The 144,179-nt window shown below is 42.2% G+C and overlaps 1 protein-coding gene across 3 annotated transcripts; it reads right to left on the bottom strand.

Annotated features, from left to right (window-relative positions):
* Positions 1-36,354: 36,354 nt before the first annotated feature.
* PAMR1 (peptidase domain containing associated with muscle regeneration 1) lies at positions 36,355-134,212 on the bottom strand. Of its 3 annotated transcripts, none has more exons than XM_033207908.1 (12): positions 133,701-134,007; positions 99,873-100,049; positions 95,529-95,657; positions 78,087-78,201; positions 74,051-74,268; positions 71,430-71,537; positions 56,389-56,439; positions 46,104-46,316; positions 44,239-44,305; positions 40,516-40,748; positions 38,952-39,244; positions 36,355-37,420 (listed from the first exon to the last, which is right to left on the bottom strand). In XM_033207908.1, the coding sequence occupies exons 1-12, from the start codon at positions 133,771-133,773 to the stop codon at positions 36,884-36,886; spliced, it is 2,214 nt and encodes a 737-aa protein (XP_033063799.1). In that variant the 5' UTR covers positions 133,774-134,007; the 3' UTR covers positions 36,355-36,883. The 3 variants fall into 3 exon arrangements, with proteins under 3 accessions (XP_033063799.1, XP_033063801.1, XP_033063800.1); XM_033207910.1 differs by lacking the exon at positions 133,701-134,007 and adding an exon at positions 126,333-126,389; XM_033207909.1 differs by lacking the exon at positions 56,389-56,439 and having other exon boundaries at positions 133,701-134,212.
* Between the last annotated feature and the right edge of the window lie 9,967 nt (positions 134,213-144,179).

Below are 144,179 nucleotides of genomic sequence, written 5' to 3'. Positions count from 1 at the left end.
CCCGAGGAGAGCATCCTTCCCACTGGTGCTCCTGGCAGTGCTATCCATAGTGATTAACTCAGACTTCAGGAACACCCCCCAGTGAACAACAATGGGCTGTCCCTGAGTAGGGAGGGCAGTGGGGATCCACTGTGGACAGGAGTGGGAGTTTGCCCCGTGGAGGACTGAAAGAGGAGCACTTACTCCGAGGAGGACGGACCTCAAGCCAGGCACCAACACAGAGCTAATCTCTCAGGTGACTTCCTGTCAAAAGCTTAGGAGTTTTTTTTTTTTTTTCTCTTAACTTCTGAGAATAGCTATTTTTAAGGTTCTCTCTTGCTCTCTTTTTAATCGTTGATAAAGTCCTTGTATGTGTGAAGCTCTGGGGAATTAAGGGACAAGAGAGCAAAGGGAAGTGTAGCTCTTCCCACCTCACCCCTCCACTAAAAACTGTCCAAGGGAGCAGCACAAAGTCAGGAGAAGGTGAGAGACCCCAAGACCCCAGCAGAGCTAGCACCCGGAAGGAGAGGCCCAAGAGGAGGAGACAAACACAGGTAAAGCAGGCAGCAGGCAAGTCTCCTAAAGCTTCCATACTGGGTGGAAAGAAGCAAAGCTCCAAATACACCCGAGCCACATCTTAGATGCTAGGTGGGCTGCTACAGACTGAATGTTTGTGTCCCTCCAAACTTCTTATGTTGAAATCCTCACTCCCATGGTGATGATATTTGGAGGTGAGTTTTGGGAGGTGATTAGGTTAGGCAGGTGGAGCCCTCATGAATGGGATTAGAGCTTATAAAAGAGCCCCAAGAGAGATCCCTCACCACTTCTACCAGGTCAGGACACAGTGAGAAGGCACCATCTATGAGGAAGTGGGCCCTCACTAGACGCCGAATCTGCCAGCACCTCGATCGTAGACTTCCCAGGCTCCAAAACTATGAGAAATAAACTTCTGTTATTTTTAAGCCACCCAATTTATGAAATTGTATGATACTAACCCAAACAAAGACATGAGGGAACTCCATTTTCTTCTTTCTCACAGTCTTTAAAACTCACAAAGCATATTGTGAGACATGACAGAAGGATTGCTGGTCCAGCAGCCAGCAGCACAGGCAGGGCTAAAACCTGGGTCTCTCAACATACTTTGACTGTGGTCCTCAGGATAACAAGGGGGCTGGAAGATCCTGAGTCTATCCACAGTGATGACAGGTAGAGAGCCATATTATCCCTCACGAGACATATAAGCCTACTTGGCTTTCATTTCCAAACTTCACATGCACTGGCCCCTTTCACTTTTGAAGGGGATAGAAAAATAGTATGATCTGACATGGAATTGACCTAGATGCCCATCAATGGTGACGTGGATAAAGAAAATGTGGTACATATATACCATAGAATATTATGCAGCCATAAAGAGGAATGAAATCATGTCCTTTGCAGCAACATGGATGCATCTGGAGGCCATTATCCTAAGCAACTTTAGGCAGGAACTGAAAACCAAACACCACATGTTCTCCCTTATAAGAGGGAGCTAAACATTGAGGACATACGGACATGAAGAAGAGAACAGACACTGGGGTCTACTCGCGGGTGGAAGGTGGGAGGAGGGTGAATATCACAAAACTACATATCAGGTACTATGCTTATTAACTGCATGATGAAATAACCTGTATACCAAACCCCTGTGACATGCAATTTATCCATGTAACAAACCTGGACATGTACCCCCGAACCTAAAATAAAAGTTGGAAAGAAAAAAATACATATGGCCTGAGTTTGATCAAGGAAACACAGCCCAAACTTGAAGCACTACTAGGAAATGATCCATTCATAGGATACTAAGCCTACAGCAACACCACACCATGTTAAGTAAAGACTGCTCAAATACATATTTGGGGTCCACAGTTTATCCAGGAATAGAAAGTCATACTGCTGCCCAACTGTGTCAGAGAGGCAATGTGAGGAGGTTTAGCCTCCACTCCATTTGCTCAGCTCTGGTGCTGTGAAACACATGAGAATAACCAGAGGGTGTTTCAGCAGCTTCCTGAATGGGAAGGAAGGATAATACACTAGACCCTGAATAGGCTGCCTATGGCTGGGTCATTAGGGATTCTAGGAGACACTTCATTTGAGGGAGTTTATTTGCATTGGCCTGCAAGTTACTCACAAAATAAAAATGTTTGGCTTGCAATCTATTCCTATCAGCCTGGAAAAAGCAAGCCTGCCCACAGATGCCTTTAACATGGCCTTCCTACTCTTCTTTCCTCTTCCTCTTGCCCCTACCTTGCTGTCCTCCCAATTTAGTCCCGCTTTATCCCTAAGGAAGTCAAGAGTTGATCTTCACCAACACTTAGCCTCCTGCAAATGCCTCCTAAGGCTCATGGGAAACTAAAGCAAGCATAGTTTTCTAATTATAAACATCTTGAGCTTGACTTACCCAGATAATGAAGCCATTTTGTATGATTTTCCCTGATTGATTTATCTAAAAGATTTCCTGCTCTCCATCGCACTTTATTACGTAAATGAAGACCCACCATAGAATGTAAATACAAAATCTAGATAGCCACAGCAGGAGGTAGAGCTAGGAGAAGGAGGAGGTAAGGGTGGGTCTTGAGACAAGATAGCTACGAACACGAGAATCAAACCTGGTAATGGTGATGCCTGCGGATAGAGGATGCCTTTTCCATTTGTATGTGGAGCATTCGATCATGTATTCCTACTCAAAATAGAGGGGGTATTCAGCTCTTTCCATCTGCAGGGCCAAAAAGAAGGAACCAGCCCCGAATAAAGTCGGGAGTCACCATTTTAGAGAAAGTACTCAGTAGAAGAAAGCAAAGTTCTTAGAAATACAATGTGAACTCTGCACAATTACAGATAACGAAATCAGAGAATGTGCTTCAATTACTTTTTTTTTTTTTTTTTTGAGACGGAGTCTTGCTCTCTCGCCCAGGCTGGAGTGCAGTGGCCGGATCTCAGCTCACTGCAAGCTCCGCCCCCCCGGGTTAACGCCATTCTCCTGCCTCAGCCTCCCGAGTAGCTTGGACTACAGGCGCTCGCCACCTCGCCCGGCTAGTTTTTTTGTATTTTTTTTTAGTAGAGACGGGGTTTCACCGTGTTAGCCAGGAAGGTCCCGATCTGACCTCGTGATCCGCCCGTCTCGGCCTCCCAAAGTGCTGGGATTACAGGCTTGAGCCACCGCGCCCGGCCAATTTACATTTTTAAAATGACAATTTCAACATAGGGTGATGTGGGATGTCAGAGAAGGTTAGGGAGATACAAAGAGCCAACCTAGGAACAAAAAGTTCACCAAATACAGAAGAAAGATTTTGTTTAGCCTAAACCTGGCTCAAGATTTTGCCATGTGATGAGGAATTCCAAGTCAACCCCAGAGCCATTGGATATCACAGCTGCAAGTAAGAGACACAGCGGTGAAAGGGACTCAAAAAGACCACTGCATTGGAGAATCTCCCGCCCCTTCAGACACTGACTAATTGGTAGCATGTGTCAAAATAATGAGTATGTGTGCCATTTGACCTGGCGATTTCCCTTCCAGCAACCTACCCTAAGAAATAGTGAGACAGGTGTACATGCAAGATGTTTATAATAGTGAAAAATTAGAAACAAGCTAAATATCCAACAATAGGAGATAGTTTGTAAAAGTCATGGTACCTCCAAACAATGAAAACTATATACAGCCATTAAAAAAGTTTATAGATTCACTTATTAACATATGTTCACAACACATTGCTAAGTAAAAATTGTAGGCTGCAAAAATCTGTAGGCTATGCTCCCACTATAAAAAATGTATTGACATGTGTATATGCATCTGAAATAAAATATACCAATGTTAAAGACATTTATTCCTGGTTAGTGAGATAAGTATTGTGGGGTTTTTGAAGATCATGCTTGTGTCTAATTAGTACGGATTTCATCTGTGATGAATACATTTGTTATGGATAAACTCTCCACCCTTAAAGAATGATGCCTTAATATGGTTTACTTCAGCCACATATAGGTATATCTGTGAAAAATCAATCCCATGAAAATTTATAGAAAGATAATTTTTTTTAAGTCTAACTACTTGATTCTCCTGAAAAATAATCAAATAGAAGTCTTTTAGTGCTTGCTGGTGAAAAGTATCAAACTGTGTAAAATATTTGAGAAGATCTGTTCTGAACCAAATATGAGTGACTATGGTCCGTGACACAACCCCAGAAGATCCTGAGAATATGTGCCCAAGGGGGTCCGGCTATGGCTTGGTGTGTTTACACATTTTACACATTTTGGGGAGACATAAAACATCAATCAATACATGTAAGATGCACATTGTTTCGGTTCCAAAAGGCAGAACAACTGGAAGCAAGGAGGTGGGTAGGTGGGGCTTCAGTGTGAAAGGTAGGTTCAAGGATTTTCTGATTGGTAATTGGTTGAAAAAGTTTATTTAAAGACCTAGAATCAATGGAAGGGAGTGTCTGGGTTAAGATAAGGGGTTGTGGGGACCAAGGTCCTTATTATGCAGATTAAGTCTACAGGTAGCAGGTGTCAGAGAGAATGGACTATAAGTGTTTCTTATCAGACTTAAAAATGTGCCAGACTCTTAGTTAATTCTCTCCTGGATCAGAAAAAAAGACTTGAAAAAGGAACAGGATTTTCTACAGAAGGTAGATTTTCCCCACAAGAGACAGTTTTTGCAGGGCATTTCAAAATATGTTAAATATATATTTGGGGGTGAAATTTCTTTCAGGGCCTGTTACTGGTCATGTTGATATCTTATTGCTACAAAGAGTCTGTTTTGTCTGTCTTAAGGTTCCTGTTTAAATGTTAATGCTGGTCAACTGTACCTGAATTCCAAATGAAGGAGGGTATAACGAGGCATGTTCAACCACTCATCCTCATGATGGCCTAAACTAGTGTTTCAGGTTTGCTTTAGAATGCCCCTGGCTGAGAGAAGGGGTCCATTCAGTTGCTTGGGGAGCTTAGAATTTTATTTTTGGTTACATGTCCTAGCTGCATACTATTTTTTCAATGTTTTATTTGGGAGATGAGCATTTTTTTTCTACACCACATGGATTCCCTTTACCCACGTACCTACTCACCTGTTAATTGTACCATTCTGTCACATGTTTCTCAGTCAAACTCATCTTGGCCTTTGAGATGCTTTAAGGTGTTGGAAACCTTAAAGCACCATATTGGTGGGGGTACACCCTCAGTGTTAAAGGAAACAACAGTCATCCAGTCCATCCCCTCCTTCCAAGGCTTGGGGCCCTCTATGATGCCCCTGCCTAGTGGCTGCCTGTCCTAGGCTTGAAACATCTTTTACTTCCTTTCCCTCCACCCAACATCACCTGAAACAATCAGTTATATTTTTAGAAAGTTTGTGAATGAATGAATGAATGAGTGAAAAGTCAGGCACTCCTTGCTTGGGGAGACTTTGATATTATAGGGCTGTGATACAGTAAAAAATAAATATTTGGTCTTTGTCCCAAGATCCTGGCACATAGCTAAAATCTTTGAGTGACTTTTGTGTACGAATGAGATGACCAGTGGCTGGGGGCCCCTAGATAGCTTCAGGATGGGGACTGCTCGCCAGAAAGACTAAGGATTAGAACTTTCACTGCCACCCACCAACCTCCAGGGAGGGAAGAGGGGCTGGAGGATGTGTTAATCACCAATGGTCAATGATTTAATCAATCATACCTACATAATGAATGCTCCATAAAAATCCCTGAACAGTGGGGTCTGAGAAACTTCAGGTTGGTGAACACATCCAGGTGCTGGGAGGGTGGCCCACCCAGAGAGGCATGGAAGCTCCAAGCCCTTCCCCGATACCTTGCCCTATGCATCTCTTTCACTTGGCTGTTTTGAGTTGTATCCTTTATAATAAACTGGTAAATATCAGTAAAATGTTTCCCTGTGTTCTGTAAGCTGTTTTAGGGAATTATTGAACTTGAGGAGGGTGTTGTGCAAATCCCCTGAAATTACAGCCTGTCAGTCAGAAGTACCAGGGACAACCTGGGACTTGTGACTGACACCTGAAGCGAAGGCAGCCTCATAGGACTGAGCCCTCCATCTATAGGATAGCCATAGTCCAGGTGGATAGCATTAGAATTGAATTGATTTGTAGGACATTTGCCTGGTGTCCGGAAAGACACCATGCATCTGCAGTCAGAAGTGTTGTGAGTGAAAACAGTTATGGATTAAAAGCACATAAAAGAAAAAGCTTCAAACAACCCTTCGCTAGTGCAAACACAGCACTCAAATGATCAAAGAAGCCCAGGGTCTACTTTCTAATCTTATCACCTGGGGCTCTATGGAAAAGAATTAGCAAACATACCTGTGGTATGCACCAAATGTTAGCAGCCTAATTTGCAAAGTCAAGAGACTGAGGGATAACCCCATCTAAGTTCAACAGACTAAAAGTAACACAGTAATGTTATTCCAAGAAGAACAACGATAATCACCATTATGGGTATCTTCCAGGTCCCAGGCATTAATGCCAAGTGCTTCACACACATCCTGCCTTCATCCATTGCAAAACTCTATCAGGTGGGTGATAATATCCTTATTTATCAGACAAAGAAACTGAGTCTCAAAGAGGCTAATTAACTTCTCCAAAGTCACACAACTAGTGAGTGGTGGAACGGGAATTGTTGCCTAGGTCTTTCTGAGTATAAAACACATCTTTTTAACTGCTGTGCAACACTGGCTCAGAAGCTGTTTTATGAAAGTATCTCCTTATGAGAATATTTCAGTGCACTGCCAGAAGGCAGATTGTCTCAAGGTCATCTGTCATCTTTACCATGTTCACTGTCACTGGTAAGAGGATTTCATATGAGCCTTCACACATGTGGCTTCCCTGTAGGACTGGCTACATAATGTGTGGGTCTGCACGTAATTTGTGCAAAATGAAGTCTTGAGACCCCTTGTTCAAATTAAACATTTCAACGTAAGAGCAGAGCATTAAACCACGGACTGCCCAAGTCGCATATCCATAAAGCAGGTCCTGCCTCCCAGGGTTCCTATGTTTATGCCCAAATAATCTAAGATTGTCTTGAAGGAGAAACCAGAAATTCCTGAGGTAAAGAACTCATCCAGTAAGCTCTTCAGCTGCATGCATTTATTTATTCAACAAATATCCTGTGATCTTATGACATGAGAAACTCAAGGGTTATTTTAAAATCTCCCCTAACTAGACACTAGAGCCACAGCTGGACAGAACCCTGATTTTCCTTCTCCCTAAAAACAAGGGAACATCTTCATCTTGCTGGCTTGGCTCAGCAGCTTAGCTTAAAGGCAAAGGGGGAAAGTCCTCTTTTTTTGTTTTTTTTTTTTGAGACAGAGTCTCAATCTGTGGCCCAGGCTGGAGTGCAGTGGCGCAACTTCAGCTCACTGCAACCTCTGCCTCCCAGGTTTAAGCGATTCTCCTGCCTCGGCCTCCCTAGTAGCTAGGACTACAGGTGCTCGCCACCATGCCCAGCTAAATTTTGTATTTTTAGTAGAAATGGGGTTTCAACTGTTGGCCAGGCTGGTCTGGAGCTCCTGACCTCATGATCCGCCCACCTCGACGTCCCAAAGTGCTGGGATTACAGGCGTGAGTCACCACACCGGGGAAAGTCCCCTTTAAGCAAACATACGGACGCATGGATCAGTCCATGCTCCATCACGGCCGCCTCAGCTACACAGAATCTTGATATTCCTGCTCTCAGGGAAACAGGGAATGAACATCTTCCTCTTGCTGGCTTGCCTCAGCAGCTTAGCTCAAAGGCAAAGAGGGAAAGTCCTCTCTAAGCAAACATATGGACACGTGGATCAGTCTCCGCTCCTCCACCGGTGCCTCCTAAGGCAGTATGCCCTTTACCAGAATACAACGTTTTCATGCCTATTTTAATTGTGTTGCTTGCTTCCCGTTGGGTTGAAAGCTAGACCGTGGGGGTGGCTGGTAAGTCATTTTGAAAAGACAAATACCTGTTTTCACACCTCCATTCTTGTGTTGTTGATTTTGGGGCCTTTCCAACCCTTTCCAAATGTTTTCTCAATCCCTTGAGTGTCTAGGCTTCCTGCTTTAAAGGCCTCCCTTCTAACCCAGGGTTGCCCCATTCCCCTTAAAACATTTTTCAATAACCCAGAAAAAACCAGGCTGAACATACCCAAGCTCCGGAACCAGCAAATCTTGCTCGAACCCCGCTGATGACTCCCAGGGGAAGCCAAGAGGACAAAGACAAGGATGAGGACGAGGACCCAGGACCCACTGGTGAATGTCAACTGCTGTCAACTCACTTTCAACCTCGGCCAGTTGTCCCAGGTGTAGCCTTGGACTCCAGAGAGCCGGTCCCCGGTTGTTACTCCAGGTCACTTGGAATGTAAACAAAGTGGTTGGGCTTTCCTTCTTGGAAACCAAGACAACAGCTGGTGCGGGGCACCGGAAAGAGGTAATTTGCCCTCTCGCTCTTGCTTCAAAGCAGCAGGAAAAATCACCATGACTCAGAGGTGTGGCTCCACAGTGCTCCCTGCTGGGCAAATTGTTCCGGTCTGTCTGACCACTGGACAATCACGTGTGAATTTTGTGTTGAGATCTGGAGTTTACTTGCCTTGAACCCCGTTGAGTGTCTTCAGAGGGAGAAAGAAAGCAAATAAGTAAAAATGAAATCTGTATATGCTTGGTTCTCCCAACTAACAATGGCTTCCCCATCAGAGCAGACGAGAGAAAACCCAGCATCGCGGTTTTGACTCTACTTTCACTTCAAAAACAGCAGTTTGAGTGCCCTAGCTCTGAATCTAGGAGGATTCTAGGATTTTCCATAAGGATGATGAGGATAGCTTCAGCTGAAGACTTTCCCATAGGGCTCAGGAAGGGGATTTTATAAACTGATCTTTCATCCAATCACAGGATTGGCACTGTGAGGACTCACAGAGTCAAGAAAGAAGATGCCAGCCATAGTTTTTCTTCTCTTATCCCACCAGGATGCAATAAATATCCCCCAACATGTCCAGTCACCAGAAAACTCCAGAAAAGAACTCCATTTCAGGAAATATAAGAATAGCTAACATTTTTATTTAGGTTACTGGAAAACACATATACCAACTACAAGGTATTATTTCTAGACCCACAGAAAACCAGAGTAAGGGAACTCTATTGAGACTGACTAAATATACTAGTGTCTCTTTAATAGTTAAAAGATCAATTTAACAACAATGTTGTCTGCTTCTGGTAACTTTTCTTTTTCTAAATCATTTTTCGAGTGCTGTTTGTTTTTTTTGTTTGTTTTGTTTTGTTTTTTTTTCTAATGCAATTGAAAAATCCACTTTGACTTAAGAAATCCCTTCTTTGTATCTGAATATCAAATTCATTCTAGCTTCTCCTTGTTTTCTTTTACAAAGAACAAGGGAAGGGAATAGACAGACATGATTCTGAGAGGAGGCAGGCATCTTGGGAAAGATAGAGGATGGGCTCAAAGACTCTTTTCTGATGAAATTTCATTGCATTTTAAAAGAACTGCAGATACAGGAGTTTGTAATTTTCCCAGACAGTAGCATTGGGACATGATTGACTGACAAATACATTTTTGGCTTCACAATATAAGCTGCTGCCCAGCTGATTATTCTTGTAACCTCCTTGAACCCTATTAACCCTTAGCAAAGGGCACTTATTGACTGGTAGGCGGGAATAGGGATATTCAATTGACCACCAGAACCTTACCAAGATGACCATGCCCCAACAAGCAAAAGAAAATGTTTTCTCAACCTTGGATCTGTTTCCTCCCACACCTGTTCCCTTCTGTCGTCTCTATGCCCTTGCATATCTCTTTTGCAAGGCAGACAATTCAATTACACTAACATTCATAGTGATAATGGTAATAAGATGAGGCACAAAGAAATTAATGTAACCCTGATCCTCAGAGAGATACCAGGATAGTGAACAGGCAGACAAGAAAACACTTAGCACATTCTGTTATGATGAATTGCTATGAGAGAGCTCTGAACAAAGTGTAATAAGGACAGACTCCCTGAAAGAGGCACAACTCAAACATCACCTCTTCTGAGAAGCCTTCCCTCCTTCTCCAGGCTGACAAGGATAAGAATTCAGCCAACAAATACTCACTGAGTTCACTGCATTAGGATCTAGGAGGATGTGATGATGAAGTAGTACTCAAAGTGCTTACTTTGTAGATACAAACAGACAGATGAATAAAATACGTAAAAGTTGTAACTGATGCAGTGAAGGAAGCAAACAAGGGGAATGAGGTAGGACTAAGAAAGAGAGACCTATTTTAGGTGGAATGGGAAGAGGAGGCCTCTCTGGGAAATATCATTCAAACTGAGGACCAAAGCATGCTCCAGGATCAGAGGGTGCCAGTCATCTGTGAAATGGCGGTAGGTGGAGGGTAGAAAGTGGTTCTGGAAAACAGAATGCAAATGTGGGCAAGACCATGGGATATCTGAGGAACTGAGGTAGAAATGAGTAAGCTTGTAGGTTGAGGCTGAAGGAAGAAAAAAAAAAGGCAGCAATAATACCAACATTTCTGGCTTTGAATCTCTAAACAGATAGAATTTACTGAGATGGGGAAACTTGGGAGTGGGTACAGATGAGTTTGTACGTGAAAAAAAAATCAAGAGTTCCATTGTACTATAATAATTTCCAGACATCTATGCATTGCACAAATGGACACATCATTTAGGTTGTAGGATATATGAATCCAGAACCTGAGAAAAGGCCTGAAATAGAAACATACATTTGGGAGTTATCAGGATACATGTGCTATATAAATACCCAGGAAGTGATTCAAAGGGAATGCAGAGCCCAAGAGAAGACTGAGATTAAAACTGGGTCCAAGAAAATTTTCACAAACTATGCAAGAGCATAGATGATGAAGGGTTAAGGGAGGAAAGAGAAGAATTCCAACTAGGGAGACTTAGAAAGGATTAAAAAGGTAAATTAAAAAAAAAAAAAACAGCAAGCACTACTAAAATATATCCAACTCTAGCTGGCTGACTAATGAGGCTATAGAAGTAAGGACAAGCTGGCTGCCCCATCTGTCACTCTATGGATGACCGGGGTTGACCATGTGGACTTGACCATCTAGGCAGGCAGCCATTTCCTCACTGTCCCTTCTGGGTTATGCTCCCCTATACTGTGGGATCAGTCTCACAGAGGCACCCTGCTCTTCCTGCAGGAACCCCCAAAGCGAGCAATGAATTAGCCTCAGGTTCTAACTCTTTCCTTCATCAGTATCTTCCACAGATAATTCAAGACCTCATCTTCATTAATCAAGCCTTTCCCTTAGTAGATGAACAGGCTTATAGCACACCCAGCCTAAAACTAAAACAACCTAACAAATAATCCTGCTCTCACCTTATCTGCTTTCCTAGTACCATCTACCTCTGACTACCATTTATGGAAAAAAAAATTTGCATTCATTTTCTCTCCACCCGTTTTCAACCTATGCCAACATAGCAGCTGCCATCACTTTGCTGACCCAGCTCTGGCAAAGGCCAATGATAGCCTTGAAACTGACTAATCCAATGACCACTTTTCAGTCCCAGGATTTGACCTCTCCATAGCATGCGGCACTGTCAGCCACTTCAAGTCACCTGCTCACTCCTGACTCCCCTCCTTACTTCTCAGCACCCTGCACCCTGTGAATCACCTCCCTCTGCCCATCCTCGGATACTAGAGCTTCCCAGGATTCTTCTGTCACCCCAATTCCTTTCTCTAACTTCATGCTCTGTGCAGGTGAGCTCCCTTACATCTGTAATACAAATAGCACTCCATAAAGTTCCTGGCTTCTCGTAACTCTAACTGCCCAATGAGCATCTCTACTGATATCCCATTCGCCACAAATACTAAGCCAGTATGCTGAACCAAATTCACTGTCTTCTTCAAATTTAATTTCTCTCCTGAATCCCTTTTCTGCACTTACCTCACCCCCATTTGCTTAATCTAGAAAGCTGAGAGATGGCTTTAAGCCCTTCCACCTGCTCACACGTACTTGCACTTGGTCACCAAGTCCTTCTAAATATCCTTGGAATCTGGTAACCTATGTTCATTTCTATGCCTTAATTTAGGTCATAATCTCCCACCTAAATTACTGCTGCCATCTTCTAACTGGTCTCAGTGCCTCATTCCCCTTGATATGGTTTGGCTCTGTCTCGACCCAAATCTCAACTTGAATTGTATCTCCCAGAACTCCCATGTGTTGTGGGAGGGATCCAGAGGGAGGCAATTGAATCATGGGGGCTCGTCTTTACTGTGCTGTTCTCGTGATAGTGAATAAGTCTAATGAGATCTGATGGATTTATCAGGGGTTCCCACTTTTGCTTCTTCCTCATTTTTTTCTTGGTGCCGCCATGTAAGAAATGCCTTTCACCTCTCACCATGAATCGGAGGCCTCCTCAGCCATGTGGAACTGTAAGTTTAATTAAACCTCTTTTTTTTCCCAGTTTCATGTATGTCGGGTATATTTAAGGGTTTTGTTTTTATTGTTAATAAAGTCATGTTTTTGTGTTATGGGAAAGGAGCCACTGGTCCAGAGGACAAAAGGTTAAAAGTTTTTGTTAAAAATAATTTCTTTGACAGTGAATAGTGAATCATTCATACCCTTTTATTTGGCTGTTACATTCTATGTGCAAAAATGTATTTCCTAAATGTAGATTGAATGTAATCGGTGACATCTTTACCCATAAACTGGAAATATGCACAATATTGATCTGCCATGGTAAATAACAGACTTGTAACTATTAAAAACAGGTAAGGAAAGAAAAGAAAGGCAATTGCCAGTGAGATTTGGTTGGCTTGCTCTACCTTCTATTGCTCTACAATTGAGTCACTGGAATTAATTTGTTGTGCTGGTAAAAACACAAACACAATGATAATCAATGTCTTGGTCTCAGAAAGCAGAGTCAGCTGAAGCAAGAAAATAAGGGAAAACACTCACGAAGATACAATTTGCAAGGCCTTGGGTTGTGTGAACAAAAGTGTTCTTTCACCTCTGAACATGTCTTAATATTTGCCAGTGGAATAGAACAGAGAAATGTCAACATATACGTACCTTTGGCTTGAAGTTGACAGAATACCTGACTTCTTGAATCAACAGAACAACGCAGTGGATATTCCAGAAAGGATTTATCTAATTCATTATTCACTTTTCTCCAGGTAAGGACTCCTTGGGAAATAACTCTTGCAGGAGTGTGAAAATGGCTGATGTCAACACTGAAAATATCAATAATAGCTACACTCTTGTTCCCAATATATTTATTTATTATTCCTTCTGACCCCTTCCATTATACTTACCACTCTAGATAGAAATTAGATTAATATAACTAATTTCTCTCTCTAAAGCAGGACTTTCAGATAACCATCTTTCCATTGGACATGGCACCCTTGGAAGGACTGGAATGAAGAGAAGGGCTTCTGTCATACGTACTTGGTGACTATGTGAGACACAGCTAAAACTGAGGAAGATGGCTAGGCATGGTGGTTCATGCCTATAATCTCAGCACTTTGGGAGGCCTAGGCAGGAGGATCACCTGAGGTCAGGAGTTCAAGACCAGCCTGGCCAACGTGGTGAAATACTATCTCTACTAAAAATACAAAAATTAGCCAGGCATCATGGCATGTACCTGTAAACCCAGCTACTCAAGAGGCTGAGGCAGGAGAATCACTGGAACCCAGGAAGTGGAAGCTGCAGTGAGGAGAGATCATGCCACTGCACTCCAGCCTGGGTGACAGAGCAAGACTCTGTCTCAAAAAAAAAAAAAAAAAGAAACCTGAGGAAAATGATGACCTTGAATTCTCCCCAGCCTGCCCATCAGAATCCACTTTCCCTGTCTTAAAGGGCAGACAAAAAAATGACTATTTCTGGAGAACAGGATTGGGACAGCAGATAGTCTTTTACTTTTTTACTTTATGCCATTTATAATATTTAAGGTTTTTATTTTTTAAGATACAGCTTTATTTACTTATTTATTTCTAACGAATAAAAATTGTATGTATTTATGGTATACAACATGATGCTTTGATATACACGCACACTGTGGAATAAATTAAATCAAGCTAATTAATGTATCCATTACTTTACATACTTATCATTTTTTGGTGGTGAGAACACTGAAAATCTACCGCTTTCCCAATTTTCAAGTACACAATCCATTGCTGTCAACTCTAGTCACCATGCTGAACAATAGACCACTTGATGTTATTCCTCCTGACTACCTGAAATTTTGTATAATTTGACCTGCAAGGTACAGCATTTTATTACAGATGGTAGCTTTGTGGATGCCTGAATATTCTGATCACAAGCAACCAGATTCATTATTTTATTATCTTTCAAACATTTGAATTTAGAAAGTGGTGGATGCTGTGACATGCTACCCAGATCTCTATCCCCCCACGTTCAGGACTGAATGATTCAGTCGCCCAGCTGCTGGGCATGTTGATAAGTGACAGCTCTTAACTATATTCCCCCCAACCCCAACCCTGTCCCCTGTTCCAGCACAGCCCCATTCAATAGCTCGTTAATGCAGGGGTAGAGAGGCCCGACTGTTTTCCTCAATTCAAGATCATTCTGAAGGGTCATCCCTGTTCCAGAGCTCCTAGTGGGTGGGCAGGCTTTGGTGCAACTGTTTCAACCTCTCCCTCTGCCCACCCTTGTTTCCCTCATTCCTTCATGAGGATTTATGCTGAAAGCTCCTCCGAATAAACTCCATGCACACAAATCTCCATCTCACAATCTGCTTCCTGGGACCAACCAATGTCACCTCAACCCCAGTGTATCAATATCTGTGGAAAGAATCTAAAGTTCAGTGCTCTCAGACTAATAGATAATGAGTTCTCCATTTGAAATGTTAGCAATTAATTATGATCTAAAAATCAATGATCCTTCAAATGCTAAGATTCTATGAAGATTTTATAAATATCTGCTGATTGATGGGATTGAGTTCCATAAAAATACTGGGAAAATAGATTCAGTCTATAATTCCATTACTCTCTATTCTTAGAAATTAGTCCAATATTTATTCTTTACACTTTTTCTAGACCATATGTTGCATATAAATAGAAAAAATGATAGCTGAACCAATCCCCCAGGTACCATCAGCCACTTCAGAATATCTGAGATGTGTGTTGTTGGTTAATAACCATCCATTTCACTCTTGAACAAGTTTGTCTAATTGGGTTTTGTTCATGTTGACATCCATCCACTTTCCTAAGAAATCTATCCAATTCCAACTGTTCTTTCTTAATTAATTTTTTTAGAGACAGGGTCTTGCTATGTTGCCCAGGTTGGAGTGCAGTGGTTATTCACAGGCACTGTGATAGTTAGCTCACTGCAGCCCCCAACTCCCAGGCTCAAGAGATCCTCTCGCCTCAGCCTCCTAAATAGCTAGGACTACAGGTGCACACCACTATGCCCAGCTCAACTGTCCTTTTAAGTAAAGATTGAGATTAAACACAATCTTCAGCAGTTAGCTTTCCATGATATCTAAGAGAGAAGGATGATTTTCTTCCTTTCTCTGTTTTCTTCTACCTATCTCCCTTCGTGTACTACTCCTTCTTCCATTTAAAATTCTCTTGTTTGACATCTACAAATAGGTCTGACAATCATTTTCAACTACCTAAACTTATTCTCACTTTTTTATGGTGACCTTTTCTTTTGAATGCTACATCTCCACTCAAAGAATGACTTCTTTCTGTAATAATTGTTGTCCTTCTTAAGGCAGTGCCTCTTAAATTCTTTAAGATTCTTTAAGAATTTAAGATTCTTACATTATTTTTTCTTCAGAGGCACCTGGCTATCTTGCTTTTTTTGAATGAAATTATTGAAGACACCCACTGGAACAAAAAATAAAAATAAATAAAAAAAAAAGCAAAAGAAGGATCCATGAAATTTTAAGGAAATGTGGATTTATTGAAAAATATGGATAATACAAAACACTGTACAATTAGATGACAAAAAAAAAGAAAACTCAGTAACAGCATAAAATCAAAACTTCTCTAAGTTTCAGTTTTTTCATCTCTAAAATGAGATAATATTCCCTAGGGGATTTTCAAGGATGAAATGAAGTCATGTATATATAGCCACATAAGCTTGGCTGATCCTATTTATATTTGTTTATGGTGATATTGAACACTGTAGATATATGTCATTGCCTCACTCTTACCAAATTTCATACTTGGTGGAGAAAGCTTTTATAATCAAAAGAGAATGAAATGCCATGGATATTGGGATTCCCTAAGGATTGAAGGGCTTCCAAAGGGAGTCAGACCACCACCAGTGTGGACCAAGTGCTGACATTTACTGCCATCTGTTGGGTGATGAGCAAACTGTTCCACTCTTTAAAACACACAGAAATTCGCTTCTGGAAGATTTCTTCCTCAATTCAAAAGGCATCCCTAGCTCATCACTGTTTGCATATGCTGTGAAATAAACATCAGCCCCACTCATATAGAGACAAGACCAGTAGCTGTTTCAGGAAAAAGCGTAAGTTAAGTCACAACCCTAAACAGCCACACCTGAAGGCTGCAAAAGAAAAAAATTAATTCCAGGGGCTGCTATATGCTCGGCTACATTTGCCACTACAAAGCACATACCCAAGGCTCAATTCAATATCTCAAAGGTTGGGACCCATGTGGTCATGCCCTGGGCTCTTTCAAAGCACTGCCTCTAGACCAGACAATGCTATTGGCTTCCTGACAACCAAACCAATAATCACAAAATAATTACCTCTCCATTAAATACAACCTGGAGCAAAGTTAAAGAAAATAACAAGCAGTGCTTGGGTGGGGGTTGGGGGAGGGGAAGGTAGCTTGAATGATCTTTCCTTACATAGAAATGAGATTTTGAATAATTCTTCAAATCCAAAACCACTAGGCAATGGTATATACCAAGAGGATGGAACGCATGCTTTCAGTCTCTCGATAGCTTCCTTGGAGAGGTAAGGGGTCAAGCAGGTAACATGAGAAAAGTAGTCCCAGAACAGACTGTGCGCAACCTGAAAGGTATATGCCCTATCTCAAGAGACAGCCATTCCTCAACTCCAGTTAACCCCTGCCCTGCTGGACTAAGAGGTGTGGCCTAGTAACTACGGGCATGGATCCCAGAGCCAGGATGCTTGGGTTGAAGGCCTAGCTTTGTCACTCACTGGCTGTAAAATCTTGGGCAACTCACCTACTCTTTCTGTGCCTCAGTTTCTATATCTGTAAAATGAGGCTAAGAGTCACTCCTGCTGCATCATATTGTTGTGGGGATTAAATAAATTGATACACATTAAAGTGTTTAAAGCCATACTGGGATATAATCACTCAATAAATGGTACCAAGATAAAAGGAAATGTTGTTTGTCATCAGATCTCCCAATTTTTAAGAGAAGCCAGAATCAGGATTTTTTTTTTAAGGTAAAACATTTTTAAGTATAGGTGAACAATTAAAACATGTCCAAAATCCTCTGTGAGCCTAAAAGAATATACCCATGGGCCACATACAGTCCACAGGCACCCAGTACCTCATGTCCAGTGCTGGGAAAAAGGCAAAGCGGGAGGCAGTCAGGTCTCAGACTCACTTCCAACTTCATCACCAGCTCTGTGATCCTGACAACACAGTGGCTGGGAACTTGGGATGGCAGAACCACATGACAGAAAGTCCTGTGCCAGATTACAAACAGCAAGTGACAGATGGCTCTCCTGACCAAACGTAAGAGAAAAAAGTACTCTCAGTGATATAAGTGACGCCTCTAATATAAACAGGGCATGGGGACAGCATCTCCCTCCTTGACCCCAAACACTTCATTCAAGGTCTTTAACATTGCCGTCATCTATCCTAGAGACCAGGATTGACACAGATCAAGTCCAGCCACCAAATCGAGTTCATTCTTTTCATTCCATTTTCAAAGGACAATTCTTGCTCAGTGAGTCCATACTCTAAAGCAACTGTCGAGATTGCCAAAAACACCAAACGGCAGTTCCACAAACAGTGGTCATATCTGCTTATTCAAGTGAGACATTAAATACATGAATGAAAAATAAATAAATATCAACATCATTGAGAAACAACACTTTTTAAAAGAAAAACCAAAGCATTAAGAAAATGAGGTCTTCTTTTTAAAATTTTAAAGATCTTCCTTTCATTCTCCTTTAATACTGCGGGCCCATTGTCTTTTCTGACATCATTTAAAGCCAACCAGACAGATTTATAACGAGATACTAGTCCTTTTCTATTCTACCGACAAATATGTGGCCCATCTGCCTCCAGTCAATGATGGAGCACGTGGAGATGGAGCAATGAGATATTTTTAAACATTCCTTTAATTAATTCATTCCAAGGAGTTGGCACTTGGAGAGTTGCGGGTGAGGGGCGGGCAGAGGGAGGAGAGAGCGAGCTCACGATCACGGTAAAGAGATTTGCCATAATCTGGATTCTAAAACCCTTTCTATGAAGCATCCTGCCTGGCCCCCAACAAGCTGTTAAGGGCATGAAATCAAAAGCTGCAAGCAAGGCAGTGTCTGGTGTTTGTTAGATGTTTCTTCAGACTGCGAAGACAAGTTCTTTAAATGCAAGCAAAACTAAAATTTTATCTTCAGAATAATGCTTCTGCTTACTATTGCTAGAAGATTTAATACTATTGGTGTGTTAGTAGATTAAAATAATTCTGGTAGATGACTGAAATGAAGAATAGTTTCAGCTCATGCCAAGAGGCAAGCCAGTCCAATGGGGGAAAAATTCAATATGAGAAACAATTCAGTTTGCCTTTAAAAGGGGGGAACCCAGACATCAGGGCATTGTGTGACACAGCCATGGAGGAGGGCAGGGAGGGGAGGATTTACATTGAAATCACTCTGTGTTGAGCTTCAAATTATGAAAAAGCTTTGCAATTCTGGAACTGTAGGATTTATGGCACACTGACCCAGAAATCTCACACTTAGCTGTTAAATATATTGCTCGTTTTTTGCAGCTGAAACATCATTGCTTAAGGACTTTTCCTCGTCTGACACATCCTTTAAAGCCAAAGCCAAAGGAGACACAAAACACCTAATTGTGTTGCATGGAAGAAGAAAAGAAGTGGCCATTGGTACTGATGAACAGATTTGTCTTTTGGTTGTTAATAACATGGAGTTTCCGCCTCACAAGTTTCATCTGGATTTAGAAATTATTTCCTGAGAATTAAGCTTTCAATTACTCACAAGCGACTGTCTTAGTAAACATGAAATGGTTTTCTCATAGCTCTACTAATATCTATTTTCCCCAAGGAGACTGATTTCTATATTATTGAAAATGAGAAAAGAAAATTGCAGCCAAGCCTGAGGCATGCAACCTGCAAACCCCTCTAGACCATAGAAGCCCCATATCTTTCACTCATTTTCCAATAAGTCCACTCTATGGGCTCTTCCTCCTGCTGACCTCAGATTCATTCCCAAGGGGAAAAGCGAGAGGACAATGGTTATGGTTTGCTTTTACTTGCTTGAAATAATAAATTCAAGGGGTCTCCCTTGCCAGGGTTTTTCCACTGTCAGCAGATTTCTGTTTCCCTTGCTCTTTAAGTCAAACTGAAGCACAAGCCCTCATGGCTGGCTTTCGCCCTGACCCCTTGGCTCACGGGAGCTGATCAGAAGACAGATTGCCTCGGGTCTCTGACATACAGAGTGACCTAGCCACCCCCCACCTCCAAGAAGATATTTCTAAAATGCCTGCCTCTTCAGCATCTGGGCACTCCACTGTGACCTAGTCCGTAATGGACACTAGCCTGGCTGCCACCAACTACTTATAATCTCTTTCCAATTTGGGTCAGGGACCTAAAAGCCATCTCCGTAATTCTAGCCATGACAGGGGACTCGGAAAGAAAGAATGCTCAACTATTAAATTCGACCTTGCTTTGCAGGAAAATATCTCTCAGAACCTGGGAACTACCAAAGTGTCCACTATTGATTTTTATAGAAACCGGATGCTAATAATCTCAATTCCAAATAATCAAAGCCCTCAGAAAACCAGACTGTGGTGGCATACGCTCTGCACAGGCAAAGACCAATGCACAGGTTACAAAGAGAATATCCTAAAAGGCAATTTGCAGGATAGGTATGCCAAAAGTTTGAGAGAAAGCCAGTAATCTCACCAGCCATGCCCAGCACACATCATTTTCAGATGATAACCCCAAAGCTTTTCCAAGTATTGGAATCTTTCTGGAAAGATGGTATTATACTCTCTATATATAATTTTATCCTTAAAGTCTATTTTTGTTGGACTGCCTACTTCAGAACCAAATGTGATGAGGTACACAAATGAGCTTTGAAAGTGAAGTGTTAAACAAACATAAGATGTCATTATTGCTTCTAATAATTCTTTAGAAATTGGTAATTAACATGTTCTGCTGCTATTAATGACATCACCAAATAAATGTGAACCAGAATGGTCAGTTTCCCATATTACCCTATTCCCCAAACATTCTGGATCAAACAGAGTTGAACTGAAAACATATAAATTGAAAGCATATAACAATATTGCTATTTTTGCTTCCTTCTCAGTAATGTATGTTTCAAGGAAACAATTTCAATATTGTTAAATGGCAAAAGCTAACAAAGGAGATAGCCTGAGGAGTCTTAGTAAATTTTTCTTTACAAGGCACATTAATCAAAGATGTTAGAAGGGGCAAGAGATCTCATGAATCCACGTGAACAATTTACTAATAAAAATCCTTGACTGGATGGAGCTAGACTTCTAAAAGGCAGATCCCAGACTGTTTCTGTATCCCCCCAACTCGGAGTTCCTCACATGTGAGTTCCACCCAACAAGTGCTCAGTAAATGCTCCTGGAATAAAAGAAGAGAAGAAGAAAGGAAAGACCAGGGCTTCTGCGAATGTCACCTGCTCATCAGTTACTGCTGTTAAATAATAACGGATCATAGATCCTATATTTGTTTCCCAGCCATTCAACTTTTTTTCAATCTTTCATCTCTTAAATATAAATTCCTCTGATGAATCTTTTCTTAACCATACACAGTGCAGAAAGATGGGATTAATTGGATGGGAATCTTTCTAAAATGCTGAAAATCACTTTGGCTCTATATTGAATGTCACATCACTTGACAGCTTTCATTTAGGACAAAAGTGAAATAAACATACTCAGTTTGGGGTTGGTGTCATAACTTCTCCTCTATCTGGCCATCAAAATAGGGAGTAAGCTGGATGCAGGATTTGGAAGACTAATATCATCCATCTTTTTCACAGATGTTTTCCACTCTAGCCATTACAAGCAAGGATAAGTCTAGAAGGTCCCTGAAGGCAACCAGAAATGCTTTCATATCTTTTCTCATATAAAAACCTTTTTAATTAAACATGGGAAGGCACTGATCTTGATCAATATGGGCTCCTACTATCTATTTCTAGAGATCTTTTTTAGCACAAGGTACCACCCTCCTTGAACACAGGTGTCTTCTTGAAACATCTTTTTGGAGAAATAATAATCAAAAAAGTCCAAACTGCAGAATGTTAGGGCAAAGGGAGTGACAAAATTTCATGCAATGACAAGATGCCAGATGCGTTTGGAAGGACTCTGGGGGACAGAAAAGGAAGGAATTCCTTCTCCTGGACACAGAGAGACAGTTTTAGAAATATTTTCCTTCTATTGGAGATTGCAGTCTAGAGATCTGGCTTTGGATACCAGCTCTTCATGCCTGCTTAGAGATCCATTCCCCTAAAACAAGCCTGCGGAGTTGGTAAAATATCTTAGAAGAAACTGGAAAATGCCAACACCACCACTTGAGCCCAGAGAAGTCCCTGATATTTGCTTTTCACATAACATGGATCCTGTGATCGCTTGCAAGTAAGTGCAATTTTGGGAATTAACCAAAGGGCTGAGCTGCCCAGTCTTTTCATTGCCACTCAGGTTCTATCAAGCCCAAAAAGTTTTCTGAGAGATACTGGTCCAAGGATTCTGTTTGTGGACCTTTCCTTTGATGTGTCCGTATTCAAAGAATCCTTTTGCCCCCTGCAGCCCCTTCTGTCTCTTGCTAAAGACAGATGTCTTTAATCATCACTGTGAGGGAGCTTTCCCCATGCCAACTGCAGTCTCGGGAGGCAGGACACGACTCCAGACCCTTGGGATGAATAGGGAAGCCAATGCTATCCCCGTCCGCTGGAGTCTAGCGACTCCTGCCCTTGCCCCAGACCACACGTTTTCCCGCCTCCTTCCGGGAAGCACCCAAATCTCTTCCACCCTTCCTTAGAGCTAGCCAGGGAGATTCCGCCTTCCAGGGACAAGGAGCGATCGGAGTGGGCCCAGTATCTCTACGGCGACTCTGCAAACCTGGCGTTCAAGGCCGGGCGCGCTGGTCCTTGCCCCGCCCCAAGGCCCGGTCTTGGCTCATTCATTCCGGGCCGGTCCCACCTGCAAGCCCGCGTCCGGCCTGCGGCGCCACTCTCCAGGCGCTGCTACCTCGGTGTCTGCTCACACTGTGCCCAATCCCCTATTGTTTTGAAATCTCAAAAGTAACCTCAAGAGGATTTCTTCCTCACACTCTCACGGCCCCAGCGCACCTTACCCTTTTAATCAAAATAAAACCCTCCGCCTCTCGCATTTTCAAAGGATTAAGCAGCAATCTCCAAGAAAGAAAATCAATCCCCTCCCCACCATCGCATCCCCAGCCAAGCCACTGCTCCGCCACCATCTCCCAGGCCCGCCGCCGACGCCTCTCTGTCCCCATCCCGGATAGGGGCACCACCATCCCGCGCGCGACCCCGCTTTCCCGCGGGTACAGCTAAAAATCCCCTCACCCTTCCGTGGATGCCATGGTCTGGGGAACGCCCCCTCCTCTTCAGCACTATCCGGCAGCTGTGGGCGAGGGAGAGAGCGTGCGCCGGGGTGAGCGCGAAGTGCGGCCGGAAGCGGTATTTAAGAGGAGCCTCTGCCTGCCCTTCCACCCGCCTCCGGGGTAAGCCCTTTAGCGCCTCAACGCGCGCAGGAGGCTCCTGCCGGCGCTAATCCGCGTCCCGGCTCTCCAAGGCGCGCGACCCGCGCTCCCCTCCGCCCGCGGGGATGGCGCTTGGCGTGAGCTCCGGGGGCTCCGAGGGTGGCTTCCCTGAGAGAGCGATGCGCCCAGGGCTGCAGGAGGGCGTACGCCGGTGATGCGCCCCTGCAGCCGCTGCCACCTGTGCTTTGCTTCGGGGCTTGCGGGTGCGGCGAGTGGCGGGAGCAGAGAGTGGTGGCAGAGGACGGTGAGCGTGCGTGCGCGTGTGCGGGTGTGTGCGCGCCGGGGGAGGCGGTGGAGGCTGCTGCGCCCTGGCTCGGCGCCGGCCGGGGAGGGATTGCAAGGTTTAGCCCCGCCGGAGCTGGGGATTTGCAGGCGATCCCTCTCTATTTTCGTCGAGAGCTGACATCACCCGCGCCGCCGCCTGGGGCAACTCCTTTAACCGCCGCCCCCCGCCCCCAACTCCAGACGCGGTCCCTCCTCTACCATCCCTCCCCCCAGCCTCTCGCCATAAATTAGCCAAATAAGAAAAGAGGCCCCGCCGCTCGTCCGGGAAGGCTTGGGCAGCCGGTGGCAGAAGCCCAGGATCTAACGAGTTGCTATTGTTTCCCCTGAAGCCCGCGTGGCCCCGGGTCACCCCGTGAGGGGTGAAGCGCAGGCGACGGCGCGGAGACCCGGGATGCCCCTCCGTCTCCGCCTCCCTGGAGCAGCCCCTGGCGCTCCCTCCTCACTCCCCGGGGCACCCGCTTCAGCTCACACTCACCGCCAAATTCACAGGCGGGCACACCCACCCCATCCTCCCACGTCTGGGGGTCCCAGGCCCCGCGGAGTCGGGCGGCTGAAACACGCGGGTGGTGCAGCCTAAACGCGGCCCAGCTGCGCGCCCTCCCCCGCCGAAGCTCGAATAAATCTCCGGCCTTCAATTATTCAGCGAGATTAATATTAATGCAGCTCCCTGGGGGCGGCGGGCGGGGTGCAGGGGAGGCCGGGTTTTTTTTTTTTTTTTTTTTTTTTTAGGCTGAGAGAGGTCGGCCTGGGGGGTGCGGGCTGAGAAGGCGCAGAGAGTTGGCCGAAGTGAGTGGCGGCGGACGCTTCTCCACCCACTCGGCGCTGCTCGCCGCCTGCTTCCGAGCCCCGGGGGCGGCGCACAGAGACAGATGGGCTTGTGTAAGGGAGAGTTCGAGCCTTCCGGATGGCTTTGCATAAAAATGACGAGACCTGTGCAGCTTTGATTATCTCTGGAACACAGCAGGAACCTAGGGTCCCGCTACCTGCCCAGCCTGTGACCGCAGAGCAGGCAAAGCCTCAGTTTCCTCGTCTAGACAATGGAACCCAAAAGAACTCACTTGGAGGGCCACAGGAGAATTAAACAGACTCTCTTTTCCCCCAAGGTAGACGCTCTTCGGATTTGCGCTGTGATGTAACGCGACCGGCCACGTGCAAACTCTCAGAGCAGGTCCTGGGGATGGTGCCAGAGGAGCCAGGGTGCCAGCAGGACGATTGGTAGTTAAATGCCGGGCGCTGATATCCGAAGTCTTGAGTTCTTCACCACATTCTAGCTGAGTAACCTAGGGCAAATTCCTCCATCTCTTTTTTCATCCCACCTGTAAAATGGGACTATCTTCTCCCACTTCTCTGTGCTAAGCGAACTAAATGAAATGGAGAAGATATGTAAAGTTCCTAAACTGGCGTCTGGCACCCAGTAAACCCTCCAAAAATGTTCAGTGCATTCTCAGAGTCCTTAGAAGATAGTTTATTGGACAAAATATCCAAGTATGAATAGACAGATGAGAAAAATAACAAGAAAAAGAGGGAAAACACATTAATAGAATTTAAAAATAAATCTCAGCTCACCTCCTTCCTTCACTGTCCTTTACAAAATCTGAATCCAAACGTCTTCCTCCATCCATGCCTTTCTCCATCTCTCCCCTCCCCTCTTCTCTCTCAATCCTGTCGGCACCATTAGAATAATCATCTGTATCTTACTCATCCTAGGGTCCTTCAGAACCACTCTAACTTTGCATTTTCTTTATTTAAAAAAAAAATACCATAAGCATCCTTCATCTTAGGGCATTTGACTTTGGGTACTCTCCTCTTCCAAAAAATTATTGTTTACCCTGGTAAATGTGTTTAAAAATAATTTGTAGATGAAAAGCTACCTTCTTTCACTTTGGTATTATGTTTGACACTCTCTCCTCTTAAGCCCCATCAAGGGTAAGTGTGTGGCTTTGTATCTGAAGTTGTCACATATACAAACTTTACAGTCTAATTGTCTAACTTTACAATTTAGGCATTTTATTTCCCTTTCTGCTGAGGTGGCAAGTGGAAAAGAAGCCATCTCCATCTCTCCCAGGCCTAGATATTAATAATCCCAGGGGCACTACTCTGCTATTAGCACCCCCCTTAACATGAACATGAATGAACTACTCCATCACAATCCCTCAGTCTCTACACACAGGCTTTGGGGGCTGAGCTGTGCCGTTCATTCATACTGCCAAGAGCAAGGCACCTGGTGGTACATAAATACAAGGTAAAAAGGAAACAGAAAAAGGGATGGAGTTGTTTTCACCTTTTTAAACATTCAATTTAAAAACTCTTCATTATGTTTTCAATGCTCAGGACATGAGAGAATCCAGGTGAATCATCCAGCATGGCCGAATTAGATGGAGTCATCATTCCAGTTTGCCACTTTCTCTGTAAGCCCTGACGTCTCGTTCTACACTTGAGAAACATTTGCATTCAGCTGCCCTGGAAGACCAGGTCTATTAAGTCACGTGGACTATGCCACAGATAATTCTGGCTAACAAACATTAGCTAGAAGAAACTGGTTCTCTTTCTTCGTGCCAGAGGGCTTTTGCCAATATTCACACCAATTATTTTTTAACAAACTGGAGCAGTTATTTTCAACACTGGCTGCCCATTAAAACGTTCTGAGAGAGCCTTTTAGAAAATAATAATACTCAGGTCACCTTTCAGAGATTTCTGGTTCATCCATCTTGGGGGTTAGGCGGGGGCTGACTTGGGTATTTTTAAAGGATTTCCCCAGGTGATTGAGCCCACTGTGCAGCCAAAGTCGGGAAGTGCTGGACTAGAAGTGGTTCAACAACATAGGGGAGGGTCTAGAAATAGGGCTCCAGGAAGTAGTTGGAGCATGGTACATTTAGCCTTTGGAAAGAAATTGATAGGGAAGATATGATATAGGGCTGATCCTCTTGCCTTTAAAGACAGGGAATAAAAAACTTTCCAGGCAAACAAACACTTGTATGTTATTGTAGAAAACCAATGTGAGTAGCTACAAAAACATAGAGCTTTCTTCTAATGTTGTGCACACACAAAGCACACATTAGCTACTGTACAGCATGCGACCATGCTGAATAAAAACTCAGCTCTGGGTCAGACAGTTCTGCCTTAAATACTATCCCTGCTAAGTATTAGACTCTGTTTTACCTTATTCTGGGCACAGGATCTTAGCTTCCTCATCCCCAAACTGGAGAAGATAATAATGGCCACCATCGGGGTTGTTGTGAGGATTAAATGGGATGTGTGGGAAATGCTTACATCTTTTTCATGCTCAATAGAGAACCATCCTAGACACGTGGGAACAGCAGCATTCACCCGGTGTAATTTACAGCGAGTTGTCTTGAGAACCTAGCCTCCCCACCTACCGTGTGACCTCAGGGTCTCCTTTTAATTGTCACAGCAAACTACAAGTCTCTTAACCAGCAATAAGTTGATAGAACGTTGGAAGGAGAACAGAACAAGGCCAACCCCACAAGCTGCAGGAATACTTATGAATTTGCTGGCATCTCTCAGTCTCCTCTAGGGATCCCATAGTCATGGCGAAAGCAGAAGACTGACATTTATGTATAGATTTACCTTTCTTAAGTCTAGCTAATGGGTTTTCGAACTTCAGTGTCAACAAGAACTACTTTGCAGGACTGCATACAAGAAAATCAACTGTACCATACTCTGAGAGGTGATGTAAGGGATTCTTAAAAATGAATTTTGATCATAAGGGTTTTTTTCTTTGTTGCCTTATTGATTCTTGACTGAAACTTAACCGAAGTTCCCAGAAGTGAGTTACTATAGTTGAGTTAAGGTAGTGTGTGAGCTAGAACTTCGTGGTAGTCGTATGAGCTTAGCATTCCCTTAGTAATTCCTATATGCATAATGTACTGTACCTTATATATTGTATCTTGTTTGGTTCCTAAGATGACATTCTGCAGAAAATATTATTAAACCACCTTTTTACAGAGGAGAAAACTGAGGCCATGGCCGGGCGCGGTGGCTCAAGCCTGTAATCCCAGCACTTTGGGAGGCGGAGACGGGCGGATCACGACGTCAGGAGATCGAGACCATCCTGGCTAACACGGTGAAACCCCGTCTCTACTAAAAAAAATACAAAAAACTAGCCGGGCGAGGTGGCAGGCGCCTGTAGTCCCAGCTACTTGGGAGGCTGAGGCAGGAGAATGGCGTAAGCCCGGGAGGCAGAGCTTGCAGTGAGCTGAGATCCAGCCACTGTACTCCAGCCTGGGCGACAGAGCGAGACTCCGTCTCAAAAAAAAAAAAAAAAGAAAAGAAAACTGAGGCCAAGAGGAATTAAGGAATTTGCCCAAGGTTGTATTTGTCGGAGTCCCAGCTTAAAAAAAAAAAAAAAAAAGATGGCATATTTAAATTAAGTAAATTGTGATAAGTTTAATAAAGGAGTCATTTAGAAGGGTGTGGGAGGGGGTAGGGAAACTCTAAGAGATAGGGCAGACTCCCTGGGCTACTAACTGTAGGGAACAATTGCCCATCCTAAGCCAAAGGGAGGGTGCCAGGACCCACAGGAGAGTTCTGCATGTAGAAGGCCACTTGACAGGAGCTGAGACTGTGGCCATAGCAGCCTGCTGGAAGGGGATCTGGGAATAAATACCCCAATGCCCACGTTCCTCCAGTCCTTCTTTTCCTTCCAGGACTCTGTACTGGCCAAAGCCAGATGGAAGCTTCAGGGCAGGAGAGTCCACTGAAACAATTCACATGCAGTCCTTGCAGTTCACCCTCCCTGAGAAACAGAGGATGGAGAAGGGTGAAGAATGGCTCTACAGGGCTAATGGATGAAGCCAGGGTTTGAGTTTAGGCAGTCTTCCTGCAGAATCTTGCTTTTTAACCTCTCTGCTATGCAACCTGGAGTGACGATGTTATCATTATCAGAACAGGTAGCCCCCATAACATGTGGGACCTCTCTACTATGGGGTTTTCCAGCGGATAAATAGACTTAGTCAGACTATTTACAAGAAATCAGAAGAAGGTATATTTATACTGTGGAAGAAGTCACAACATGGCCTCAAATTTTTCAGTCCTAAATGCTACAATTCTCAACATTCTTCAGCAATTATTGTAGGAGCTTAGTTGGACCAAAGAAGGGACAAAGACTCCCTTATATTGGGCCCTTCTAAGGGATTCATCCCCTGTCTTGGCTCTCCTGCAGAATGCTTCAGATTGGTCGTTGCAGCTCCACATAAGGGAGGTGAGGTGGGAGTGAACTCCTAATAAAGAAAAAAAAAAAAAAAAGTCCTACATTGCTTTCCCATGAAAGGCTGCTGAATAAAACCATTCCCCCTCATGATGACAACAAAGGAGAAATGTTTCAACGTTCAAAGTTTATCAGAAGAAAGTGACCTAGAGAGAGAAATAACAGCCAAGTGACCCAAGGGTTATCCACTCGAAAGTCACTGTCATTTAGTAATGTCTGAGAAATACGAATTTGACTTTTCCCCCATGTGCAATTACTGTATCATCTGCTTTGCTTTTTAAGATTATTGATGCCCTCCAAAACTTAGTAATGAGAAAACTATCCACCATCAGCTCGTTAGGTGGGGTATTCATATTTGTGGTTCTTTGCAAAGTCAGAACCACTCTGGGAACAGATTTGTCCTTACAGACTTTCCACACAGCTGTTCTTGGTAAAGTAAATCTAGGCAGGCCTGTATTCAAATCCCACTTTCTCCACAAGTGACATTGAGTGGGTCACCTAATCTCTTTGAGCCTAAACTCCCTCCTCTGTAAACTGGAAATAATCCTTGTAGCTTCAAAAATTATATATGTAAAGCAAATATCACAGGTCCTGGCATGTAGTATGAATACACTGTTGGTATACAATGTCCTCTGCCTGCCTAAATAACCAGGGAATTATAAGCTGTGTGTCTGGATCTATCTGTAACACCTTGACCCATTCATTAACTATAAGATTACTAGTTTTCAAAAATATGAGCTATTTTAGGATGAATGAAAAACATGAATGAAAATTATTATATAGTGTTCCAATTTCAGAGGAAAGATAGTATTCTCTGACAGTGTTGGTTCTGAAGCCAAGAGCATGCAAGAGAGAAACTGGAGAATCCTGAAACCAAATTGAAAAGATTTCAGAAAGATAAGTGGATTTAGAGCAATAAGTAGCAGGAGGAGAATGTTCACAGTGGCACCACCAGGACATTGAATTAGGAATGCTAATGTGGCCACAGAAGTTATAACAGTCTTCTGAATTAGACCAACCTGGGAACCATCCATCTTGACCATGTTTGGAGCAGTGAGATTCAAACTGAGTTCACCATTCTTTCTTTCCATTTTCAGTGAACTTGAGTAAGTTATTTAACCCTCTGAGCATCAGTGGGTATAGTAGTGACCCCATCCACTGGGCTTATATGAGAACTGAATGAGGCTATGTCACATAAAGCACTTAGCACAGTTCCTGGCACACTGAGCTGTTATCATCTTTATGATGTCAGCTTCCTAGCTGCTGGCACTCTCATCACCCAAAAGATCGGTGGTAATGCTTTGGTTTCAACAACACAGTACAGCTACAGATGAGCCAGCCTGTAGCCCTGTCAGTCTGGTGGTGGTCACTGAGTAGATTCAAGGGAATCATCCGTCTTAAGGGTGTTTGGAGCTGTAAGATACAAGCTGAGTTCATTCACTCTTCTTGTTAATACACATTAGCAAAAGAGAAGTCTGGGAGTTCTATTTTTACCTCACTCTCTTAGCTGATGAGAGAAAAGATATTACTTCATAGAAATCTCAATTCAGACTGAGAACTTGGTCTAAATATAATCCATTCTGCAGGCAGAAATTGTCTCATTAAGTAGAGGGCTCGGGAAGGTTCAAACAGTGGATAGCTATGCTTACTGCCTGATGAATTCTAATGGAAAGAGTGTGAATTCATCCCATTTGTTTAGTATAGATGAAGAAAGGAGACAATGGAAAAAGATGAATTTTGAGTTCTCAGTATATCATTCCCTCTGTCAGCGTTTCTGCTACAAGATGACTTGAGGGTAAATGTCAGGGGTAGTGCAAATTCTTTATGCCCACCATAAAAACCATTACATTTTGAATTAGAGCAACTGTCTATTTTTTTAGCTGCTTGATCCTGTATGAAGTAGAAATACTCTTTGAGAGTGATTACTGGTATTTTAATTTCTACCCCCAGTTTCTCCTAACCTTGGCAATGATTGCCAGTAATGCCTCCATCTTCCCTCTTCCCTTTGTTCTGCTGGGACATTACAATATTCAGTAGTGACAGCCTCATGAGGAACAAAAGAATGGAGAGACTTTTTTTTTTTTTTATCTTTGGGGGGATTTCTTTGCTGAACAGCAGCTCACTGTGATTAAATGCTAAGTGATTTGGATAAAGGACTGAATCAAGGACCCAAGCCAGAATCTGATGACCTCAGAAAATCCAGCGATGTTATTCTTGTTCTATTTTCTCTGTTCACTTCTTTATGAAATTCCTTGGTCATTCTGAAAGAGGCTGTGTATCACATCCCAAAAGTATTTTTCTTATAAAGCGATTTTCCTTAATAAGAGAAAGAGAGAGAGAGCAACCAGGTAATTTAGTTTTAAACTGAGATTACAGATTCAGAGTTGTTGTTGTTTTTTATAATCAAAGACTAAAGGACTAAATTATGCCTTTTCATAAGTGCAGTGAATTGGAAGTTATCCCAGTTCACTCTGAGGTTTCATTTCATTAGCACCTGGACACAGCTTTATTTGTAACACCCTGTTCCCCTTTCAATGGAAAATAAACAACTTTTCCTGAATTGCACATATTTAAGCACAAAGGAAGATCATTCTTTCCTTCTGTCTTGTGCGAAATTACTTTTTCCTAGAAACCATAAGTTCACGAACATAACAGTGGTTCGTTTTTCTCCAAGAATTCATTCTTGAATGTATTCCTCACCTGAGAAAGCTATTCCCTAATTTTATCTACTGACTTTTTTTTTTCTTTATTGACAAAGCTCTCCATCAAACCTAGTCCAAGCTTCTGGATAAACAGTCAGTGAATTGGAATACAAACGTGAAGTGAGCCCTAAAAAACTCAGCCATTGAGACAGTCTTCTTAAAATGCTGGGCCTCAACAGCACATCCGGGCAGAGCTCTGCCAGGGAAAGCAAGCTCTGCTGCCAAGAAAAGCAAGGAGAGACCACAAATTGCTACCAAGCCACTCCAAAATGTTCTTTCCAACAGCCGTATCTTTCCAACAGCCCTGACAAGATAAACTTCCCCAAGCCCTAGGGATCCAAAGTATTTCACTTGAAATTTTCACAGGATACTAAAGAAGGAGAAAAAATAAGGCAGGAGTAAAGATATGTGTCTTACTTCTTTGGCTCATCCATTGGCTGTCAGCTTTCTTCTTTTAATTCATCTGATACCATTTAAGATAATTCTCTGTTAGAACAACATGCACTTGTGTCAATGCAATGAGACTCAAGGTCTTTATTCATGTCCAGGTTAGGACAATACAAAAGCCCAAATTCAGGTCAGGCACGGTGGCTCATGCCTGTAATCCTAGCACTTTGGGAGGCCAAGGCAGGCAGATTGCCTGAGCTCAGGAGTTCGAGACCAGCCTAGCCAACACAGTGAAACCCCGTCTCCACTAAAATGCATAAGTAAATAAATAAATAAATAAATAAATAAATAGCTGGGGCCGGGAGCAGTGGCTCACGCCTATAATCCCAGCACTTTAGGAGGCTAAGGTGGGTAGATCACCTAAGGTCGGTAGTTCACGACCAACCTGACCAACATGGAGAAATCCCATCTCTAACCCCGTGTTTCATCTTATGTATTTTCCAAACTCGCTCCTTACTTACAGTATCTTCCTTTTTTCCTGTCCATCTTGCCAATGACTTGATTGAAGTTCTAACTACCTGTGAATGAAAAGTTAACAGTCCTACTTGAATTGCCCCTTCCTCTCAATTTCTTTTGGAGTTTACATAAGAAAATACAGAGTGAGTTGACTACCCAGTCACTCATGAAAAGTCCATTTAGTGTATAAACCTGATTACTCCCAAGGAAAGTAAGTCTTGTTTAAATCATAGATTTTACTTAAAGTTTGTGTACCGTATGATTAAATTTATGTGATACATAAAATTTAAGTAAAATCTGTATGATTAGGGAAGATGCTTAAATACATACAGAGATGCTCCTCAGCTTACTATGGGGTTCCATCCCAGTAAACTCATCATAATTTGAAAACATCATAAGTCAATAATGCATTTAACATACTTAACCTACTAAACATCATAGCTTAGTCTCGCCTTCCTTAAATGTGCTCAGAACACTTACATTAGCCTACAGTTGGACAAAATCATCTAACAGCCTATTTCATAACAAACTATTAAATAGGTATCTCATGTACTTTATTGAACACAGTACTGAAAGTGAAAAACAATGGTTGTATTGGCACTTGAAGTACGATTGTGCTAAATGCATATTGTTTTCATACTATCATAAAGTCAAAAAGTCTTAAGCCAATTGTAAGCCAGGGAGCATCTGTATATGTATATGTGTGTTGCATCTGTATATGTGTCTATGTATGTGTATATATATGCATGTATATATAAATATATGTATATATACATATATATATACATATATTTATATATACATGCATATATATATGTATGTATATTTTATATATATATAGTCAATGCCTTCCAACCAAAGACCACTGGAAACATACCTGTAACTGAACAAGTGGGATTTTTTGCTCCTTGCAATGAGGTAGGATGCACATCATGGTCAACCATGGGGTGTTTCATCAAGAGTGTGTTAGAAAGGAGTTACAGGATTTGAGTTTCTATTAAGTGATCTTAGGTTTCAAAGTGGGGCTTTGTTCTGGACTGGATGGGAGTAATTCTATAATTGGCCATGTAATAAATCTTATCTAAAAGGAAAAAAGACTATAAAGATGCTACCACTGTAATTGATGAAGCAGCAGCAGTCACTCATACTCATTAGCAGAGGGGGATATTTAGCACCTTTGTAGTTTGCATAGTCACCTGGCTTTTGTCTGTTATTACAGAAGTTATGAAGTGGTCTTGTTTGGGTCTTGATCCATCAAAGTCGCAGAATAATTCTGACGATATTGGCATTCTGTGAAAGTATTTATCTTCAACAAGAGAGCATCACAGTCTCATTGTGAGTGCCAGATCAACTCCTGGGCACCAAAGCCCAGCTGGTATAATGTCAGATGTCAGGGGCTACATGGATACATAAAAAAACAAAGCAATCATCACAAAAGAAATCAGAACCAAAGTACTCTGGATGAAGCAAGAGCCTTCTCTGGTGCTCCCTGAAGGTGTCCTCAGTCGACAGCCACTTTTTCAGCATTAGTATTCCATAACTTGTGACTGCTTTGTTCCCTGTCAACTTAGGGAAACTGAAACTAGGTTGCAGAATTCCCTTCCCTGTATGGTTCCAGGTTAGTGAGCACAAGAGAAATTGACATGAGATTTGGAAAGGAGAGTAAAGCAATGCCTACTTTCATGCTTTGGGAGTTGTTTAAGCACATCAGACACTGTGGCAGCTCACACACAATGTCACTATCTGTCGGCTCACCTTGTTGGGGTGAGAAAGCACCCAGGCCCACAGCTCCTCCAATGCCTGCTGAAAATCCTCCTCTGGCTTCCCTGAGTCCTGGACTGGGTGAGTGTGCAGCTATGAGCAAAGAGCACCCGCTTCTACTACAAGTCACTCACATCATGGAGGCTGGAGGCAGCAAGAGACAAACACAGGTTTCCATTTGTCCTTGCTTTGCTGACTTCACATCCAGCTTTCCTTCCTGACCACTGGCATGGTTGATTTTAGGTCCAACACCAAAAACAAAGGCAACAGTCTTGCACAGACTTCTCTATCAGTGGTCACAATTTTGTGTGGTTATAATAATCTCTTATTCTATAGGACTGTTAAAAGTTCTGATTCTCTGAAAAGCCCCTGACTTATATATGCTCAAGATTTCTAGCTTTGGAGTTCTATGCTAGGAGGCAAGGGCTATGTTACAAAAAGAGATGGACAACATTCTGATAGCAGCCAGATATGGCCAAGGGACAAGCTTGGATCTGATCCTCTTTGCCTGCCTCAAAGTCTTAGGTGAGTGTAATCAAGTGTTCATAGCCCACAAGAGCAGTGCTAGGGTAGGAAGATCTAGGGGTGGTGGCAAATGGCCATGGAGCTATTAACCAAGCAGCCTGGGATGTCATTACCAAAATTTCAGGCCAGATTCAGCTTCTGAGGGGGCCAGAGTCATAGCTAAGATGATGTACATGTGAACCAAATGTGAGTAGTAAGACAAGAAGAGAAAATAACACAAGTAGTAAAGAGAGCATTAAAAAGAAGTAGAGAACATGATATTCCAGGTGGAGGGTCAGGAGACGGAGGGTGTAGGCACGTATGTGTGGAGCACCTACCGAGGCAGTTGTGGAGCTGTGCCTAGCTGAAGAGCGCTGACCCTGCCGGGTATATCATGTATTATGTTCATTGTTTTACACAACATCTCACTTAATTGTCACAGCTACCACAATAAAATCTCAAGATTTTATTATGCCAACTTACCAGATAATGAAACTGAGGTAGAGAGGCTAAGTACTTGCCCAAGATCACTTTAGAAAAGAAGTTAAAAGACAGGAATTTGTATTCAGATCTATCTCTTTGATCCAAGTTCCATTACACCTTTTAAGATCCAAGCTTTCTAGGCTTAACAAAGAAAAACCTTTGAGTGACCTGATAAATATTTATAGAATCAAATCCTCCAGCCTCCGTCAAGGCTTCGGTTGATGACAACCTCGGGTTAAGCTGCTCACCAATTCCTGACCCACTGACACTGGCAGAATAAACACTTACCATTTAAGCCACTAAGTGTTGGGTAATTTGTACTCAACCATTGATAACTAACACATCCTTCTTTGATTAAGCCAGGAGGATGGGCATGGAGGGTTGAATGAAAGGAGGAGGATGTGACTTATGGAAAGCCCCAAGAAAGGCTGACAAAAAGAGAAGTAGAAGAAATTCTCTTGTGGCTCAAGACCCAGACATGGGGGGAGACAGGTTGGGAAACAAATAAAATCCTCACCTCCTGTCTTGGGCTAAAGTCCTTGAGCTTTTTGAGATAGATTAAGGGAACAGGGGAGTTCCTGTTTGGGTCTACAGAAGGCAAATGTCTCCCGGAAAGCTCTGTAACAAGCCTGGGCTCTCAGCTGTCATGTGGTATGGAAAAGACCAAGAAGTTCCCCCAATCCCCCAAAGGAGGAATAGGAGGTTGCAGAGAGTCTGGCTGGGCAGTTGCCAGAGGTTGTCACTGTGGCCATGAGGCTGAGTGACCCAGACAAGGGTCAAACAGGAGTCAGTCTGCAGGAAGGAGGGCTGGGCCCCATGAAATAGAGAACATAGCATAAGTTACACTAATTACAGACTCTAGCATTAAATGTCAGCAACAAAAAGACCCACCACACACACCCAAGAACCAGCAGGAACTTGGGGGTCCCCCACTCTTATCCCAATGCTTGAAGGAAGGTAAGCCTCCAAAGCACCAGCCTAGTGAAGAGAAAACTGGCGAGGAGAGCAGGGGAGAAAGGATAAAAGAGTAAGTCAACCCAAAAAGAGGGTCACTGCCAAAATTACTTAAGGTGTCTGACTAGACTGAATTCATGTTCTTTCCTTCACTATCCGGTGGGAAGTGAGAGTAAGGCTTGAGAGAAAAATCACATAAGTTATAGACAACAGTGAAGCTACAGTTTCTTGGCATATCTAAACTTAGTGTGAGTTAATATGTGACTCCAATTCATATGCTATAAAAACATTCCATGAAGATTTATGGAGGTTCAAAGCAGGACTTTGTGCTGGATCTAGAAGACAAGAAGCAGAGGCAATCCTAAAAATCATCGAATCTCTGGTGTTTCTGTTTGTGCCTTATCGTAGGGTACCCATGTCCCTCCTCCCCTGGCCCATGACCCATTGAGCTCTAAGAGTTGGTATTAAAAAGATGATATTGACTTTGTCAAACACACTATTTGGGAATGATAGCCCTTGGCACTATTTTAAAGGGCTATCACCAAGCCATCAGCCCTGATACATGTAGCTCTGAGAAACAGCATGCAGAAATAAGAGCATAGCACATTTGTTTTGTAGTTCAGAAGCCAACCCTTGTTTTATTAAAATGTGTACAAGAGATGGGGAAAGAAAAGGACCAGAGTGTACTGCGGCCATGTACACAAAGGCATGCTTCACATCCCAGTTCTGCTGCCCTGGGCTGTCCCATGGGCAGCTCTCTAGAACTTGAGAGCCTCAAGAGGGGTCTCATGAAGCCCAGATCTTCCCTGGTCAAGCTGATGGCATTCGTGACACTGAAAGGTGGGGAAGACCACCAGGTCAGTGGAGTGGAGAGGTTTCGTATATGGTCTTCTTTGAAGAAACTTACTTCTTGCAAGCCCTGGCATCTTCCAGTTGACTGTCCTATTAGTGGAGGCAGCATCAGCCTACCAGCAATGGAGGTCTACTCACCCTTCACTGAGTTTTGTCCCTGAAGTCAGAAACCCTGGCACAGCCAAGTTCACAGACAAAATCACACTTCAGGCCCACACTGCTTCACGCAATGACACATGTATAGATGGATATACAGAAACACTTCTCAAGGAGTGCATGAGCCTGGTTCATTTCATGTTTCTTTCAATCCAGTCTTTAAAAGGCAGCACCTTGGTGAAGGCAGTGGAGAGCCTGTGGCTGCATGTTTTATCATAGCTCCAGCTGACCAGTCCCATCAGATGCCAGCGTGGCTCAGGAGATGCTCGTCCCGGGAAGGACACAGCTGCGATGCCTCCTGTCTCTGCAGTGCAGATATCAGAAGGGGCAGTGGGGTCCTGGCTGGCACAGAACATGTTATCAGTGACACTCACTGGGATGCCATGGTCCTCATGCTGCTCCTCACACAACAGCGAGTCCACCACGCTGACCACCCCAGAGCGCAGTGTGTCGTTCTTGAAGCCAGGGCTCCTCACATCTGCCAGGACATTCCAGCCAGCCACAGTGATGTGGGACTCCTGGAAGGAAGTGCTGAGATCCCGACTGGCAGCAAGGCAGATGGGCTGGACTCGGGTGCTGATACGGGCCTTGTCTAGGAGCTTCAGGATGGCGATGTCAGCATCAAGCAGGATGGGGTCATAGTTGGGATGCAGAATGATAGCAGAAATCTACAAATGCAAGGAATGGGCAGCAACGGTGAGGAGCCGCTCCACAGTGGACAAGAACAGGCAAGGCTTGGGGCTAAATTTTTGGGAGAAAATGTCTAAGAGGCAGCTACAATTATTTGGAGATACTTTACTCAAGAAATCATGGAAAACAACTGCTCTACTTCCAGGATTGCAAACCAAAGTGCTTTCTACAGCCTGGAAAGTGGGATTAAGTAAGTGAAGTGGACAGTTGAGGCTGCACAGCCATCTAAGGTGGGCAGCGGCCACATCACTGCAGTCAGCCACTCCATGCTGAAATGGGACCAGCATTCTAGTTTTGCCAGAAAATGAATTCCAAATCTTTATTTGAAATATCTTGATGTTAAACAATGCTTGCAAGTAAATAAATGATTAAAAATATGTGTCAGCACCATCAAGGCACAAACCCTCACAGGCTAAGTTTTCAACCTCTGGTCCACTGTAAATATTTCATTTACATTCAAGTCAGCAAATAGAGCTATGCTCAGAATATTCCACAAGAGTTTTCCACAAAGTCTTCCCTGATTTTCCCAGTCCTTGCTGGTCATGCCTTTTGATGGGTGCCTGTAGGAGCACACGTCTTGTAAAATTTTTATGTATATGTTCTATTACCTCAATCTCCTTTGAGTATATTGCCTTGGGGCTTCTCTTGTGTCACACTGATTATGATAAATTTGTCTGTCTCTCCCACTCAACTGTGGACTTTTCAGAGAAAATAAAACACGCTCTATTCTTTTCTGTGTCTACTTACAGTGGAAGGCCCATTGTGGGGGCTCAACAATAGATGGACAGGCAGGTGGATAGATGGAGAGATGGATGGATGGATGGATGGATAGATGGGTGGAGGGATGGATGGATGGATGGATGGATGGATGAACAGATAGATGGATAGACAGATGGGTAGGTGAATAAAAGAGAGGGAGGAAGGAAGGGAAAGACAGACATATATTATAAATTTGTTAGGCGTGTATCTAGGTTAAAACATCTCTGTCTACCTAGGACAGTGCCCAAATGTAATAGGTGATTAACCTTTTTTTATTCAAAAAATACTTATTGATAATCTACTTTGAGCCAGGCACTGTGCCACGCTGTGAGGGTACAATGACAAATCGCAACATTCATGGAGCTAACCGTTTCAGGCAGAGCCAGCCATTAAACAAATAATTTCACTAATTTTTAATTTGTTACAATTTATGACATATGCTACCAAGTAACATATGCTACTAGGAGAAGTACATTTTTCTCTTAGGTGATTAACTTTTGATGACCACAGTGATAGATGACTTTGCCTCTATCTTGTTTATAAAATAATCAAGGTGGAAAAAAGACTCCACAGTCTTTCTAGATGCCCCCGTCTAGTATCTCAATATGAAATATTGAACACTGCTATATGCCAGGCTCCAGGCTGGCTGCTGACATGCTAAGGGGACAGGGCTTGGCATAATCACTGCTCTCCCATGCTTGGAGTTTTTTGAGCCAGAGCCCCAGCTTCCAAGTACAAGCCCTCTCTTACCCGTAGGCTCTGGATGGTCTTCTCATCCCGGTCATCATCCCGGTAGAATTTCCCCAAAACAACTTTCAGGTCTGCTGTCTTGATCATGGTGACCTTCCCCAGGTCAGTAACACAGTGGGCAGCCACCACCACGGTGCGCTCATTCACCAGGGCACCGCTGCAGACCAGGAACCATGCTCCCTTGTGAAGGCTGCCATCATGCACCCCGCTGGTCCTCCTATAGATGGCCGCCTGCCATGGCCAGCGCAACCCTTGGGTCTTCGGAGCAGTGACGTTCTCAATTTTCCCACAGACTATGGAGAAAGTACCGGATTAGTAAGATAAACTCAGACTTTGCCATCCAAAGGAGAATGTATCACTCAACCAGAGAGCACACATCTGGAAAGGTGAACCCTATGGGCGTGATGATCACTAAGCCAAGTAACCTGGTTTTCTTCTCCCCTTAAATATGAATCAACCCACCTTGACATGGCTAGCTATAAATCTAGGGTTAAAATTGGAGGCTTTGCAGTCAAATGAAACCTAAGTTCTGATCCCAGGCACTTACTATCAATAGAACTTTGGGCAAGTTGTCTAATCTTTTAGAGCCTCTGTCTTCCTGCCTGTAAAATGGATAGAACAGTAATAATGGTCTCACAGAGCTCTTGAGGAGATTAAATGAGATGGTACGTGTAAACAAACTCAAAATATCCTGACTATCCTCATAGTCATAACCACAACGAACTAAACCATACTGTTCTCCTTTCACAAAAAGGGTGGGGAAGGCAGCTTAGTAAATACAGGCCCCTAATCCAGACACTTCCACATATTATCTCAGTATTCATCATCATAACCTTATGATGTAATTAATACCTCATTACATTTTTTAATTTTTGAAGCAGAGGCTCACTCTATCACCCAGGCTGGAGTGCAGTGGCATGAACTTGGCTCACTGCAACCTCTGCCTCCCAGGTTCAAATGATTCTCCTGCCTCAGCCTCCCAAGTAGCTGGAATTATAGGCATGTGCCACTACACCCAACTACTTTTTTTTTTTTTTTTTTTTGTATTTTCAGTAGAGACGGGGTTTCACCATGTTGACCAGGCTGGTCTCGAGCTCCTGACCTCAAATGACCTGCCCACCTTGGCCTCCCAAAGTGCTGAGATTATAGGCATGAGCCACCGGTGCCTGGCCTAATACCTTATTGCTTAATAACAAGTACCCAATTAGTATCATTGGGTGATGAGTGTAAAAATTGGGGCTTAAACAGGGTAGCCAAGATTATGTAACTTGAGGCCCTCTGGCACCTTTAACCCCTTTCCCCACTTGGTGACTTAATGACCCTTTTCTCTAAGTAAATATGACAGAATCACCCAAGAACTTATGCTCCTATGATTTAATGAGTCAATTTCTCCTGGGTAGTAAGGTTAAGCCAAAGGAAAAAAAGTTCTAACTATGGAATTTCAGATATCACCAAACTAGAGAAAGCACTGGAGGTGCTTTCCCAAAAGTCAGGGTTAATGGTTTTTCTCAGGCAGCCACAAAAGATGGAGCATGCTCAAGCCCAAGAATGAGTCTTGACTCACTAGGGATGCAGGATGGTGCCCGCCCACTCCACTTCCCAGTCCTCAGACATGTCCTCCGGCTGCTGCCCAGGCGGCGGTAGAAGGGTGAGATGCACTCATACTGGAGCTGGGTGTGCAGATGTTGGTATCCCGTGGGCAGATCTCCAAAGGGAAGGGCTGGCTTCTTGGTAGGGGCGCTCTGCAGTTTCTGCTTGCTGAAGGCCGCTGAGTATAGCTGGTGTAATGGTGTCTCCCTGGGTCAGGAAACATGCGCCCAGAGAAAGGGCAGAGCGAGAGAAAGTCATTGTGGCCTCTTTAGCATTCATGCCATGTCCCATGTAGATATTTGGTTACAGAAACAGAAAAAATCTCTCTCTCTCTCTTTCTCTCTCTCTCTGTCTGTCTTCTGAGGCAGGGTCTCCCTCTGTCCCTCACTCCAAGATGGAGTGCAGTGATGCGATCTTGGCTCATTGCAACCTCTACTTTCCGAGTTCAAGCAGTTCTCGTGTCTCAGCCTCCTGAATAGCTGGGATTACAGACATGTAACACCACGCCCAGCTAATTTTTGTATTTTTTGTAGAGATGGGTTTTCATCATGTTGTCCAGGCAGATCTTGAATTCCCAGGTTCAATTCCCAGATTCAAGCAATCCACCCGCTTTGGCCTCCCAAAGTGCCGGGATTACAGGTGTGAGCTACCCTGCCCAGCCAAAAATGTCTTTCTCATTCTATGTCTCTCTGTTTCTCTCTTTCTGTGTCTTTCTCTCTCTCTCTCTCTCTCTCTCTCTCACACACACACACACACACACACACACACACTTCAACTCTCCCACTGAGCAAATTCTCTTGTACACTTCAATCTTCATTTTATGTCTCCGTGTCTATTCCTGGCATGATTCCAACTGCTTAAGATTTTAACCAAAGAGAATAATATCTGGCATAATAGCTGCTATCCAAAGGTACATTATACATGCACACACAAAGAAATTAATTGCAACATTAAACAGAAAAGGGAGTTAATTTGAATGAGCAAAATCTAGACATTTTTTTCTCCAAACATTATCATAATGGGGCAATATTAGGAATTGACTTGAACTAAACTGTGTTGATACAGTAGCTTGATTTAGCAATTAGCAGGTGTAATTAGTACAACTCAGAGAATAGAATTTTCTCTCAGGGCATATTGATTGGGAGAAATATGAAGCATTGTATATAAATGGGAAGAGGGGATATTAAATGAGCCCTGAAGTTGGAGCCATCAGAGACAACTCAGGGATTCTTGGGGAAGATGTGCACACATTCTGCAGGTTGTGTTCATTTTATATTGGCACCTAATGACTGTCACCTGAAAAGCTGAAATTCCTTTAGGAATCTATGTTTTCATCCCTGTTTAATGAATGGGCAAAGGAAGCGCAGAGAGACTAGTGGAAGTACACAGAGGCACGCAGTAAAGAAACTTGGTACCCAAGGCAGTGCTTAGCAGTCACAATTTCCACCCTGGTGTCCCCACCACACCAATATGATATCATCATAAGAAATCTATTTCATATACAGTGCTTGGCTCAGAGCAAATATTCCAATCCTCTTGATTTCATTCAACAAATCTTTAGCTCATGTTTATAAGGAGGTCTGTAGCTCAGGGAGCTCCTGAACTTGCAAACAAGCTCCTCCCTTGGCCATGGAAGGTATACACTGTTGTTGGGGGCTTCTGGATGAGGAGGTAGCTTCTGGATGAGGAGGGATACCCTCCACTTCAGCAGCCTGTCTTCCCAACAGATACTTAAAACTAGTTTCAGCCTTGCTTTTTCATTTACTTGAGAAACCTGGCACCTTGCCACCTAACCTCCCATTAATATTGCTTTAAAAATTGGAAGCCCAGTAGTCTTTTTGAATAGTGCAGGAGCCTGTCTACAGCATGTGTCTTTGGGAAGAACAGGTTGGTCCCATTTAGTGGAGAGTCCAGCCCAGGAAAATCACACAGATCAGGAAAGAGGGCAGAATTTGAATTTCACTGCCACCGTTTCCAAGGAAATGCCTTGCCCCTGAAAGGAAAAAGACAAAAATGGAAGGAGACAGCCTGAGGAGGGGTGAGAGACTGATGGATATTCTGACTTATGAATATTCCAGGGAACTTGGCTGTGGTCAATTTCAGTCACCGGAATTCGCTGTTACTATTTCTAACAATAGGTGAGAAATCACTTTCCGATGAATTATGTGTGCAAGGTGCTTTGCTACAGCCTTTACATAATACTCAAAGTATAGTGCATAAGGGAGCAGACCATGAAGCCAGATACTGAATTTACATCCTGGCTTTGCCAGTTCTAGCAATGTGACATTGGACAAGTTACTTAACTTCTCTGAGCTTCAGTTTACCCCTCTGTAATATAAATAATAAAATCTATAATAAAATGGTGATAACAAAAATACCGACCTCAGAGGTTATAGTGAGGATTAAATGAACTAATGCATGAAAAGCAACTGACACAGAGCAAACATGCAATAAACGTTAGCTATTAGTGTTGCATATAATCCTTAAAACAATCCCCAGAGGCAGATTGCTATGATTATCCCTACTTTTCAAAAGAAAAAACTAAGGCTCAGCAGGTTTAGGAACTTGCTGAAGAATACCCAGCACTAAAGACAGAGGCAGACTCAGGTCTTAAACCTTTGTTTGTCAATCCAATTCATTCATTCAATAAATACTTACTGAATGCCTACTATGTGGCAGATACTGTTGTAGGCACTAGAACTTTCAGCACGAACAAAACAGATAATGTTCCTGTATGTGTAACTTTCACATTTTGGGGAGGGTGAGGGAGACAGAAATTGGACAAATAAACCCTTACAAAATATGTGAGACAACAGGTGGAGAGAGATGCCAAGAATAAAACAGAAACAGAGTAAAGGCTAGAGTATTCTGGCTAAAGGGGTCCACTAGACAGTCAGGGTGAAGATAGGATTGCTATCTTTAAAAGGATATTTAGGGAAGATCTCTCTCTGTTAGGCAAAAACTGAGCAGAGAACTGAAGGAAGAGAGGCATTAAGCCTTACTGAGATCTTGTGGAAGCAGGTTCCAGACAGAAGGAGCCACAATGTCAAGTTTCCAAAGCAGGACTGTGCTTGAAGTGATAGAGGAAAATCAAGGAGGCCCATGTAGCTGAGTGGAGAGAGTGAGGAGGAGAATGTAGAAGAGATGAGTAGAAAGGGGCTACTCCCTCCCCACCAGGTGGACCCCACCTTTGTCTTCCCAGGAGAAAGGCTGAGCATACCAGAGGGCTCACATCCTTCTGTGTGGCTGGTTGTTTGTCTCTAGTTCCTGGGCTCCCCCAGCCTGCCTCATCTCACTGGTTACCTCCAAGCATACCTTCCTAAATTGTAGCTGGCTGTGTTTAACAGAAATGTCATCTTCCTAGAAGCTACCATAACAAGTACATAGTAATTTCAGGAAGACTCAAAGATTCAAGTCCATTTTCTCAAAGATCATCTGAAAGTCTTGCTTTCTACCAGTCATCTACTTTCCCACGATCCAGTGAAATTTGTACATCTTCCAACAGTTGCTACCTCTTGGCTAAAGGCAGCTGGCTAATAAGCCTCCATCTAACAAGCCCTATTCTTTCATGACCAGTTAGCACTAAATGTCCCTAAGAAACCTCAAACCATCTTTGGCCAAACACAAGTGGGGAAGGGGAATGGAAGGGGAAATACTCATTAGCCTTTAGGGCAGAGTGCAGGTGTTTCGACCTCACCTTGACTGAACCTGCATTGGAAGAACTCTCCTTCTTACCAGGTCTGAAATCTTTGGTTCTCGGCAGGCTAGAAATAAAAAAGACAATGCTGCACAATCCTTTTCCATATTCACTGTTCACATCATTCAGTTCAGATTCATACCTGACTCCCACTTCTGGACACCAGGTGCCCATTCCCCAGGCTCTCAGAGGCACGACATGTGTCAGGCAAGCTTGAACATCTCACTTTACAAAAGAGCTTGCTGCCTTTAATCTTGATTGACAGCACCCTCTGAAGAATCTAAGAAGACCAGATGCCTCTGAAAGGCTGCCCCACCTGAGTGATTTGGGACAATGGCATCATAGAGTAGGATCATCTGTTCATGTGAATGTAATTAGCAAACTTGATCAAAATGGAATAAAATTCAAAGTGAAGGTTCTAAAACGTAGCCCACATGGGGAATTACAAGGTTCTCTTTTGACACCAGACAGCAGTGTCAACCATAGATAAGTCTTGGAAAACAGATTCCTTCGTGTTCTTTCTCTGCCGTTAAGGCCCCTAACAATCACTTGAGGGCAATTCAAAGCCCAGTTTAATTTTGTTGAAGTCTCTCTTTCTTCATGAGTGAAAAGGAATCCTTCCCATCTCACTTTCCCAATCAGGCAGCCAACATTCATCTAATTAGCAACTTAGAGGACTTTGGTTGTATTAATTTGTAAGAGAAGAGTGGACAAAAATCTCCAAGGACATATGTGACACCGTTCCCATACTTAATGAAATAAAAATCAGAATTTGTGCTGGTGGGGATGAAGGTCGCTTCTGGCTAAAGTCTAAAGTGATTTATTCCTTTCACAAACCATTCCCTTTCATTCCTTTTCCCATGATTCAGGTTGTTGACAAACACCCAGAAGACAAAGTGGAGGATTAAGACAATTATCTGGATAATCTAGGACAAGGACATGTTTTCTTCCCAGTAAACAGCCAGATCATTGTGGCCTGCCCCCAAATAGAGAGGCTGTTAACCTGAAGCAACTAGTGAATCAATTCAGTGAGAAACTATACATCCCCGCTGCCAATAGAGAAGGTTCAAACGTCTCTATTCAATATTCCACTTTTCTGTCCAACCTACATATTTAAGTTTACCCCTTGATTCCCAGATTGCCTCACTTTGAGTTTACCATGATGACTTCACTTCTGCCTACACCTCTTTTCTTTTCCGCTGTCTTCCATCTGGAATACCATCCCAACTCCTCTTCACATGTGCAAATCCTCCCCAGCTTTCCAGACTGGCTCCAGTCCTACTGGATTCATGCAATTGTCCCTATTTCAGGAACATTGATCTATCCTTTTGCTGAACTTACACCACTCATCTCTTCCTGTAACTATCCCTTGAATGTACAAGGGTTTACTCTCTGTGTCTTTGTTTTTAAACATCTTAACATCTTCAATCCTCCCCCTCCATAGGCTGGTAGGGATGATGCATCTATTTTGTTCTTTTATTTCTCGCATCAACTTAATATTGCATAGAAAGTAGATAAGTGGAGCTACTTAAATGCTTATACATTACCTCAATTCTATACTTGGATTTGCATATATTAAACAGCCCTGTCATCTTTCCTAAATTGCTCTGATAACTACATTCCTCTTCTTGATCACCTCTCGAGGTGTTGTGATTAGGGAAAGCAGGTCCTCTTGAGGGAAAAAAAAAAAAAGAGAGAAGCAAATGTTTTTAGGATGGTTTCCAACCTCAGAGTTATATATGGTTTCAGAAGGGACTTAAGAGAGAAAGGCATTTTTCCAGGGGCTTAAAAACATGCAAAGGAGCTACCAAAAGGTCTAGCAACTTCATCAATGTCTGTAGACTTCTGAAACAATTGTAAATTACCTTTTATGCAGATGGGCTGTTTCCCTGACCACTCTCCATTCTGCTGGCAAGTTCTTTTCTCATTGCCACTAAGAACATAGGAGTTGTTACAAAAGAAGGACACAACGGTGCCAATTTTAGCATGGCGTCCATTGATAAGCCCAGGGCCCCCTGTTATTTTCTTGTACCCATTGACTGGGCCCCCAGGGTCTGAGCAGTTTCTTTCTTCAAGGACTAAAAGAAAGTAAAAGAAAAGGAGAATTGTTAAAAGTCTGAGTTATTCTATTTTAGAATAGAATCTTTCATGTTTCATTGAACCAAAAATACAATGATATAGGACTTGGTGCTCAAAAGTATTACTAAAAGAAATCGCATAATAGAAAATTCATGTATTAGACATGTATTTCCCTTGTTTTCATAATTTATTCTTAAATTGAAAAGTATCTAATTCTATATATAAATAAATTTGATGCCAAATCTGCTCTTATATCATCTTGTCCATTTCTTTCTCAAACTGTAGGAGCTAGGCAACCCTGAGTAAAATAAATATCTCACCTAAATTTCATTATCGGTATACAAGGATTATTGATTTTCAGTGTTGTTGTATTATCTCCTTCATTCTTTAAAGCTTGGGCAATTAAAAACTATTCAATTTCCTATTTGTATTGTACCCAGAAAGTACAGCTGCTTAGAAATAAGAGTAGATACGTGAAGTTAATTTAGATTTCATATTTAATCTCTAGGAAAATAAGTGTGTTGAAAATTATAGTTAAAAATACTAGAGGACAATATAATTGTAGAGAGACAATAAATTTCCCTTGATCTCCAAATACAACTTTCCATCTAAGTATTGATACTCATTACAGAGTTATCTCTATTCTTTGACTCCTGTTGAATGGCTATTTAAAGTAGAAATGGCATCAGCAGCTATTCTGAGCACTAAATAGGATTTTTTAGATACATTCTGGAAATATTCTATCAGATAGGTAACATATTTCTCTCAAATAGATTATGACACTGTACTGAACATGACTTGCCTAAGGAAACTGAGCTCCCAGAGAATTCAAACTGTGACTACTTGATTTGGGTACCACTCTACCAGCCTCCCTACTTTCTTTTCCCTTTTCTTTCCTTTCCTTTCTTTTTTTTTTTTTTTTTTTGCGACATGGTCTCACTCTGTCACCCAGGCTGGAGTGCAGTGGCACAATCTCGGCTCACTGCAACCTCCATCCCCTGGGCTCCAGTGATCCTCCTACCTCAGGCTCCTGAGTAGCTGGGACCATAGGCACACACCAGATGATTTTTGTATTTTTAGTAGAGATGGGGTTTCACCATGTTGCCCAGGTTGGTCTTGAACTCCTAAGCTCAAGCTGTCCTCCCACCTTGGCCTCCCAAAGTGCTGGGATCACAGGTGTAAGCCACCACAACTGATCTTAGTTTCTTTTTTTTATAAATAATTTCAACTTTTATTTCAGATTCAGGGGGTACATGTGCAGAATTATTACCTGAGTATATTGCATTATGCTGAGCTTTGGGGTACAATTGATCCTGTCACACAAGCATTGATCATGATATCCAGTAGTTTTCAACCCTTGCCATCTTTTCTGTCTCCTCTTCTAGTAGACTCTCTGGTTTCCTTAAAATCATTTATTCTAAGACACAGACAGGCTCACCCCTGTAAAGCAGTCTCTGTGCAATGCAATTATGCTTTTGTTTCTTTCCTTCTTTTTAGTTTTATTTTATTTTCAGTTTCAGATACATGTGCAGGATGTTCAGGTGTCTTACCTAGGTAAACGTGTGCCATGGTGGTTTGCTGCACCTATCAATCCATCACCTAGCTTTTAAGGCCCCCATGTATTAGCTATTTATCCTGATGGTCTCCCTCCCCCCACAACCCCCCAACAGACACCAGTGTGTGTTATTCCCCTCCATGTGTCCATATGTTCTCATCATTCAGCTCCCACTTACGAGTAAAAACATTCAATGTTTGGTTTTCTGTTCCTGCATTAATTTGCTGAGGATCATGGCTTCTAGCTTCATCTAAGTCCCTGCAATGGATATGATCTTGTTCCTTTTTATGGCTGCATAGTATTCCATGGTGTATCATGTACCACATTTTCTTTATCCAGTCTATCATTGATGGGCATTTGGGTTGATTCCATGTCTTTGCTGTTGTGCGTAGTGATGCAATGAACATACATGTGCATGTATCTTTATAGTAGAATGATTTATATTTCTTTGGGTACATACCCAGTAATGGGATTGCTGGGTCAAATGGTATTTCTGGTTCTAGGTCTTTGAGGAATCACCAAATTAGTTCAATCACCTTAAACTAATTTACATTCCACCAGCCGTGTAAAAGTGTTCCTATTTCTCCACAGCCTTGGCAGCATCTGTTGTTTCTTGACTTTTAAATACTCGCCATTCTGACTGCTGTGAGATGGTGTCTCATTGTGGTTTTTATTTACATTTCTCTAATGATCGGTAATGTTGAGCTTTTTTCAAATATTTGTTGGCTGCATACATGTCTTTAAATTCATAAGGAACCAAAAAAGAACCCATATAGCCAAGATAATCCTAAGCAAAAAGAACAAAGCTGGAGGCATCATGCTAACTGACTTCAAATTATACTATAAGGTTACAGTAACCAAAACAGCATGGTACTGGTACAAAACCAGTACCTTTGAGAAGTGTCTGTTCATGTCCTTGGCCCCCTTTTTAATGGGATTGTTACTTTTTTCTTATAAAGTGTTTAATTTCCTTGTAGACTCTGGATATTAGATCTTTGTCGGTTGGATAGGTTCCAAAAATTTCCTCCCATTCTGTAGGTTGTGTGTTCACTCTGATGATAGTTTATTTTGCTGTGCAGAAGCTCTGTAGTTTAATTAGATTCAACTTGTCAATTTTTGGTTTTGTTTCAATTGCTTTTGACGTTTTTGTCATGAAATCTTTGTCTGTGCCTATGCTGTATGGTATTGCCTAGATTTTCTTCTAGGGTTTTTATAGCTTTGGATTTTACATTTAAGGCATTATTCCATCTTGAGTTAATTTTTGTATAAAGTGTAAGGAAGGGGTCCAGGTTCAATTTTCTGCATATGCCTAGCCAGTTCTGTTTAACCATTTATTAAACAGGGAATCATTTCCTCATTGCTTGTTTTTGTCAGGTTTGTTGAAGATCAGATGGTTGTAGATGTATGGTCTTATTTCTGAGGTCTCTGTTCTATTCCATTGGTCTACATGTCTGTTTTTATACCAGTACCATGCTGTTTTGGTTACTGTAGCCTTGTGTGGTTTGAAGTAGGTTAGTGTGATGCCTCCAGTTTCATTCTTTTTGCTTAGGATTATCTTGACTATATGGGCTGTTTTTTGTTTCCTTATGAATTTTAAAATAGTGTTTTCTAATTCTGTGAAGAATGTCAATGGTAGTTTGATGGGAATAGCATTGAATCTATAAATTACTTTGGACAGTATGGCCATTTTCACAATATTGATTTTTCCTATCCATGAGCATGGAATGTTTTCCCATTTGTTTGTGTCCTATCTGATTTCCTTGAGCAGTGGTTTCTGGTTCTCCTTGAAAAGATCCTTCACTTCCCTTGTTAGCTGAATTCCTAGATATTTTATTCTCTTTGTGGCAATTGTGAATGGGAGTTCATTCATGATTTGATTCTCTGACTGTCTGTTATTGGTGTATAGGAATGCTTATGATTTTTGTACATTGATTTTGTGTCCTGAGACTTTGCTGAAGTTGTTTATCAGCTTAAGAAGCTTTTCGGCTGAGACGATGGGGTTTTCTAGATATAGGATCATGCCATCCACAAACAAAGAAAATTTGACTTCCTCTTTTCCTGTTTGAATACACTTTATTTCATTCTCTTGCCTGATTGCCCTGGCCCGAACTTCCAGTACTACATTGAATAGGAGTGATGAGAGAGGGCATCCTTGTCTTGTGCCAGTTTTCAATGGGAATGCTTCCAGCTTTTGCCCATTCAGTATGATATTGGCTTTGAGTTTGTCATAAATGGCTCTTATTTTGAGGTATGTTCCTTCAATGCCTAGTTTATTGAGAGTTTTTAACATGAAGGGATGCTGAATTTTATCAAGGGCCTTTTCTGTGTCTATTTAGATAATCATGTGTTTTTCATCTTTAGTTCTGTTTATGTGATGAATTATGTTTATTGATTTGCACATGTTGAACCAGCCTTGCATCCTGGGGATAAAGCCAACTTGATCATGGTGGATAAGCTTTTTGATGCGCTGCTGGATTTGGTTTGCCAGTATTTTATAGAGGATTTTTGCATTGATGTATATCAGGGATATTGGCCTGAAGTTTTGGTTTTTTTTTGTTGCATCTCTGATAGGTTTTGTTTTCAGGATGATGCTGGCCTCATAAAATAAGTTAGGGAGAAGTCCCTCCTTTTCCATTGTTTTGAATAGTTTCAGAAGAAATGGGACCAGATCCTCTCTGTACCTCTGGTGAAATTCGACTGTAAATCCGTCTGATCCTGGGCTTCTTTTGGTTGATAGGCTGTTAATTACTGCCTCAATTTCAGAACTAGTTATTGGTTTATTCAGGGATTCAAATTCTTCCTGGTTCAGTCCTGGGAGGGTGTATGTGTCCAGGAATTTATCCATTTATCAAAGATTTTCTGGTTTATTTGCATAGAGGTGTTTATAGCATTCTCTGATAATTGTTTGCCTTTCTGTGGGGTTAGTGGTGATATCCCCTTTATTATTTTATATTGTGTCTATTTGATTCTTTAATTAGTCTCTCCTTTCTTCTTTATTAATCTAGCTAGCTATCTCTTTTATTAATTTTTTTCAAAAAACCAGCTCCTGGATTTGTTGATTTTTGGAAGGTTTTTCTGTGTCTTGATCTCCTTCAGCTCTGCTCTGTTCTTGGTTATTTCTTGTCTTCTGCTGGCTTTGGAGTTTGTTTTTCTTAGTTCTCTAGTTCTTTTAGTTGTGATGCTAGGATATCAATTTGAGATCTTTGTAGTTTTTTGATGTGGGCATTTAGTGCTATAAATTTTCCTTGTAACATTGCTTTAGCTGCATCCCAGTGATTCTGGTATGTTGTCTCTTTGCTCTCATTGGTTTCAAAGAACTTCTTGATTTCTGCCTTAATTTCATTATCTACCCAGGAGTCTTTCAGGAGCAGGTTGTTCAGTTTCCGTATAATTGTATGGTTGAGTGAGTTTCTTTCTTTTTTTTTTTTTTTTTTTTTTTGAGACGGAGTCTCGCAGTCGCCCAGGCTGGAGTGCAGTGGCCGGATCTCAGCTCACTGCAAGCTCCGCCTCCCGGGTTTACGCCATTCTCCTGCCTCAGCCTCCGGAGTAGCTGGGACTACAGGCGCCCGCCAACTCGCCCGGCTAGTTTTTTCTATTTTTTTTTAGTAGAGACAGGGTTTCGCCGTGTTAGCCAGGATGGTCTCGATCTCCTGACCTCGCGATCCACCCGTCTCGGCCTCCCAAAGTGCGAGTGAGTTTCTTAATCTTGAGTTCTAATTTAATTGTGCTGCAGTCTGAGAGACTGTTATGATTTCAGTTCTTTGTATTGGCTGAGAAGTGTTTTACTTTCAATTATGTGATCAATTTCAGAGTAAGTGCTTTGTGGCGCCAAGAAGAATGTTTATTCTTTTGTTTTTGGGGGAAGAGTTCTGCAGATATCTATCAGGTCCACTTGGTCCAGAGCTGAGTTCAACTCCTCCATATCTTTGTTAATTTTCTGTCTTGACGATCTAATATTGACAATGGGGAGTTAAAGTCTCCCACTGTTTTTGTATGGGAGTCTAAGTCTCTTTTTAGGTCTCTAAGAACTTGTTTTATGAATCTGGGTGCTCCTATATTGGGTGCATATATATTTAGGATAGTTAGCTCTTCTTGTTTAATTGAACCCTTTACAATTATATAATGCCCTTCTTTATCTTTTTGATATTGTTTGTTTAAAGTCTGTTTTGTCAGAAACTAGGATTGCAGCCCCTGCTTTTTTCTGCTTTCTATTTGCTTGGTAAATTTTTCTCCATCCCTTTATTTTGAGCCTATCTGTGTCTTTGCATGTGAGATGGGGCTCTTGAACACAGCACACCAATGGGTCTTCACTTTCTCCAGCTTGCCATTCTGTGTCTTTTAATTGAGGCATTTAGCCTATTTACATTTAAGGTTAATATCATTATGTGTAAATTTGATCCTGTCATCATGATGCTCACTGGTTATTTTGCAGACTCGTTTATGTAGTTGTTTCATAGTGTCATTAGTCTGTGTACTTCAGTGTGTTTTTGTAGTGTCTGGTAACAGTTTTTCCTTTCACTATTCAGTGCTTCCTTCAGGAACTCTTGCAAGGCAGGTCTTGTGGTGCCAGATTCCCTCAGCATTTGCTTGTCTGAAAGATATTTTATTTCTTTTTCACTTATGAAGCTTAGTTTGGCCGGATATGAAATTCTGGGTTGGAAATTCTTTTCTTTAAGAATGTTAAATATTGGCCCCCAATCTCTTCTGGCTTGTAGGTTTCTCCTGAGATATCTAATGTTAGTCTGATAGCATTCCCTTTGTAGGTGACCTTGCCTTTCTCTCTGGCTGCCCTTAACATTTTTTCCTTCATTTCAACCTTGGAAAGTCTGATGATTATGTGTCTTGGAGTTGACCTTCTCATGGCATATCTTGCTGGGGTTCTCTGGATTTCCTGAATTTGAATGTTAGCCTGTCTTTCTAGGTTGGGGAAGTTCTCCGAGATGACATCCTGAAGTATGTTTTCTAGCATGGTTCCATTCTCCCTATCTCTTTCAGGTACCCCCGTCAGTTGCAGGTTTAGTCTTTTTACATAATCCCATAGTTCTCAGAGGTTTGGTTCATCCCTTTACATTTTTTTTTTTTTTATCTAATCTTGTCTGCATGTCTTATTTCAGCAGGGTAGTTTTCGTGTTCTGAGATTCCCTCCTCCATTTTGTCTGTTCAGCTATTGATACTTCTGGTTGCATTGTGAAGTTTTTGTGTTGTGTTTTTCAGCTCCATCAGGTCATTTATGTTCCTCTCTAAACTGATTATTCTGGTTGACAGCTCCTGTAGTGTTTTATCACGATTCTTACCTTCTTTGCATTAGGTTAGAACATACTCCTTTAGCTCAGCAAAGTTCATTATTACCCACCTTTTGAAGCCTACTTCTGTCAATTCATCCATCTCAGCCTCAGTCCAGTTCTGTGCCCTTGCTGGAGCGGTGTTGCAATCATTTGGAAGAGAAGAGACACTCTGGCTTTTTGAATTTTCAGCATGTTATGTTGATTTTTTTCTCATCTTCATGGGTTTATCTACCTTCAATCTTTGAGGCTGCTGACCTTTGGATGAGATTTTTGTGGGGTCTTTTTTGTCAATGTTGTTGTTGCTTTCTGTTTTTCTTTTAACAGCCAGACCCCTCTTCTGCAGGGCTGCTGCAGTTTGCTGGAGGTCCACTCCAGACTCTACTCACCTGGGTCCCTCCCACACCTGGAAGATCACCAGTGGAGGCTACAGCAAAGCAAAGGTGGCTGCCTGCTCCTTCCTCCAGGAGCTCCGTTGCACAAGAGCACCAACCTGAAGCTGGCTGGAACTCTCCTGTATGAGGTGTCTGGTAACCCCTGTTGGGAGGTTCCACCCAGTAAGGAGGCACGGGATCAGGGGCCTGCTTAATGAAGCAACCTGGCTGCCCCTTAGCAGAGCAGGTGCACTGCACTGGGGGGAATCCCACTTGTCTGGACTACCAGCCACCTCAGAAGCCAGCAAGCAGGAAAGACCAAGTCTGTTGAACAGGAGATCATGACTGCCTCCCCACAGGGGCTCTGTCCCAGGAAGATTGGTATTCTGTCCATAAATCCCTGGCTGGAGTTGCTGGAATTCCTGCAGGGAGGTGCCACCCAGTGAGGAGGCATGGATCCAGGTCCCACCTAAAGAAGGAGTCTGGCCAAAATCTGCCACAGTCACTGTACTGCACTGTGAGGAATTCTTCTCCATCCAAACCACCCAATCTTTCTGGACCAGTGGGGAAAAATGGCCCACTGAAACCGCAGTGATAGCTGCCTCCCCTCCCCCTGAGAACTTGGTCATCTTAGGCAGTCTCCAGCTTGCTCCCACTGGCCGCAACCCAAGCAGCCTCCGAGAGACTGCACAGCTCTGTGCTTGAGACCAAAGGCCCTGTTGGCACAGGCTCACAAGGGGATCTCCTGATCCATGGGTTGCACAGATTCATGGCAAAATTGTGGTTTCCCTGGCAGGGTAGCACATCACTCACTGCCCTCTTTGGCTGGGGTGGGAGTTTGCTTTATTCCATGCAGCTCCCGGCTGGGCCATCACTCCACCCTGCTTTTCCTTCCTCTCCACGGGTCATGACAACCACCTAGTCAGTCTTAATAAGAGGACCTGGATACCTCAGCTGAAAGTGCAGGATTCACTTGCTGTTTTCATTTTTCTCAGTGGGAGCCGCAGACCAGAGCTGCTTCTAATCGGTCATCTTGGCCCCCACAATTATGCATTTGATATGCTTTCTTCCCTGTAACTGTTACAACTGCCTTCCAAGCAACTCAGTTGCTTGCCTCCAGGCAAAAAAAATTCTCCATTCAGATAACACCTCTAAAATATTTGAGAATTAAAAATAAATAACTTGCCTATGTGCAACTTGGCAAGGCTGCAACAATTAGCCAAATCACTGGTTTGTCCACTCTAAGACCATCCATAGACTATGTGGAAGTTGATTTCAATGACACTCTGTATGCCTTTGGACTATGTAATATCAGCATTTTTTCTGGCAAATGAATCCAAAACTCCCATTTTATAAAAGTGTAAAAGTATAAAAAAGGGACCCCACTGAGTAAACTATTTAAAAATACTGTGATGGTATAAAAAGGGTAATGGGTTTCTTGAGCTTCAAGTGAACTCAGAAAACTCCAGTGCTTATATTTTCAGAAATGCCTCCATGATGTGGGAGGAAAACGCTGATAAAGCAGTCTATGTTGCCTCACTGATGGTGGCAGCTTCTAATAGCACAGACTCATTCATTCTGAAAACTGAGCTTAATAAGCACCCATTGGGGCCCACAGACTGAAATTGTCTCAAAAACATAATGTTATGCCTGAAAGTTTTATTAAATGGAATTCATTGCAGACATAAAAATTGGGAGATTTTGTTTAAAAATCTGTATTATTCATTTCTAACATAATTCAGATCTGAAACCCTGGGTCTGTATTCCCATATAGCAATAATCAACTGGAGTTGAAAAGTGTCTTTGCTTAGAAGGGAGCCCTATTCTTCACAGCCCCCAAGGGCTGCCTAGTTCTAGCAGGCATGGGAATATGTAGCCAATCAGCCTATTAAAGGGCTATAATTTGGGTAATTTAAGTGGAGCTTCCCATCGATTTTGACCATTGCTAGATAAAGCTCATAGCCAAGAAAGATTGAGTGATATTTAAGACCAGTCTTGGAATACTAAGAGAAAATGAACTATACTCTAGCCACATGTGCCTCAGCAGAGGATAAGAAATCCTTTTCATTGTTGGCTTTGACAGGTAAGCCTGATAGTTGGGTTTTTCTGCCCTTGGAAGGAAGTGCTTCCATGGTCCACTAGCCTCCCACCCCATTACTTTCCAAATGCAGGGTTCTAACGGCTTATAGCTCTACTATATTTAATGTGGGTTTAACTAGCAGAAACTTTAGAGAGTTTTTGAGCCCTTGAAAGTAACAGAGATTTAGAACAATTTAGATCCTTTGTTTCTTTCACTAAGCAAACTTCAAAAGAAGACTTAAAGAGAAACTGAATCAGGACATACAAACACTTGTGCCCAAGGCATATAGCTATATTTCCATGATGCTTAGATGTGTATTCTTTTATAATCTGGCATTTCTGAAATCAAAGCACATGGGATGTGTACTTTTCATGTAGTATTTCTTTCCTCATAAACCCAGAAAAGCTATATTAAATCAATGGTACAACTTTAACTTGACAAGATCTTAGAATGGAGAACTATGAGAACCATTATTTAGTTTTAAGTTATTGCTTACAGAATGTCACAAGGATAGAGCCAAGTGATGCTTCTGAGTTAGGATCCAATAGAAGGTACAATGTACTGAATGTGTGTGTCCCCCCAGTATTCATATATTGAAATCCGAATCCCCAAAATCATGGTATTAGGATGTGGGGCATTTGGGGGTAGATTAGGTCATAAGGGTGGAGACCTCATGAATGAGATTAGTGCCTTTATAAAAAAGAACCCAGAGAGCTCTCCCACCCTCCTTCTGCCACACGAGGATACAGCAAGAAGTCAGCATCTGAAGCAAGCCCTCACCAGACAACGAATCTTCTGACGCCTTGATCTTGGACTTCCCAGCCTCCAGAACTGTGAGAAATAAATGTTTGTTGTTTAAGTCACCCAGTCTATGGTATTCTGTTGTAGCAGCCCAAACTGACTAAGACAGAAGGCAAGACTGAAAATCAACAGAAATACAGACAATAGAAATACATTTATAAAGAATACAGATAATGTTGTTATCTACCACTACTCAAAAATAATTATGCTGAATATGTTCAAGGAAATAAAACAAGATTAAGCAGAAGACTGGAAACCTTAAAAAAAAAAAAAGGGAAAAACATGTAACTGAAAAGTATAAGGGCAGGAATTTAAAGCTCAGTGGATAAGTTTGATAACAAATCAGATACCACTGAAGAGTATTAGTAAACTAAAAGATGGCTTAAAAACACTCAGAATGAAGCAAAAAAAGACAAAAAGATTTAAAACGTATGGGAAAAAATAAAGGACATAGGGGATCGAGTGAGAAGGTTAAAAAATAAATGTAATTGGCGTCCAAGAAAGAGAAGGGAGAGAAAATGGAGTACAAATAATATGCAAAGAAATAATAGCTAAAACTTTTCCCATATTGATAAAAGACATCAACCTACAGATTCACAAAGTTCAAAGCCAGATAAATATGAAGCAGCCAAGGGTTGCAGGGGGGAGAAACTAGAACATACTTTAAAATAATTACACTTATTATCTCTGGCTTATAACATTAAAAATAAATCTTGCTTCTTTATAATTTTTTCCAAAGTTCTACAATCAGAAAATGTGACCCTAAAAGTTTGTTATTATTTTTGTTGTTTCTGTGGTTAAGTACATATCAAGCAAAATGGCTTGGGTCTTCCTGCCAAGTGTCTAAATCTAGCATTATTCAGTCTTCCACGCCTATTTTTATGTGTCCCCATAGTCTCACCACCCCATACAAATCTCTTTAATATCTTGCATAATCATAGAGTAATATAATTTTCTATGAAATTATTTAAATAAGTTTATTCACTAGACTCTAATGGAAAAAGAATGGCTGTCAGGATCAGATAGATATGAGTTCAGACAATCATTTGGTTCCCCAGTGTCCAGAGCAAGCGCATAGTAGGTGTTCAATAAATATTTGTTGGTGGATGGAAGGGATAAAGGGTGAAATATATTCATTCTTCCACTTAATGAACTAGGGTTTGGAAAAATTACATAATTTCCCCAAGCCTTGCTCTTCTCATCTGTAAAACAGGATAACACTTACCTGCCTGGGCTAGTTTTGAGAAGTAACTGAAATAGTACAGTTTCCTTTTCCCTTACTTGCCTTTGTTCACAAAGCCCCCAACTGCCTTTAAATGCCAATTTCCCAAATAAATCTTAAAGAAAACCCCACAGAGAAGTATAAAAGCCCATTGTTGGGCCTATTCAAACGTAATGCAATATTCCACTCCATTTTCTGGGATCCTGGTAATGTCTACCCACAACGGGCTTCCATGCCTCATTCCAAGGTGTTGATCACACTTCTGGGTGCCAACCACGGTGTCCGTACATTGGTATCTTTTAATCCTGCACAATAAAGCCTTCAAATTGCATCCTATATCAAACAACCACTGGGTATTATTCTCTCTTATCTCTCATTTATTTTCTGTGCTTCCCAAAGCCACACTGTCTCCTATGATGCTTTTGAAGTTAATTCTAAGACTTGCCCTCCCAGTTTAGACATCTACCTGGTGGGTACATAGGCCATCTGCACCTCATCAGAGCTCCTCCCCAGGGTCAGATTTCAAAACAATCTTTTGTTTTTCCTATTCATTCTCTTTTTAGAAACCTTTATGTCTCCCCATTGAACTGATTTATGATTCTTTCCTATTTGAGTTTTTAATGAGTGTTTCATTTATCTTCAGTGGGATGGGGTTTTTTTGGTGCAAAGCCAATTGAGAATTTAAAATATTTGCATTTCTGGCCTGAAGGAGCATCAAGATCCTGCTTCGCTAAGTGAAATATTCTGTGATTAATAATAAATAGCACATTGCCATGCTACTTTCAGGATTCATCCTGCAGACAGAAACGCACTGGGTTTAGCATGCCCTTACGTGCTATTGCATGAACAAAAAATAGGAATCAAAGGTGCATTTCTCTGGGATATTGTTTCAGATAAATATTTAAAGAAAGACCTTTCTTATTTTTGTTTTCTTTTTTCCTTTGGGCAATTGTATGAGGTGGTTCACTGCCAGGTCAGTTTACAGAAGCATATGTGATGGTTTTAGAATGGCTCTATAGTGAACACTCAAGTCTCCCAGATTTCTTTTGCCAGCTCAACTTCTACATGAGTGCTTTGCAGCTGAGAACTGGCACTTGCAACCTTCAGAAGACTGCCCTTGGACATGGCCACCATCCTGCACTTGATATATGTACTTCATATGAGCTGAAAAATACCTAGGAGATTTTTGTCTCCCTATGCCAACCCCAGGGTTGCCTGTAGGCAATGACTGATGGGTATGGAAGTTTACAAGCCCAAATAGTGTTTCTGGAGGTGTAATTTATACTCCACAGAGCCCATGAGATCAGGTTGAGTCTGGGAGTTCAGTTGAACATGCTCTTGCTTGATTCCATCCCCATTCTTATCTTGCTTCCCCAACTCTGTTACTGGTTGATCCTGGGAGTGCTTCCTTTGATAAATCAGTTGGACCCAAGCACGTGACTCAAGGTCTGCTTGGGGGAGAAAACTAACCTGAGACAACTCTGCTGTTTTCTTAGCCCTGGACATCAAGATCCCTCATGCCTTCCCTCAGTCTCACTCCTGGAGGTGATGATACCACAAAAAGGCAGCTGTCTTAACCATGGGCATTAGGCCCTGTGTGCAGCACTCCTGGGCGGTGAAAAGATCTTGGCGAGTATGATTAGCCAAGCAAGTAGAGGCCAGGTCCTCATGAGAGGACCTCCAACCTCCACAGATACACTCACCTCGGGCTCCAGGCCAGCCCCATACAAGCCAAGATGTTTTACCTGAAAGAACTAGGTAGTCTAAGACATTGGGCTTCCTTGACTAAATAGCGTAGACCTAAAATCTGCTATGAGATGATTCCCTCTGATGATTTGGTGCTGTCTTTGTAAAGCAAGTAACCTTTTTACAAGTCTAGGGCACAGAGGAGGCCCCAAGAATGACAGCAACTGCCTTTTTCATGAGCTTCAATTACAGGTCTGAGAGACGGATTTTAGTGGATTCAAGGCAAGTAAAGTGACATCCTTTTTTCACCTGATTGTCATACTCAACATAAAAGTAGCTGAGATGACCAGGTCCATAAATTCTATAGGAAGTAGACAGGATGATGGTGATATCAGGACAAGGTGGAGTTATTTTCAGGAAAAGTGGTTCCTCAGTGCACACTCATGACACCATTTTCTATGTCCTCCAGTGAAATCAATAATATTAAATGTGTGAAAAGGAAGTCCATACTCTTCATTCCTAACCTGGGAACGGATGCCCCCTCCATATCCTCTGATAAACACAAAACTCAGGAGTAGATCCTAGCTGTGGTGAGACAACAGACCTCTTCTTTAATTTATTGTTATCCACCAGTGTATGCCTGTCTATAATGAACAAATGAATCTAGAATTTTAATATGATACACCAGCCTTGCATGAATATATGTCTTTTCCTTTTGCTTAAGTCTCCAAGCCATAAATTCAAATTTGGAGCTGAGAGCTACAAAAAGCCCCTAGAAGCTAAATAGTTCAAGCACTGCTTTGCCTTTCAGAAGTCAAGCATGTCACACAGAATGACGAAATGCTATTAACTATTGATTTGATTCATTTTCTTGGATCTTCACATATTTAATGAGTGCCTCCTCTGTGCCCAGCTGAATAAGCCAGTAGAAGATGTCTTTCTGTATGTTTCATTTAGAATTTTTTTATTTAAACCCTGAAATAGAAGTGATGCCAGTTCAAGCTGTTCTACTAAGGTGCTTTATACTTTTCAAGGCTCTCTCCAGATTCACTTAAACACTTAGCAAAAAAAAAAAAAAAAGAAAAGATTTGGGGCTTTCCTTCCACTTATTCCCCAGGTAAGATTTTTACACAGCACAATCTTTTTCAATCAAAAAAGAGAGTTAATAGTTCAACTAGTACTTGAAGGGATGTCACTGCAGGAAATTCAGCTTTACTTCTTTGGGCCAACTCAACTCATTCTGACCAGAAAAGGAGAAAGACAGAGAGAGAGTAAGAATGGGGAGAATAAATATATATAATTTTTTTCACTTGCACCAATTCTTCCTAAGTGACTAGTACCTTTCTTAATTTTGCTTCTATAATTACATCGGAGGATAAGTTGTGAACCAATGAATACAGTAAAGGTAATCATGGGTCCTTAGATGAATTTGAATGAGGTGCAGGGTCTCAGCAAATACTAACCAACCCCAGAAGTTGACTGTAGTCTGGATTGCAGCAAAGATTTCATCAGGTGCAATTAATTGAAGTGGTTTCATACCACTTAGCCTGCCATGCTGTCTGAAAAGAAATTTCTTAATCTACAGGTAGAGTGCTGAGTTAAATGGAACCAAATTCTAATTTAAATGTTTCTGCTGAGAATAATCATTGGAGATTTGTTGGAATTGGAGCTCCCAGTTTTATCCTATTTGTGTTCCCCTTGTAGTACTAGATAGAACTGTTGATGCAGAGATCACCATTTAACCAGGGCACATTCGTGTAGTTAATGCAGTGTGGACAGTTGATCAGGGCACAATTACAAGAGATGAGATAATTAGAAGAGACCCAGAGACACTTCTTTATGATAGGAGCAGCCATTTTCCAACATGCTGCACGGCAAAGTTTGAACAAACCCTTCAGAAGATACCAAATCCTCTGGGAAGTATTGTGGGCTCTCTCCACAAATACTGTAGTCTCCACTCACTCCCATGACCCTACAAAGGACTAGGCTTGCTCTGACACACAGAGAAGAGCTTGTGCATGTGCACACGTGTGTGTACAGAATATCAATTCTTAGATCTAACATTGTTAAATCAGCATTTAAAAATTTAAAAATCTAACATTTTTAAATCAGCAATGCAGAGGATTCATATTTTGAGTATCCTTCAGATAATGCAACCCTAAAATATATGTTATTCAGCATTAATCAAAGGCTTATCTAATAGTTTAGAGAAACAACCAGATGGTGATCTACCTGACTGTGGTACTTAATTTTATGTGTCAACTAGACTGGATCATGAAATGCCAGATATCTCGTTAAGCATTTTATCTGGATGTGTCTATGCGGGTGTTTCTGGAAGAAATTGATGTTTGAATTGGTAGAACGAGTAAAAATGATTGCTGTCTCCCAATGTGGGCAGGCATCATCCAATCTGCTGAGGGCCAGAATAGAATAAAAAGGTGCAGGAAGGGATAATCTGGGTTATCTCTCTGCCTGAATGCTTGAGTGGGGCAGCCATCTCTGCCCTCAGCACTCTTGGTTTTTAGACTTTCAGATGCTTACTGAAGTCTACACTATTGGATCTCCAGCCTTCAAATTACACCACTAGCTTTCCTGGTCTCCAGCTTGTAGACAGCACATTATAGCACTTCTCAGCCTCCATAATTGTGTGAGCCAATACTTTATGTGTGTGTGTGTGTGTGTATGTGTGTGTGTGTATATATATAAACACATATATACAAATTATATTAGTCCTGTTTCTTTAGAGAACCATGACTAATACAAAGCTGTAGACCTCTGGTAAGTTAGCTCCTCAAGGAAACACCTTCATGAGGTGTCTTAGGTTGGGTTCTCCCAGAAGTTGCCTGTGTGACAAGGCTTTGAGTGCAAGTAGTTCATATAAGTGACAATCTTAGGAAGAACCAACAGTGGAATGAGGGAAATGAGATGGGGATTATATGAGAAAGGAGATAAGACTGCATTATCAAGGAGGTTACCACAGAGGATAACAGAGTTGGAATGATGTTTAGAAACTCTGGGAGACAGTGTGGAGCATGTCTCATCATTATCCTACTCACAGAGGAAAGGATATGAGTTATAACCTACCAATTGCCATTAATAATTTGTTGAAGGATGATGAGATGAACATTAAATCTTCATACCTCCCATTTGCCCACCAATAGGAGCCTGTGCACCCTGAGAGCCAGAGGAAGTCTCAGACAGGGCAGAAGGCACATGAAAGTGCAAGACAGTTGGGTTGGCATGCACAGAAATGGTGTGCATGATCAAGTCCAGCTACCTTTTTCTTTTCAGGAAAGGGAGAATGATCTACTTTTTAGAAAGATATAATATTTAAAAATTAACATTTCTATAATTTACAAAACTCCAGTGAACAACATTTCCTCAGCACCCATCCTTAGATAAGGGGAAGAAAGGAGTAGATGTTTAGAATAAAATCAGCAATGGTTGCATCTCCAGATGAATGTGTGTTCACTTTCTTTTAATCTCCATCCCATCTAATACTCTATTTTTTATTCTTGTTCAGCTTCTAAATTATTTTATTTTACTTTAATTATTTATACCCTGCTTGCTTTCAGAAAGAGTTTGCAGTGATTTACAAAACTATACATAAAAAAATATACTTCTTTTTTTGCAAATGTTATGTTAATGAAATATTTATGATTGCCAGATACCTCCTGAGCTAAAAACCAAGCCAGGCAGGGTGCTTATTTTGTTTCTTTAATATGAGCTGAGTTTTGGAGCTATAAGATTATCTGAGAGTTCCAGGAAAGGAAACAGATCCAGAGTCAGCAAAACTGATGACTGTCATCTAACTGGTAGTAACGGCCAGGGATGGAGAGATGTTTGTCTCAAATCTTAGCATACTCTTGCCATCCGCCCATTGTCACTTGTCACCAAAATCAAGGAAACAACTTGTGACAGAATTTTGGTTCTGTTTAGAAAAGGCATTAACTTTCTCATCAGGGCATTGTTCATCCTGGAAATCTACTTAACACGACTCTATTTAACTCTACTTAACTCTTAGAGACAGCCATCACATGGCCTCTCTTCTCTTCCTCACTTTTTCCTGTTCAGCTTATATTTGAGTTTTGTGACTCTGGACCAAACCAAATATTTTTTACTCCCGGGAAGGTCTTCACCAACCAGGAATAATGACACCAACTGGTGATGTAATCCCCACTGAAAACTCTTTTTATCCCTTTCCAGCCAATGGAATTCTTCCCCCCTGATGTTTTCCAGCCCTCTGGGGGTGTGAATGAGAAATTCTCATTCTCTCTCTATGTGAAATTATGCTTGGATTGCACACACTGTTATTTTTTCATCCGGCAGCAATTTAGAGGCTGAGGCTTACAATTAGCTATTTGATCTTAATCAGTATTGTCCTTGGGCATGGTACACTATGTCTTTCGGATACCACTTTTCCGGTGTTTGGATGGCCTATTTAATTAGACAGCTGAAACTGCCTGTGCCTAAGAGACAGGTCAACTTGGAAAATTTTTTGAAAAGTTCTGGTCATTTCATTTCTTCTTCAAAATCAACCTGCCACATTCCCATTTGATAGAGTAGATGGGTAACCTTTGTAGGTGTTAGAAACTTCACTGTCCAAATACAATCCGCTTGGTAACATTAGTTTTCTTGGGGTTTCCCCAAATCTCAGAAGATTTCTGCTTCAGCTCCTTGAGGGTGGATAATAACTCTAAACTACTGGGGGAAATGTTCCCCAGTGGTATTCATAGCCAACTTCTCAAACTATAAGAAATGTCTGCTATGAAAATGGCCCGAGCTAGGTAATTCTCTTCTGTTTAGCCTTGGGGATGAAGAGAATGACCTTGCAGAAGGGTCCTCGGCTGCTAAGCACATTTGAGTCCTAGCAGATCCCGCCCAGTTCATGGCATACTGGACACATGTAATAACTTTCATCATCACCATCACTATTACCAAAAACCTTGCTAGAAGAAGCTGTAGCTAGAAACTGCATGGCATGTAACATTCTTCTAAGGACTAGGAAAGGGCTAAGATTGGAATTGTTTTATAGTTTTGTCAAAAGGAGGGGAAAATATATACTGGATAGCCCTGTCTTATTTCCCCAGTGCCTGGTACCTAGTAGACACTCAAAAATGTCTAGCTGGGTGAATCTGTAAAGTGTAAATGATCAAAGTATCTACTACATGGGAATATTGAGACAAATAAATGGACCACGTCACATAAAGCCCAGAGCCTGGCCTATATTAACGATAGACAGAATAATGACTATTGCTTTAGTACATGGATATCAACAAGAGTACCTTGCATTTTGCAAAAGGGAAGCTTTCATTTTCTGACACAGGAAGAGGGACATGTAGTTAATGTCCCACAAGGGGAGGGACAGGTGGTAAATATCCCACAAGGCAGATGCCTTTATGGAAAAGTGGGGCTCTATAACCATTGCCAACAGGCTGGTGTCTGTCTTGGATCCCATAATGTCAGGGATGCTTGTTTCCAAGAGAAGTTAATTGTGCTGTGCTCTCGCTGTTTGCACCCTTCTCTTTCAACCCTCAGTAGGTACAGAGTCCATCCCAGTTCTAATGAAATAGCTCTTAACCCAGAACCCAAATACAATCTGCCTCCCACATTAAGTCCTATCTCAGTGACCTCATCTGCCAAAGAAAAAGCCAAAAGGGCCTTGACAAGAATCAGACAGGTGCAAGCAAAGCCTTAGCAAAGCAATGGTGGGTCTGGCCCTTTCAACACTGATGGGTGCTCTGTTCCCAACTCTTGGAGGTAGTCTTGATGCATTGTTTAGATGGCCTCACCTTGGTATTTGGCTCTAGTCTTGGTATTTGGCTAGAATGCTGTCCATGCTGAAATAATTCCTGAGTAGTAAAATACACCCTTTATGTCACAATCCCCAAGCCTCTTGCCCTGAATGAGACATAGCAATGTTTTGGTCAAGAGGCCACAAGGCCCATGGAGCCCAGGAGAGTTCATACTAAGATGTCACTCGGGCTAGGTAGACCCAAGATCATCTAACAAGGATTGATCTAAATGAAAAGAAAACTTTTCACCAAAATTTAAAAAAAAAAACAACCACACATACACACCCCCCCCACACACACCTTGGTAACTATAAAAGGGCAGCTTCTACTATGTTCAGTGACAGCTTTTGTTTTTTGGATCTAAATCCAAACGGGATGGCATCCCTCTGAATACACTAAGGAGGACATTACAGATTCATTTTATATTAGGGAGGGTGAATAGAGGAGAGACCCAGGTAATGTGTAAGAAGACAGTGGCCCGCTAGCTAATGGTCTTTCTGGGCTCCTAAAGTCTGCAAAGGCTCTGGGCTATCAAGAGCATATGGGTAATAGCCACGGATTCCTTGGGACTGTTCTCCATGGAATTAGCCCTATGCCCTTCATACCCTCTCAAGACAGATTGCTCCTTTGTTTTTCTCCCTGCCCCTTTAACAAAATACCAAAATGTTACTCTGAAGTCTTGTCTCCAAAATGACCAGCAGGGGACTGACACAGACCACACTAAATGAGTGACTAATAAAACCCCATGAGAAAAAGCGTGGCTGACCAGATAATATGATGCTTTGAGCAACCTGCTCTGGAGTGTCCGAATCTGGTTTCTCCCCAACATTACTCTATTTGTCATTTCTAACAGCCCCCTCCCAAGGCTGTCCAGGGTACAAAGTCTCAGCATTCAGCATGCCTAATGTGGGTGTCTTTTCCTGGGATCCAGTATTTCTTTACAACAATGACACTGTCAACACCTACTTGTCCTTTAAAACCAGATCTTTCTTGCCTGTTTGTTGGTGCAGTGGTGGCAATATTTAGTGTTTAGCAATGGCTTCGGGAGGTTTGCAAAGGAAACTCAGAAAGTCTTAGAAGAGTTTTCTTAAATCCTGGGACTTTGAGAAAGTTATGTCATAATTGTCTAGATTGTAGAAACTAGTGTTGTTGCCCTAATCCCTTATCCAGGGAATCCCTTACTTTCTGCCATACTTTTAAATGGCTGTAATGTGGAATCAGAAACAGTGGGATGACTCCTATTACTTAACTCAGTGCCTTATGTGGATCATCTCATCCCCTCCCTACAAACACCCTAAGAGGAATTCGGTATTATTTTTCTGGAGATTATAAATGGGGAAACTGAGGCTCATAGGAGCTAAATGACTCACTCAAGACCACCTGACTAGTTAATTGAAGACTTAGTGTCAAACCAAGGTTTTTCTGGCCACAGATTCTAAGGTGATTCTTCACCTTGGGGTGTACCATCTCATGATGGACAAAGATGCACCTGTCTTCTGTGTATTAAGGATAAGAGAGGTCTTAGAACTGTGAAAAAGTAAATAATTCCATTTTTAAATGCCTCACCCTCAGAGATTTCAAAATACTTTGCAATAATTCCACCTAGACTGCAGTATATGTATCTGTCCCTGATGGGAGAGATGATAGTTTACCCACTAGAGGTCTCAGTACATTCTCACTGGTTCGGCTTCATGTTTTCGTGAACATCCCAAAGTTCCTAATTGTTTATTCTGATGAGAAGTGCGGGTCTCCCCTTTGAAGCTAAAGCATAAAGTGTGCCTCTCAGCCTGAGCTCTTTTCTTCCCAGGGCTTGGGACAGGCCAGTGGGAACTTTCTGAGACTCCAAAACCCAAATGAATCCAGATTCACCATTTTTCTTTAATTGGTGGAGGCCAATTTGTTTTGCTCCAAGGCGCGTCAGAGCCTGCAGTGTGAGCATTGTGCCCCAAGAGTTAGCCCGTTTCATCGTCCTTCATTAGGATGCAGGGGGAAGTCCTGGCCCGTCAACTGGGCCGGGGGAACAAAGGCAACATGGAAATTAGAGCAGGACGATGAATCCCTTGCTCTCCACTTTTTCAAAACAAGATTCTGACCATTTACTCGAGGACCCATTTTGTCGTTGTGTTCCATACAAAGAAACAGGAAACTTCAGAGGGAAGAAGGGGCCCCAGTTTCCTACACGGTGGCCCAGGGAGGCTAGAGGTTGCTGACGGTGTTGGCAGGAGGCTAGCTTGGCCTCAAGGCAGAGGAGGGGGCTGTTCCCCCTGTTATGCTTCCGAGGAGGTCACCCAGGCACCAGGGGAAGTTTTTCCTCCTTCGGAAGCAATCTAGGGCAGGTGAGGCCTGGGGTAGCAGACCTTGAAGACTGTCCTATCAGGGCTCTCACACCTTCTTGACTGCTGGTAGTAGGCCAAATCTAGCTGATTATTTTGCATTCTTTAACCTATCCCACAAAAGTCTGAAGGAGAAATTTCTCCCCAGACCAATGGAATTCCTTTGAAAATAAATTCATTTCCAGCTTGACAAGGATAGATCCTAGTTTCTGCAATGCAGGTCCCAAGTCTTATTTTGAGGACAGGTGTTGATAATGAATGGTTCCTCTTCTAAATTGCCAAAACCTTTTAGTGACCATAGTAGCTCTCAAAATCAAAATATGTGTACCCTTTGAATGAACAGTTCAGCATCTAAGAATTTATCTTACAAAAATATTTCTACGTATGAGCGAACAAATAAATGTAAGGATATTCCTTGCAGTGCTCTTCATAATAGCAAAATACTAAAAGCAATATCAAGTCCATCTTAAGGATTTGGATGAATATATAATTATATTAATACATTCAGCCATACAATGAATACTCAGCAATCATTTTTTCAAATCAGTATAACAACATGGACAGATCTCGAAAAAATATCTGTAACATGGGGACTGAAAATAAATTGAAAAATTGTATGAATACTTAATCCACTTGTGTTTAAAACAAGGTTTTTCAACCTTGGCGCTACTGATCTTTGAGCCAGATAACTGTTGTGGGGCCTGTCCTGTGCGTTGTAGGATGTTTAGCAGCATCCCTGGCCTCTACCCACTAGATGCCAGCAGCACACCACCTCACTCCTACAATTATCACAACCAACACTGTTTCCAGACATTGCCAAATGTCCCCTGTGGGTAGAGATGGAGAGCAAAATCACCCCTCGTTGAGAACCACTGGTTTAAAATAATGACACATAGACCACTTAGGTTTGCATACCATAGGAAAAAAAGTCTAGAAGAATATCCCCCAAGTTTCTTACAATGCTTCCACTGGGAACCAGGATTGTGCAGGAAAAAACAGTGTTCTCTTTTTATTCTATATACCTCTGTACTGTTTGATTTTTTTGACATATATTTCTGCAATTAAGTAAAAAATCTACTTCTATTCCACTCCACTCACAGACATATACATACATAAGGAAAATAAAGAGAATAGCTTCTATCAAGAGATTGCACATCGGAATTCTATTTGGAAAAGAGAAACAGATGAGCTCTACCTGGGAAGGGAAGTCCTTTAAGAGGACTCGCTAATGGGACATAATGGTAATCAGAGTTCATCAGTCAAGCATCTGGAGTCTCACCAAAATATACAGCAAGTGTCGTGTCTGAGAGATTGTGAACTAAATGGGAAACGTGAAATTATGGCCTCTGGTTTTGAACTTGATGGGGACCAGTGTCTTGCATTCTCTGCTTCAAATCACTCGTCCGCAAAACCGAGCATCTACCTTTCCACAAAGACTTGAAGAGATCATTAAAGCAGTACCTATGAAATGGTTTCCCCTCGTCAGATGTGGCACTGCATAAATGAAAGAATTCTCATTAATATTGATTTTGGTCATTAATATTGATTTTAAAGCTATTTTTTAAAAAAAGAGCCTAGTCTAATTTGGGCACTTAAGAGTTTGGGGAATCCCAGATGCTTGGGTTTCTTCCTAATTTCAGAATAATTCCCGCCAGCATTTTTTTAATTTGTTGGTATCCTCATGAGGAAAACAAGAAAATAAATTGTTTCACTCTTTTTTGCTTTTCTAACTGATAGACTGCTCTGGAAAAATTGCTAACAAAGGTTGACTCAGAAATTATAACGTAAACTGCCATAGCCACTTTTTGTGACGTGTCCCCCAGTGAGTTAGTTGAAACTCGTGCCAAATTTCCTAAAAGGAAAAACGAACCTGGATCTTATAGAAAACAGACAAACAAAAAACATTTAGTCCCCCCATATCGGTACCAGTAAATGACATATCAGATATCCATCGGTAACACCTTCACCTAGCTATAACTACATGGTACTAAGGGAATTATGGCTTTTGAACAATATTTTGAAAACCAGCAAGGGAGAATTTTCCTGCCCATCTATACTGATGTTTTAAAGTAATTTGAGACAGTTTGTGAATTAAATTATGAATCAGCTCATGTTGATATATTTTACATTCTTTTTTCATTATGTTTCTTTTTTTCTTGATGGAATAACAATGCTGAGAAATCTGTTTTGACTCACAAGCTACCCATGAATATTTTAATCATAAGTTTTGGACCAATTTATTTTTCTTTCCTAATTTGACTCAGCTTCTTAAAGGCATTTTGGCTTTATTTGGTGATATTTTACTTCTTTCCAATTCTACTTTTCTTTATCAAAGGATTGTGTAGTTCGTTCATCAAGAAATTAAGCCTTTCCTCTTTTTGTTTCCTCCTCTGAATCCAAAGAGTGAAGCTCAGGATTTGCCATTGTCAAGAAACTAGAATCACTCTACATACAAATTCTTGAAGCCAAGAGAATGCAACATTTCCCTGCTCTGCCTTGCACGCAACATGGCAGGCTCAAATGAGGCAAGAACCATGAAGCAGAACATCATTTTCTACGTCTCTAGCATAGTCACACTCAAGTCAGCTGTGCCAAACCAGGGCAAGGATGCTTTTAGTAGAAATCAGTGGTACACACAGGGACCCACTATTGAAACCATGGTTTCCATCTGCATTGTTTGCAAGAAAACATTAGTGAAAATTAATTCAAAACATACACAAACTTTAGAGAATACTGCCAGACCAGGCTGTTAGATGACCAACAGAGCACCTGTGCATGCTAGTTAGAAGCGCCTGTAGTAGATACTGTTGGTGCTCTGCTCTCGGGTCTATTTTCAGTGTTTCTGTGGGCCCTTTTCCCCTCCCCATCCTATGGTATTTTACTTCCAATGGACTGTATCTGTGACTCTCTTTCAGGGAGCTGCTCAGGAGCTACTGGAACCACTTTGCCCACATGCATAGAAAGCCAAGTGTGCCCACAGTTTATGTCCTCCAGTCCCCCAGGGCAGCCTGTACCCAATGACTGATTGCTGTGGGGATATGAAAGCCCAGATCCCTTGCCTTAAAGCTAGAACATTACTTTAAAGAGTAATGTACATTCCAGATCTCATGACAGGTTAACACTGAGGTTGGTATTTTGCCTGAAATCGCACCCCTACTTGGCCTCCTTCCCTTCCCAGGCCAGCTTTCCACTCCTCTATCAGCTTCTCCAGGGAGCCTGTCCTTAACACTTCCCTTGTGTACACATTCTCAACTCACAATCTGCTTTGGGGAAACCTACCTAGGACACTATCTGTCCTCCTTTGCTCTCCCCCAAATTCTTGTTCTTATGCACATCTCATTCCATGCTGACGGCTTCCATCTGTGACACCTGTTTTCAGTCTGGTAACCAAGACCTTATATATGACATGTGTTAAAACATGACCATATAGTTTGTCATCCAATTCACGACACTTTGCCCCTGAAAGAGTATGCTACCAATAATTTTGCTCAGCAAAATGTATAGACTGAGATTATCCCTGAGAAACTGGAGCTGATGGTCACCCTAAATATCTACCCCCTCATTGCAAGGCTTCAAGATGTGCAATAACTCACACTGGGGTCTGTGAATGGTGCCTGGAGTATAAATCTAAAATACAGATCTTAGAATGGACAGGGATACAGACTGAGCCACAGGGAAGTTTGTTGACCTTTTTTCAGTGTTTTTGAGCTCTGAATATTACTGGAGGCCATTGTATCTTTCTCAGAGATATTTGCAGCAAGTGAGGGTTGGAAATGCCAATGGACAAACCTAAGAAGTTGCAGACAACCTGACTCAGAAGCAGCTCTGCCCTTCTGAGAACCACTCACTGGGAGTGTCCACACTGTGTGCCATCTTGGACAGACCAGCCTAGACATCAAGAAAGAGTAGGCCTTGCAAGCTCTTAAAATCCTTCCATACCAGCCCCATCTGACGCCTTAACTCCCACTTAGGAAGCATACTCACGATTTTCACAGTGCTGCCCAGTATAGCCTGCCAAGCAGGCACACTTGTAAGATCCAGCCTTGTCAAGGACGCACGTGCCGTCATGGAAACAAGGGGATGAGGAGCATGCTGTAAGAGAAAAGGCATTCCTCAGTGCCACTGTGCATTGAGTTGATGTCTTCCGGCCCAGAGTCTTGACCAAAGTCTTTTAATTGCTTATTAAAGTCTTCTTGCAATGTTTTTTATTCCCTTTACTGAATTCATGTTATGATTATTTGAAAATGCCTAAAATAGATACTCATTAAATATCAAATGTTGGTGATATTATTTGATGTTTTTGAGGGCCCCAGAAGTATGCTTAATACTCCTATATTCTGAAGACCACAAGGCAATGCAAACAACAACATTAAACTGATGAAAGCAGAGCCATGCTTGTATCTCTCCCATAGGGATTTCAGTGGACGGAGATATCTTTGGGTAGCTGAAGACCATCTTTTTTCAAATAAAAGCTCAGCATCCTGGGTACTGGGGCAATACAACTGGAAGACAATCTTTATGACACTGTTGAAGGTATATTCAATAATTTCCAAACTTATATTCTGTAATCATTAGTCCCTTGAGATGTTGATGTGTTTTACTGAGGGTTCTGAGCTCAAATATGTTAGGGAAATATTGCTTACTTTCAATGCTAATTAGCCAGATTTCTTTACTGCAGAACTTCTCAGTTCAATGCCCTAGTATACATTGTGCGTTTCCTAATACACATTGTGAATTTCAAGCTCCTTTGACCTCAAAGCATGCATTTTACAAGGCATCCTGGGGACTATTTTTCTACAGAAAATATTTTGAGAAACACTCATCTGTGTGTTATCCATCAAACCTACATTCATTTATCCCAATGTAGAAGTATATTCCTTGGCTCAGTTCAACAAATCTATCTTGAGTACTTGCTCTGTGGAAGGCATGGGAGAAATACAAAGATGAACAGGACATCCTGTTTACCAGATTAAAGCTACTTGAAGAAAAGTATAAAACAACTATGACTTGAAGTATATATAGTTAGTGTATTATGAAGAAAGAAGAGGCAATGCTACAAGACATTCAAAAGAGGGCAAAGTCATAGCTTGTTGGAGCAAGAGAAAAGATTTAGGAGAGGAGAAAGAATGTAGTAGGGACTGTGAAGGATGGATTTTGATATGTAGGTTGCAGACAGGTGACTTTAGCCAGAGGAAATATCTTGAGGGCAAGTGAACAAACAGGGATGTTTGAAAAATGGGAAGTGGTATTATTTGACAGCATTGATAAAACGCAGGCCAGTATTGCCAAAGTTCTCCAAGGGAGGTTGAGGAGGTCATTTCAGAGGAGGAAGACATTCTCCTGACCGTCCCTCAGTCCCAGAGTCACAGACCGGCCAGTCACTGCTGCCCCTACCTGGTTTGCTGACTGTCCTAAGCCCCCACAGATGCATCTCACTTGGAACCTTGCTCAGCCTATACCTGCAGGGTGTCACCAAGAGATGAGGATTCAGCTACAGGCTGATCACACCACAGCAGCAAGGCCTCAGAACTCCCAGGCCCTGCACAGCTCCACAGGGGGCAGGCACAGAGACTGGAAAGAGCACCCGCCGAGACTTCCTGTAGGCAGCATACTAAAAGAGGGGTAGACAGGGGAGCAGGGTCTCCTGGCCTTGCTGAACAGACAGGACTGAAGAAACACTGATTATTTAGCCACCCACCTTCTTTCCTGAGACTTTCATGTCATACCCTATGAATAAGGAAACCTTAATGATCAGAATACCATTACAAGTTCTTTTTTAATTCAGTTTTTTTTTTAAAATCAAACTTCAAGCGTGTGTTTATTTTGTAAAACTTGATGCAATCTGATCTCAGAATGATCAGAGTGGGGTGATTGCTTAGGATTGAGCATTTTGTTCAGTTTGGTCAAATCCTACTTCCTAATATGATCACAGCAAGAGTTACAGTCAGGCTTAGAGTTACTCATGAAGTCAATGACATTTACCATTATAGTCTTTTAATACCTATTTTATAGATGGCAAGCAGAGGGTAAGGGTATGCCTAGGGTTGGGCAGCTGTTGAGTTCTTACTATGTACCAGACTATGTTAAGCTCTCCATTTGTTCTGTCTCTCAAAGCCTCCTTAATGGAGAAGGATCTACTATTACTCCCTTATCACTATCATAATTCCCAATGATCACTATCATTAGGAAACAGAGGCCCAGAGGGGCAGAAGAACTTACCCAAGGTCACATAGCTTGATCTGTCAGAGATCTAAAGCCAATGCTCTCAACCATGAGAGGTCCCCTTGTGTGAGCTCTAGAGCCGAACAGCTTGGATACAAATCCCTGGTTCTGCCCCTATATCTGTGTGACCTCGGACAAGTCATTCAGCCTCTCTGTGCTTTAGCCACTGTATTTGTATAAGGGAGATAATTCCTAGTTGTGGTTCTGGGTAAACTTTTCTGAAATATACCTTGCTATTTCTTTTTTCTCAGTGTGTAGGCTGTTTCTGAGAACACAGTCTGCTAGGTTTTAATAAGTCTAAGACAAAGAAAGGAAGGGACATAGAAAGGAGGTATTTGTCTGGAGCAAGCCACAAAGTGCACATTTGTCTCATTGGCCTTTACCTGTGATCTCCTCAAAAATGGCATGAAAGCCATCAAAATTCTTGGAGCCATCGGAATGGAAGAGGACGTGGAGTGAGGATCCCGTGCTCTGGATAGGAGCCGGCCGCTCGTTGCCACAGACACGTTTGATGATCTGGCCGTCACGGTTGTCTCCATTACGAACCTCAACATAGTCATACTGGCACATGTAGTCAAACTCCAGGCTCAACATGACAAACCTGCGGGTGGGCAGGGTGACAGAGGGAAGCAGATGGGTCCTGGAAGTCCTGAGACCGCTGGGCACATTCAAGGCCAGATGAGGAACAGACCTGAGGAACAGATGGTGTCATTGGCCTGATCTGATAGGAAAATGGTGCTTGGAGGTTGGCGAATTTCTCTTAGTGGAGAAGTATGTATTTGTGCACTGTTTGTATGTATATGCACATGCAAGTGCTTGCCCAGGTAGAGCAAGGTGCCATAATCCATGCAGAGAGTCTTTGCATGTGTTCGTCACTTTTCCAGGGCCCTTTTTCCTCCCAGTCTGCGTGGCTGGTTCCTTCCTATCCTCAGGCCTAAGCTTAAATATTCTCTCCTCAAAGAGGCTTCCCTGACCACTCTTTCCAAAGAAGATCCCTTCTTTTTCTCATAATGTAGACATACATTTTAACTTCTTATATTTACCTCCTTGGCTTTTTGTGTGTGGATGTGTGCCCTGTCTTCTCCACTAGCCTGCAAGTTACTTGAAGGCAGGGAGGAACACCTGCCTCGTTCCACGGTTTTCACAGTGTCCAGCACAGTGCCTGGCCTATGGAGATGCTACAGATATTGCCAAATATATGACTGAATGGTTACTTTATTGTAATTTTATAGTTGGAGAATGAAAAAAAGCTCATATTGTTTTGGAAGACTAAATAGAGGGGAAAACAACAACAACAGCAACAACAACAAAAAACCTCTGCCCACTCTTCTGTTTGATGGAAGAATCAGAAGGTAATTATCTTCTAGGCGACGATAATTCTCACCCAAAGAGTAGACAAAGCAGCACCAAGTCAGAATTTCAGGGGTTAAGGAAACCTGATACATCCATGCTTATCCAAAAGGGGTCTTGGGTTTGAAAGCATTGAGATACACCAGATTGGAAACACAGAAGATGACATTAAGCCCCCGAGTCCAAAAGACAAGAAAAGCAGCAGCCACATCCCAGGGCAAGACAGGCAAAAGCATTTTTCCAGGATTTCCAAGGGAATACCTGAGTATCAAGTTCACAAAATGTATATGTGGATCTTCTTCTCCACACTCTGGAGAAAAAATAGAAATAGAAAGGCTCATGACTGCTGCCTAAAATGTTGGGAGTAGGGATATTTCTGCCAACTACAGTAAAAACCCAACACACCAGCATTAGGAAACACTGGAATATAGTGACAAAGAGTATATTGATTTTAAGTGTTCTAAAAGGTACTAATAACAAAGAAATCCAATAACCGAGTTTCATCAGTGTTTACTTCACAAAGGGTTGATCACAGTGCTTTTGGGGTGTAGGTCCTATGAATTGCATTTTGTACAGCCTACTCTAACATCTAAGAGAACACCTGATTTCTTATCCAGATGCCACCACGCACTCACTGTGTGTGTTAAGGAATCAGCTTCTTCTCTTGGCCTTGATATCTTTGTCCGCAGAGTAAGGGAGAGGCTACTACCTGACAGAAACCACAGTTTTTCCTGAAGCTGAAGAGACATTGCAACTATATTTACATTCATGCATTCATTTGTCCTTTTGTTCACTTACTGAACACATATTTCTGGAGGCCAGCTCTGTCCCAGACACTGTCCTAGGTGCTGTCAGCATTGTAGTGTCCCAACTACCAACTAGACATGTGCCAGCCCTCATAGAGATTAATTCTGGGTTAGAAGATAGATAATAAGCAAGGAGACTAAAAAACAAGGTAATTTTAGAGTGCTGAGTGCTACGAATCAAATTAACCAGGTAAGCACATGAAAAGTGACTAAGGTCTTAAGTTTCTGACGCAATGTGGTCAAAGAAGCCCCCTCTGAGGATGTGCTAGCTGGCCAGAGGTTTAAATGATGCAGTAGAGCCAGCCATGTGAAAGTCATGGGGGCAGAGTGGTCCAGGCAGGGGAATCTGTAAGTGCAAAGGCCCTGGGGCAATGATGAGGTTAGCATGTTCGAGGAACTGGAAGAAAGCCAGGGATGCTGCAAGGTGGGTGAATGAAGAGGAAAGTGATAGGATCTGAGGCCAGTGAGGGGAGCCTGCAACCGATCTTGTGTGGTAAGGAAACTAGCTTTTATTCCAAGTCTATAGGAAGCCACTGAAAGGTTTCAACAAGGGGATAATGCAGATTTTAAAGGCTCCCTGCAGGCACTCTGCAGAGAGGAGATGGCAGAGCTGGCAGGAGTGGAAGCCAGGAAGCCAGTTAGGAGGGCATGACAGAATCCCAGTGGGAGATGGGCGTGGCTTGAAGCAGAATGGTGACAGTGGTGACAGAGAGCTGTGGATGGACTATTTTTCAAGTAAGAAAATAGATTTTGTGGTGGTCTGGTGGTAGGTGAAGGAAAAGGGGTATCGGGGACACCTTCTGGGCTTTGGGGCTGAACATTGTGTCTATACTTCCAAGTGTTTCCATCATTATTACTATCCCTGGCCAGGTGCTCCAGACTTAACTTGAGGAAAAGAAATCCACACACTTCCATGCCTCCCTAAGGCCCTTTCCTGGGCAGCTAATATGCTTCTCAATCCTCCACAGTTTTGCTATTTTAGAATTTCCTTTTGCATCTTGGATTTTGGAGACGCTCCTGAGAGGCCCAGAGGGGACCATTTTTCTTGGTCCCTAAGCTGCTGAAATATTAACATGCAGCATTTAACACCTACTTTTGTCATCCCTGCAGACTCAGCCTTGAGCCCACTGGGCAGAACAGTGTGGTTCATCACTTATTCCTTGAGCCAGCCTTCCTCTAGGAATTAATGAGACTCACTCCCAACCCCAGGTCCTCAGGGAGTAGAAACACAATCTGTCAAGTGCTAGTTTTGAAGAGGAAGATTGAGAAGGAGACCTGTTTTGCTGGATTTTTCTAATTCAGGGTACCATGTTACCCCTCCTGGAGGACAGAGAGACAATCAAGAAGCCAGGTAGCATGTGGTAACCTCTGTGTCCGTTTATCCACCCAGAAAATACTTAGTGAAAGCCTGTGCCCTAGCGGATCAGGGATTTTAAATCCATTCACTGTCACCACAGGGTTAAAATGAGAAGAGCTAAGTGGACAATGACCCTAGCCATTCTAGGGGTGAGTGAGGAAAAGGGGAGGTGTTTTTCAGGAGAGAGAAGATACACTGGAATCAGAAAGCAGTTCTTTCGGCATTTATTCATGCAACAAGTATTTATCATGCAACTATAGTGTGCCATGAACTGTTCCAGCACAATGATGCAGTCATGAACAGCTCTCACCAAACAGGTCCCTTGTGTAGCATTTATCAATAGTTACAGTAAAACAGGGTCTATACTTTGGACTATGGCATAAACAACATTTGCGAGGGCCCTAAAGCTCCATAAAAAGAAATGACTCGTCTTCCACACAGGTGAGAGAATTAGTTTATTTGTTGTGGGATGTTTGCTTTTTTTCTGAAAGCTCCAATTAAAGGAGCTGTGACAAGCATCAGCCCCAATCTAAAGTATAATTCTTTGAAAGTTAGGCCTGTGCCTTTTATTTCTTTACATCCCTCCCATAGGAACCAGCTCAGTCCTGAGTAAGTAGGAAACACTGTTGAAGATTTGTGGATGGGTAGATTGCTCTCAGTATTTTGCTTTGTTGGTGTTATCCTTGGGTCAAAATCATCTGAGCCCTACACTTCTAAGGCAGTGATGACAAGCATTTAGTTGGCTGTAGTTTCAGCCAGGCCTTATCCCAGAGAATCACAGAATGGTAAAGAGAAAGGCTCCAATATATATAAAGGCTCCAGAGGATTCCAGTGACCAAGAGCCTTCTATCTCATTGCTGTGTCCTTAAAACCTCAGACTCCTTAGTTCTGGCCCCAGCTCCTTACCTTAGTTGGATGATAAACCCAGGTTTAGCATGAATGGTCCATTCGCAGTGAGAATTTAGGGGATAGCTTTCCAACAAAATCTGACCCTTTGGGGCTCGCAGAACCTGGCCACATCCTAAGAAAAGAAGAAAAGATTGGGACATAAAAATGGAGGTCAATAGGAAAGAGACTGGAGAAGGTCTCAAAGAGACTTTGAGCTCATGTCACACCCCTGAGGACAGGATGTATAAGGAAAAGGAAGAAGGAAATTAATATTTCTCAAGCAGCTGGCAACGTGCCAGGCAATTTACATACATTAATTCATTTAATCCACCCAACAGCTTGGGAAGGGAAGTGGTGTCCTCACAATTTTCCAGCTGGGAAAACAGAGAGATCAGAGAGTTAAATAAATAACTTGTCTAGCCACTAAGTGACAGAGCAAAGACTCAAACCTAGCTGTGTTTGAATGTAAAGTTTAAGCCACCCTATCATCCTTCCTCTCCAGGCCTGGCAAATGCCAGCCTGCTGCCCCTACCTTAAAAGGCTCAGAAAGTACACCCACTCCCCAGCTCTACTCTCTTCCCTCCACCATCCAGGGAGGAAATCAAGGCACTAATTTATTCTATGAGCAGTCATGTAATAAATGCCTCTTTAAAGCATGACAGTGGAAAGGAGAGATGATTTCCAACCAGTTGGACTGGATTGATTATTTTCTCATTTTTTTCTTGCTCCCAACTGCTTTTGTTCAAATAAACTCCTGTCAAGATCACCAATAAAACTAAATATATCAAAAAGGGGCTCCTGGTTAAAGCAGAAGGAGGGGCCCAAAACCCTCCACCCCGAACCTTACGTAGTCTGCTGAGTTACCTCCAAGGAATCCCTAAGATTTAAAAACCACTGTACTGAACAGTCTTTAAATTAGATCATGTTTTCTAGTGTTAAGATAAGCACAAGTATAGCAGATGCACTTGTGTAACCAAAAGTTTGGGGAAAATGTCTTGAAGTGGTTCTATGGAAAAATTATTTGGACAATGAAATAAATGATATTCTCTACCTGGGGGTGGCACACTATGATCCTTGGGCCAAATATAGCCCACTGCCTGCTTTTATAAGTAAAGTTTTATTGAAACACAGTGACACCCATTCATTTATGTATTCCCTATGGCTGTTTTTGGACTATCATGACAGAGTTAAGTAATTATAGTAAGAGACAGTAGGCCCCATAAAATGAAAATACTTACTATCCAGCTCTTTACTTAAAAAGTTTACCTTCCCTATTTCTATACAGAAATCCAGATTGCCTTCTTAAACTCTGGATACATAGTTATATTCAATAACTTCACAAAAGTATAAGATTTCATAACTGAAAATAAAAATATTATCAGTGGATACTGCACCATAGCAAGGTGACAGTAGTAACATTTCTAGTGTTAGGAAAAGAGCCCAAACTCCACTTTTGACAAAGCTATGAGGTCTGAGGCTTCTTACTTTTGTGAAAACTACTGCTAAGTCATACAATCTATCTCTTCACTAAGATCTTTATTGCTGCTGCCCTGTGTCAATGATGAGAAGCATCATCCACTAGTTTCCACTTGGGGCTCCTGTCTAGTCCCAGCCTCCATCATCTCTCTTTGTAATCTCATCTCCTCCTTGATCTCCTGGTGATACGGTCTGGCTGTGCCCCTACCCAAATCTCATCTTTATAGTTCCCATAATCCCCACATGTCATAGGAGGGACTTGGTGGGAGGTAACTGAATCATGTGAGTGGTTACTCTCATGCTATTCTCGTGATAGTGAGTGAGTTTTCACGAGATTTGATGGTTTTATAAGAGGTTTTCCATCTTCACTTGGCACTTCTCTCTCCTGCTACCATGTGAAGAAGGACATGTTTGCTTCCCCTTCTGCTGTGATTGTAAGTTTCCTGAGACCTCCCCAGCCACACAGAACTATGAGTCAATTAAACCTCTTTCCTTTATAAATTACCCAGTCTCAGGTATTTCTACGTAGCAGCGTGAAAACAAACTAATATGCCTGCCATTCACCCTTGTCCCCTAACATTCTATTGTCTACCCAGCATCCAAAGCCACCTTTTAAATAAATGAATCAGATTACATTATCCTCTTGATTCAAAGAGGTTCTCCTTCCAAAGGTTCTCCACTGTGTAAACACCTTCCTATGACATTTGTAGCCCTGCCTTGCTGGCTGCCTAAACCAACCCTCCTCCCAATCTCACATACCACTCATCTGCTTGTCCACACTGCCCCAGACACAGCCTGCTTTCTGTGCCCCACTCCCGCCTTGTACTTGCTGTTTCCTAAACCTAAAAGGCCCCTCTTCGTCTGCATCTCTTTCCTGTAAGAATTAAGCTTATATGATTGCACCACTGCACTCTAGCCTGGGTGACAGAGCAAGACTTCACCTAAAAAGATATAATAATAAAAATAATAAGCTCAACTGCCACTTCTTCAAAAGGCCTTCCTTGCCATCCAGCTAAAATAAGCCCTCTTAATTCTATGGTCAATATCATTACTATGTTTTGTTTTCTTCATAATACACATGCTTATTTGAAATTATCTCGCTTACTTGCTTACTCCCTTTGATAGAGCTGGGATCTTTTCTAGCTTGTACACCTAGAACGGCACCTGCCATATAACAGGTGCTCAATGCATATTTGTTGAGTAAATGGATGATGATATTATTATAGGCCAGGCACTAAAGCTTTGCATTTTCTCATTTAATCTTCATAAAAAACCAAAGAGAACAACATTCATCTCCCCGTTTTTCAGATGTGGAACACTAAAGATGGAGAAGTTAAGTGATTTCCCTAAACTCAGATGCCAGGAAGTTAGAAGACTGTAAATCGTTGTCCTAATGGTAAAGCAGTGGTTAAGAATAGAGACTGCAGAATCTGACTGACCTTAGTTTGAAACTCAGCTTTATTTTCCCTAGCTGTGCAGCCTTGGGCAAGTTACTTCCTCTGTCAGAACCTCAGTCAACTTGAATCAAATGTGAATAAAAGTGGCAGCTACTGTATATGATTTTGTAAGGCTTAAATCAAATTGTGCATGGCAAACTCTTAGCAGGAAAATTAGTAAATGTTAGCTGTTTGTATTGAGTGGCAGAGCAGAGATTTGACCTTGGATCTGTCTAGTATCAACGCTGAGTCTTTGCTGGTATGTTAAACTGTCTTTGGGGCATTCTGACCCAGTCCTGTCCCACTCCATTTTGAAACGGCAGAATTTTTCCACCCCTAAGAGAGATACATGGAATCTTTGCCCGCTCCCTTTTTATAATGCACGTTCCTTCTTCCTGCACACCTCACACTCCTCATCGCCCCCATCTACCCATCTGCTGCTGGGCTACGGAAGTGATATGTGGGGTGTGAGAGACAACAAAACAAGCCTTCCTGCACAGCCCCCGCCCTCAGGGACGGGCAGCTTCCCAGCCTGCAAGGTGTTAAATCCCAGCTCCCTCAGCAAACCTCCTGCTGGGGATCCCAAATTAGAACCAGCAGCAAATGCTGCCAGCCTGCTCCCAGTTTCTTTTCTCCATATGGAAGCTGGAAGCAGACAACTGTGCCTCAGGCCCCTCCCCAAATCCAAGGGAAGGCACTGCTCATCTCCATTTAGGCTTCCTTGGCACATGCATTTGGGCTTTGGCCAGCTCCAGGGTCTCTTGCAGTCTCTAGAGGGCTCAGTTCCCATCCTCAACCAGGTGCCCGATCCCTGGCCGTGTAAAATGCTGGACCACCTGTTCCTGTAGGCTCAGGGACTGTCCTTCAGAAGTAGCCAGGATTCTAAACACATGCAACATCTCCATTCTTCTTAATGAGGTTCCTTTTCACTCTGAAGGGGAGGGCAGAGTTGGCCCCAAGATGGGGAACAACTTCCAAACAACCAGAGACAAAGGGGCCACTTCTTGGAAATGTGCTTGGAAGAAGGAATATTAGGGAAACAGCAAGAGGAGGGAGCTGCACTCCCTCCCCACATCAAGGAACGCCTTAAATTCCCTCTCTACTCTTGCCTCTACTTGGAGAGCTGGCGAGCCTGGGTGCAGGGGCAGCCTGACTACACCTCTCTGTCCAGGGCAGAACAGTGAACACAGCTGAGTGTCCCTGCCAAGGAAGTATCACTGGCCAACCTAGCAGGTGGTCCTGAGTCTGAAAGACCAGAGCAAGCAAAGAGCCTAGAAGATGTGCTCAGATTCCTTAACAGTGTCTTACTGCAGGAGAAGAGGGGTATAGGTGTGTGCATGTGTTTGTGTGTGTGTAGTGATATTTGTCAGTGAAGCTGAACTGTGCCCTGAGCTCTCAAATCCTAGCATCATCGCCAGTCTTCCCCCATGACTACATTCCCAAACAGAAGGGGCAGTTGGATAGACCCTGCTTCTACAGAACTGAAAGGAAATCTTTATTAATTTCTAGACCAGTAAGACAGCTGGAAAAGGCTCTCAACAAAAATGAACACCCTTAGCCTCATTCAAAAGTCTTCTTATCTTCAGCATTTGGTGCAGGGAAGGGGATTGCGGGAGAGACACACACACTTCTAAGAAGTGGTTGAGTTTTGTTTTTCTTTACTGTTTCCTCTTAGAAAGAAAAGGAGGACTTAAAGAAAATTCAGAGAGAGGCATTTGCATTTCTCTTCTCCTTCAAAGATGACAGTCTGTGATGCCAGCCAGGGTCCAAATCTTAGTTCGACCACTTACTAGTTGTGTGACTCTAAAAAAGGCCACTGTATTTTCTGAGCCAAGGTCTCTTATTTGGAAATGAGAATATTTGTACCTACAACAATGTGTTTTTCTCACTCGTCTTGGGGATTAAATGAGATATTGTATGTAAAGCACTTAGCACAGCACCTGGTACATTAAAATGCTCAATAAGTAGCAACAAATACTGTTATTTTTCTCGAGTCTTGTCTGGATCTGAGGCACTGACTGTTTTGGTCAGGAATCACAGGGGACAGCTCAGGTTCTGACCCACTGCTCCAGGGTTCATGAGAGCCTCATCTCATCACTGACTAGAATCCTAAACTCATCAGGCTTAGCATCCCAGACAGTGATAGCAGAGCCAAGGCTTGGATGATGAAGACCCCAAGGGCCTCCCACATCAAGAGATGGTTTCGTGGAGAGGATAAAAGAAGGGGCTCTGGGGCTGGCTTCTGAATTTGCATCTTGGCTCTGCCACTTACAAGCTGTATGACAGCAGAGAAGTTATTTATCCCTCTGTGCCTGAGTGTCCTCATCTGTCACATTGCTGTCACAAGGGTTGCAATGGGGATTAAATGAGTCAGTACAGGAAGGTACTCCGAACAATGTCTGGTTCATAGTAAGTACTAAGTGTTGGCTTTTTTCAGGGGCTCAGGTGTTCATCAGGAACAATGACAGGTCCTCAGCTCAGCCTGTGAGTTGACTTGTAACCCCAATCCACCTGACTCCATGATGACTGTTTACTGAGTTGTCTGCCTCCCCCATGACACAGTTCCACGAGAGCAGGGATATCATCTGTCCTGTTTACACCTATATGTCCATCAAGTCAGTGCTCAATTACCATAGCTACTAACTGAATGAATGGTTAGACCAAAAAACCAATTCAAAATTATTCCTGTCCAAACAAACCATTTTTAAAGCCCCTCCCCACCACCCTGTGCCAAATGTTCTGTCCATTCAGTTGAGAAAATGATTGTCCAGAAAGAATAGCATCTACCACTTTGCTGCAGAAAGTCTTTCTTCCCCCAAAGTTGCCAGAGTTATCATAAAACACTCACATGGAAATAGCTCTGCTAATGGAACTCAATGGACAGAGTCTGGCTAGGGTAGCACAAAGAGTTAAGATTGCTAAATACTTTCAGTCTCTTTTCCCTTGCTTCAGTTTGGTTGATTTCTATTGATATGTCTTTAAGTTCCCTGATCCTTTCTTCTATTTTGACCAATAGGCTGTTAATCGCCTCCAATAAATTTTTGTTTTATTTCACATAATGCATTTTTCAGTTCCAGGATTTCCAGTTGGTTTCTTTTTTATTGTATTGTTCAGTGCTAGGGTTTCCATTTTGTTCTTTTAAATACTTTCCAAATCTCTCCTGAATTTCTTTTTCTTTTCTTTTTTTTTTGTTATTTTACTTTAAATTTCAGGATGCATGTGCAGAATGTACAGGTTTGTTACATAGGAATACATGTGCCATGGTGGTTTGCTGCACCTATCTACCCATCATCTAGGTTTTAAGCCCTGCATGCATTAGATATTTGTCCTGATGCTCTCCCTCCCCTCACTCCCCACCCCCAGACAGGCCCTGTGTGTGTTGTTTCCCTCCCCGTGGACATGTATTCTCATCGTTGAGCTCCCACTTATTGTGACAACATGTGGTGTTTGGTTTTCTGTTCCTGTGTTAGTTTGCTGAGGATGATGTCTTCCAGCTTCATCCAGGTCCCTGCAAAGGACACGATCTCATTCCTTTTTATGGCTACATAGTATTCCACGATGTATTATATATCTCATTTTCTTTATCGAATCTATCACTGATGGGCACTTGGGTTGGTTTCTTATCTTTGCTGTTGTACATAGTGCTGCAATAAACATATGTGTGCATATGTCTCCATAGTAGAAAGATTCATATTCCTTTGGGTATATACCCAATAAAGGAACTGCTGGGTCAAATGGTATTTCTGGTTCTAGATCCTTGAGGAATCACCACACTGTCTTCCACAATGGCTGAACTAATTTACATTCCCACCAACAGTTTAAAAGCTTTCCTATTTCTCCACAGCCTCACCAACATCTATCGTTTCTTGACTTTTTAACAACCGCCATTCTGACTGCCATGAGATAGTATCTCATTGTGTTTCTAATTTGCATTTCTCTAATAATAGTGATGTTAAGTTTTTTATATGTTTGTTGGCTGCATAAATATCTTCTTGTTTTGTTTATTTGTCTGTTTGTTTGTTTGTTTGTTTGTTTTGAGACAGAGTCTTGCACCATTGCCCAGGCTGGAGCGCAGTGGCATGACCTCGGCTCGCTGCAACCTCCACCTCATGGGTTCAAACGATTTTCCTGCCTCAGCCTCCCAAGTAGATGGGAGTACAGATGCACACCACCACGCCTAGCTAATTTCTGTATTTTTAGTAGAGATGGGGTTTCACCATGTTGGCCAGGCTGGTGACAAACTCCTGATCTCAAGTGATCCACCACCTCAGCCTCCCAAAGTGCTGGTATTACAGACATGAGCCACCTTGCCTGGCCATAAATGTTTTCTTTTGAGAAGTGCCTGTTCATATCTTTTGTCCACTTTTTGATGGGTTTGTTTTTTCTTGTAAATTTGTTTAAGTTCCTCGTAGATTCTGGATATCAGACCTTTGTCAGATGGGTAGATTACAAAAATGTTCTCCCATTCTGTAGGTTGCCTGTTTGTTCCGATGATAGTTTCTTTTGCTGTGCAGAAGTTTTTTAGTCTAATTAGGTCCCATTTGTCAATTTTAGCTTATGTTGCAACTGCTTTTGGCATTTTCGTCATTAAGTCTTTGCCCATGCCTATGTCCTGAATGGTGTTGCCTATGTTTTCTTCTAGGGTTTTTATAGTTTTGGGCTTTACATTTAAGCCTTTAATCCATCTTGAGTTAAATTTTAAGGTGTAAGGAAGGGGTCCAGTTTCAGTTTTCTGCATATGGCTGACCAGTTTTCCCAGAACCATTTATTAAACAGGGAATCCTTTCCTCATTGCTTGTTTTTGTCAGGTCTGTTGAAGATCAGATGATTGTAGATGTGTGGTGTTCTTTCCAAGGTCTCTGTTCTGTTCCATTGGTCTATATGTCTGTTTTGGCAACAGCACCATGCTGTTTTGATTACTGTAGCCTTGTAGTATAGTTTGAGGTCAGGTAGCATGATGCCTCCAGCTTTATTCTTTTTGCTTAGGATTGTTTTGGCTATATGGGTTCTTTTTTGGCTCCATATGACATTTAAAGTATTTTTTTTTCTAAATCTGTAAAAAACATCAATAGTAGTTTGATGGGAATAGCATTGGATCTATAAATTATTTTGAGCAGTATGGCCATTTTTACAATATTGATTCTTCCTATCCATGAGGATGGAATGTTTTTCCATGTGTTTGTGTCCTCTCTTATTTCCTTGAGTAGTGGTTTGTAGTTCTCCTTGAAGAGGTCCTTTATATCCCTTGTTATCTGTATTCCTAGGTATTTTGTTCTCTTTGTAGCAATTGTGAATGGGAGTTCATTCATGATTTGGCTCTCTGCTTGTCTATTGTTGGTATATAGGAATGTTTGTGATTTTTGCTCATTGATTTTGTTAATTTTTCATGTCTTCATCCATTATATTCATCTTTTCCTGTCAATCTTTTAGTGTATTTATTTTAAAGTTATGTAAAAGTTTCTTGTTTGAAAATTTCCATTTCATCATCCATGCTCTATTTCTTTTGACTGGGTGTTCTCTTGAATGTAGATCTTATTTTCTTGCTTCTTCACAACAGGAGATCTATTGTTTCCTTTGATTAGAAATGCCCTTTCCTCTATTAGGTTGGCAGGAGAACTGATGAGGGATGAATCAGTTTGACCCAATCAAGGGTTAAGCTGATTTGGGGCAGGACTGAAGCTATAACTTCACCAGAAGAGCCTTGAAATTCAAACTCCATAAACTTAAGGAAATCTCTCTTTGGTTTTCATCTCCTCCTTCCCCCAGCTTCCTGCACTCCCATGACTACAAGACTGGGAAGCTGTGAGCCCATGAGACTGTGAGACTTTGAGACCACAGGCTTATGAAGCTGCAAGGTGATGACATCCCAAGATCTCCTGCTTCGTAGCCTCATTCCAGCCTCTGCTTGCACAGCTAAATTCCATTTAAGAAAATACTTGGTGGAGAGGATTGTCTTTGCCTTGGGGTCTCCTCTAGATTTAAGTTCAAGGAGTCAGCCCACAGATTCAAAAGTTTTCCTGGCCCTCCTCCTCCTCTGTTAGGCCCCTTCCTGCACTTGCCCTGCCCCCAACCTCAGCAGCTGCCTTCAAGTATGAAGCATCCCAAATCTCTTGTTCATCCTGGAAGAACTCATCCCTCTGGAGTTTACATTCTTTTAGATTTCATATTCACAGACATATTATGGCTTTAATGAAAATTGTTATTTTCTTTGGTTTAATCTAGTGATTTCTTACTGTTTAAGCAGGAGGGAAGGTCTTTCACATCCTTCTATACCTTCACCAGAAGTTGAGCTATGATTGATGAGTTCTTTAATAACATAAAATCCTCTACAAAGATTTAAACATTAATTCTCTGGGGTCAAAGAGCTTCAGCACATAAAATATAAAATACTATTTACCATACAATACTTTGTCTAGTGAAGACTACCTCCTTGTGTCCAGTGTATATTCTTTAACCTTAAAGACTTCTCTTTTATTATCTTTCTTCTCTGGCCTATATGGATTTCTTCCCCTGCCCCCTAAAACAACAACTAAGAAACAAAGCTCATTTCATGGCTCTGGATTATAAGAATAGCATCCACCAGTTATTGAGCACTTACTATATATCAGACTCCATCCACCATTTATTGAGCACTTACTATATATCAGACTCCATCCACCATTTATTGAGCACTTACTATATATCGGATTCCATATTAAGGGATTTATAGACAGTTCTTCACTTAAACTTCACAAAAACTCTGAGGGCCACTATGAGGATCCTAATTTTGTAAATGAGGAAACTGAGATTCACAAAGATTGGGTAATTTTGCCCAAAGCCAGGAAAGGAATACAGATTCAAATCCAAGCCCAGGCTGCTAACTGCTACCTAATACCATCCCCAGTTTGAATCAACCTGGGCATTGTTCTTCTGGGAGCATCAGGACACAAAAGGCTGGAGCGAGATGAGGCAATTTTCAGTGACACCACCCTAGGCGGTTCCACAACTCCCCTGGAGTGCAGCCCCAAAAGTTGGTAACACACAGCTTTGTAAGCCTTTTCCCCACTCCCCTTAAGTTTGCTCTTAATCATTCCTGCTTATGGCTCAGGAATCAGCCTGCACAAATCCTCTTCCTCTCTGATAACTCTTGCCCTAAAAACATTTTTGGGCATGGCTTATGGCCAGTTCCTCTGTTTCTCTGCCTCTGTCCAAAATATGACTAAGAAGATAAATGTATTAAGGACCTATAATCTCTCCCCATAAATCCTCTCATCTGGGTTGCTTTCCTATCCTCCTCAGAGGCCCAGTATCCTTCAAGGCCTGGAAGGCTGGGATCACTGCCATACCAGCTGGAAGTGTGGCATTCTGGGTCACTCTTGGGCCATCTCGCTGCTCATCTTTTTTGATGGCCAAAGAACTCAGCCTACAGCCAAGCTAAACCAACACCAGTCTGGTGGTCAGCAGTGGAAGTCAGCAGAGTGGTTCTACTTCAGAACTCAACTTTTGAGTTTAAGAAACCCTAAGAGGAAGCCTTGGTTTTGACTTTGGATAGCAGCACCTCTAATAGCCAGCACCCAAATCGCAGTTCCTAAATACAATTTCCCACTATAAGAAACCAGGATGCATGGAGAAATGGCTCGTTTCAAGACCTGGTATAGAAAATCAAGGTGAACTTAAAACATTTGAGGGTGAGGGGTAGAATGCAAGTAAGTGCTCAAGGAGCAATGAGGTGCAGCCAGCTTAAAGGGCCAAATCTGAAACGATCTAAGCATCAAAAGAAAAATGATGATAATGCTATGAAACAGAAAAAAATTAAAATTCATGAGTCTTACAGTGCAGAAAAAGAGAGAGAGCCAGATGTTGGAGAATGAGAAAAAGTGGCGAATCCTGGAAAGGAGCATGTGGATGTATGTTATTTCAACTCTCTGTAGAACTGAAATTTTTACATTAAAAAGTAGAGAAAGGTAGAAAGAACAGCTCTTTTTTTAAAATGGCAATAAAGTGCCACTAGCTCCTAGTCTGGATATTCTGAGATTACTAAACCAATCTTTCCTGGACAGAAAGATGTGAATGAGTTCTCTCCTGGGCTCAATAGCCTCAGGTCGTTTGCTCATCCTCCTGGATAATACAACCTGCCAATGGTTATGCATGAATCAATTGCATAATGAATTTTAAGGTCATCATTATTTAGGTTAGTAACACAAACATTGTCAAGGACAGTGTGCATATAAAGGTGCTACTGCATCTGTTCAGTGCCAGATGCACTCTAATTCACACATAAAACAGCTCTGATCCCTCTGGCACTTGTCCGCCACTCCTCGCTCCTTCTAAGGCTCTGTGTAGTACTCGGGGAAAAAAAAAAATGCCCAGGCTCTTCGAAGACGCTCAGAAGGAAGCGCCTTCAGGATAACGTTGTCTGAAAGGATCACTTGGGCGCCATCTAGTGGGAAAATGCTTACACTGCCATGGGGCTCCAGCGCCGTGTCCCAGCCATACACAGGCCATCCTTAACATACGCGGGCGGTATAGTGCTCAGCACCAGGCGGGCATTCAACAAAGAGTGGAATGAATTACTTCTTCCTATGAATTCCCTGCACGTATGTTTAGTGCCAGTATGAGGTGAGTGTAATAAGAAACTAATAACATCATATTGATGTTTTCTTATGGTCAAGCACTGTTTTCACGGATGGATTGTAAACTCATTGCAGAATCATTGTATTCCCTGGTGCCTAGCCCAGTGCTCCATAAGAAATGCTCCATCAGTGCTCATGGTGGTGGTAACATACACTGTGTGGAATGAGGCTTTCAGAACAAGCATAATGGAATTGAACAAGCACCAATGAACCAACACAGGATTGGATAGGAATCTGACCATTAGTTTGTTTTTTAAATTGCATAGCATTGACCACACTCCATTTGTTTTTAACTTTAAAAAAAAAAAAATCTCCTCTCTAAACCACAAGCTCTAAGATGTCAGAGACCATGTCTGTCTGGCTTATCATTGTACATCCAGTACCTAGAAGCATCCATTCAAGAAATATCTTTTGACTGGATGGGTAGATTAATGAAGGAAGGTGTGAGCTCTCTGTTCTACCTGCCTAGGTGATAGACTGGTTGCTCTGAGCCAGTTCTGCTGTCCTTGAGAAAGCCTGGACCCTCACATGGACACGATCACCAGCCCAACCAATGAGGCTCCATAAAAAGCCTCTTACACCAAGGCACAACCCAAGACTCGAACAGTAGGTGCTATTTAAAAAGACACATGCTCAGGATTTCTGAATATTAATATTTTCTGTTTCATAATGTTTGGGTGACTACTATCCTTGTTTTGTTACCATTTGCTTTATTGACCTCGTGCATGCAAATATTCTTTCCCTCCTGTCCCCTGTACCCTGAACAAACCCCCTTACTCACATGGAGTGACTGGAGTATTGTTTAGAAATATTTATCCACCCTGCTTCCTTGAGGATGGCATATACTTCCCTACTTCACTCATTGGGAACTTAGTCATGTGACTCCTTTTGGCCAGTGTAATATGGGTGAGTGTGATGTGCACAGAGGCCTTATGTGCACCTGTGTGTTTGGCTTCGCCTCTTGTGCTTCTGCGACCCACCCTGAGAAGAGCATCCTCTGATGGCTGCTGTCCCTTCTGCCTGAGCCCTGCAGCCTGGAGCACAACCAACCCAGACCAGTCCAGTTGAAATCAGCGGAACCCCTGCCAACTCACAGACCCATAAGAAAGAAAAACAAACATTTGTCCTTTGAGATTGTTAGTTACCCAGAAAAAAAAAACTGAACACTTTAACACCACCACCTCTGAAAGCTTCAACATAGAAACTCTCCGACCATAATAGCCCTTCCACCTACATGTTCCATTACTTTATTACCACCACGCCTGCTTTTCCACTTAAGACTTCCTGTCCCTGTTCCCCCTCTACCAGGCTTTCTGGTTTCATGTCCTTCTCAATTGGGATCCTTGGTCAGTCACGTCTCAGCTTATTCTTGGATCAACAAAACAACTGTTTTTATTCCCTTCTGCTACTGCACTTCTGGAAAGTATCAGTCAACGTCCTAACTGACTGCATCACCTCCCTAAGAACTCTGGCTTCGACTGGGTCCTCCGTCTTGCTTGCACATGCTTTAAGCTTAACACCAGCTGGTGCCTTTTCTTGTTCCTCAAGTGGCTGCCCCAAACCTTTGGTACTTTCAAGCCCCAGCCTCTCTTCTACTCATTCTCAGCAGATATTTCACTCCCTACTTCTCAGAGAAAACAGGGAAACTCACCAGCAGGAGGCAGGCTAGGACTGTGGTTAAGAACAAGAGTAAGGGGTCTGGAATCATCCTGCGCTTTACCCTAAGTGTATGGCCTCAGGCAAGTTACTTCACAGCTCTGAGCCTCAGTTTCATTATCTATAAAGTGGGAGTATGTATTTTCATAGGGTATGTTCATAGGGTACAGATAAAACAGGACATGGCACATACAGTGCTCAGCACAGTTCCTACCATACAATTACGAACAAACCAGATATGCTACCTATACATAATTCTTTCCCTCCTGGCTCAATCTAGGACAGAAAAGGAAACTCCCTCTCCTTTAACTCTCACTTTTGTTCTTGATCTCACAAGAAGTTCTTCTCCTTCAGCATAACATGGTCTTACCTTCTTCAGTTATTCTTACTCTAATATCTTCAATCTCTCCTACTGACATTTTACTCACATTAGCTTAAAACATGTTTAACCCTTTCCCTTTTTTTTTTTTTTTTTTTTTTTTGAGAGAGACAGAGATGAGGTCTTGCTCTGTTGCTCAGGCTGGAATGCAGTAGTACAATCATAGCTCACTGCAGTTTCAAAATCCTTGGCTGCAGAAGTGATTCTCCCTCCTCAGTCTCTTGAGTAGCTAGCACTACAGGCATGCACCACCATGCCTGGCTGATTTTTTTTTTTAATATGGTACAGAGATAGAATCTTTTATTGTTGATCAGTCTGGCCTTGAACTCTTGTCCTCAAGTAACCTGACTGCCTCATCCTCCCAAAGTGTTGGGATTACAGGTATGAACCACTGCACCTGGACTTTCCCATCTTAATTGGTATTTTTCCAGAGCAGTTTATTTACTCGTATAAACTATCACCATAATTCTCCCCTTCCTTGCTTGATTAAGCTTATTTAAAAGTTGTCTGTATTCTTTACGTCCATTTTTCACCCTTCAAATCTTGCCTTTTTTTTGGAAACTATCTCACTCTGCCCAGGCTAGAGTACAGTGGTATGGCTAATTTTTGTATTGTTTGCAGAGATGGGTTTTCACCATGTTGCTCAGGCTGGTCTCGAACTTCTGGGCTCAAGTGATCCACCTGCCTTGGCCTCCCAAAATGCTGGGCTTTCAGGCATGAGCCACTGTGCCCCACCAAATCTTTATATGAAGCTGCTATTGCTCAGGTCACTGATCACATGCTAGCCATCAAATACAAAAACCTCTTTACTGCCTTCATCCTGTGTGACCTTTCTGCCTTATTTTGAAACACTGCTTCCAGAACCCTACTCCTTCCTGGTTCTCCTCCCATCTCTCTATCTTTTCCCATCTCCTTCCTGGTTTTCTCTTCCTTTCTTTTTACGTCTCTTGCTATTTCCTCTGCCCATGGTACTCTGTTCACCTCATACTTCCATCTATAACAGCCATATGCATTTCTCAAGTCTCCAAAATTATCTCGAGCTCCAGACACCTATTTCCTACTGTTTGCAGGGTATCCTACAGGTGTCCAAATTCCAACTTATGTCAGGTGGAACTCACCTTCTTTCCCCCACCAAACCTCTTCCCTTTTATTATTCACGTAACAGCATCAACTTCTAGAGAGTTGATCAAACTAAGAATTTGAAAGGCAAATTCTTGAGGTTCCTCACCCCTACCTTCAGTGAGTCCTGAGTCCTGTCACTTCTTCCTTTAAGCTCTTCTAACTCTAGTCTCCCTTCTTCATCCCCTGAACCACTGCAATTGCACTCCTAATGGCTACCTTTGGATATGGTCTTCCTCCACTCTACTGGAGTTATGCTACAAGAGTTATCTGTCAAATGGTACTCCCCTGATTAAACCATCCATCATCTCAGAACCATGTCTAAGCTCTGAGCCCTGGCACACTATGACCTTCAGAGTCAGAGCTTGCCACCCCAAGACCATCACCTTGCTCTGATCACACCTCATGTCACATGCTTCCTTGAACACACCTTGCATTTTCACACCCTGACCATACTATCCCTCTGCCTGAAATATCTTCCTGTTCTGCCAACATATGAGCAAAGGCATAGCTCAACCTTCACCTCTTGTCTGAAACTCTCCCTCCCTCTCCCTGTTATCAAATGTTCTCTTAGCTAGTTCTCAGAGCACTTGGTCCGTCCCCTACTTCACCACTCTTCCTTGGCTCCCCACTGCACTTGGAATAGCATCTAAATTCCTTACCTAGCTTACCTACATACAAGGCTGTATTAGCCTGTTCCCACACCGCTAATAAAGACATACCTGAGACCAGGTAATTTGTAAAGGGAAAGAGGTTTAATGAACTCACAATTGCACATGCTGGGAAGGCCTCACAATCATGGCGGAAGGCAAAGGAGAAGCAAAGGCGCATCTTACATGGCAGCAGACAAGAGAGCTTATGCAGGGGAACTCCTGTTTATAAAACCATCAGGCCTCGTGAGACTTATTCACTACCATGAGAACAGTATGGAGGAAACCGCTCCTATGATTCAATTATCTCCACCTGGCTCCACCCTTGACACATGGGGATTATTACAATTCAATGTGAGATTTGGGTGGGGACACAGCCTAATCATATCAAAGGCCACGTGTGATCACACTGGTGCCTACCACTCCAACCCCAACAAATCCCCCTTTCCCTCTCGTGTGCACAGAGAAAGAGCAATCTTCCATATGATCCAAAGCAGGGAAGAACCCAAAGTGATCCGATATAATCCAAAAGTCAATGTGAAGTCTAAAGCTGTGCACTACAGCTTTAATTATGACTATCCCAAACTATTATTGAAAGTAGTTTTGTCAGGCATGGTGGCATGTGCCTCTAGTCCCCACTATTTGAAAGGTTGAAACAGGAGGATTGCTTGAGTCCAGGAATTTGAGGCCAGCCTGGGCAATACAGAAGGACCCCTTCTCGGAAGAAAGGAAAAGAAGGAGAGTAGTCTTCTTTCTGAATCACCTAACAATTCAGTAATTAAGGAGTATATAGGATAATAGTGATGTATTTATTGCATTAATTGAGCTTTTACTATTGTCAGAAAAGTAGGTGCTTCACATACATTATCTCATTTAATCCTCAAATCAACCTTATGAGGTAGGTAGCCTTATTCTCCTTTTTTATAAAAGGACACTGATATTAGCAAGATTAGATGACTTGTCCAAGGTCATATGGGCAGTGATAGACAAAAACATTATTTAAACCCAGGTCTGTTTCATTCGAGAGCTTGTATTCTGCTCATTATGCGATACAGTCTCCATAGAACAGCTGCCAAAGAAGACCAGGTTAAATATTGCGGCTGACCTACCTGGAACATAATCTGCCAGGTACTGAATTAAATTTACGAGAAACCATCTAAAATGACATCGAAGTTTTAAACCTGCAACTGAGACCAACACTTTAAAAAGTATCTGTATTATGGATAACTGAACTCCCCAGTTCACCTGGAAGTGCCAACAAGCCCCTTCTCCTCCTGGGATAGTTGAATTTCTCAGCTGCAGACCATATACTCATCCTTAGCCACAGAGTCTTGAAACTGATGGTATTTCAGTACAGATTATATCGGTCAAAGATACCAACCACACTCGATCCTCCATCTCTGTAAACTGGAAATATCATTCATAGGAGAAAATTAGACTGTAAGACCATTCTAATTACTTCTGATCCAAGTAGGAGGCATATGGAATAAGTTAGTGAAATAAAAGCAATTTGTACATTGCTTGAGATACAGACTGTCAGAGGGACATTTATCAATCAGGGCACTGCGGAGGGGAATCTTGGACTGAACGAGAGATTAGATTTCCACTCCATTTTCAAAGAATTGCTGAAACTCACAGAACTCTAATAAAAACTAAGTAATTCTTTCACAACAAGCAGATGCCAGAAAGAATCTCTTTCCTTGGACAAAAGGCATGCTAGCAATTTGCTGTGGGTTCCAGGAATTTAATTCAGGATTCAAGAAATTTACCAACAGAAATTCATATGTACAGTGCACTACAGACAACATTTCTGAAGACTTATTCACTGTTTGCTGACCAAGGCTACCATGCAATTGCTTCTGGATTGCACAGAGCAGAAAGCCTTGGCCTCGCTTAGAAAGAGGAGATTGAAGAGTAGACATAAACCTCCTGTGGCCAAGAATTCAAACAAATGTTCACAATCCACACCTTGCAGATGGAAACCCATCTTTGTTTTTATAGTTTTACCTAGAAAGCCCTCTGGCTGCAGGCTTTCCAAAACTCAGATGCCAAGGAGATAAATCTTGGTCCATCGTAAGCTAAGACTTTAAGACAGTGTCACTAGAGATAGAGCTAGGTCAAGGTCTACTTACGCATGCAGTCTCCTCCGTACCAGCCTGCTCGGCACTCGGCGCAGTAGAACCCCTTCACGTAGAAGTCATCCAAGGTACCCCCCCATGAGCCATTTCGGCAGCTCTTGCAGTTTTCAAAGATGGTACAACCTGAAACATTCCCAAGAAGAGGAGTGTTAGGCCAAAGCACCTGCGGGTCCTCATCAGCTGCATGGGAGCACAACTGCACCTTCTCAGGGTCCTGTCTCAACTAAGAGCATCTGGGCCTAGAAAGGTGTCAGAGCCCACAGGAAGAACCTCTCATCTCAAAGAAACTGCTAGAGGTGCCAGAATTCAGACTGGAGAGTTTAGAAGGATGGTCTCAACGAGTATCCCAGGTAGTGGCTGGTGTTTTAAAGTAACACGAAACTGCCTACAGGAAAAGGAAGAATCTATCAATATAGAGTCTTTTGTATAAATGCATTCCATGTTTATTGTGGAAGTTTTAGAAAATTTAGACCAGCAAAAAGAATTAAATAAAAAATATCTAAAACCCCATCATCCAAACTATTGCTAACAATCTTTCTCTGCCTATAAACACATACATTTTTTAAATTAGACTTATATGACTTATGGTACATTGTTTTTGTAACTTACTTTTGAATTTCATAATAGATAGTAAATATCTTCCTGTGCTATTAAATACTCTTCTATGTCATATACTTCTGTAATGAAAGTATAACATTGGAAACAACTCTCCTGTCTAACAACAGGCTCACCCTGGAATGTGTCCGGCTCCCCGCCTCGCATCCAGCAGGCCACACCAGAGGGGTCTGCGTGATTCTGCAACAAGGACCAGTTTAGAAACGTGGTCTCTTGGCCGGGCGTGGTGGCTCAAGCCTGTAATCCCAGCACTTTGGGAGGCCGAGACGGGCGAATCACGAGGTCAGGAGATCGAGACCATCCTGGCTAACACGGTGAAACCCCGTCTCTACTAAAAAATACAAAAAACTAGCCGGGCGAGGTGGCGGGCCCCTGTAGTCCCAGCTACTGGGGAGGCTGAGTCAGGAGAATGGCGTGAACCCGGGAGGCGGAGCTTGCAGTGAGCTGAGATCCGGCCACTGCACTCCAGCCTGGGCCACAGAGCGAGACTCCGTCTCAAAAAAAAAAAAAAAAAAAAAAAAGAACATGGTCTCTTGAGGGAGTTGGAGGTCGTGAGAAAAAGTACAAATGATTCAATCCCACTTAGCAAAACAGAGAACTAAGTTCTGGCTCTGCCATTGTGCAGCTGTGTGTCCTTGGGCAAATTGGTTAAGCTTTCTGTGATTCAGTGTCCTCATTTGTCCAATTGGGTGTTATGATTTGGATCTGTGTCCCCACCCAAAGCTCATGTTGAAATGTAATCCCCAGTGTTGGAGGTGCGGCCTGGTGGGAGGTGATTGGATCATGGGAGTGTGTGTGTGTGTGTGTGTGTGTGTGTGTGTGTGTGTGTTTCTTTTTTTTTAGATGGAGTCTCGCTTTGTCACCAGGCTGGAGTGCAGTGGTGCAATCTCAGCTCACTGCAACCTCCACCTCCCAGCTTCAAGTGATTCTCCTGCCTCAAGCCCCCGAGTAGCTGGAACTACAGGTGTGTGCCACCATGCCCAGCTAATTTATGTATTTTTAGTAAAGATGAGGTTTCATCAGTTTGGCCAGGATGGTCTCCATCTCTTGACCTCATGATCCACCCACATTGGCATCCCAAAGTGCTGAGATTACAGGCGCGAGCCACTGCGCCTGGCCCATGGGAGTGGATTTCTCATGAATGGTTTAGTACCATCCCCTTGGTACTGTCCTTGCGATAGTGAGTGAGTTCTCTTGAGATCTGGTTGTTTAAAACTGTGTGTCACCTCCCCCTTCTCTTGTGCTCCTACTTTCACTCATGCTTTACCTTCCTCGATGAGTAAAAGCTGCATGAGGCCTCCCTAGAAACAGATGCCACCATCCTTTCTGTACAGCCTGCAGAACCGTAAGCCAATTAAACTTCTTTTCTTATCAATTATCCAGTCTCAGGTATTTCTTTATAGCAATGTGAGAATGGCCTAACCCTGGGATTAGATATCGTATCTACCTCTTCAGACTGTTTTAATTTTTAATTAAATTATCACAAGTAAAGTGCCGGCACATAGTATCTATAATACAAAATATGAACTCTTATCCCTGCCACTCTTAACCACTCAATTTTTACAGCCTATTAGCTGTTTTCCTATAATAGACTTAAGTCAAGGACTGTATCTTGTCCAACATTGTATCCACAGCACCATACAGTGGCTTGCACATAGTAAGTGTTCAATAAATATTATTTGAGTGAATGAAGGAAGGAAGAAGGAATGGCTAATCCAAGCTTCTGAATTTCTTAAGATAAACAGCATTTCCTCGAGCTGATAGTATGCTTCTTTGCTTTCAGCTGAAATTAGGTTTTCCTTGGGCTGTAGTGTATATACGTGTGGTTACTGTAGGAGAGAGACTCATAGCTCTCTCTTTCCACACTATCCTGATTTTGCTTCCCTTCTTCCAGTGTCCCCTTCTATCAGAGAAGATGAGTTGCTAATACAGCTAGCCTTCCGTATTCACAGGTTTGACACGCATGGATTCAACCAACCATGGCTAAAAAATACAGTACTCACAGGATGCAGAGCCCTGGAGTTCCACAGGGCCAACGAGGGACTTGAGCATCTGTGGATTTTGGTATCTGCAGGGGTTGTGGAAACAGTCCCTCATGGATATTGAGATATGACTGTATGATTTGTCAAATTCCAGTAGTCATGTGACCCATAACTGGGTCCCTGCAGGGTCACTGTGCCTTCCAAAGATTATCTTTACTTACATGCCAATTCCCCCTCTTTAACTCCCTATCTCATCACTGCTGAGGAGGCAAATGGACTGAGTCTGCCCCCAGCAGCTGTCTTAGTCTGTTCTCACACTGCTAATAAAGACACATCTGCGACTGGTTAATTTATAAAGGAAAGAGGTTTAATTGACTCACAGTTCCACATGGCAATGCTTCCGATATGCTATCTTTTGTGTAAGAAGAGGAAATATATATATATATATATATACATTTGCTTGTGTTTTCAAATATGGAAAACACATAAAAACAACAAACCTATTTGTATATCAAATAGGTGACATCACAAAACAGAGAAAGGAACTATATCAATTGATTTTAACATGTAATATTTTGACTGTACATATCAAGTGGGAGATATTGGAAGGTCAATAATCACCACAAAGAAGTAACTGCTAGAAGGTCTCATTTCATCCAAAAACAGATTCATATCACTGGGACCATTTCCCAAGTGTCCAGCTCAGAAACCAGAGCATCAGACTTGACTCTGTTCTTCCCTTCCCTCTCCTATCCTACCCAATAGATCCCAATGTGTGGTCAGTTCCACTCTCAGATCCCAAATCCCTCTACCTCTCTCCATCCATAGAGCTTGTACCTTTATTAAGGTCCCCATCATTTCTCTCCTGCCTCTAGTCATGCTTGTCCTCCAATCCTTTTCCCATACCACAGCTAAAGAGAAAAGTCTGCTTTCCCTTCTTTAGTAAAAGATTTCCAGTGTTACCAAAATATCTTCAGTATATAGCCTAAACTTTGAAGCACAGTTTGCAAAGCACTTCAGGATCTGGCTCCTGTTCCTCCCTTCAGATTGCTCTCTCTTAATCTTTTCTCATTCATTCATTCCCTCTCCCTCCCTCTCTCCATCTATCCAGGTCTCTCATCACATACACATTTCTCCTGCCAGACTGCTACTTGCATCTCCCAAAACCCCATGCTTCCTCTTGCCACAGGACCTTGGCACATGTTATCCTCTGTGGCTTGACTTCTCCTCCCGAGCCCCCTCACCTTGTTTAGTCTGCTTTTCCCATCAGCATGCTCACCACCTTCTCAGTAAGTCTTCACTGACTTTCCTCCCACCTGCCCCCATTCCCATCCATGTTGCCATAGTCCCCCATGCTTCTCTATCATAGCATTTACTATACTGTATGGTAGCTGCCTGTTCTCCATATCCCCCCAGGCTATAAGCTCTGGGAATGCTGGAGTGTGTCTTTTGTTTTATCATTGTATTCCTAGTACCTGACTTGGTACATAAAGCTGCTCAGTCAGCTTGTTAAATGAATGAGTGAATGAATTCAAAGTTGTACAAGTTTAACACTGAAAAGAGTACTGACTCCTTTTATTGCTGTGCCTTTAGTTAGAATAGGCTGAATTGTGTCACTTTTCATAATCATGGCACCACAGCCTCCTGATGGCTGCCTGCTAGAATTCAGGCGTTCAGCCTGTTCCTGTTCATTACCTCCAACAGCATGAAGGCAACCTGAAGTCTCCCATTCCACACTCACCTGGGTGGATCAGGCAGGAGTCACACTCGTTCTCCTCATTCCTGCAGCAAGGGATGGTATAACCCACAACTTCCTTCTTTCCGGGGCAGATGCACTCAATCTGATCATATTCACAACACTCCCGACACATGATATTCCACTCGGCTCCAGGACAGGCTTCATTAATGACTGTGTACTCTGAAATGGAAAACCAGCAGGTAAGGCTAGGGCCTGGCAGGGAGTGGTAAGACTCTTAAGCACTCTACTGCTAAGAGGCAACTTTGCCCTAAAAAGGCATTGCCCTGCCTGAATGAGAAAGAAGATCCATGTGAATTCTTCCCAGGCCAATGTCTCCAAAGTAGGGAGACCTACCCCAAGGAATATTTGAAACCACCCATGGGAGCATAGATGAAATTTGTTTTAACTGCTATTCATTTTTATTTTTATCTTTAAAAAATGAAATCAAGTTTCATCATTATATAATCTAGGTGGATTGACAATAGAATTTAATGTATATAATTTATAAACCAGCACACATCTCTTAGGTATCTATGCTCATTTATATTTTTGTTAGAATACATCAGGCCGCTGTTTATGACTACATAGGTTGTGCACTGCACAGATCCATAGGCAGCCATTAAACTGCATGACTACACACTGCAGCCCAGGAATGTGGGCCATCAGAAAATTTGGAGACCAGTCTCCACACCAGGTCATTCAAGTGCAAGGCCGATTGCCAAGTAGAGACTATGTCATTTCTTCCAAACTTGGCCCCTCAACTTTTCAGTGTACTATTTTCATAGTACCTCCAAAGCAAAAACCAACAGAAAAGACAAAAAGTACCTTAATTAGTATGTTTGGGAGAATTTCACTGTTTTACAATGGTGAACTCATTAGCCCAACTTCATTCAGGCGCCAAGTGCAACTGAGTGTTCTTTCCCATAAGAAAAAAAAATCCCTTTGTGTGCAGGATTTTTTCCTTCTCGTTTTCTTTTATTATATATACCTTCAATAAAAACAAAAACCATCTGGCAAAGCCTATAAGAGGAATCAGTCAGAGGCTGCCCGAAAAAAGTCAGGCTAAGAAACAGACCTTCTAGTTTTGATTTCCTCTTCATTTTCCCTACTCTCCATTTCTAAAAATTTTGCACAAAGATGACAATTACAGCTGAAATGAATCAGATATTTGAGGAAGTGAATCTAGACAAGATCCCCACAAACCCTTCCCAAGAAACTCCAGGCAGGGATCACCAGCATGCTTCGCAGGCCCGCATAAATGAACTCTAGCATATGCAGTGGCTTCTAAACCCTTGAATTTCATAGTTTCCTCCCTAAATTAGGAAGTGTGACACAGGGTTGGTCACTCTCAATTTTCCAAGTTGAGCCATTTAAAGAAAGTGTCATCATCTACTCTTAGCCTCAGGTCATAAGAACATGCCAGTATCATAGAAGGCAGCCACTTGCACAATGTGGGACAGTTATTTAAATGGAATACATTTAGTTTTATGAAAAGTTGACTTTTTAAATCATTTTTCCACAAACATTAGTGGACCAGAAAAGATCCTTACATTGGTGTTTGGGAATGAATGGCTACATCATCACAGCACAATCACCACTGAGATTTGTTTCCACCACTACTGTCTGAGCCCCTTCAGGGGGACCGCCACGACTCACTTAGCTGTGCTTCCCATGTCTCTGATGATTTGCTGACAAAGTGAATGACTTCTAAAATCTGGATAAGAATTTAATGGTTAAAAGCAAGAAACAGCAGAAGGAAACACAGGAGTAAATCTCCATCCATGATCTTGGATTTGGCTATGGATTCTTAGATAGGACACCAAAAGCAGGAGCAACAAAATAAAAATGAATTCGACTTTATCGAAATTCAAAATGTTTGTGCAGCAAAGGACATTATCAAATAAGTGAAAAGACCACCCATAAAATGGGAGAAAAGATCAGAAACTATTTCTGATAAAGGCTTGATTTCCAGGACATATTTCTAAAACTCGTACAACTCAACCATAAAAAAGACAAACAACATCGTTTTTTAAATGAGCAAATGACTTGAATAGACATTTCTCCAAAGAAGCTATATAAACGGCCAACAAGCACATGCAAAGATGTTTAACATCACAAGTCATTTGGGAAATGCAAATCAAAATCACAATGAGCTACCACTTACTGGGGTGGCTATGATCCAAACCAAGGGAAAAAATGGAAAACAAGTGTTGGCAAAGAGGCAGAGAAATTGGAACCCTTGTACACGGCTGATAGAAACGAGAAATGGTGCAGCCCCTGTGGACAACAGTTTGGCAGTTCCTCTAAAAGCTAAACAGAAGTGCCCAGCAATTACACTCCTAGGTATAGATCTAAAAAATTGAAAACAGAGACTCAGAGATACTTGTATGCCAATGTTCATTCACAATGGCCAAAAAGTGGAAACAACCCAATTTTCCACCAAGAGATGAATGGATACACGAAATGAAGCATATGGGCCGAACGCAGTGGCTCACACCTGTAATCCCAACACTTTGGGAGGCGAGGCAGGCAGATCACTTGAGGCCAGGAGTTCGAGACCAGCCTAGCCAACATGGTGAAACCTCAACTCAACTAAAAATACAAAAAATTAGCCGGGAGTGGTGGTGCACACCTGTAATCCCAGCTACTTAGGAGGCTGAGGCATGAGAATCGCTTGAACCCAGGGGGCGGAGGTTGCAGTGAGCCAAGACTGTGTCATTGGACACCAGCCTGGAGGACAGACCAAGACTTTTGTCTCAAAATAATAATAATAGTAATAATAATAAATAATATAAAAAATAAAAAATGAGGTATGTGCATACAATGGACTATTACTCAGCTGTGAAAAGGAATGAAGAGCTGCTATGTGCTACAATGTAGATGAATGTTGAAATCATGCCAAGCAAAAGAAGCCAAACACAAAAGGACAAATATTGTCTGATTCTACTTCAATGCGATATCTACAATAGGCAAATTCGTAGAGACAGAAAGTAGACTAAAGGTTACCAGGAGCTGGGGAAAAGCTGAATGGAGAGCTGTTGCTTCATGGTTACAGAGTTTCTGTTTGGGGTGGTGAACTAGATAGAGGTGACGGTTGCACAGTCACAGGAATCTAATTAATGCCACAGAATTACACACTTAAAATGGCTAAAATGGCACATTTTCTTAGCCTTCTCTATCCTTCCGTTCCTCCTCTGATTATCTGCACTCTGCTTTACCCCTTAGCTCTCTCTCCCCTCATTGTACATTTATATCTTCCTATAGGTAAAATGTTTTTGTGTGTCCATAAACCCTAAGACCATGTTGACCACTCTGAATTTTCAATAAATGGTGATTGATCAACTATAACGTGTCATTCTACTGATGTTTATTACTATACTACATTATAACATTCAACTTCTTTTCTTCTTTCTCATTGCAAGTAAAATATCTAAAAATTCTCACTCAATACAGCTTTCTTTTAAATATATATATAGCTTCTTTTTAACATAGAAAAAAAATCATATTTTCAAAGGCTGAGAGAATGAAGGGAAGTCATCCAGTTAGAAAGAATAGCACACCCAAAGGCCACGGGATGAAAATAAACACAGGCCATATGCACAGGACAAAAACTAAGCTTGCTTGAGAGAAGCAAAGATTATGAATCCTGCACGAGTTCTTTTTTAGATCACAAGCTCCTACCTGTGCCAAGTTTTCCTACTGGAATGTGTATTATTAATAATATGCTGTAGTGTGTTAAATCCATGTGGTATAGCCCGTTATTGAAATTATTCAAATTTTGGTATTTGTCATACCAAAAAAGGGCACTTTTTTTTTTTTTTTTTTTTTTTGAGAAACAGTCTTGCTGTTTCGCCCAGGCTGGAGTGCAGTGGCCTGATCTCAGCTCACTGCAAGCTCCGACTCCTGGGTTTTACACCATTCTCCTGCCTCAGCCTCCCAAGTAGCTGGGACTACAGGCGCCCGCCACCTTGCCCGGCTAGTTTTTTGTATTTTTAGTAGAGACGGGGTTTCACCGTGTTAGCCAGGATGGTCTCGATCTCCTGACCTCGTGATCTGCCCGTCTCGGCCTCCCAAAGTGCTGGGATTACAGGCTTGAGCCACCGCGCCCAGCCCAAAAAGGGCACATTTTATGTTATCTATATGTATTACCACAATGTTTTAATTGTGAAAAGTAGGGGAGGGAGACTGAGAAAAAACAAATCGATTACAGGCTCAAACATGGGAGTCAACAGACCTGGGTTTGGAATCTCCCTCTGCTGCTTGCCTTGGTAAAGTTACGTTACTCTCTCAGCCTCAGTTTAGTATCCAGTAAAATGAGTACATTTTCTCCAATTTAGGCCTGTTGAAAATACTAGACAAAATAACGCAAAGAAACAGCTTAGCACAGCACCCAGTATGTACTAAGCATTCAGAAACTAATAGCTTAAAAAGAAAAAAGAAAAACAATAGAGAATGCCCATATTTCTCAAGGATATTGTTTTTTATGCATGTCAGGTCAATTTCTTGCTTAAAATGGTCACCTTGCTTCCCACTGCTTTTTGAAATAACCCTCAAATCCTCTGCCACGGCCCACAAGGCCTTTGAGGTCTATGGTCTCCCAGCTCTGTCAAGCTCTTTCTGGCTACTGTTTCCCACCTTCTCTCCATTTCTCAAAATCACCAAGCTCTGGCCCACCTTGGGACCCCACATTTGCCTCTCCCCAGGCCTCTGTCTCAGGCCTTCACGTTAATGACGTGTGTTCAGAGAGGTCCTCCCTGGCATTCCCCTCTGAAATGCACACTCCTTCCATCCCATCCGTGGTTATTTCTGTCTCAGTATCCTCAGTATCCTGGTCCTTACCACAGTGTAGAATCGTTTTCTGTTCTCATTTACCTGCCGAGTGTCTGCCTCCCTTACATGCCCATAAGCTAACAGGAGCCACATCAAACTTGTTCACCACTGCCGGGACAGGGCTGGCTGGCACACAGAGGTGCTGAACAAATATCTGTTGAATGAATTCAGCCTGAACTCAAGAGCTAACCTTTCTTCAGCAGTCAAATATTTCCATCCAGTGGGTTCAGCTTGGAGCCATGAGCCAGGAGAGCTGGCTTTGCCTCTTATTTGTTGATACCAGAGCTGGGTGCCTTTCCTCCCACAGTGAGGTATCTAGACATGAAGGTTCAGGTGGCCTGCCTCGGGTCCATATTTCTGGACTCAGCCCCCACCCTGTACAGGTGTATGTTTGTTCCACCCTCTGAACAGCGACTATGCCCATGGGGTGTGGCTCATGCCTCACACCCCCTCCCTCTCTTCACCCTGCGGCAAGCACGACATTCTTCTAGGTTTTCTAAGAATTTTGTAAATACTAATAACTCGAGGGGTACACCAGCAGGATCAATAATTTCCAACTTTTATAAGATTCTGTACATCAACACGGAAGGCCATGTAAGGTTTGTTCCACTCCCTGTTTCCCCCTAAGCAGCAGACTTGTCACCTCCGGCCTGTCACATACGAGGGGCCTCCCTTTTACCCAGGAATTAATTCCCTAAAATACCTTCACTGGCATTTCTCTTTGCCCCAATGAGCCAGCCCACCTCAGCCCTCTTTACTCCATTACTCTTCATTTCATAGATAAGATCCATTTCTCTCTACTCCAATGAGCAAGCCCACCTCTGCCCCTTTACTCCATTACTCTTCATTTCATAGATAAGATCCATTTCTCTCTACTCCAATGAGCAAGCCCACCTCTGCCCCTTTACGTCATGATTATTTACTTTATAGGTAAGATCCATCTCAGGCTAAGGGAATGACCCCAGGGAATCCTGGCAGAAGGGATTTTACAGATGTGACTAATGTAAGGATTTTGAGATGGGAGGAATACGCTGTAATATCCAGGTGGAACCAATGTAGTCACAAGGACCCCTGTAAGAGGGAGACAGGAGGGTCAGAGTCAGAAAGGAAGTCTGCTGACAGAAATGGAGGTTAGAGTGATGTACTTTGAAGATGGACTGTGGCACCACAATCTAAAGAGGCAGGCAGCCTCTAGAAGTCTGAAAAGGCAAAGAAACAGATTCTCCTGCAGAGCATCTGGAAGGAAAGCAGCCCTGCCAACCCTTTGATTTTAGCCTTGTAAGATTCATTTTCGACTTCTGACCTTCACGACTGGAAGGTAATACATGTGTGCTGTTTTAAGGCCCTAAAGTTGTGGTAATTTGTTACGGTATCAGCAGGGGACTAACATACTGGGACTTCTTGAAAGAAAGGTTAGCCCACAGCAAGTCTTTGAACCACTCTGTTCCTCATTTTCCCCACTGAGCACAATGCCTAGAGCAAGGGTGAATGATGAACACATTCTTTCATTCTACAAGTATTTATTGAGTGTTGACTACGTCCTAGGCAAGAGATGGGGCGCTGGAATGCAATAGAAAAAAAATGGACACCATCACTAGCCTGATGGTACTCACAGTTCAATAGAGAAGACATTGGTCAAATAACCCCACAAATACATAATCATAAACCATGATAAGGAAAACTTAGAATGCTAGAAGAATGAATGAGTGGTCATGAAGGTGCATTAGCACCAAATCTACGGACCTCATAGGTTAGCGAGGTTTAAATAAAATTACAGAAAGAAATCCATCTACAGCTATGCATCACTTAATGACAGGGATATGTTCTGTGAAATGTGTCATTAAGCAATTTCATCGTTGTGTGAACATCAGAGTGTATTTAACACAAATCTAAGTGGTATAGCCTACTACACACCTACACGCAGGCTACAAACCTGTATAGCATGTTACTGTACTGAATACTATAGGCAATTGTAACACAATGGTAAGTACTGGTGTATCTAAACATATCTAAACAGAAAAAATATGGTATAAAAGATTTTAAAAAATGGAACAGCTATATAGGGCACTTACCATGAACAGAGCTTGCAGGACTGGAAATTGCTCTGGGTGAGTCAGTGAGTGAGTGGTGAGTGAATGTCATAGGCCTTCACTATACACTACTGTAGACTTTATAAACACCATACACTTAGCCTACACTCAATTTATCAAAAATATTTGCTTCAGTAATAAATTAACCTTAGTTTTCTGTAACTTTTTAATTTTATAAACTTTTTTTTTTTTGAGACAGGGTCTCACTCTGTCACCCAGGCTGGAGTGCAGTGGCACAATCTCAGCTCACTGCAACCTCTGTTTCCCAAACTCAAGCGATCCCCTCACTTCAGCCTCCCAAGTAGCTGGAACTGCAGGCATGCGCCACCAGGCCCGGCTAATTTTTATATTATTTTTGTAGAGACAGGGTTTCATCATGTGGCCCAGGCTGGTTTTGAACTGCTGGGCTCAAGCAATTCACCTGCTTTGGCCTCCCAAAGTGTTGAGATTACAGGTGTGAGCCACTGCACCCAGCCAATAAACTTTTTAGTGTTCACTTTTTGAGTCTTTTACAACAGCTCAAAACATAAACACAAGTACAGTTATACAAAAATATTTTCTTTCCTTATATTTTTATTTTCCTATTAATTTTTTTTTTTTTTTTTTTTTTTTACTTTTTAAACTTATTTGTTGAAAACTAAGACACAAACATACATATTAGCCTAGGCCTACACAGGGTCAGGATCACTGCTTCCACATATGAGTAAGAACATGCAATATGTGTGGTTCTATGCATGTTTATTTCACCTAACATGATAACCTCCAGCTCTATCCATGTAGCTGCAAATAACAGGATTTCATTCTTTTGCATAAATAAATAATACTCCCTTCTATATAGGTACCACATTTTCGTTCAGCAATCATCCACCCATGGGTACTTAGGTTGGTTCCATATCTTGTCTATAATGAATAGTGCTGCAATAAACATAAGAGTAGAGATGTCTCTTTGATATATTGATTTCCTTTCTTTTAGATATATTCCCAGTAGTGGAACTGCTGGATCACATGGTAGTTCTATTTTTAGTTTGCTGAGAAACCTCCATACAGTTTTCCATAATGGCTGCACTAATATACATTCCCACCAACACTGTACCAGGGTCCCTCTTTCTCTGTATCTTCACCAGCATGTTATTGCCTGTCTTTCTGATAAAAGCCATTTTAACTGGGTTGAGATGATATCTCACTGTGGTTTTGATTTGCATTTATCTGCAGTTTTTCATATACCTGTTGACCATTTGTATGTCTACTTTTGAGAAAAGTCTATTTGGATCTTTTGCCCATTTTAAAATTTAATTAATTAATTAATTTTTAAGTTCTGGGGTACATGAGCAAGATGTGCAGGTTTGTTATATAGGTAAACATGTGCCATGATGGTTTGCTGCAGCTACCAACCCATCATCCAGGTATTAAGCCTGGCATGCATTAGCTCTTTTTCCTAATGCTCTCCCCCAACCCACCTTCCTCTGACAGGCCCCAGTGTGGGTTATTCCCCTCCCAGTGTCCATGTGTTCTCATTTTTCAGCTCCCAATTATAAGTGAGAACATGTGGTGTTTGGTTTTCTGTCCCTGTCTTAGTTTGAGGAGGATAATGGCTTCCAGCTTCATCCATGTCCCTGCAAAGGACATGATCTCATTCCTTGTTATGGCTGCATAGTATTCCATGGTGTATATGTACCACATTTTCTTTGTCCAGTCTGTCATTGATGGTTTTGCCCATTTTTAAATCAGATTTTTTTTTTTTTTTTTTTTTTTTTTTTTTGCTATTGAGTTGTTTTAGCACATTGTATCTTCTGCTTATTAATCTCTTGTCAGATGGATAGCTTGCAAATATTTTCTCTCATTCTGTGGTTGTCTCTTCACTTTGTTGATTGTTTCCTTTGCTGTGTGTAAGCCTTTTGGCTCAGTGTATTAATAATCCCATTTGTCCATTTTTGCTTTCATTGCTATGCTTTTGAGGTTTTACCCGAAAAATCTTTGCCCAGATCAAAGTCCTGGAGCATTTCCCCAATGCTTTATTTTAGTAGCTTCATAGTTTCATATTGGATTTAGTCTTTAATTCATTCTGATTTGATTTTGTATGTAAGAAATAAGGGTCAAGTTTCTTTCTTCTGCATATAGATATCCTGTTTTCCTGGCACTATTTATTGAAGAGACTGTTCTTTCCCCCATTGTATGTTCTTGGTACCTTTGTCAAAAATGAGGTGGCTATAAGAAATGTGGATTTGTATCCGGGTTCTCTATTATGTTTCACCGATCTATGTGTCTATTATTATGTAAGTACCACGCTGGTTTGGTCACTACAGCTTTGTAGTGTACTTTGAAGTCATGTAGTGTGATGTCTCCAGCTTTTTTTTTTTTTTTTTTTCTTGCTCAGGATTGCTTTAACTATTCAGAATCATTTGTGATTCCATATCAACTCTAGGAATGCTTTTTCTATTTCTGTGAAGAATGTAATTGGTATTTTGATTAAGGGTTGCACTGAATCTATAAATTGCTTTGAGTAGTATTGTCATTTTAATGGTATTAATTCTCCCAATCCATAAGCATGCAATATCTTTCCATTTTCTTGTGACCTCTTTAATTTCTTTCATCAGTGTTTTATAGTTTTTCTCGTATAGCTCTTTCACTGCTCTGGTTAAATTGACTTCTAGGTATTTTATATTCTTTGTAGCTATCGTAAGTGAGTTGCTTTCTTGATTTCTTTCTCAGATTATGTTAGTGTATATAAATGCTACTGATTCTTATAGGTTGATTTGTATTTTATGACTTTACTGAATTCATTTATCAGTTCTAATAGTTTTTTGGTACAGTCTTTTGATTTTTTAAAAATATAAGATTATTTGGTCTGCAAGTAAGGCTAATTTGACTTCTTCCTTTCCAAATTGGATGTCCTTGATTTCTTTCTCTTGTCTAATTGCTCTGGCCAAGACTCCCAGTATTATAATGAATAATAAAAGTGGTGGAAGTGGGCATCCTTGCCTTATTCCCAATCTTAGAGGGAAACCTTTCCAATCTTTCCCCATTAAATATGATATTGGCTGTTGGTTTGTCACATATGGCCTTTATTATTTTGGAGCATGTTCTTTCTACGTCTAATTTTTTCAGGGTTTTCATCATGAAGGGATGTTGAATTTTATCAAATGCTTTTTCAGCATCTATTGAAATGATCATATGGTTTTTGTTCTTGGTATTTTTATGCATGTATCATGTCTGTTTATTTGCATATTATTTGAATCATCCTTGCATCCTTGGGGTGAATCATGGTGAATGATCCTTTTAATGTGTTGTTGAATTTAGTTTGCTAGCATTTTGTTGAAGATATTTGCATCTGTGCTCATTAGTGATATTTGCTTCTAGTTATCTTTTTTGCTGTTCTATCCTCATCTGGTTTTGATAATAGGGCAATGCTAGCCTCATAGAATGAATTTGGAAATATTCCTTCTTCAATTTTTTTGGTAGAGTTTAAGTAAAATTGGTATTAATTCTTCTTTAAATGTTTGGTAGAATTCAGCAGTGAAGCCATCAAGTCCTAGACTTTTCTTTGATGGGAGACTTTTTATTACAGCTTCAACCTTGTTACTCATTACTGGTTTGTTGGGGTTTTCTATTTATTCCTGGTTCAATCTTGGTAGGTCACAAGTGTCCTGGAATTTATCCATTTATTCTAGGTTTTCCAATTTGTTGGATTATAGTTGTTCATAATAGTCTCTAAAAATTCTCTGTGTTTCTGTGGTCTTGGTTATGTCTTTTCTCATTTCTAATTTTATTTAATTGGGATTCCTCTTTTTTTAATTTTAGCTAAAGGTCTGTTGATTCTATCTTTTCAAAAAACCAACTTTTTGTTTCATTGAATATTCTTAATTTTTTGGTCTCAATTTAATTTATTTCCACTATAATCTTTATATTTCTTTCCTTCTACTTAATTTCGGATATTTTTGTTGTTCTAGTTCCCTGAGGTGCATTGTTAGGTTTTTTGAAGTCCTTCCACTTTTTTGGTGTAGGTGTTTATTGCTCCAAACTTCCTTCTTAATACTACTTTTGCTGTACCCCATAGATTTTGGTACATTGTATTTCCATTATCATTTGTTTGAAGAAATTTATTATACTTTATGTTCTAGGGTACACGTGCACAATGTGCAGGTTTGTTACCTATGTATACATGTGCCATGTTGGCGTGCTGCACCCATTAACTTGTCATTTACATTAAGTATATCTCCTAATGCTATCCCTCCCCCCTCTCTGCACCCCACAACAGGCCCCAATGTGTGATGTTCCCCTTCCTGTGTCCAAGTGATCTCATTGTTCAATTCCCACCTATGAGTGAGAACATGCAGTGTTTGGTTTTCTGTTCTTGCAATAGTTTGCTGAGAATGATGGTTTCCAGCTGCATCCATTTCCCTACAAAGGACAGGAACTCATCCTTTTTTATGGCTGCATAGTATTCCATGGTGTATATGTGCCACATTTTCTTCATACAGTCTGTCATTGATGGACATTTGGGTTGGTTCCAAGTCTTTACTATTGTGAATAGTGCCACAATAAACATACGTGTGCATGTGTCTTTATAGCAGCATGATTTATAATCCTTTGGGTATATACCCAGTAATGGGATGGCTCAAATGGTATTTCTAGGTCTAGATCCTTGAGGAATCACCACACTGTCTTCCACAATGGTTGAACTAGTTTACAGTCCCACCAACAGTGTAAAAGTGTTCCTATTTCTCCACATCCTCTCCAGCACCTGTTGTTTCCTGACTTTTTCATGATTGCCATTCTAACTGGTGTGAGATGGTATCTCATTGTGCTTTTGATTTGCATTTCTCTGATGACTAGTGATGATGAGCATTTTTTTCATGTGTCTGTTGGCTGCATAAACGTCTTCTTTTGAGAAGTGTCTGTTCATATCCTTTGCCCACTTTTTGATGGGGTTGTTTGTTTCTTTCTGTAAATTTGTTTGAGTTCTGCTGTTAGTCTGATGGGCTTCCCTTTGTAGGCAACCCGACCTTTCTCTCTGGCTGCCCTTAACATTTTTTTCCTTCATTTCAACTTTGGTGAATCTGACAATTATGTGTCTTGGAGTTGCTCTTCTCAAGGAGTATCTTTGTGGTGTTCTCTGTATTTCCTGAATTTGAATGTTGGCCGGTCTTGCTAGGTTGGGGAAGTTCTCCTGGATAATATCCTGCAGAGTGTTTTCCAACTTGGTTCCACTCTCCCCGTCACTTTCAGGTACACCAATCAGACGTAGATTTGGTCTTTTCACATAATCCCATATTTCTTGGAGGCTTCGTTCATTTCTTTTTACTCTTTTTTCTCTAAACTTCTCTTCTCACTTCATTTCATTCATTTGATCTTCAATCTCTGATAATCTTTCTTCCAGTTGGTCATCGGTTACTGAAGCTTGTGCATTTGTCACATAGTTCTCGTGTCATGGTTTTCATCTCTATCAGGTCGTTTATGGACTTCTCTGCATTGGTTATTCTAGTTATCCATTTGTCAAATCTCTTTTCAAGGTTTTTTAGTTTCTTCGCGCTGGGTTCATAGTTCCTCCTTAAGCTCTGAGAAGTTTGATGGACTGAAGCCTTCTTCTCTCAACTCGTCAAAGTCATTCTCCGTCCAGCTTTGTTCCGTTGCTGGCGAGGAGCTGCATTCCTTTGGAGGGGGGGAGAGGCGCTCTGATTTTTTGAATTTTGAGCTTTTCTGCACTGCTTTTTCCCCATCTTTGTGGTTTTATCTACCTTTGGTCTTTGATGATGGTGATGTACAGATAGGGTTTTGGTGTGGATGTCCTTTCTGTTTGTTAGTTTTCCTTCTAACAGTCAGGACCCTCAGCTGCAGGTCTGTTGGAGTTTGCTTGAGGTCCACTCCAGTTAGGCTACTCCCAGTTAGGCTACTCAGGGGTCAGGGACCCACTTGAGCAGGCAGTCTGTCCATTCTCAGATCTCAACCTCTGTGCTGGGAAAATCACCACTCTATTCAAAGCTGTCAGATAGGGACATTTACATCTGCAGAGGTTTCTGCTGCTTTTTGTTTAGCTATGCCCTGTCCCCAGAATTGGAGTCTACAGAGGCAGGCAGGCCTCCTTGAGCTACAGTGGGCTCCACCCAGTTCGAGCTTCCCAGAAGCTTTGTTTACCTACTGAAGCCTCAGCAACCGTGGGCGCCACTCCCCCAGCCTCACTGCCACCTTGCAGTTATATCTCAGACTGCTGTGCTAGCAATGAGGGAGGCTCCGTGGGTGTGGGACCCTCTGAGCCAGGTGTGGGATATAATCTCCTAGTGTGCCATTTGCTAAGACCCTTGGAAAAGTGCAGTATTAGGGTGGGAGTGACCTGATTTTCCAGGTGTTGCATGTCATGGTTTCCCTTGGCTAGGAAAAGGAATTCCCTTCCCCCTTGTGCTTCCTGGGTGAGGTGATGCCTCACCCTGCTTTGGCTCTTGCTCCTTGGGCTGCACCCACTGTCCTGCACTGACTGTCCGACACGCCCCAGTGAGATGAACCCGGTACCTCAGTTGGAAATGCAGAAATCAACCGTCTTCTGTGTCGCTCATGCTGGGAGCTGGAGGTTGGAGCTGTTCCTATTCTGGCTGAAGAAATTTTTATATTTCTTTCTTAATTTCTTTATTGACCTATTGGTCATTCATGGGCACACTGTTTAATTTCCATGTATTTATGTATTTTCCAAGGTTCCTCTTGTTATTTATGTCTAGTTTTATTCCACTATAGTCAGAAAAGATAACTGATATAATTTTGACTGTTTTGAATTTGTTGAGAGTTGCTTTAATGCCTAAGATATGGTCTATTCTGGAGACTGTTTCATGTTCTGATGAAAACAATGTGCATTCTGTAGCAACTGGGTAAAATCTGCTGGGTAAACGTCAGTTGGGTTCATTTAGTCTACTGTGTAGTTTAACTCCAATGTTTCTTTGTTTTTTGATTGAATGATCTGCCCACTACAGGGAGTGGGGTGTTGAAGTACCCTACTGTTATCGTATTGCAGTCTATCTCTCCCTTTAGATATACTGTTTTCTTTATACACTTGGGTGCTCTATTGTTGGGTGCATACGTTGTTGGGTGCATAGATATTTATAATTATTATATCCTCTTGCTGAATTGACTTCTTCATATTATATAGTGACCTTCTTTGTCTGTTTTCACAGTATTTAACAGGCATGCTATTTCTATCTGATAGAAGAAGTATGCTACTTCTGTCTGATAGAAGTGTAACTACTCTTGCTCTTTTTTGGTTTCTACTTGCATAGAATTTCTTTTTCCATCCCTTCACATTCATTCTGTATCTGTATAAGTGAGGAGGGTTTCTTGTAGGCAGCATATAATTGAGCTTTGTTTCTTATCCTTTCAGTCATTCTATGTCTTTTAATTTTGGGGAATTGAGCTCATGTAAATTTAGAGTTGTTATTGATAAGTAAGGACTTACTATTGCCATTTTGCAGTTTGTTCTCTGTTTGTCATGTAGCTCATCTCTTCCTTTGTCCTTTTTTACTGTCTTCCTTTGTGGTTAAGGGTTATTCTTGGGTGGTATGTTTGAATTCATTGCTTTTTATTTTTAGTGTATCTATTATAGTCTTTTTTTCATTGAGTTACCATGAGGTTTACAAAAATATCTTATAGATATAACAAATTATTTAAATAGATGACAACTTATATCACTAAAAAAGAACAGGAACAAGGGAATAAAACAGACTTGAAAAAATTCTACAATTTAATTCCATCCCTCCCAAATTTTGACTTTTTGTTGTCTCAGTTTACATATTTTTACAGTGCCTATTTCTTAACAAGTTGCTGTACTATTATTGTTTTTGACAGATTTGTATTTTAGGTGTCATACTAGAGTTATGGGTGAATGACCCACCACAATTTTAATATTAGCGTATTCTAGGGTTATCTGTGTATTTAATTTTTCCAGTGGGTTTTATACCTTCAATTTTTTTTTTTTTGAATGTTAGTGTGTTTTTTTTCTTCTTCTTCTTTCAGATTAAAGAACTCCCCTTAGCATTTCTTGTAAGATGGGTCTGGTGGTGGTAATTCTCTCAACTTTTGTTTATCTCAGAAAGACTTTATCTCTCATTCATATTCAAAGGGTAGATTTGCTGGATGCCATATTCTTGGGTGACAGGGTTGGTTTGTTTGTTTTCAGCACTTTGAATATGTTGTCCTCCTCCCCCATGACCTGAGTGGTTTCCATTCAGAAGTCTGTTGTCAGACAAATTGGAGCTCCCTTTATATATTATTTGCTTCTTTTCTCTTACTGGTTTCAGGGTCCCCTCTTTGTCCTTGACTTTTAAGAGTTTGATTAGCATATGCCTTAGGGTAGTCTTATTTGGGTCAAACCTGTTTGGTGTTCTCTGACCTTCCTGCATGTGGATATTTATATCTTTTTTAAGTTTGGAAAGGTTTTTGTTATTATTTTTTTGGATAAGCTTTCTACTCCTTGCTCTGGCACAACTCTCTCTTGGATACCAATAATTCTTAGATTTATTCTTTTGAGGTAGTTTTCTATATTGTACAAATAATCTTTGTTCCTTTTCTTTCTTTTTTCTCCTCTATTTTCAAATAGCCTGACTTTTTTTTTTTTTTAACAGAGTTTTGCTCTTGTTGCCCAGGCTGGAGTGCAATGATGCAATCTCGGCTCACCGCAACCTCCACCTCCCAGGTTCAAGCGATTCTCCTGCCTCAGCCTTTCCAAGTAGCTGGGATTATAGGCATGCACCACCAAGCCCGGCTAATTTTGTATTTTTAGTAGAGATGGGGTTTCTCCATGTGAGTCACGCTGGTCTTGAACTCCCGACCTCAGGTGATCTGCCCACCTCGGCCTCCCAAAGCACTGGGATTAGAGGTGTGAGCCACCATGCTCGGCCTCAAATAGCCCGACTTCAAACTCACTGATTCTTTCCTCTGCATGATCCATTCTGCTGTTGAAAGCTTCAAATAAATTTTTCAGTTCAGCAGATGTATTTCTCAGTTCCAAGATTTCTGTTTGGTTTCTTTGTTATTATTTAATCTCTTTGTGAAATTTTTCTGATAAATTTCTGAGTTAATATTCTGTGTTATCTTAGAAATCACTGAGATTCTCTAAAACTGCTATTTTAAATTCTTGGTCAGAGCCCACATATTGCCATCTCATTAGGGTCAGTCACTGTTCCTTGTTTTGTCTGTTTGGGGAAGTCATGGTTCCCTGTTTGCTGTTGTTTTTTGTAGATGCACATCTTTGTTTTTGCATTGAAGGATTATTTATTTTAGTCTACTCTGTATGCCTAATTTTTTCTTGGGTATGTTTGCTTAGAGATTCTTTGTAATTTACCTATTGAAATCTTTTTTTTTTTCCTTCCTGCTGAGTTGCTACTTCTTTTTGGGCAGTAGATGGTGTCTTAAGCCCAGATTTGCCTTGGCTCTAGTAAACAAACAGAACACTGCCTGTTCCAAATTGGGGAATTCCCAAAAGGAATACCCCAATAGTTTTGAAAGGCTGGCTAGGAGTTCATGCCTGGGGAACTTGTAGATGTACCTCCTGCAGCATAGTGCCCCTGAATCACCACTCTGATTTGGTGTTTCTTTTGGCCGAGTTGAAAAGCAGAGTTTCCAGGGCTGTGGATGGTAGTCCTTTCTCTGGCTTATCTCTGGCTGTTGCCAGGGATATTTTTCCCTTCAGGTACTTACAATGCTTCCTGTGCACTTTGAGGCAGGAAATGATCTCTTGTCAAAGAACGCAAGATGGTGGGGAAGCTGGTTATCCACCTCAATATCAGTGTTTCCAGTGTAGAAACCATGAGTCAGGAGAAAATTTTCAACATGCCTCGTGCTGGGAAGACTGTGGAAAGGGACATTATCAATAAAGAAGTTCAATTCTTTTACCATCTGCTCGGAGTTGTTTCAATTCTCTGTAGCCCCTGAAACTCAGTTATCCTCATATTTGAGTTCTGGGACTTTGCTGCTGAAAATCTTAGTGCTATATACTTATTTTTAGTTTTGTGTCAGGAGAGTGAAGCTAGCTTGCTTCTATGCCACCATTTTGGAAACAGCAACCTCCATTATAATCTTTTTTTTTTTTTTTTAACTTTTATTCAGGCTCAGGGGTACATGCGCAGCTTTTTTGTGTAGGTAAACTATGTATCATGTGGGTTTGATGTACAGATTATTTCATCACCCAGGTAATAAGCATAGTACCTAAAGGATTTTTTTTTATGCTCATTCTCCTCCTACCCTCCATCTGCAAGTAGGCCCCAGTGTCCTTTGTTCCCTTGTTTGTATCCATGTGTACTCAGTGTTTAACTCCCACTTATAAGTGAGAACATGCAGTGTTTTGGTTTTCTGTTCTTGTGTTAGCTGACTTAGGATAGTGGCCTCCAGCTCCATCCACGTGGTTGTGAAGGATATTATATCATTTTTTATGGCTGTGTAGTATTCCATAGTGTATATGTACCACATTTTCTTTATCCAGTCTACCATTGATGGGCATTTAGGTTGACTCCATGTCTTTGCTATTATGAATAGTGCTCTCTATTATAAACTTACGAGAATACCATCATATACGCAGTCTGTCATTGACCAAAATGTCATTAAATAGCACATGACTATATTTGCAAAAATAAAACCAGTTCCCAGCAATATGGAGGTGATGGTTTGGATGATTTGGTAACTTTGCTCCTTCCCCTCTGGTTTGATAAATCCACTATCCCTCTTTCTCTCCCAGCTTGAGCACAGACAGAAAAGTACCCCAAAAAATGAATGTGTAAGAAATAGATACGTGAAATATATTTTGAGAAATTTTCAAGTTAACCAGCTAAAGACATTTTAAAATGCAATAAATAGACAACATCTTGTTGCTTGCATTTTTTTTCCTCCATTTATCAGAATTACATTTGTGGAAAGGTCACATTGGCCATTTGGCTTCAGCTGTACAAATTTCAGGGAATTTCAATGTGGTGCTAAGGGCCAGTTCTCAAACTAGGATTTAGAGCAATGTCAACAGCAATAGAAATTATTGCATGTTTTCTTATATGTATGCTAAAGCAATTTAACATTATTTTAGCTAAAATGTTTTTAAATTCTTAATACAATTTAATCTTCAAAATGATCTAGTTAAGTTGCTAATAAATTTTATTTTAAATTAAAATTATTTAACCCAACTCCTTCACTTTACCAGTGAAGAAAAGGGTGAAGTAGGGAAGAGTTGGTCTTATTTATTGAAACAAAGAGAAATACCAAATAATCTTTTTTTAGAGAATTAATTCTGGGAGAAAAGATGGGTCCACAGAATTCCAGGGGTAGGGAGAGGGGCAGTGAACAAGCCTGCTACTTGGGGGGAAAGAGCTGGCCAACTTGTAGTTTTACCAGCTACTGGAATTGAGCAAACTTTACTTTGCTTTTCACATTTAAAGGCAAAGCCTTATGAAAGCTGAAAATAAATTTTACCTTGTCAGTGCTTCCCAATGAATAAGCACAAAGAAAACACAAAGAACTCATAGACTCCACACTGGGATAAACCAAGGCACTGAGAAAGCAAGCATATGCCCATGATCACACAGCAAAATCAAGCTTAGGGAGTTCTGGGTGCTACATGCATTCATTCATCACTAGCTCTTCCATTGGATAAAATACTTTTTTCTTTATAAAACACTTAAACCTTCATTTTTAGAGCAATTTTAGGTTCACAGGAAAATTGAGAGGAAGGTATAGAAATTCCCCACATACTCTTTCTCCCACAATTGCACAGCCTCTCCATTATCAACATCCCCACTAGAGTTGTGCATTTGTTACAAATGATGAACCTACATGGACTCATCATTATCACTGGAGCCCACAGTTTACATTAGGGTTCACTCTTGGTCTTGTACATTCTGTGGGTTTGGACAAACGTATAATGCCACGTACTCACCATTAGAGTTTCCTACAGAGCGGTTTTACTGCCCTAAGAATTCTCTGTGCTCTGCCTAATCATTCCTGCACAACCCTCCCCACACCCCCCCCAAAAAAAACAGTACACTTTTTATTCCCCCCCAAAAAAAAGAGTTCCTTGTGAAAATCTTTGGAAAATGAAGGAAAGTCTAAATAAGGAAATTAAAGGTATTCAAAATAATGTCAACATTTTGATGTCTATCCTTCAAGTCATGTGTTCAATGGGCATATATATCCACATGTAGGTATTAATAAATGTATAAACATAGAGTCTTATTACCTCTCAAAATTGTTTTATTTTATAAGCTGCTTTTTTTTTTCTTGTATCATGAACATTTTCTCTTGGCAGTGAATAGTGTTTACAAGAAATTTTAAATTGCTGCATAATTATTCTATGTGTGCAAGTGCTCCCCAGATCCCCTCTCTAAAATCAGGGGAAAAAAAATTAACAGAGTTGCAAAGTATTTTGGCATCATAAGTCCAAACACTTCTCTCAACTTCCATGGCTATGGGCAGCCATACTGGTATCTCCTATCTAAAGTGAGAAGTCCAGTTATATTAGTCCCGCCCTATTTCTTCCAGAATTCACTTTGGCAAACGTAAGACATTTAACCTCTTGGTCCTGTTTTATCAATGAGAATAGCAAGTCAATGAAAACAATGCTGACCAATTGGCACAAGTTCAGCTTTCATATATTTGGTGAACAAATGAACGAATGAGTGAGTGAAAGAAAGCTGTCATCATCATCATCATCATCTTGCACAGCCCCTCACCAGGCTGACAAAATGTGCTTTACGACTATCCAATACTGATCTGTTTCTACTGCTGACAAATGGAAAAGCATGTAATCCCTCAAACAGCAGGGGCTTAGCTGTGCAGAAGGACAGGAGCAGCAAATGTGCCCCTCAGGCATAGTCTGCAAGTGCAATGTCTTCAACATTATATTTTAAGAAAACATGTTGCCATGATGGCTCTTAAGGTCAACCTGAAAAGACTCTGAGGATTCTGTATGAACATAAAGGTCAGGCTGTTCCAGACCGGATAGAAACATCAGATGTCAGACTAAAGGCCGTGGCCAAGACCACCCCAGAAGGTGGCAAAGAAAGACACTTTTGTCATGTGCCTGCTCCTCTTCCTTGATGTGAAAACCTACCTTTGAGTCCACCAAAAACCCCACAGCTCTCCCTTCTAACCACATTTAATTAAAATTTCTACTGAGGTTTTATTTTTACCGTCTGCATTCTGTAAACCTTCTGAGACCAGAAGGAGAAAAAAGGACATAGGAATCAGAGAGAGATACAACTAGGCAGCTTGGGCTCCTCACCCATCCCTACTCACTGCCCCCTCATCTTGTGCTGTCTGAATCTCCGGTATTGATGTCTAAACAGCACACAACATTCCTAACCACTGGAGGATCTGACCACTGGCTCCATGGGGCTGATGACACTGACAAGGCCAGGCAGGAACCATGAGACTGTGAGTCAGAGGGTTGCTTGCTGGGGCCCTTGGTGATTCTATCCCTCCCCTGAGCTTTTGACAGCCAACCAGTCACCAAGTGACCCTCTGTCCATCTTGGTTGGATCTCAACCTAGGTGACTCAGTCTTCTCCTTCCTTCTCACAGCTGCTCCTGTTAACAGCATATTGACAGCTGGAGAGTCAAGGCCTTCATCAGCCCCTGTTTGGGTACCAGGAGTGATCAAACTTTCAATGGATTTGCTAGAAATCTGATTTTTGATCATGTACCCTGGGGAGAGGTAAAGGAGTGAAAATGAATGTGTTGCTTTCTTTCCTTTCTCACCTTTTATTAAGCACAGTACCTCACACTGAGGCTTTTCATTCATCCTCCTCTACTTCCAGCACCCGCTAAGAATATATATGAGCCCTTGACACATACCAGCTCATTACATTCTCATAACCACCCTTTGAAGGAGGTTATTTTCTTCATTTAGTACATAAGGAAAGAGGGTAAATAAATTGCCCCAGGTAACACAGCTTTCAGGTGAAAAGAAAGATCAGAACTCAGCTTTTTAGGGACAAAGCCTTGCTCTTTCCAACACAATACATTGGTTCTTGAGAGTTCATGCCTCTGACTTTACAGTTGAAGAAGAAAGCAGCATTGGTGAGTAGAAACATCTAGGAATGAGGCTGCCCAAATTTGAATCCCAGCTCCACCAGTTCCTAGGTGGCCTTGAGAGAGTCACTGAACTTCCTAGTTTTCTCATCTGTGAAATGTGGGTAATAATAGCACTTCCTCATGGTTGTGATGAGTATACGAAACCTAATAAAAGGAAAATGGTTAGGCCGGGCAGGGTGGTTCATGCCTGTAACCCAAGCATTTTTGGGAGACTGAAGCTGGAGGATCTCTTAAGCCCAGGAGTTTGACACCAGCCTGGACAGCATAGCGAGACCTTGTCTTTAAAAATATAAAAATAGCTGGGCATAGTCCCATGTGCCTGTAGTCCCAACTACTCAGGAGGCTGAGGTGAAAGAATCACATGTGCCTGGGAGGTCAAGGCTGCAGTGAGTTGTGATCACACCACTGCACTCCAGCCTGGGTGACAGAGTGAGACCCTGTCTAAAAAAAAAATTAAAAATAAAAAGGGAAAGTGGTGGCTAGCAGGGTGCTCAGTAAGCACTCAGTGTTACTATCATATTTAAGATCAACAATCATGCTCTGAGTCATATCAGTAGTCTATTCAGAACAGAACTCTGCTTCCAATGGTGACACCAAAGGAAAGTTTAGGGGAGATATTGCTATACTCTGAAATCACTGAAAATGGTTGATGAATAACCTGTTTCAGATAATAATAGCAAACACCTTCATAGCACTTTCTATATACCAGACACAGTTCTAGGTTGTTCATCTATATCATCTCATTTAATCATTACAACAACCCGATCGCATAGGGACAATTAACACTTCTATCTTATAGATGAGAAAACTGAGGTTCAGAGGAGTTAAATACTCACAAGTAGTAAGTAGCAGAGACAGAATTCAAATCCAAGCAGGCTGTTTCCAGAGTCAGAGAGCATTCACCATCATGCTGGTCTGGCTCTCAGGTATGTCATTCATCATTCTGAATGGCAACAACAGCAGTAAACTCACATGGAGAGCTTGCTCTGAGCCAGACACCATGCTGAGTGCTTTCCATGTGTTTCTCTGTGTTCTTTCATTTAGTCCTCACAATTGCATTACTATCTTGCATTTTATATATAAAGAAATCAAGGCACAGAAAGATTAAGTACCTTAATCAAAGTTAAACAGTAAGTGGCGGAGCTGGGACTCAGTCTGTGTGCATCAGAAGCCCATGTTCTCATTTACAACACACTCTCCAGACCACCTGTATTGAAACTACCTGCGATGCTTGTTTAAAAGTCTTATTCCTGGACCACAGACCAGAACTCTTCCCTCAGAATCTCTGGAGGTGGGAGCTAAGTCTCTACCTTTCAAATAAGCACATTCCTTTCACAATCACAGCCCTGTGATGCTGCTTTTACTATTTCCAGGAGAATGTGTTACCAAGAAAGGTACCTTCCCTCCAGTCCATGTAAAGATGAACTTATCTAAAGATGAAGGATAATAACCCTGACTTCTTAGTGGCCTTGAAAGGGATTCTCACCTTCTGGGCTATACTCTGGACCCACATCCATGGAACCTGCCCCTCCTTTATGCTGCCGGACAACCATGGACAAGACAGCTTGCCACAGCATTTCCCCAAAGCTTCAAGAGGATGGAGGCACAGGGATGAGATTGTTGATGTCACTGAAGTTGAAAAAACACAATGAGCATAAAGGGTTTTTGAAGAAAAAAATGCATATTTGTCCGACATTACCCTTATTCTCTGCAGAATAGAAGAAGACACAGATGGCAAAGGAGCGAAGGAGGCAAGATGTAACATCTCCTCCAGGGGCCCACACATACATGGCCTTTTCAAGCAGTCTGTTCAGGTTTATATCACGGCATTCTGGGCACCACCCACTTGCTTTTGCCTTTCCTGGTCCCTTTTCTCTAATCCCTCTTCCATTTATCTTGCCCCCTGCTGCTTTACTTTAAAAGCAGACATTCTACAACCATATCCAAAGGGAACAAAACCCAAATTCTAAGAGTTTGGAGGAATCCCCAGTTGCCATTATCCTCAACAACTGTGGTGCTCAAAATCGTTGAAGGACAGCTGCTTCTGGATTATTTCAAATGTTGGAATACGAGCTGAATAGGTCTTATTTTTATTAGCACTGGTTACCGAAAAAAATAATTGAATAATGCATCTAAAAATACTTGGCAGCCAGGTGTGATGGCTCATGCCTGTAATCTTAGAGCTTTGGGAGGCTGAGGCGGGGAATGGCTTGAGGTCAGGAGTTTGAGACCAGCCTGGGCAACATAGCACACCCACCCCCCCGCCACACCCCCCTGGTTTCTACAAAAAATTTAAAAATTAACTGGGCACAGTGGTACACATCTGTGGTCCCAGCTACTTAGGAGGCTGAGGTGGGAGGATCACTTGAGCCCAGGAGGTCAAGGCTGCAGTGAACCATGATTGTGCCACTGCACTTCAGCCTGGGTGACAGAGCAAGATCCAGTCTCAAAAAGAGATAAATAAAACTTGGCAGTACAATTCAGCAAATATTATATCAATCAAAGCACTAGAATGACTACATTAAAAACAATGAAATATAAGCTATACCCTAAAAATTCAATCTCGTTTTCCCAAGACCCAAGAATTTTACAAACTATCCCACCTGTTCCCAGTCTTGCACACTTTAAAATCTTTCTGAGTCAGAATGCATTAGGACTACAGCAGCGGTCTTGATCTGCCATGGTCTACCTCTTTGCCAAAAGCTTCCAGAATTACTGTTACTTTCCTCCTATCCAGATTCCCCTATGCAAAGCTGAAGCCAGATTTTCTGTGTACCAAAGGCAGCTGGCCAACAACAGATGTCAAGTGTAGAAAAATGTTGAGCCAGGGTGATGCATTTGTAATGGTATGTCCAACGGGTCCCAAAGCCCTGAGCTGACAGCAGCTTCAGGCAGGCTAGTCCTTATTATAGTTACCTCCCCCAGCTCTGCAAGCTAGAACAAGATCAAGGGAAACTTCTTTTTGCCTGAGGATTCCTGGCTGGCTCTAAACTTGAATTATAACAGGTGGATGGTCATGAGCAACGTCTCATCTGCAGACTTTTAAGGGGGCCTCAGTGTTTGCAGTGGAACATCATTAGCCCAGAACCACCTGTTCTATAAGATGTTATCCCTCACGTGCCTACAAGAACCTGCCACCAGCCCTATTTCAAACACAGAGAAATGAAGCCATGGCAAAAGGCATTTCTCCTGAGGCTGGAAGGTGGATGCATATTAAAACCAAGGAGAGAGAGCAAGTGTCAACAGATAGATGTATGACAAGTCTTTTGGAATTCTTTTTTTCTTTCTCTCTCTGACAGAGTCACAGATGAGTAGAATGGGAGTTTGGCCTGAAAAAGGGAGCCTCAAGAGGATCATATAAATTTCATCAAACTATAGATGAAAACACCCAGTATCATTCCTTCTCAATTCCTTGTGAAACTTGTGTTAGTGGAACAGTATGAGAAGGAAGGGGAAGAGTATGTGACAACTTTAATTTCTCAAGTCTTCCCATTTTGCCAGGCACTATGCTAAGTATGCTAAATGGATTATCTCATTTAATACCTGCAGTCAACCTATGATGTAGACACAATTATCCTCAGTCTGCAGATTGGAAGGTGATAGGGCCACATCAGTGAGGGGAAGTAACTTGCTGAATAAAACTAGCCATAAATGACAGAGCCAGGATTCAAACCCTGATCAGTGTTTCAAACCACAATGCTTTATACCCCATGCATGTGCACATACATACATACACACACAGAAATATGCACCTCTTATGCCTACTTTTATTCTGTGTGCATGCACATGTAAACGTATATCTATTTCAAGAAATCTGTATCAAAGATGAATTCGGTATATATTCAATGGGGGCTGAGAAGATCATAGCTTCCCAAAATCCACCTACGCAAGATGCCCTTTAAAGGAGCAGCTGGTTTCATTCCTCATCCATTGTCACTGCAGTCATCCTGTCTGAAACAAGTCCGGGCAGAGAGAGAAGGCACACAATGCTAGGGCCAAGGGAAAAACTGTGTTGCGTGACAACAAGAACAATATTTAGCAAAGGCAGGAATAAAGTAGGTCCCACAAACAACAAACAAGGGGTCAACGAACAGCTCAAACCCGTATGCTGTCTCTATGGGATACAGCCCCAGGGTAAACAGACCACTTTCAGGTTGTGCAAATCAGGGTCACAGTGACTGGGCTCTATCAGAACTGGCAAATACAGGAGTAATTTTTACCACAAATTGGACCACAATTCTTACTTTACATTGTAGTCAAATGTTTGGTACTCGATGATGATCTAATAAAATATCAATCAGGTAGAAACAGTGACAATGCAGGGGGCAGCTCAAACAAATAATCGCAAGGAATTGAAGAAGCCTCTGGAGGAGGGGAGGGAAAAAAAGAGGCGGTGCAGGGGAGTGATTAGACCCTAGATTCAATGTCCCGGGGATTAGAAGGCTGCTCAAATATTCTCTGTAGACTGATGATAATTGTATCTGACATGATACATCTAGCTGGGAAGTCAAGTCACAGCTCTTCTCACTCCCCCAGACTGCCACATCATCAGGCGTGCTAATAAATGAGATTCACACCTCAGTTTGCCAAGTGATCTCAGACCGCTCACATTGCTACAAGCACCTGGAATACAGGAAATGAGTTTTCTCCACAGCCCAAATCGATTAGTGCTGGCGAGAACCTTTCTTATAGGAACATGGATGTGCCATTATCTCCATAGCCCTTTCAACATCTCAGCAAATGTTAAGTGATGAGGACATCAGACTTCCTACCCATACCTCAGCAAAAGTCTGAAGAGAGGCCCATGATTCTTAGACTTTCAAAGTCCCTTCTTACCCTTTCTTCTGTAATGGTGAGATATTCTTCCATGTTTTATGTCTTATGGGCAAGAGATCAGAGTTTTCCAAACTGTATTTCATGAAGTACTAACTCCACTGGATGGTATAAGGTAAAAAGACAAAAAGAGGCTCTGTGGCCAAACAACTTTGTGAAATGTTTCATTGTAAAAATGAATTATAGCTTTCTTTACTGCAGGACTCTGTGGAGTCTATAATCTCCAAATCCCCCAGACTTATTTCATCATAACATCCTGGATTCTGTTTACTTTTGCTGAATATCTCCCAGGATTAGCATTTCCTGAAACCCACTTTGGGAAGTGCCAAGTTGAACCATAAGTTCTCTCAGTAGACTGCAAGTGCCTTCAGAAAAAGGACTTTGTCCTATTCATCTTGATATCCCCAACACCTATAACCATGACTGGCACCTGATAGGGGCTTGATAAGGATTACTGAATAAATACATGAATATGGACATGGGAGCATGTGTGATTCCCAGCGCAAAGGCTATTTGTGACAAAGACTGACGTTAGAATCTTCTCTTGCTGTGACTTTTCAGAGTCTCTATTATAAAGAAAGAGGAATCCACTGGATCCATTAGTGAATATTTTTGTTGACTACAATTTGTATCTCATTTCCATGAGGGCTTGAGATACTTACCCATTGTATTCTACCAGTGGATTGGCCAGAGAATCAGGCTTGCCCAAAAGGGAGGCTGAACACCATTGAGAAGCAGGCAGTTAACCCCCTGGGAGGCAAAAAGCCAGAACAAAAAGTGCTGTAACAAGGTTTTTTTTACCACCAGCCATGTCCTCCCTTCTGCTTGTATCCAAGTAAGCAAAGGTACGTTGGAAATTATAGGAGTAGATGATACCAGGTAGAAGCTAAGCCCAGGCACCTTGTCCTAGGACATTTCAGGTGTTCTCCATCATTCTCGTTAACTTCTAAGGCGGGATCCTATGGTGGATGCAAAAGTCTAAAGGGAAGCCCATGTTTCTTAGACTTTCAAATTCCCTTCTTACTCTTTCCTCTTTAATGGTGAGATATTATTCCATGTCTTATGCCTTACGGATGAAAGATCAGAGTTTTCCAAACTGTATTCCATGGAGCACTAATTCTGCTGTATAGTGTAAGGAAAAAAGACAAAAAGAGGCTCTGTGGTCAAACAACTTGAGGTGATCAGAGAATTAACTGATCACCTCAAGTTGTTTGACCACAGAGCCTCATTTTGTCTTGTTCCCTTATACCATCCAGTGGAATTATAAAGTAAAGAGAAGTGCAACTGGATTTGAAAAACATTGATGCTTTAGTTTCTTGGAATCATCAAACAATTCATTTGATTTCAAGCAAACCAACCCAACATCCCCTCTCCATCCAGTGGTTTTTCATTAAACCAGCTGGAAATTTTTTCAACCCACCATAAATTCAGTGCGTGAGGACAATTGCTGTGTCTCCCCCGAGCTAAAGTTAGCTAAATGTGTTCCTCACTCTGTTCTGGCAGCAACAGCCTGGTTTTCCAATCATCAAGTCAACTGACCAGACTTCTACTTACAGGGATACTTGCTGCCAAACCACTAATTCAACCCTCTGAGACAGCCAGAACTTCAGAGAAGACGATGATAAAGATGCCCAGACTGCAGAAATAAAGGCATTTATCCAACACCAGAGACAGAAGAGTGACAGAAATAGTAGTCTTCATAGCTGCTCAGCCAAGGGGGCCACTTCCTTAAATAGCTGATATAAGATCCAGGACATTGGTATCTGGTAGATAGTAGATCCTCATTCAAAGTTGAGATGAATTGGTTAAAACCCATCTTAGGATTAGAGTAAAAGGGATTGAGTCTCCATCCCCTGCAATATTCATCAACTATGTTTTGCCAAAAAAGAAGGGAGAAAAGTGCTCCCCCTTATCCATTCCAGGTCTGCTCCTCCCATCCAATGGCTTAAGAGTTTACACAGAACACATCCATAAAGGAGCAGACGTACACAATGTCAGGGCCACGCTGGAAATAAATGGTCTCTTTCGCAATTCTGTTCCTCTGCAAACAGACATGTGATTTGGATGATAAAAAATTACTATGGGACAAAGAAATTCTCACCTCTCATATCTACTGAGGGCAAGGTACATGACACCATGGACAACTATCCCAGAAACTGGTTGGACTTTCGGTCTGCCTGGCACCCCTGTTTCCTCTAGGGAACGGCTCCTCTTGGGTTCCATGTGGTGCTACTGGGGCTGCTGATGCCTCTGTTTTTTCCTGCATCCACTCCACCTCCACAGAGGTGAGCACATGACTTGACGCAGGCCAATCTGGGCACATGGGATGTTCCAGGGATAAATCAGACTCCTTTACTAACACCATGATTTTTTATCATTTGGCCAAAATACAGCCAGCAGATCTGCCACCGTTGGACCTACTGCTTACTGTGGTGGTGTTGTGACGTATTTCAGGGCATGCCTTATAGAGTCAGACTGGATTCAAAAACACGGATATCCAGTTATATGACCCAGGCAGGTACTGAAACCCTTTGCCTAAGCTCCTTTGTATGTGAAGTGGGGCAAACAACAATAGTACTTACCTCCTAGGTTTGTGGCAAGGATTAAGTAAATATATAAAAAGCATATAAGGGAGTGCCTAGTGTTCACCACAAACTCAATAAATTATTTGGATAACCAAACTTGGGATTCATTTCCTTAGGTATGCTAGGATGGAAGCCTCTTCAAAGGTGTTTCCCCCATCGATGATTCTATCATCAAAGGTAAAGATGCCCTGATGTGCAACCCCTACTTACTCCACTCTCAATGCACATGGGCTCTGAGTCTGTCTCACAGACAATTACAACCAAGAAAGAGGGTAGAGTTGAGTAAGGGGTAGCAGACACACTGATTCAGAGAGGAGTATCTCCAGCCAACTCCAATTCTCTGCCTTCCTTGAGTGGTTCTGTTTATAGGTGAGATCTGATGTGTCCTGAATTTTTTACTTCTTTCTCTTCATTTTAATCTAAAGCTCTCGCCCAGGTGTTGAGATGACTGACACACAGAATTCCTTAAACATAGACCAGGCCTGGAATCTAATAGAGTTTCTGCCACTGATCTGGTAGCTTTCAGTTTTCCAGCTGGCCTCTGGGTTCTCTGCCCTGGAATTCAGGAACTGGAAAATGTAAACATTGCATTTCCCTCATCTTTAAAATAAGAGGGGAGGGAGGCTGGGCTCTTGTTACTTTCAAATATCCACAAAGTGAGGATGACAGCTCCTCCCCCATGAGGGGGGAACAGGGCACAACCTTCCCTCATTTATCATGGAAATGACACTTTTCTCAATTTGCTTACACCCCAAATCAACTGCAGCTTCTAGAGCTGATCTCAGGGGAGGCAGTTAGAGAAGTTTTCTTTTGCATCAGGATTGGCCACCCCAGTGGGGCAGATGGAAATAATTTTCAGACTTAAGACCTGTCATTAAGTCCCAGGCACCATTATCTTGGCTATTTCTGTCTAGCCAGTATAACCCAGATGCAGATAATATTAAGTCAGACCCATGGTCCATGCCAGTAGCATTACCTCTGCTTCTGGGCTCCCATGTCTAAGGTACTTTGTTCACAGGTAATTGACCCAGATATAACACCCAGCCCTGTCTTCAGTTTCCACTGAAAGCTCAGGCTCAAGGGCATTTATGAAAGTAAAACATTTTACCAATGAGTTAGAGGTCACAGAGATAGGTAAGATTATGTTCCATGAAATATACAGATTAAAATATGTTAGACACTGATAAAGTCTGATGTACTAGATGCTCTGAAAAATCCTGTTGGCCAATTAGTACTCAGCAGCCTAACTCCCTTGTTTCCCTCCATTCACCATCCAGCCTTCCACCTTCTCCCTCTCATTCCCTCTTCCTGCCCCATCCCTCTCAGAAATGGGAGGTCAGAACTTCAAATGCTAGTAGGGATTAGCAGGTATCAGACATATGGGTTGAGAGGTGGGGTGTCAGACCCTAGAGAGGATCCAGCCTAACTCAAGACATTCAGGTTCAAAATACTCTGAAGCACTTATGTCCTACTAAATACGTTCTGCAGGTCTTTTGGCTCCAAAGGCTGCCAGTTTGTGGTCTATCAGCATAGTCTCCCTCTTTGCCACAGCCAGCCAAGACGCAGCAACAATGCCACTAAAACAAGAGCTAGCAAGGGCTCTCTCTTCCCTGCTTCATGTGCATCCTGAAACCTTAACAAAGGTAGATGTCCGTCAGCATAATCAGTCCATATGCTGGATGTGTGAATGTAAGTCCTCCAGGTAACGGGAGAACTTGGGTTCAGAAACTAGACAGCCTGAGCTCACCCTGGGCTCCACTAATCTGCTAGTGTAGTTGTTTATTTATTTATTGTGGAAAAATACATATAACAAAAAATTACCTTTCAAATAGTTTTTTTGTTTGGTTGGTTAGTTGGGTTTTTTGTTTGTTTGTTTGTTTGAGACAGAGTCTCACTCTGTTGCCCAGGCTGGAGAGCAGTGGTGCAATCTCGGCTCACTGCAAGCTCCACCTCCCGAGTTCATGCCATTCTCCTGCCTCAGCCTCCCAAGTAGCTGGGACTACAAGCGTGAGCCACCACGCCCGGCCTCAAATCGTTTTTAAGTGCATGGTTCAGTGGCATAAATACATTCATACTATTGTGCAACCATCACCACCATCTATCTCCAGAACTTTTCACTATTCCACATTGAAACTCTGTACCCATCAAATAATAACTCCCATCCCACCTTCTCCTGGCCCCCGGCAATTACCATCCCACTTTCTGTCTACATGAATTTGACTATTCTAAGTACCTCACGTAAGTGGAATCACAGAACATTTGTCTTTTTGTGTCTGGCTTCTTTTACTTAGCATAAGGTCTTAAAGTTCATCTGTGTTATAGCATGTATCAGAAGATCCTTTATTTTTAAGGCTGAATAATATTCCATTGTAGGTGTAAACTGCATCCTGTTTACCAATGGACATTTGGGTTGTTTCCATCTTTTGGCTATTGGGAATAATGCTGCTATGAACGTTGATGTAAAAATATCTAATCAAGTCCCTGCTTTCAATTCTTTTGTGTATATACCCAGAAATTGAATTGCTAGATCAAATGGTAATTCTATGTTCAATTTTTGGTGGAACCATGCCTGTATATCCTTAAACCTCTGTGTATCACAGAACCTCTCTGAACCTCATCTGTAAAACAGGGATAATAATAGCAATGCCATTTCAGGGTGGTCTGAGAATTAATGCACATAAAGCCTTTGGCTCAAAGACTGGACACATTAATAAATGTTCACTAAGTGTTTGCTTGATGTTTAATCTCTTCGTCCTCTGAATTGAGGGACTCATACTAAAATAATCTCTAAAGTCATTCTCAGCTCCTAAACTCCATGATCCCATCATTAAATTATATTCCTGTTGGGGATGCCAGGAGCTCTCAGAGTATATATTAGAGGAACACCCTCTTCATGATCCCCATAAAAATCCACCCCTGCCAAGAAGGCCCAATTTTCCTAGCTTTCTCCTGGGAATTTGCCAGCACATCCCAGTGTAATCGAACATCTAATTTTTCTTGACACGCCTCCGTTGCTTTCTTTCCACATTTCCTTTCTTAGCTGGCTTTTCCTGCCCACTGAATATCTGCACTTCAAATTATCTTCCCTGGTTGCATTTATGTTCATTCCCCACAAGTTAGTGTCTGTTGGAAGCAACACTTATGAAGTTCTCCAGATTAAGTTTTCATTCCCAAGAGTCCCATATTTTAAATGAGGTTTTCCTCTTCGGCAGAATCACACTGGCAGAGCTACTGCAATTTGGTGAAGTCAGTGGAGTTGGGCTTCTCCCCCTCTTCTGTTTATGTTGGGTTATCACTTGGCCTCATGTTTGGATTCTCATCCTCCCAACATGTATCACATGCCGGTGAGCAACAATGCTCTCCCGTACCATCCCCGTGGATGTTTATAATTCAGCAAATACTCTTTTTAGAAAAGTTAATTAGAGGAAATATGCTTCCAAGTTTTTCTCGACTGGAGCCAGATTCAGCATCCCAGCAGGGAGTGGACTCCCTTCACTGCTTGAAGAAATATTTTCCTTCTCCACGCGATTCCTCTGTCTGTCTTCCCTCGAAATGTGAGTAAAACATTCAACAACTAAAATATCCTCGCTAAATACATGAAGCTGCGCTCTGGTTCAGGCAGCAGTTTAGCCACCAACAAACTGTACATCCTCCCTGAAGCTTTTTCACAGCCAAAGGTAAAAGAGGTTCTCGGGTCAGAAATAAATGGATTTTTCAGATTCTGGGCTAGGAAAAAGAGGCAGCTCAGGTGTTTTTATTTTTATTTTTTTAAAACTTTTATGACTTTGAAGAGCCTCACCTGCCATGTAATAAAAAAGGAAGCAGGGGAACACTGATGCAACCCTGAGGAATCGAATCCACTGAGCCCTGGCACTCTGAGAAGAACCAGGTCCTCTGGAGCTGGTCCACCGACACCATGCCCAAAGGCGAAGATGAGGTAGGGATGTGCCTTAATGCAAAGTCACCCACTTACCCTTGGTGTAAGGATTGCCAGCCCTTATGAAGGGCTCCTTCTTCCTTTATTATTGTCTTTGGGCTGCTCCAGACACCATGGAGGCAAAATTCAAATGAAACACTCACCATCTCTATTGTAAATCATTAAGGAACATCCTACCTGGGCAGGCAGGCTCTAGGTAGATGGAAAGTTTGACCAAAATGAAGGGCAGGGGGGTTTGTGTATCTTAGTTTTTTACTGATCATGAAGGGATGTGCCCATGGCTGAGTTTCCCTTCTATACAGGCTATTGCATTTAGCATCCTCCCCACCTCACCTGGCCTGTTTCATTCTCAGGCATTTGCCAGCTACTTGCCGCGGCAGAGCACCCAGTGCTCAGGTAGAGTTCAGGTGACAGATAACCAGCACAGAAGGGAAGCAGCGAAGGCTCACACATAGCCTGCCCCTATTCAGAGCTGCCCCATTTGGTCATATCTGTACATCTCAGCCTGCCCTTACCTCATGAGGTCTCACCTTACCCCTGGGCTATAGAAGGACAGATGTTCCTATGACGTTCCCATTTCCCTGCCTGCCATCAAGCGGGCTGTTATAAGACAAGCCTGCCATTCCCTCGCTTCTGCCCTTAGCTGGATCTCCATGTCATGTACCAGCCTCATTTGTCCCCAGAAGCCCATTTGACCTGGGGATTGTGGCTTAGAAAATGACATATGAAAACCAAAGAAGCCAGAGCTCCTTCAAAACAAACCCTGTGCATCCCCAGAAACAATCTGCACTTTTAACCTTGGCTTTTTTCTTCTTTCTCACTCTCATCAGAAAGGGAGTGTGTCTACATATGCTGAGTGAGTCAATCTCCTGTGCTTGGATATGCTCTGAAGGGGTATGGCTGTAGGATTTCGTGAAGCAACATTCACCAGAACACCAAGCAAGCCCTGCCTGCTCTTTCTTTCCTTTCCTTTCCTTTCTTTTCTTCTTTCTTTCTTTCTTTCTTTCTTTCTCTTTCTTTCTTTCTTTCTCTCTCTCTCTCTCTCTCCTTCCTTCCTTCTCTCTCTCTTTCCTTGTCTTTCTTTTTCTTTTTCTTTCCCTCTCTTCTTTCTTTCCTGCTCACCTCTGAGGGAGCCCTTTCCAAGGGAAACTTAGCTTTTGCAAGTCAGAGCGAGCAACTCAGAATTGATTCCCTAAGGCAATTTGGTACTTTCAAAATGCTAAAAAGAACAAATAAAATAGGAGCTGGTCCGCTTTCCTGAGACAGTTCAGGCCCACGATTTGGGATGACAAAACCATGTCACAGTCTCAGGGAGGGCCACAGGAGCTCCAGCACCACCAGCCAAGTCCCCAAGATTGTCACTGGAAAAGCACCCCCTTCCAACCCCCCCACCCCAAACACACACACACACACACCCCACACCTCCTGAGACTCCCAGTCCTGCTCCCAGGCAGACCCCAGGAGGAAAATGCTCCCTCCTAGGGTGTCCCGGACGCTACTCACAGTACCTCTTGGCAAGGACGAGATAAGAAGGAGCTGAAGAAAAGTGAGCCCCAACTGCGTCCAGCAACCCAGCTCCATCCTTGCCGCGGCTGGTGCCCGAGCGTCTGCTGGGGAGGGAGAGGAGGGACCCAGGGACGCCGGGGGCAGGCAGCTTTTACAGGGACCTCCCCGAGCCCCAGCTGAGCGGGAGCTCGGGTTTCAGCTCGCCAGGCTCTCCCATCTTCATCTGGGGGGAACCACCTTCAGCCAGAGCGACGTCAACCTAAACCTCTCCTCTCTGCTGCCTTAACCCTTGCGGGGCCCCAGGAGGTGTGGCCTGGAGACCGGGGACGGCGGCTGCGAAGGAAGCTGCGGGGCAGGGAAGCCAGCCCAGGTCCAGGTGGGCTCCCAGTGTTGGATGCTGGGAGGAGGGGCCGCAGGACCCTGGGTGGGAGCGAAGGTACACAGGGCTGCGGGAAGCTCAGGTGAGGCCGGGAGGTCTTCCTACGGGAGGCTGAGACAGGAGCTGGCTGTGCCCGCTCTGACTGCACACGGGGAGCCTGATTAAAAGCCTGGCCTAAAGAGAAGGAGGAGTTGGTGATGGGAGGAGAAAGGGAGCCTTCCTCCACTCCGCACTCAACACCCCTCGTTTATCTCCTTTCTTCTCCGTTTGCTCCAGGTGATTACAGTTCGGAAAGCTTATCTTTTGCAACTATAGGCTACTGGAAAAAGTTTTCCTCTTCCTGTGATCCATGGTGAATTCAGCAACATGAACACAGGCAGGGATGGAGAAGAACACATAAGAACCCTCACTGCCTCCACCGAGAGGGCTCAATTTAGGTACAAGATAGCAAGTGACATCTCGAAGCGAGGAAGAAGGATGTTTTATAAGATAATAGGTTACATTTTTTATAAACTTCTCCGTGCCAGGTACCTTACATGTATTAACTCAACTATTTGCCACAATAAACCTAGCCTCTGTATTTTACAATTAGAGAAACGGAACCATTGAGGATTCAATAACTCATCCAAGGCCACACAGTTAGTGAGGGGCAGAGCCAGAGTTTGAACCCAGGCAGCTTAGGTCCACAGGCTGTATTGTAGTCTTAGCCACTAGGCTATAGAGCTTCTTAGGATGCTGCATATGCAGAATTATATTTAACCATTTGAAAGGGCTTGGCTGTGTCCCCACCCAAACCTCATCTTGACTTGTGGCTCCTATTATCCCCATGTGTCATGGGAAGGACCAGGTGGAGATAATTGAATCATGGGGACAGTTACCTCTACTAAACGTTTTAATTTTATTTTCTAGATATTGGGGAGCCCTGGTGGTTTAGGAGTAGGGGGTGCTGAGCTCAAAGCAACGTCTCAGGAAGAGAAGTCACCCTGGACTATTGATGAAGGCCTGGAGTGAGGATTAAGAAATGGAAGTGGAAGGGAAAAGATAAGGGGAGAAACCTGAGGAATAGAATCTGTAAGGCTCAGGACAGATCAGAAGGTCAGGAGGCCGGACACAGGTGCTCTACTAGAAAGAATTTCTGAACTCCAGCCCTGCTTCTGGGGGCCTAAAGTGACTGGAAGCAAGAACTCAGCAGGCCTGTGTTCTAACTGTTGATTACCACTTACTGGCTGTGTGACCTTAAGCAAGTTAAGTAACTCTCTGAAACTCAGTCTTCACATCTGTAAAATGGAAAGAATAATCAAACCTACTTTGTAGATCACTGGAAGAATTTAATAAAATTATGCATGTAAGGCCCATAGCACAGAGCCTACCACATACTAAGTGCACAATAAATATTAATCATTATCTCTATTATCTGTCCTGAGACTGCCCCCAAGAACATCCCATGGTATGAGTCTTGTTCCTACACTCAACTTCCATATTGAGGTGAAATCAGTTTAAAATAAGCACCAAGAGTAGCCTTAAACAGGAGCAGAATACCAGAGGGCAGCATATACCTAAGAAGTAGAGGGCAGAAGTTAGAAGAAGAGAAGTTCACCTTGTTGCTGGCCAACCAATACTGGTCCGATGGTGATAGGAGGGGGAAGAAGATGACTTAGTTTCCAAATAACTGTAGGCATAAGAGCCTCTCGGGCGTCTGTTTCAACTCCAGCTGACAGCACTACTTCCTTTTTCCTTTCATCTCCCGGGTCCCCATCTCCCAACCCCCACCGCACACACCTTCCTGAGTCAATACCAAGCAGCCTCATCCCTACATGAATTGCATCCCCCTGACAGGATGGGGCTCTAGGTGATGAACCTGAAGGGTAGCAGTATATACCACCCCCAAATATGCCCCTTTGGCATAAGGATTATTTTGAGCTGAAAGCAGTTAAGAAGAAGTAGATACGAGAAGAGGTCTCCACCTCCCCTCTCTACCAGGACGGACAGAAGTTAATCACTGGAGACAACCCTAGACCCTTATCAGCCCAGAGGAATCTACATAGCAAAACTTACTAAGTAGTCTTATCTCCCATTAGTACCCCCACTTATTTATCTTCCCATAATTTGCTACCCGTAGAAGCTCAAAGGCCTGTTTCGTTGTCTTGCCACTTCTCTGTGAATTTATTGTTCTTTTTTAAAATGCAATATAAACCCAAATTCTAACCATCCCTTTGAGTTACTTCTCACTAGGTACCTCCACGTGTAAGCACCATGCACAAGCTAATAAATTTTTGTTTGTTTTTCTCTTGTTAATCTGTTTTTTTGTTGTTTTTCTGTTTGTTTATTTGTTTGTCATTCTAATTTACAGGGCCCCAGCCAAGGAATCTAAGATGAGTAGCGAAGAAAGATTATTTTTCCTTCCCAACAAACCGGTTTGGCTACTTGCTAAGGAAGTCCCTGGTAGTAGGTCTTTAGTTCTCTAGGTTCGGGGGTCTGGGAACAGAGGCCCTTATTCTGTTTCTGGAATCCCCTTCAAGAGTTGATTTGCCAGTTTGTTGTCAGTAATTTGGGTTTGTAAATTTCCTAGAGCTGAGGAACCTGGAAAGAAACTCTCAAAAAGATGCTCTGCAAAGGTGGAGGATGTATTTTTTCTGGAGAAGTCAAAGCAGTAATCAGATATTACCTTGTTGAACTGCACAATAATCCCAGGGCTAGAAGAGAAAGAGGAGAACTGTTACTACGATACAGAAAAGTCAGTAGTTTACCGAGGACATTCAGCACTACACAAATTTCTAGTTTCTACACAAGTTTACCTTTCTGTCCCCATTATGGTCAATTCTATTTTCATATTGATAGAGTTTAGTATTGTTCTAAATCAAGCGTTCTTAATCTGGAAGCTCCTGGTTGAGATAGGGTTTTTTGAGGGACTTTGAATCTTCCAAAATCATATGCAAATTTTTGCATGCATGCTTTTGAATAAGAGGGAGCCATAGCCTTCTCATTTGCAAACTTGCAACTTTTTTAGAATTACTAATCTTCATAAGTTGAAATTGAAAAATGGACCAAATATTTCTGAGATTTGGGGAAAGTGATTTTGTGAATATATACAGTCGTTGAGTCTAGGCTATAAACTGCACAGTGGACATTTGGAGGACCCTCTCACCTCCTCCTCACCTTTAAAAAAATATTTCTGACTTAAGAGCACTTGCTCTGGGCCACACTGACTAATGGTGAATGCAGATGGACCACTCGCTACGTGCATACACCTGGGCATATTATTTCACCTATGATGGCCTTGGTTTCCTCATCTGTTAAGTCTGAAGAACAGTACCTGTCCCCATAGGGCTAGAGTAAGGAGCTCAAAACAGTGCCTAAAATATACTAAGATCTCAGTAAATGTTAGCTATTTCTACGATGCTTATCTCCCCCTCTGCCCTCACCTCCTACCACTGCTTGCTTCAGGGGAGAATAAATCACAAGAAAGGCTGTGTATGAAAAAGACAAAGTGGCGTGCTGGGAGGTAGGGCATGATACCTGGGATTAAGAATTATCTACTAATAATCATCATCAGGAATAAAAAAAATTGGCTGTAATAGATAGAGTCAGGCCACCCATTTAATTACAAGTCATAATACCCACTAATTTTCACACGAAAGGATGAGGCACTCTAACAATACCAGTACCTTTTTCAGTACCACCAGGGAGGCTGGTTGCATGTGAATCCATAGGGAGAAACAGAGAGGAGACTGTCCTTGTGAATTCTTACAGTTCCCTCAATCTCCCAGCTATCACTTATGCAGATCAGCAGCTAAGAAGCAACCACACACTGGGAAAGCCAGAGGAAAGAGGGCAGAGGTGGAACTGGTCTGCAAACCTATAAGAGGCATCCCAGACTTCTGGTAATTAAGTTTGGTTTCCATCAGCTGTGCAAAACACCAAGTTCAAGTCAGCCAAGGCCAGAGATGGAGAAGGGCAGGACTGTGGAAAAGACAAAGGGCCCTTCCACTGGAGCCTGCTATAACTGGTCCCTTCATGGAAGTCTCCAGCCCTAATGAATCCCGGCTGTTCACCTACACAATCAGCAATCATGTTCTGCCTCAGGTCTGGCTCAGCTCCACTCCCTTCCACTGGGAGCCAGCAAGGGGGTAGGTACATCTGTGGTTCTTTCTCCAGCCACATTCTTCTGGCTCTATGTCATTCTTCACACAAATTGCTGAAAGCCGGCAAGCTTTTCTCCTTCATAGTTAATATGCTTCTGAATCACTTGGGGAAACCTGTTCTTGACTTCCAAATGTATATTTATAAACTTCAATTTTTAAAAAAGTTGTCTGCTATGCAACTGAACTGCAAAGCCTTACAAAGAACACTGGCAAAAACGTTGACCAGAGTCCAAGTGGCTAACTCAAAAACAGTTGAGTCATTTGGGTAGGGAAAACAAAAAATAGAGTAACTCCAAGAGAAGGTGATGGAGTAGAGTGGCATACAAAAAAGTCACTGTGGTCAAAAGATCCCCGTGTGGATCAAGGCTCTACTATGTATGAACCAGGGCAAGTCCATCAGCCCTTCTGAGCTTCAGTGTCCTCATCTGTAAAAAGGGGGTAATAACTACCTCTGAATTTTGGTGAGAAGACTACAATGATGCTGTTATACATAATAGGAGCTCAATCAATGTGTACTGTTTTTAATATTATAACTACTATAACTATCTATCTATCTATGAACACCTCATCCTGGAGTTTTTAAAATAGGATGGAGAGAAGTGGCTTGACCTGAGAGGCACTGAAGAGGTTAGAAGGATGGGATCTGTGATTGATGATACATGGAGGATAACAGTGAGAGAGAAGTCAAAGATGATTCCCAGTTTAATGACCATGTGGTGGTGGTTGGTGCATGGCGGTGTGCTGGAGGAGCCCCTTTGTTCTCTCTCTCTCTCTCGGATTACTCTGTCTGGGAGAATCTGGGAACAACCCTGTGGAGAGTCTTACATGGAGAGGAAGTGAAGCCTCTTGACAGTAGTCATATGAATGAGCTTGAGAACATATCCCCCAGTCCTTCAAATGACTGCAGCCCCAGCCAGCAACTTGGCTGCAACCTCATGAGAGACTCCTAGCCAGAACCACCCAGCTAGGCTGCTCCCAGATTCCTGACACTCAGAAACTGGGCAAGATAATGCATTTTATTGTTTTAAGCAACTAAATGTGTTAGTTCATTCAGGCTGCTGTAACAAAATACCATAAACTGGGTGGCTTATAAACCACAGAAATGTATTCCTCTCAGTCCTCGAGGCTGGGAATTCCAAGGTCAAAGTCCCAGGAGATTTGTTGTCTGTTGAGGTCTCACTTTCTGGTTCATAGATGATGTGGTTCACAGCTGAGTCCTCACATGGTGGAAGGAAAGAGCCCTGATCTCTTCAGTACCCACTATGGTCTGAATGTTTGTGTACCCTAAAAATGTGTTGAAACCTAATCCCAAATGTGGTGGTACTCAGAGGTGGGAACTTTAGGGTGTGACTAGGTCATGAGGGCAGAACCTTCATGAAGGAGATTAGTAGTCTTATAAAAGAGGCCTGAGGGTGATTATTTGCTCTTTCTGCAATGTTAGGACACAGCAAGAAGGCACCATCTATGAAGCAAAGAATGAGCCCTCACCAGACACTGAGTCTGCTGACACCATGGTCTTGGACTTCCCAGCCTCCAGAACTGTGAGCAATAAATTTATCTTGTCTATAAATTCTCCAGTCTATTGTGCTTTTCTTACAGCAGCCTGATTGTACTAAGACAGCCCCTTACGCATCTACCAATCCAATTCATGAGGTCTCCACCCTCATGACTTAACCATCACCCAAACCCCCACCTCCTAACATTGTCACGATGCGGATTAGTGTTACATATATAAATTGGGGGAGATCATAAACAATCAGACCATAGCACACAGAAATAAAATACAAATACAAAAGGTTTCTGGATTGGGCAACATGGGTTAGAGGAGAAACTAAAACCTTCTATATATCAGTAAACATGCAGCCAAATGAAAACTGCGAGCCCAACCATATTTAATGTAAATATACATTGTTGAGCCTAAGGACTCAACAATGAGAAATGTTTAAATAGAGTTAGATTATCGCAGTTAGGAGGCTTCCCTGTGCATAACAACAAACCAAATTCATGTGGCTTAAATAACGAGGAATTTTATTATCTCATATAACAATGAGTCCACAGGTAGAACGGCTCCAGAGTTGTTTAATCCTGTGGCTCAACAACAATGTAAAATACCCAGGACCAAATTACCAAAAGATATCTACAGCATGCAAGCATTTATATAAAATCTCAGAACACACAAAAAATAGCATACATTATTTATAAATATAAGCATGTATCATTAAACTACTAAAACATATAAAGAAATGACATTCTCTTTAAGATAGCAGTTACTACTGAGAAGGAAGGGCAGAGCAAAATATGGGATATGAAATTTTTAGCGAAAATTTAAAAGACGCACAGGAGAAATTTGAAATATTTGAAGCAAAATATTAACATCTGTTTCATCTTTGAGATGAGTACATAGGTATCTGTTATTACCTAAGCTTTTTTTATATGCTTGGATTGTTTATAATTATATATAAATGTTATAGTGCTATAGAGATGACATAAGGGGGGAACATGCAGGAAACCATTTTCAGACGGATAAAGAAAACAAGCATTTATCGATTTATTTGAGAAACCATTTTGAATGTCTGCTATATGCCAGGCACTATTCTAGGCAGTGGGGATAACATGGTGAGCAAGATGAATGATTTCTGTTTTTATGGAGTTCATGTACTACCAGACAAAAATATGCAATAAAAAAGGAAAACCAGATGATGATAGTGTTAGAAATGAAACAGAAGAATATGCTAGAAAGTGACTATTTTGTGGAATCAGAGCAGGCCTCTATGAGAAGGTGACATTTAAACTGAAAACCGAGGTGAACAAAAAAAAAAAAGAAAGCCATCCGTGGGAGCCTCTGAGGAAAGACATTCTAGGCAGAGGGAACAGCTAATGCAAAAGGCCTGAGCTGGGAATGGGCTTAGTGTCCTTGCAGAGCACAAAGAAGGCCAGAGTAGCTGGCACTGAAGTACATCATCAACTCTTTAAACAAGAGAGAATACGAAAAGCGCCTGGAGGAAATGGGAGGATCAAGTGAGGCTTCATATCAGTGTAACTTTATCGTTTGGGTGTTAAAGAATCCTTTGAGAATTCAATAAAAAGGTATGGATTCTAGAAAAATATACATGCATTCTGATATTTGCTTACAGTTTCAGGATATGTGGGGACCCTCTCAAGCCTATCCAAAATGACCTAACTCCCACATTTGAGCCAAGGCCACATTCTTCCCAGGCAGCCCCCAGTCAGTGAGGGTATAGGGGAAAAGCCTCTGAAAATGCCATCCTCTCCCCAAGATAGTAAATCAAAGACAATATCACATTCCAAGGGTATGGTTGGAGATTGTTGTCACCCCTAAAGATCTTAATGATGCAGTGTTGATAATCTCGTTCTTAGCTCCCTATCTCAACTTAATTCACCAGTCTAGTCCCTGCAGAATGTAGAATAATTGTAGATTACCACATATTCAACAAAGTAGTAGATCCAATTATGGCTGCCTTATCATGCATGGTCTCATTGCTAGAGAAGATCCATGTCAACTCAGGTGCGTGATATGCAGCCATTGAGTTTTTTCTATTGCAATCAGAGAAGAAAATCAGAAACAATTTTGTTCATGTGCAATGGACAATAATATACATGCACAGTACTGTCCCAAGTGCATGTTAACTCTCCTGCAGTCATCACATATAGTCAGAAACAATCTGGAGTATCTGGACATCTTCCAGGATAACACATTGATCCATTACTTCAGTAGCAGAGCAGGGAGAGTAAAAGCTGGCTAGCACACTGGAGGCCTTGGTGAAACAACTCACTTCTGATGGTAGGAGATAAACTTTATGTAGATGCGTGAACATGGTGCATTGGTAAAATTGTTAGGGATCCAGTGATTAGGGGAACGCTGAGAGATCCTGTTCAAAGTAAAGGATAAATTGCTGCATCTTGCATCCTCTATTACAAAGAATGAAGTACAATGTCTGACATTGGTTTCACACCTCTCAACGCCACTTCAACCCAGGAGACATAAAAGGCAACTGACTTTGCATGGGGCCTGGAGCAAGAAAGGGATCTATAGTCAGTCCCGGCTATAATGCAAGCAACTTGGCCACATGGAACATATGATCTGGCAGAAGATTTTGTATTGGAGATGTCAGTGGGGGGGAAATATGCATTATGGATCTTATACAAGCCCCAGTGGGAGAATCAACTTAAGCCCCTGATGTTCTGGACCAAGGTCATGCCATCTGCAGCACAGAATTCTATGCTTTCTGAAGAGTGAATACTGGACTGTTCCTGGACCCCAGTGGACATAGAACACTTGACTCTGGGGTATCAAGTGACCACAAGTATGAAACTCTTCATCATGAGCTGAGTTCTGTCAGACCCTCCAAGTCCTAAAGATACACGAGCCCATAGCAATCTATCTTAAGATGGAAATGGTCCATCCAGAATCAAGCCCAAGCAGGACCAGAGGGAACAATCAAGCTTCATGACTGGAAACTCCAGACCCACATGCCATCCTCCATGACTGTCCAGTGCCCCTCTCTCAGCTTGCACTGTGGCCATATGGTTAGGGGAATTTCCAGTACAACTACCTGAAGAAGGGAACCCCACGCTTGGTTTACATGTGGGATATCTTGGTAGTTGAGTGCAAGCTGAAGGTGGGTGGTGAGTACATCGCAGCCACTTTCAAGAGTAGCTTTGAAAGACATTGCTGAGAAAAGATATTTCCAATAGGTGGAGCTTTGAGTGGTGTACGTTTTCATCTGCTTAGTGTGGAAGGAGAAGTGGCCTGAGGTGAGAATATATTTGTAGACTCATGGGCTGGGGTGAATGGCTTTGCTGGCTGATCAGAAGCCTGAAGTGAAATGGACTGAATAGTTGGAGGCAAGAAACTCTACAGTAGAGGCACATGGATGGGCATATGGGAGTGGGTACCAATGTGACCAGAAAGTGTGACAGTGGTCAACAAGAAAGCCTCCACCATGGAAGACGAATTGAGCAACCAAGTACACAAAAATGGCTCATCCAGTTGACATTAGCCAGTGTTTGTCATCAGTCACCCAGGCCTGGCATGATGGGCACATAAACAGAATGGCCATAGTAGCACAGATAGAGGTGTTGTACAGGCCACAACAGCCTAGGCTGTAGCTTACCAAGGCCAATCTAACTACTGAAACCCCTGCATATTCAACCTCCCAATGCTACTTCCCTAAGAAGGCACTATTCTGACCCACCAAGAATGGGACAGGGACCGGAGATTTTGCGTTTCTAACAAGGTCCCAAGCAATGCCCCCAAAAAGGCTGGTCTGTGTACTGGTTTGAGGAGTGAGGACTTAAAGGAGCAGGAGTTACCTCCTCTGAGGTCATAGGTTGGAAAATTGACAGAGGAGAGAAAGCTCTTTCAATAGGCTGTAAAGGAGAATCATGAGGATTTTTAGCAGGAAACACTTTTTCCTTTAAGCAGAAGCAGCAGTAGGGGACTGCTGGCCCTTGAGAACTGGCATCTATGGACTAGGGAGAATTTTCCAGGCATGCTCCCTGGGAATGAAGGGATTACTCTTTGCTAAGCGGCTTAGAGGTGAGCAGCATGAATTGTGTTGCATCTAAAGGGATTTAGGATTTGTAACAAAGTCTTCTCTTTCCCCTCTGCCCTGCTGGCTTGACCATAGGCCTTAAACTTTGCATCTTGAGTTTCCATGAGCCACAACAGCATCGTTATCTGAGGAAGTATGCTACTCTCTGAAGGGGGGCCCCCATAAATCCAAGCCCACACATGCTTCCCTTTGGGCTCTGCAAACCTGCTTTACCCTTTCTCCTTCACAGTGGGTCTCCCAGGGCCTCAGCACAACCATAAGTCAGACTGGACCAGGGCTGTGTTGACACCGAGCTCCTCATGGATGTCCCTGTGGTGAACTGGGCCAATTTACCTGTGATTTGGCTCTGGACTCTTTTTTTCTTATCATATTTCATTGGAAAAT

Source organism: Trachypithecus francoisi, unplaced genomic scaffold, assembly GCF_009764315.1.
Source record: "Trachypithecus francoisi isolate TF-2019V2 unplaced genomic scaffold, Tfra_2.0 Lachesis_group8, whole genome shotgun sequence".
NCBI classification, from domain to species: domain Eukaryota; kingdom Metazoa; phylum Chordata; class Mammalia; order Primates; family Cercopithecidae; genus Trachypithecus; species Trachypithecus francoisi.
The sequence above is the reverse complement of the archived record's forward strand: the minus strand, read 5'-3'. Positions and strand labels throughout refer to the sequence as shown.

Coding starts and splice junctions, on each gene's coding strand:
- PAMR1 (XM_033207908.1), bottom strand. CDS start 133,773: ATGGAGCTGGGTTGCTGGACGCAGTTGGGGCTCACTTTTCTTCAGCTC. Junction 46,317..56,388: donor GTCAGAAGATTCGTTGTCTG/GTGAGGGCTTGC, acceptor ACTTTCTTTTAG/TCCTTGAAGAAAGAAACTGC. Junction 39,245..40,515: donor GGCACCATCCTGCATCCCTA/GTGAGTCAAGAC, acceptor CTTTCTCCATAG/TCTGTGGGAAAATTGAGAAC.